At 40.1% G+C, this 115,032-nt stretch overlaps 1 protein-coding gene across 3 annotated transcripts; it reads right to left on the reverse strand.

Moving 5' to 3' along the window:
• Positions 1-310: 310 nt before the first annotated feature.
• On the reverse strand, positions 311-64,606 carry XRCC2 (X-ray repair cross complementing 2). Of its 3 annotated transcripts, XM_057504928.1 has the most exons (5): positions 64,402-64,440; positions 55,702-55,783; positions 28,283-28,381; positions 1,386-1,686; positions 311-605 (listed from the first exon to the last, which is right to left on the reverse strand). In XM_057504928.1, the coding sequence occupies exons 2-5, from the start codon at positions 55,720-55,722 to the stop codon at positions 460-462; spliced, it is 567 nt and encodes a 188-aa protein (XP_057360911.1). In that variant the 5' UTR covers positions 55,723-55,783; positions 64,402-64,440; the 3' UTR covers positions 311-459. The 3 variants fall into 3 exon arrangements, with proteins under 3 accessions (XP_057360911.1, XP_057360910.1, XP_036755403.2); XM_057504927.1 differs by lacking the exon at positions 55,702-55,783 and having other exon boundaries at positions 64,402-64,606; XM_036899508.2 differs by lacking the exons at positions 311-605; positions 1,386-1,686; positions 28,283-28,381 and adding an exon at positions 42,579-46,384 and having other exon boundaries at positions 64,402-64,606.
• Between the last annotated feature and the right edge of the window lie 50,426 nt (positions 64,607-115,032).

Below are 115,032 nucleotides of genomic sequence, written 5' to 3' on the forward strand. Positions count from 1 at the left end.
CGGACAGAGGGGCCCAGAGAATGGCTGTGTGGGATGACTGTGCAGAGAGGCCCAGAGGACATCTGTGTGGTATGACTGTGCAGGCAGAGGGGCCCAGAGGCAGAGACCGGCTTGCTGCATGCAGACTTGCTCTGAGTGAGTGGGATTTTAGTGATTGACCTACCACCTGGGAATAAAGTTGGGTATAACCCTTTCACCCCAAGAACGTTTTGCTGTCAATTTCTTTGGTCACACTGAATCCTAGTGAACTTGCCTGGGGCTGAAACCCATTGACAAGACACACTTAGTTAAGAGTTTTTATTAGTTGAATTTTGTCTAATGCTTTTTCTACACCTATTGAATAATTACATGATTTTCATCCTTCATGTTGATTGATTTGCAGATGTTGAACAATCCTTGCATCCCCTGGAATACACACCACTTGATCTTGGTGTATGATCCTTTTAATGTATTGTGAATTCAATTTGCTAATATTTTGTTGAGGATTTTTACACCCATTTGCATCAGGGATACTGGCCTGTAACTTCCCTTTCTTGTAGTGTCCTTGTCTGGCTTTGGCATCAGGGTGCTGCTGGCCTCATCACCATGAACTGGAAGGGTTCCTCCTATATTTTGGAAGACGGATTAGTATTAATTCTTAAGTTAAATTCCTTCAAACCATTTGGTTACTTTTTATGATTTTTATTTCCTTATTAATAGTCTCCATTTGATCAGGGAGTATCATCATAACTTCCTCAATACTTAAAGCATTTTAAATTTTTTAGTTTTTTAAATATATTTTTAATACTTGATTTTTATTTTTGCATGCTAAGTTCAATATCTGGCCCCTCTCATAGGCAGTATCTGTTGCCTGTCCTTTTTCGTGTGCATGGGTCACACTTTCCTATTTCTTTGCATAACTGGGAATTATTTTCTTAAAAATTTGACATTTTAGATACTATAGTAACTCCAGTGCTGATTTTCCCCTCCCCCTACCTCTCAAGACCTGTTGTATTTGCTTATTTTCAAAGTCACCTGGCTGGACAATTTCAGTAAAATCCATTATCCTCCACAATGCACAGTCTCTGAAGGTGCCATCAGAAGGCAGAGCCTAGGCATACAACCACCTTTCTTTTTCTGATCTCTCTGTTAATCTGTCTTTTTGGTAGCTCACCCAGCTGTTAGTCTCCAATAATTGCTGACAAATTCCGCTACTGTTTTCAGTGAAGCCCTGGGGCATACATTTGCTACACTCTGGTCCAATTAAATTCAGGCCCTTTGCAGAAGCAGTCTTTAAGGCTAGTCTTTGAGTTTGTTTTGACCCCAGCAGGGCTCTTCCTAGCTGTCTCATCCCTGGTCCTCTCTGGTTAACTGCGAACTGGTTTGTAATTTAGCTGATTGCTCACCTTCCATCTTCCATCTTCTTCTTAAATGCTTCCCACAAAAATCTCCATTATTTTTGGGAGCACCTTTAGGCTTGAACTTCTCACATTCTGTTCCAAATAAAGTCAGATCCTTTGGGAGCTCTCTTCTTACAGCTTGCCTCCACACCACTGCTCTGAAGCCTTCCTCGGAGTGACACTGCACCCATTTTATAAGCAGGGTCCTGGATGGGGGCAGCCGCCTCTGGTGTCTTGGCACAAATTCTCTGCACCACAAATACGCTGATGTAAGTCTGGAGACAGGAAATCCCAGGGCAAAATACCTCTAAAAACCGAAATCAGTCAAAGGGAGAAATAAAGTTTAAAATCCGTTTATTGCTTACAAAACGGCAGTCCGGCCCACCTCTCTCTCCTGCTCAAGCAGCAGCAAAACCGACCCACCTCACCTCTCAGGTACAGGTAAGCCCTCAGTGGCCCAGGTAATTACCCACTGATATGGAGATGAACTTCTCTCCACCCCTGAGGAAAGATGCAAATGCACTAAAGCCATACTTCTTTCCACCTCTGAACACCTGCTGATATGCAGATGTACCAAAGCCAGGTGGACTTTACATGTTACTTGGACATGTTACAACTTTACCCACAGCTGGCATGTGAGCTGTTGGGGCCTCAGTGTTCTGGGCCTGTCATGCCCAAGGACTGACCTTTCACCCCATGAGTGGGTCCTGGGTACAGGAAGAAAGACCCAGGTCAGCTGCCGTGAATCAAGCTTCTTCAAAATGAAAAAGTGCTGGTGGCTTGCCCTCTCTGGGAAGGTAGAAAGTCCTGCATTCTTGTCTGCATCTACCCTGGGCAGAGCCTCGTCCAACTGAGCTAGGCCAGGGAGGACAGGGAAGGAAGTAGGCCATGCCCCAAATGCCACAGCCTCTCCCCGTTCTCTTACAGCAACTTAATAGGTTTTCTTGAATCAGTGTTTCCTCATTTGTTGTATGTCCAGAGAATTTAAGTAGTTGGCTTTTTAAAAGTATTTTACTAGTTATCATTGTTTCCCTGAGCAGAGGGTCTGCAGAGCAAATTATACCACTATTCCAGAAATTGCCTCAATTGATGAGGTTTATTTTTAAATTACATGTCCTACTGAGGACAAAGTGTATCTTTTTTTTTTTTTTTAGATAATTATTTTTTATTGAAGGGTAGTTGACGCACAGTATTACATTACATTAGTTTCAAGTGTACAACACAGTGATAAAACATTCATATACATAATTCTAGGTTCCAGCTATCACCCTACCAAGCTGTTACAATATCTTGACTATATTCCTTATGCTATACATTACATGCCAGTTACTTATTTATTTTACCATTGGAAGTCTGTCCTTTTTTTTTTTTTTTTTGTGAGGGCATCTCTCATATTCATTGATCAAATGGTTGTTAACAACAATAAAATTCTGTATAGGGGAGTCAATGATCAATGCACAATCATTAATCCACCCCAAGCCTAATTTTCGTCAGCCTCCAATCTTCTGAGGCATAACAAACAAGTTCTTACATGGAGAACAAATTCTTACATAATGAATAAGTTACATAGTGAACAGTACAAGGGCAGTCATCACAGAAACTTTTGGTTTTGCTCATGCATTATGAACTCTAAACAGTCAGTTCAAATATGAATACTCATTTGGTTTTTATACTTGATTTATATGTGGATACCACATTTCTCTCTTTATTATTATTATTTTTAATAAAATGCTGAAGTGGTAGGTAGATACAAGATAAAGGTAGAAAACATAGTTTAGTGTTGTAAGAGAGCAAATGTAGATGATCAGGTGTGTGCCTATAGACTATGTGTTAATCCAAGCTAGACCAGGGCAATAAAACATCCACGTATGCAGAAGATTTCTCTCAGAACAGGGGGGGTGAGGTTCTAAGCCTCACCTCTGTTGATCCCCAATTTCTCACCTGATGACCCCCCTGCGACTGTGCCTGTCTAAGGTTGTTCCTCCCTTGAGGAATCTTACCCGTCTCTGGCTAACCAGTCATCTTCCGGGGCCATACAGGGAAATGTAAAGTTGGTAAGTGAGAGAGAAGCCTTATTGTTTGAAATGGTTAGCTTTTTATTTCTTTGCATATTTATGTCCTGTAGCTTCTATGCCCAGCATTTGTCTTGAGGTATCTTTACCACTTGGAAGAATTATGATACTCGGTAAATTTGATATGAGGCACGAATTCTATTTAAGGGTTGTAATTAGGAAGGAAGAAGAAAAGCTATAGAAGTAGCAGGCGGAAGAAAACATGGGAAGATTGATTATTTCTTTGACATATCTTCTTGTAGAGTAACTTCAGCATGTATAGGTTTTAAGCTACTACTTAAATTGCGCACACACATTAACATAATAGGAGTATAGTTACATAACCAAAGCATACCTGCAATTACCAGCCATCTCCAGTGAAACCAAGAAAACCAGTTAGGCACCTTAGGCATTTGTGAAAACTTATCTATGATATGGTGGATATTGTCCAACTGACCTTGAACAGTCTGAGAGAAATCAGACAAATTAAAACAACCCATTCCTGGGGAATGTTCACATCCCTTATGTTCTTTTAATAGTAAATAGTCTGTAGTTGTAAGATTTTGGAGCACTACAATTTGCACTTCTCCTAATTCTTGGTTGAGTTCCAACAGTATAGATCCAGTCAAATTTGTTGTTTTACTGTATGCACAGGCCAGCTTAGATATCTCCTTCATTCCCATGGCAAGTCCAGGAGCTGGTGGGATGAGTGCATCTACAGCTGTAGCAGTGCGTGGATCTTTGTTGGGGTTTTTTGATGACCATCTTCTGGCATGAGTCTTCCAGAGAGTGCTGATGTTGGAAGTTCTCTTTCATATCGCATCTTAGTTCATTTTCGGGGTAGCCCAATTAGGCTTTGATCCTCTGTATAAATGCAAACAGACCCTTTGCCTACACTTGTATATGCCCTTTATACCCTTGTGTAGAACTCATTGGAGGTTACCACACAGGAACTGTCCTTTTTTTTTTTTTTTTTTGTTCTGTTTTGTTTTGTTTTTGGTATCACTAATCTACACTTACGTGAAGAATATTATGTTTACTAGGCTCTCCCCTATACCAGGTCCCCCCTATAAACCCCTTTACAGTCACTGTCCATCAGCATAGCAAAATGTTGTAGAATCACTACTTGCCTTCTCTGTGTTGTACAGCCCTCCCCTTTCTCCCACCCCCCCATGCATGCTAATCTTAATACCCCCCTACTTCTCCCCCCGCTTATCCCTCCCTACCCACCCATCCTCCCCAGTCCCTTTCCCTTTGGTACCTGTTAGTCCATTCTTGAGTTCTGTGATTCTGCTGCTGTTTTGTTCCTTCAGTTTTTCCTTTGTTCTTATATTCCACAGATGAGTGAAATCATTTGGTATTTCTCTTTCTCCACTTGGCTTGTTTCACTGAGCATAATACCCTCCAGCTCCATCCATGTTGCTGCAAATGGTTGGATTTGCCCTTTTCTTATGGCTGAGTAGTATTCCATTGTGTATATGTACCACATCTTCTTTATCCATTCATCTATCGATGGACATTTAGGTTGCTTCCAATTCTTGGCTATTGTAAATAGTGCTGCGATAAACATAGGGGTGCACTGATCTTTCTCATACTTGATTGCTGCATTCTTAGGGTAAATTCCTAGGAGTGCAATTCCTGGGTCAAATGGTAAGTCTGTTTTGAGCATTTTGATGTACCTCCATACTGCTTTCCACAATGGTTGAACTAACTTACATTCCCACCAGCAGTGTAGGAGGGTTCCCCTTTCTCCACAGCCTCGCCAACATTTGTTGTTGTTTGTCTTTTGGATGGCAGCCAACCTTACTGGTGTGAGGTGATACCTCATTGTAGTTTTAATTTGCATTTCTCTGATAATTAGTGATGTGGAGCATCTTTTCATGTGTCTGTTGGCCATCTGTATTTCTTTTTTGGAGAACTGTCTGTTCAGTTCCTCTGCCCATTTTTTAATTGGGTTATTTGTTTTTTGTTTGTTGAGGCGTGTGAGCTCTATATATATTCTGGACGTCAAGCCTTTATCGGATGTGTCATTTTCAAATATATTCTCCCATACTGTAGGGATCCTTTTTGTTCTATTGATGGTGTCTTTTGCTGTACAGAAGCTTTTCAGCTTAATATAGTCCCACTTACTCATTTTTGCTGTTGTTTTCCTTGCCCGGGGAGATATGTTCAAGAAGAGGTCACTCATGTTTATGTCTAAGAGGTTTTTGCCTATGTTTTCTTCCAAGAGTTTAATGGTTTCATGACTTACATTCAGGTCTTTGATCCATTTTGAGTTTACTTTTGTATATGGGGTTAGACAATGGTCCAGTTTCATTCTCCTACATGTAGCTGTCCAGTTTTGCCAGCACCACCTGTTGAAGAGACTGTCATTTCGCCATTGTATGTCCATGGCTCCTTTATCAAATATTAATTGACCATATATGTCTGGGTTAATGTCTGGATTCTCTAGTCTGTTCCATTGGTCTGTGGCTCTGCTCTTGTGCCAGTACCAAATTGTCTTGATTACTATGGCTTTATAGTAGAGCTTGAAGTTGGGGAGTGAGATGCCCCCTACTTTATTCTTCTTTCTCAGGATTGCTTTGGCTATTCGGGGTCTTTGGTGTTTCCATATGAATTTTTGAATTATTTGTTCCAGTTCATTGAAGAATGTTGCTGGTAGTTTCATAGGGATTGCATCAAATCTGTATATTGCTTTGGGCAGGATGGCCATTTTGACGATATTAATTCTTCCTAGCCACGAGCATGGGATGAGTTTCCATCTGTTAGTGTCCCCTTTAATTTCTCTTAAGAGTGACTTGTAGTTTTCAGAGTATAGGTCTTTCACTTCTTTGGTTAGGTTTATCCCTAGGTATTTTATTTTTTTTGATGCAGTTGTGAATGGAGTTGTTTTCCTGATTTCTCTTTCTGTTGGTTCATTGTTAGTATATAGGAAAGCCACAGATTTCTGTGTGTTGATTTTGTATCCTGCAACTTTGCTGTATTCCGATATCAGTTCTAGTAGTTTTGGGGTGGAGTCTTTAGGGTTTTTTATGTACAGTATCATGTCATCTGCAAATAGTGACAGTTTAACTTCTTCTTTACCAATCTGGATTCCTTGTATTTCTGACAAAGTGTATCTTAAGAGTTGGAAGGAACCTCTAGTGTAAGGTCAGCTTCTCAGTGAAGACACACCTGAACGTCCTTGATTCATAGTCCTCTAACTTCTTGGTGACAAATAATTCAGGACTTCCTACACAGGTAATCTGTTTGATGCTGGAGAGCTTAAAATAACGAGAAGTTCATTTGACCAGAAATATGCCTGCAATTAACAACAGTTTTGAAAACATATAAATTGTTTAATCCTTCTTGTAATAAATAGTCCTTCAAATATTTGAGATCAGACATCTATTCTCCCTTTACTTTTTCCTTTTTAAAGTTAATTAACTTCCAATCTTTCTTTAAATGATAAAGTTTCTGAACCTCTAAACATCCTAGTCACTTTTGTATGTACCTTTCTTAAAAATATAAGTTAAATGCAAAAATTTAATGTGATCTGAATCAATCAGTGTATGAGACTTATTATGATTACAGACAGGTAGAAGTAAGTGGATGGATAGATTTAGATGGATGGATGATTATATTAATACCATCCAAAAATCTATTTGCTAAACTGCAGAAGACAAAATAGGAGAGATAACAGAAGTTACACTGTCACTCTGAGGAAGGCTTCAGAGCAGTGGTGTGGAGGCAAGCTTTAAGAATAGAGAGCTCCCCAAGGATCTGACTTTATTTGGAACAGAATGTGAGGAACAGGTGTGAGGTGAGGCTGAGAAGAGCCAAGAGAACAGGATGTGTCTGCAGTGTCCACCTCTGCACTGTCCACCTCTGCACTGATCCAGGAACAATGTGAACGTAACCTTTCTGGGTGTGTGCTTCTAAAAACTGTCTCAGTACAGAACTCAGCACAGTATCTCGGGAAGGGCTAACGCAGGCACCATGCTGGAGTTATAATTCTTATGTCTGCTCCAGGGTTTGTATCCTATCAGAAGTGGACCGCCAAGTTCATCCAGTAGGGCTTAAATTTAAGCATATCTATATTTGATTTTAACTCAGATTATCACTTGTTCTTGGGTGAATTACTTAACCTCTGAATCTCAGATTGTCAACTCTTAAAATAGGATAGTGTTCTCAGAAGGTTGCTTGGCCGGTTGGGGGATTAAAAAATGTATAAAAAGTATCTTACAAGTGTTATTTATCACACATGTTCATTAACCACACAGTGGTAACTGGAGAGAAAGGGAGCAGAGTAAGGGAAGTTATAAATGAATCTAAGACAATGAATATTTGGAAGGGAAGAAGCAATGTGGCGGCTGCAATTACAAGAGGCAGGTGACATGAAGAGAGACCAGAGGAAGGAGCCTGGATTTGCCACCAGCACAGGCACAGCCATGCTCAATCCCAGCCCTGTAAAGGCCCAGAAGTAGAAAGACCTTCAAGTTGTTTGTTGTGTCTGTCCTGGTTGTCAGGCCCACGTCCAGCCCACTTCAGTCTAGGTCCAAGTTCTCTTTCCTTGACTGCCACTGTTGCGAAGTGGCTAAGTAGGAAGATTTCATTTTACCAACTCATATTTTCTGGGTACTCTGTTTCACAGAACTCCACAGTGCCAGTGGAAACCAAAGATGCATAAGGCCAGGTGAGGAGAGTTTTCTACAGGAGTTTCCCTATTTTTACTCAGATTATTCCTCACTCTTACTAAGCCTACATCAGTCCAGGAGCGCTCTTAGCTTTTAACTGTTTCCCTTACTAGAGACAGAAGGATCCCGAAGCCCATCTGCAAGGCTTTCGAGGTCTTAGGTAACCAGAGGGGCTCATAAGGAGGCATAAAATTAAAACTGTATCTGTGTTAGAAAGTTATCTATTTAGCTGAAGATCATTTAGTGCTATTTCTTTTGGCTTTTCTTCACTAACCCACATTAACACATATTTGAAATTTACAATTGTAGCCAGAATTTTAAAGGGCAATCAAGGAGGTTTTCCCATTTGTTTGTATTTGTAGCATGGTTGGGAGTTATTTTGCAAATGAAAATCAGCAGATAAAAACAGTCCTCTGGTTACTATCCTCCAAGAATTCCAATTTTCCATATGAACAAAACCATATTGTAGTAAGGAATTTCAGAGCAGTGTTTCATCTCTTTAACTGCTATTAAATTCCACTATGGGATACAGGTAAACCCTTGCCTAATATATAAGATCCAACATTTTTTGGTTTGAATAATCTCAGGTGCAGTGAATTATTGTCTGGGGAGCATCTGATATTTCACTTCCTAATCTGGCTCCATTTTTCCATCACAAACAGCTTTCTATTGGGAAGGAAGGGGGTTGAGTCTTCTTTTGCATTGGTGAAGGAACAGGGATCCCCTGGTAAGGGGAAAGCCACAACATGAAGGAGAGAAAAAGAGTTTCAGGAATAGGGCAGATTCTAGGGCAGCACTAAGAGGTCTGAAAATCCTACATTATCTAAGGCAATGATCATCAAAATGGAATCTCAGACCAACATCAGCACACCACCTGAGAGCTTGTTAGACACACAGAATCTCAAGCCTCAACTCACACACAGAATAAAAACCAGAATTTTAACAAAATCCATGTTATTTTTATGCTACATTAAACTTTGAGAAGCACTGGTAAAAACTTCCAAAGTTTTATCCTTTTATGCCATAATGGCAATGCCTTATTTAGGATTCTTACAAGAGAGTCACCCTAAAGTGTATTTGGATTTAGGAAGTACTTGGAACAGGGCACATGATCATGTAGGGTAAGGTGGTTCCTTACCCTGTTCCTGAGTTAGCTCACAGCTTGCTTACCCAAATGACTCAGTCAAGGAATACATAACATAATCCTGTGAACAAGGTACTCACACATGTGTTATAGAGGATATACATTCTTTACAAAACCTTAATTTTTGTGACTGGGAGACAGGCTATCCCTAAAATAGGAAATTATACCAATATCACCCTGTTAGACTCTGATCTTATGCACTAATGTATTAGACCTTTTTAGACTCCAACTAGCTGCCACGAGAAATAGGCATGATGCTTCATTGAATGTTTTATTCAACCGAATGTAAAGTGCATATTATACAGAATTAGACTTGTTCTTTCCATGTGCACATTTTTCTCTTCATTAGATGAATCAAATTTAAATATTACATTGCAAATTCAAGAAGCTCTTGGCTGTATAAATACAACTTCAATTTTAAGTATCATGCTGTGCAAAGAAAACAAAAATAATGGGTTTGGAAAGCTGAAAATGCTGTATAGAAGACTGTGTTCATTACTGTAACTGAATTTTTTTCCAATTAATTTGACTGTCTTTTTAAAAAGTCAGGCTATAGTACCTTTTCCACCTATACTGGCCAAGAGTAATCTGCTCTCAAACGAACCAATCAACAGCTATTGATTATTGAATGGCTACTATACAACAAACACTGAAAGATATAAATATATAGGATAGGAAACTTGATCTTCAGAAATTTACAGTCTAGACCAAGAGAAACAGAGATGCACATAAAAATAATAATTAAGATAGTGTATAACTTTCAAACAAGGCACACAAACAAATGGACCGAAGTTAACTGTGGCCTCGGAGGACCAGGAAAGCTTCACAGGGCATGTAATTTGAGCTAGGAGTTGAAGCTCAATCTAAATTTAACAAAATGATAGAATCAATAGCTGTCTTGAGGAAAATATTCTCCCTTAGCCACAGTTCTTATGGTGCTTTTCCCAAAAGAAGCGTTTTCTTGGGGCCATCCCATAGCAGAGACCTGATGTGAAGGTCCAAATATGTTAGTCTTATATTAACCATCCAGTAAAGAAAACGATCAGTCTTGGATGCTAACGTAGCTAATGCTGCATGGAGCTTGTCTAATTTTCAGGCAAAATGCTAATGTAGTAGCTACATTTCATTATCCTTGTGGATTTTTGCCTCCTGTTTTTGACCAAGCAGAATATTAGTTGAAAATAGTACCGTGGAACTAAGCAGCGACAGCCGCCCTTTACTGTGGACTCACTGTGTCCTCCAGAGCTATGCTTTTCACACATAGGGGGTAATAAATGTTGTTGGCCAATGAATTAACTAAAAGAATGATTCTGGCAAACCTTTGAAGCTCATCTTTTCTGAGTTCCAAGCAGAAAAATTACTCAACAGTGAAAAAAGAAGAAGAAGAAAAAAGGCTTGGATTTGATTACCAGTTGGCTTATTTTTATTAGCAGCAGCATATTTTTTTGTTTACCATTCTACCTGACCTACTTGAAGGCTGAAGTAAAAATAAGGGGTCTCTAACACTATGTAGAAGAAAAACTTTTAAAAGGTTGAAAATAAGATCTCATACAAATGTAAAATGAAACATAGCCAAAGATTGTACTCAATTCATTAATTAATGAGGGAAATGGCAAAAGACTGGGTTCAAATGAGAATTTGAGAAGCTAGGTATTTATAACTTAAAAAAGGGATATTAGGATAAGATTATTAGGTGATAGGAATTTACCCTAAGAATGCAGGAGCCCAGTTTGAAAAAGTCAGATGCACCCCTATGTTTATCACAGCACTATTTACAAGAGCCAAGAAATGGAAGCAACCTAAGTGTCCATCAGTAGATGAATGGATAAAGAAGAGGTGGTACATATACACAATGGAGTATTATTCAGCCATAAGAAGAAAACAAATCCTAACATTTGCAACAACATGGATGGAGCTAGAGGGTATTATGCTCAGTGAAATAAGCCAGGCAGAGAAAGACAAATACCAAATGATTTCACTTATCTGTGGAGTATAAGAAGAAAGAAAAAACTGAAGGAACAAAACAGCAGCAAACTCACAGAACCCAAGAATGAACTAACAGTTACCAAAGGGGAAGGGACTGGGGAGGATGGGTGGGAAGGGAGGGATAAGGGGAAAAATGGGGGAAAAGGGGCATTACAATTCACACACATAATGTAGGGGGGAAGGCACGGGGAAGGCAGTATAACACAAAGAAGACAAGTAGTGATTCTATAGCATCTGACTATGCTGATGGACAGTGACTGTAATGGGGTATGTGGTGGGAACCTGATAATGGGGGGAGTCTAGTAACAATAATGTTGTTCATGTAACTGTACATTAATGATACCAAAATTTTAAAAAAATTTTTTGAAAAGCAAGGTTCAGGGGAGCAGCCACCCAAGCTGCCAGGGAAAATCCAAGGGCCAGCACCACCCCCGTGTACCCAAAGCCTTGGTCCAGCACCTACAGGACTTCCACTGGCCCTTCAACCACAAGTTCTACCAGATGACTGGCCAGAAATTCAGGTGGGACTGACAGGGCCAGGCCAGCCCAGCCCACGCCCTGCCCGGGGACACTTAGTAACCCTAATTTATGCCTGCCACCAGGCCAGAGCAGGCTTTGTACACATGCTGGATAGAAATAAATATTTAAGAAATCAAAAAAGATTACTGGTAAGAAACAAAACTACTTAATGTCCTACAGGGCTATTAGCTATAATTCTTGGGGTTATCTTTTTCACTGGACAGAAATTATCTCCATCTCTAACCAGACAAGGATCTATAAGTTAACCTCTGCTCCTAAAGAGTTGTCAAATAACCCAGTGAATAGAAAGGAAGTCAAAGGTGCTAGCTTGCAAGTGCACTGGAAGAATGCCCAGTAATCTCTTGGGTCTATTCCAAGTTTTGAATTAATTTTTCTAACATTCAGAAGAGGCTCTCAAAAAAGTAATGGCAAATGTCCAACATCATACTAGAAGAGTATGCAAATCTTTATAATGCAGGGAACAATGTGCCAATTATAAAAGAACATTGTAAGAACAGGTATTTCATTCTGTACAGTTTGAGGAAGCGTGATTCGATTTATGTAATGACAAGACTCGGAAAAGTAGGGTACTTGAAATGTTCCAGTGAATAGTAATGAGCATAGAGGTCATCTACATGGCAACCTCAATGATCTGGAACCCAGAGAACCAAACTAGATATAAATTTAAAAGGTACTTAAATCCAATTTGAGATTGAATTCTAATGCTCTTTCTTATCTGGAGAATGCTGGGTGCAGTCACACGTCAGCAGAGAGGTGGCTTTGGAGAGGAATTCATAATCCATGTGCACCCAGGGCCATGAGTTAGAATACAGAGCACTGTTAAATCTGAAGGCATCAGTGTCTATAGTAAAGTCCTGTAAGTCTTTATAAGAAACAGTTACCAAAAATCCTAAATTATTTTCCGATACCCTCTGCTCAAAATATATGCAACTATATAGTTCACAAATGCTTCCATGAAAAGTATTTTAAAATGGAAAACAGGAGAATTGAGTCTAAAATGGCTGCATAGAGAGCCTGAGCCCACCTCCTCCACATACACACCAAATGTACAGTTAGACACAGAGCAGTTCACCCTGAGGAAGAAAGGAGGCCAGAGTGGACAGCTTCTGCGCAACCAGGGATAAAAGACCACATAAAAAAATGCCAGGGAAGGAGAGAGTTTAAAGATGGCAGCATGAGAGGTGAGAAAGAGAACTCCTCCCAAAACCACATATACCATGAAAATATAGTTAATACAACTAATTTGAAAAAAGCAACAGGAAAGAAGGCTGCGCAAGACTGCATACACCTGCAGAACAGAGCAGACCTCATGGAAAAGGGTAACATACCAAAACCTTGATCCAGCAGGGCCCAAGCCCTTCCCCCTCCCCAGCTCACAGGCTAGGAAGAGAAATGGAGTGGGGAGGAGGTGGAACACTAGGACTGCAGAACACCCAGCCCTGGAGATCTGCTTTGGGAGCACAAACCTACATTGCATGGTGCTCTGGAGAGTAGTGGAGTTGAAAAGCTAAGACAAGCGGAATACTTGGAGAGACTGAGATTCCAGCCATTTCTGGAGGACAGAGATCCACATCCGGCTGCTCTGGGACAAAGGAAAGATGGGCAGTATGAGAGACTTCCTGGCACTGAGAGGGCTGCTGAAGGGGTGGGGATTGCATGGAGCTTGCTTGGGAGAAGGGATTGGTGGACAAGGTTGTCTAGGCATGCTCTGTGCAGCAGGTTGGGAACTTTTCAGGAGCTTCAGGAGCTCCATCCCCCTGGCTGGCTACTCAGCTTTGAGGCCCCCCACAGTGATACGCATCCTGCTGCACCTTCCTCCTGGCATACCAGCAGTGTCTCACAAACCGGCAGTCACTGCCCTGGTGTCAGGCCAGCCAGAGAGAGGACCCACCTCCGGCACAGATCTCCGACCACAACAGACTCAGGGAAGACAAAATCAAGACATGTAATAATTAAAATGGCAAAGATCAAGGAAAAGGACAGACTTTGAAAAGAAGCTAGAGAGAGAGAAAAAGATCACATACAATAGAAAACCCATTAGGCTATCATCAGACTTCTCAACAAAATCCTTACAGGCCAGAGGGAGTGGCATGATATAATTTAATGCAATGAAGCAGAGGGTCCTTGAATCAAGAATACTCTACCCAGCAATATTATCATTTAAAATTGAAGGAGAAATTAAACAATTTTCAGATAAGCTAAAGATGACAGAATTTAGCTCCCACAAACTCTCTCTACAGTGTATTTTGGAGGGACTACTATAAATGGAAGTGTTCCTAAGGCTAAACAGCTGTCACCAGGAGAAACAACACCACAGTAAAGAAAGTAGAACAATTAATAACAAAGCAGATGCAAAATCAAATCAACTACCTCCAAAGTCAATCAAGGGATAGAAAAAGAGTACAGAATATGACACCTAATATATAAAGAATGTAGGAGGAAGAAAAAGGAGGAAAAAAAGGAACCTTTAGTCTGGGTTTGTAATAGCATACTAAGTGAGTTAAATCAAACTGTTAGATAGTAAGGAAATTACCCTTGAACATTAAGTACCACGAATCTAAAGCCTGCAATGGCAATAAGTACATACCTACTGATAATCATCCTAAATGTAAATGGTCTGAAGGCACCAATCAAAAAACATACAGTCACTGAATGGATAGAAAAACAAGACCCATCTATATGCTGCCTAGAAGAGACTTACTTCAAACCCAAAGACATACACAGACTGAAAGTAAAGGGATGGAAAAAGATATTTCATGCAACTAGTACGGAGAAAAAAGCAGGAGTTGCAGTATGGATATCAGACAAAATAGACTTCAAAACAAAGAAAGTAACAGGAGACAAGGAAGAACATTACATAATGATAAAGGGGTCAATCCAACAAGATGATTTAACTATTATAAATATCTATGCACCCAACAAAGGAACACCTACATATGTGAAACAAATACTAACAAAATTAACAGAGAAAATAGAATGCCATGCATTCATTTTAGGAGACTTCAACAAACCACTCACTCCAAAGGAGAGATCAACCAGACAGAAAATAAGGAGACAGAGGCACTAAACAACGTAGTAGAACAGATGGAACTAATGGACGTCTACAGAACACTCTATCCAAAAGCAAGAGGATACACATTCTTCTCAAGTGCACAAGGAACATTTTCAAGAATAGATTATATACTAGGCCACAAAAAGAGACTCAGTCAATTCAAAAATATTGAAATTTTACCAACCAGCTTCTCAGACCACAAGGTATGAAACTACAAAAAAATTACACAATGAAAACAAAAAAGCCCACGAACATATGGATGCTTAATAACATGCTCCTAAATAATCAATGGATCGATGACCAAATAAAAACAGAGATCAAACAATATATGGAGACAAATGACAACAATAATTCAGCAACACAAAATCTGTGGGACACAGCAAAGGCCGTGGTAAGAGGAAAGTATATTGCCATACAGGCTTACCTCAGGAAAGAACAATCCCATATGAACAGTCTAAACTCACAATTAACAAAACAGGAAAAAAGAACAAATGAGACCCAAAGTCAGTAGAAGCAGGGACATAATAAAGATTAGAACAGAAATAAGTACAATCGAGAAGAATCTAACAATAGAAGGAATCAATGAAAACAGGAGCTTGTTCTTCATGAAAATAAACAAAATAGATAAACCCCTAGCCAGACTTATCAAGACAAAAAGAGAGTTACACACATAAACAGAATCAGAAATGAGAAAGGAAAAAACACTATGGACACCACAGAAATACAAAGAATTATTAGAGAACACTATTAAAAATTACATGGTAACAAACTGGATAACCTAGAAGAAATGGACAACTTTCTAGAAAAATACAACCATCCAAGCTCACCCAGGAAGAAACAGAAAATCTGAATAGACCAATAACCAGCAACTAAATTGAAATGCTAATCAAAAAACGACCTAAGAACAAAACTCCTGGAACAGATGGCTTCACAGCTGAATTTTATCAAATATTTACTTAAGACCTAGTACCCATCCTCCTTGAAGTTTTCCAAAAATTAGAAAAGGAGGGAATACTCCCAAACTGCTTCTATGTGGCCAGCATCACTCTAATACCAAAATGAGGCAAAGACACCACACACACAAAAAAATTACAGAACAATATCCCTGATGAACATAGATGCAAAAATACTCAACAAAATTTTAGTAAACCAAATTCAAAAATACATCAAAAAGATCATCCATCATGATCAAGTAGGATTTACTGCAGGGATACAAAGATGGTACAGTATTAGAAAATCCATCAACATCATCCACCTCATCAACAAAAAGAAGGACAAAAACCACATGATCATCTCCATAGATGCTGAAAAAGCATTTGACAAAATTCAACATCCATTCATGATAAAAACTCTCAACAAAATAGGTATAGAGGGCAAGTACCTCAACAAAATAAAGGCCATATGTGACAAATTCACAGCCAACATCATACTTAACAGCAAGAAGCTGAAAGTTTTTCCTTTAAGATCAGGAACAAGACAAGGATGTCCACTCGCTCCCCTTTTATTCAACATAGTTGTGGAGGTCCTAGCCTTGGCAATCAGACAACCAACACAAAGAAATAAAAGGCATCCAGATTGGTAAGGATGTAGGTAAACTCTCCCTGTTTGCAGATGACATGATATTATATATAAAAATCTCTAAAGAATCCATTCCAAGACGACTAGATCTAATATCTGAATTCAAAAGAGTTGCAGGATATAAAATTAATACATAGAAATCTATACATTAAAAATGAACTAGCAGAAAGAGAAATCAGGAAAACAATTCCATTCACAGTTCCATCAAAAAGAAAAAAAAGTAGGAATAAACCTAACCAAGGAAGTGAAAGACCTATACTCTGAAAACTACAAAACACTCATGAGAGAAATTAAAGAAGATACCAGTAAATGGAAACACATCCCATACTCACGGATGGCAAGAATTAATATTGACAAAATGGCCATCCTGCATAAAGCAAGGTACAGATTCAATGCAATCCCTATCAAAATACCAACAGCATGCTTCAACAAACTAATGCAAATAGTTCTAAAATTCATATGGAAACATAAAAGAGCCTGAATAGCCAAACAAATACTGAGAATAAAGTGGGGTGGGGGGGAGAGGTGTTTAAGCTCCTGACTTCAAGCTCTACTACAAAGCTAAGGTAATCAAGACAATTTGGTACTGGCACAAGAACAGAACAATAGACCAATGGAAAAGACTAGAGAGCCCAGATATAAACCCAAGCATATATGGTCAATTAATATATGATAAAGGTGCCATGGATATGCAATGGGGAAATGATAGCCTCTTCAACAACTGCTGTTGGCAAAACTGGACAGCTACATGCAAGAGAACGAAATTGGATTATTGTCTAACCCCATACATTAAAGTAAACTCAAAATGGATCAAAGACCTGAATGTAAGTCATGAAACCATAAAACTCTTAGAAGAAAACATAGGCAAAAATCTCTTGAATATAAACATCAGCAACTTTATCCTGAACGTATCTCCTCAGGCAAGGGAAACAAAAGCAAAAATGTACAAATGGGACTACATCATGCTAAAAAGCTTCTGTACAGCAAAGGACACCATCAGCAGAACAAAAAGGCATCGTATAGTATGGGAGAATATATTTGTAAAGACATATCCGACAAGGGTTTAACATCCAAAATATATAAAGAACTCATACACCTCAACACCCAAAAATCAAATAGCCCAATTAAAAAATGGGCGGAGGATATGAACAGACACTTATCCAAAGAAGAAATTTAGATGGCCGACAGACACATGAAAAGATGCTCCACATTGCTAGTTATCAGGGAAATGCATACTAAAACCACAACGAGATATCATCTTACACTAGTTAGGATGGCCAACATAGAAAAGACTAGGAACAACAAATGCTGACAAGAAAGCGTAGAAAGGGGAACCCTGATACACTCCTGTTGGGAATGTAAACTAGTTCAACCATTGTGGAAAACAATATGGAGGTTCCTCAAAAAACTAAAAACAGAAATACCATTTGACCCGGGAATCCCACTCCTTGGAATTTCCCCAAAGAAAACAACTTCTGAGATTCAAAAACACATATGCACCCCTATGTTTATTGCAGCACTATTTACAATAGCCAAGATATGGAAGCAACCTAAGTGTCCATCAGTAGATGAATGGATAAAGAAGAGGTGGCACAATATACAATGAATACTATTCAGACTTTAGAAAGAAACAAATCCTACCATTTGGAACAACATAGATGAACCTAGCGGGTATTATGCTCAGTGAAATAAGTCAGGCAGAGAAAGACAAATACCAAATGATTTCCTTCATTTGTGGAGTAAAACAACGAAGCAAAACTGAAGGAACAAAATAGCAGCAGAGTCACAGACTCCAAGGAGGGACTAGTGGTTACTAAAGGGGAGGGGTTGGGGGGAGGGAGAAGGGGATTGTGGGATATCATGATTGGTGCACATTGTGTATGTGGGGTCACAGAGAAGACAATGTAGCTCAGAGAAGACAAATAGGGACTCTGTGGCATCTTACTGCACTGATGGACAGTGACTGCAATGCAGGGGGACTTGATAGTAAGGGTGAAGTAATAACCACATTGTTTTATTTGTGTAGCCTTAATAAGTGTGTATATCAATGATACCTTAAGATAAAGAAAAAAATCAGGGGAGACAAAGGCACAGTGACAGAGGGAGCTTCACCCCCAGCATGGCCCTGCAGTCTGGATATCACTGTGGCACTGGAGCACAGACTCACCTGCCCTGGGGCAAGATAAAAGCTGAGGTTAGAGGGTGTAAACCTGACTACCAAAAGCCAGGGGATCTGCCTGGACTTTCTGTGGAATCAGAGGTGCTAGGATTGGTGGACACACACATTGTTTCTGTCCCCGACACTGCTGGCATGAACAGGAGTGCTGAGTGCCATCATTTACATTCCCCACACACACTAATCGTGTGGACGGGAGCAGGGCCAGCGTGAACTCACTAACTCCAGACATTATAAGGGGGCTTCCCACCCCAGCCCACAATCAAACATACCTGTAAGAGATCTAGCAGTCCCACAATGGTGGTACCACTGTGACACATGTGCATAATCACCCTGGCTGTGCTCCTTCCCTCCCTGGCCACCCCATTTGCAGAACCTCAGCCTCATTTCAAACCAGGAAACCCCCAGACCACAACCATCCAGCCCCAGCCACCCATTAGTGTGGCCATGACAGGTGCCCACGAAGGAGAACTCGACCATGTCCCTCTACCTCCAAACACCCTGCCAAAGACGCCTCAGCACACCGACCACATGGCTGCTCCCTGTACTGGGCCCTTTGGACACTGGTCCCTTTGACACTGCCAGTGCAGCCTTGCCTGGCGACCACACAGGAGACCCCAGACCCCATCCAGCCTTCAGCCAGCCAGACAAACAGCCAGGCATATGCTTTCTACCAGAGGTACATCCCTACACATGGCCACTCTGTCAAGACTTGGAGAGCTAGCTTTTCCTACTAATTCTTAGAATCAAGTGCAGAAAGTTGAACAAAATGAGAAGATAGAGGAAAATGCTCCAAACACAGAACACAACAAAACTTCAGAAAAAAATCTAAATGAAACTGAGTTAACCAATTTACCTGATAAACCAAAGCATGGTTATGAAGATGCTCATCAGACTTGAGATAAGAATGGATGAACAGAGGACTTCAACAAAAGAGATGGAAAATCTAAAAAAGAACCAATTAAAGATGAACAATATAGTAAGTGAAATAAAAAAAATACACTAGATGGAATCAACAGCACACTAGAGGATGGGGAGCATTCAAGCTGAACAACAGAAAGAAAAAAGGATAAAAAGAAGGGGGGATAGGGAAAGGGAGCTCAGAAACAAATGAAACAGCCTAATATTCACATCAGGAGAAGAGATAAAACAGTGGAAAACTTATTTCAAGAAATAATAGATGGAAACTTCCCTAACCTAGGGAAGGCAAGAGACATCTAAGTCAGGAAGCACAGAGAGCCCCAAATGAGCTGGACCTAAGGAGGTTCACACCCAGACACCTAGTAATTAATATGTCAAATAACAAAGATAAAGACAGAATCTCAAAAGCAACAAGACAAAAGCAGTGAGTTGCCTACAAGGGAAACCTCATAAAGCTATCAGCTAATTTTTCAGCAGAAACTCTATAGGTCAGGAAGGAGTGGTATGATACATTGAAAGTACTGAAAGAGAAAGACCTTCAACCAAGAATACTCTACTCAGCAAGGTTATCATTGAGAATTGAAGGGGAGATAGAGAGCTTCTCAGACAAACACAGGTTACAAGAGTTCACCACTAAGCCAGCCTTACAAGAAATGCTTACATGGCTTCTTTAAGTGAAAAGGAAAGGCCATAACTAGAAGCAAGGAAATTATGGAAAGCAAACATTTCACTAGTAAAAGCAAACAACAAAGGTAATAGGCCAACCACTTAAAATGTAATATAAAGGTTAAAAAACAAAAGTTGTAAAATTAACTACTTTTAAAAACTATTTAAGGAAATTATTAAATAAAAGATGTTAAGGAAGACATCATATACATAAAATGTGGAGGCAGAGAGTGAAAAACATAGTGGTATTAGAATGTGCCCGAATTTAAGTGACTACCACCTTAGCATAGACTATTTCACAAGTGTGATTTTATATATGAACCACCTAGTAACCGCAAACCAAAAACATGTAACAGACAAAAAATTAAGAGAAAGGAATACAATTAACTAAGAAAAGTTATCATGCACAAGGAAGAGAACAAGAAAGGACCAGAGAAAATTGACAAAAACAAGCAGAAAATGTGTAACAAAATGGCGATAAGAACATACTTATTATAATTACTTAAATATAAATGGGCTAAATGCTCAAACCAAAGACATAGGGTGACCGAATGGATAAAAAAGCAAGACCCCATTGATTCAAGATGGTGGCATGAGAGGTGAGACAAAAAACTCCTCCCAAAACCACATACAGAACGAAAATATAATTAATACAACTAACCCTAAAACAGCAACAGGAAAGAAGGCTACACTAGACTGCATACACCTGGAGAACAGAGCTGACCTCACGAAACAGGGTAACGTACCAAAGCCTTGATCTGGCAGGACCAAAGCCCTTCCTCCTCCCCAGCTCACTGGCAGGAGGAAGAGAAATGAAGCAGGATGGAAGCCTTGAACTGCTTCAGGATCTCCACCTTGGAGATCTGCTTTGGAGCACAAACCTACATTGTGTGGGGCTCTGCAGGTTGGTGGGGTTGGGGAGCTGGGACAGGCAGAGTGCTTGAGAGACTGAGAGTCTGGCCATTTGTGGAGGACGGGGATCCACATCCAGCTGCTCTGGGACAAAGGAAATGTGGGCGGTCTGAGAGTCTTCCTAGCAGCTAGAGGGCTGCTGAAGGGGCAGGGTTTGCATGGACTTGCTGCATCAGAGAAGGATAAGTGAACAAGGCTGTCTGGGTGCGCTCTGTCCAGCAGGTTGGGAACTTTGAGGAGCTTCAGGAGCCCCATCCCCCTGGCTGTCCACTCAGCTCTGAGGCCCCCCACTGTGACACACAGCCTGCTATGCCTTCCTCCTGGCATGACAGCATGGACTTGCAAACAAGCAGTCACTGCACTGATGTCAGGCCAGCCAGAGAGAGACACGCCTACAACAGCTAGAGACACAAAGCGCAGAGGCTCTGACACTGGAGATGGGTACTGCAGGAATCAGGAAACAGCTCTTTCCTCACCGCAGGCACTAGCGTCGCTCCCCTGCGACCCCCAACATCACTCCAGGGGATGAGCAGCTCCAGAGACTGGAACTTCTGGGCACTGGAGGGCACCACACAGAAATATAAAAGGTCAAAGGAACCTGGTTCAGACCAAAATCTCACAAACCCCAGAAAAAGGGGCAAATGAAACTGAACTCACCAATCTTCCTGAAAGAGAGTTCAAAATAAAAATCATAAACATGATCATGGAGGTACAGAAAATATTCAAGAACTCAGGAATGAATTTAAGATGGAGATTCAATCATTAAGAAATTCCATATCTAAAATGAAACATACAATGGAGGGATTGAAAAGCAGACTAGATGTAGTAGAAGAGATGGTAAATGGAATAGAAATTAGAGAAGAGGAATACAAAGAAGCTGAGGCACAGCGAGAAAAAAGGATCTCTAAGAATGAAAGAATATTGAGAGAACTGTGTGACCAATCCAAACGGAACAACATTTGCATTATAGGGATACCAGAAGAAGAAGAAGAGAGAAAAAGGGATAGGAAGTGTCATCGAAGACGTAATTGCAGAAAACTTGCCCAATCTGGGGAAGGAGATAGTCTCTCAAGCCATGGAGGTGCACAGATCTCCCAACACAAGGGACCAAAGGAAGACAACATCAAGACACATAATAATTTAAATGGCAAAGATCAAGGATAATGACAGACTTTTAAAAGCAGATAGAGAGAGAGAAAAGATCACATACAAAGGAACACCTATCAGGCTATCATCAGATTACTCAACAAAAATCTTACAGGCGAGAAGGGAGTGGCATGATATATTTAATGCAAAGAAAAAGAAGAGCCTCGAACCAAGAATACTCTACCCAGTAAGATTATTTTTAAATTAGAAGGCAGGATTAAACAATTTTCCAATGAGCAAACCTGAGAGAATTTACCTCCTATAAACCACCTCTACAGTGCATTTTGAAGGGACTGCTATATATAGAAGTATTCCTAAGCCTAAATAGCTGTCACCATGGGAAATAAAACCACAGCAAAATAGAACAATTAATTACTAAGCAGATGCAAAATCAAATAAACTACCCCCAAAGTCAATCAAGGGATAGATCAAGAGTTCAGAATATGAACCTTAACATACAAAGAATGGAGGAGGAAGAAAAAGGAGGAAAAAATAAAAAACCTTTAGGTTGTGTTTGTAATAGCACACTAAGTGAGTTAAATTAGACTGTTAGACAGTAAACTGGTTACCCTTAAACCTTTGGTAACCATGAATATAAAGCCTGCAATGGCAATAAGTACATACCTATCAATAATCACCCTAAATGGAAATGAACTGAATACACCAATCAAAAGACATAGAGTCACTGAATGGATAAAAAACTGTCTGAATGGATAAAGTACCTGTCTGTATGCTGCCTACATGACACTCACTTCAAACCCAAACGCATACAGAGACTGAAAGTAAAGGGATAGAAAAAGATACTTCATGCAACTAATAGGGAGAAAGAAGCAGGAGTTACAGTATTTCTATCAGACAAAATAGACTTCAAAACAAAGAAAGTAACAAGACACAAAGAAGGACATTACATAATGATAAAAGGGTCAGTCATACAAGAGGATATAAGTATTGTAAATATCTATGCACCCAAAACGGGAGCACCTACATATGTGAAACAAATACTAACATAGTTAAAGGGAGAAATGGAATTCAATGTGCTCATTTTAGGAGACTTCAACACACCACTCACTCCAAAGGACAGATCAACCAGACAGAAAATAAGTAAAGATACAGAGGCACTGAACGACATATTAAAACAGACGGACTTGAGAGACATCCACAGAACACTCTATCCAAAAGCAACAGGATACACGTTCTTCTCAAGTGCACATGGAACACTGTCAAGAATAGATCATATACTAGGCCACAAAAAGAGCCTCAGTCCATTGATTGAAATTGTACTAACTAGCTTCTCAGATCACAAAGGTATGAAACTAGAAATAAATTACACAAAGAGCACGAAAAAGCCCACAAACACATGGAGGTTTAATAATATGCACCTAAATAATCAATGCATTAACGACCAAATAAAAACAGAGATCAAACAATATATGGAGACAAATGACAATAATTCAAAGAATGCAAAATCTGTCGGACACAGCGAAGGTTGTGCAAAGAGGGAAATATATTGCAATATAGGCCTACCTAAGGAAAGAAGAACAATCCCAAATAAACAGTCTAAACTCACAGTTAACAAAACTAGGAAAGGAAGAAAAAATGAGGCCCAAGGTCAGTAGAAGGAGGGACATAATAACGATTAGAGCAGAAATAAGTAAAATTCAGAAGAATCAAACAATAGAAAGAATCAATGAAAGCAGGAGCTGGTTCTTCAAGAAAATAAAATAGATAAATCCCTAGCCAGACTTATCAAGAAAAAAAGAGAATCTACACACATACACAGAATCAGAAATAAGAAAGGAAAAATCACTATGGACACCACAGAAATACAAAGAATTACCAGAGAATACTATGAAAAATTATATGCTAACAAACTGGATAACGTAGAAGAAATGGACAACTTTCTACAAAAACAGAACCTTCTAAGGCTGACCCAGGAAGAAACAGAAACTCTGAATAGACGAAATACAGCAAAGAAATTGAATTGGTAATAAAAAAACTACCTAAGAACAAATCTCCTGAATGACATTGTTTCACTGATGAATTCTATCAAACATTTAGTGAAGACCTAATACTCATCCTCCTTAAAGTTTCCCAAAAAGTAGAAGAGGAGGGAAAACTCCCAAACTCATTCTATGAAGCTAACATCACTCTAATACCAAAACCAGCCAAGACACCACAAAAAAAGAAAATTACAGACCAATATCCCTGATGAACATAGATGCAAAAATACTCAACAAAATATTAGCAAACCAAATTTAAAAATATGTTAAGAGGATCATGCACCATGATCAAGTGGGATTCATCCCAGGGATGCAAGGATGGTACAACATTTGAAAATTCATCAACATTTTCCACCAAATCAACAAAAAGAAGGACAAAAACGACATGATCATCTCCATAGATGTGGGAAAAGCATTTGACAAAATTCAACATCCATTCATGATAAAAACTCTCAACAAAATGGGTATGGAGAGCAAGTACCTCAACATAATAAAGGCCATATATGACAAACCCACAGCCAACATTATACTTAACAGCAAGAAGCTTAAGATTGGGAACAAGACAAGGATGTCCACTCTCTCCACTTTTACTCAGCATAGCTCTGGAGGTCCAAGCCATGGCAATCAGACAACACAAATAAATAAAAGGCATCTAGATTGGCAAGGAAGAAGCCAAACTGTCCCTGTTTGCAGATGACATGATATTGTATATAAAAAATCCTAAAGAATCCACTCCAAAACTACTAGATCCAATATCTGAATTCAGCAAAGTTACGGGATACAAAATTAATACACAGAAAGCTGTTGCATTCCTATATACTAATGATGAACTAGCAGAAAGAGAAATCAGGAAAACACTTCCATTCATAATTGCAGAAAAAAGAATAAAATACCTAGGAAAAAAACCTAACCAAGGAAGTGAAAGACCTATACTCTGAAAACTACAAGACACTCATGAGAAAAATTAAAGAAGATACCAGTAAATTGAAACACACTCTGTGCTCATGGATAGGAAGAATTAATATTGTCAAAATGGACACTCTGCCTTAAGCAATCTATAGATTCCATTCAATCCCTATCAAAATACCAACAGCATTCTTCAACGAACTAGAGCAAATCATTCTAAAATTCATATGGAACCACAGAAGACCTTGAATTGCCAAAGTAATCCTGAGAAGGAAGAATAAAGTGGTGGGAATTACGCTCCCCAACTTCAAGCTCTACTACAAAGCCTCAGTAATCAAGACAATTTGGTACTGGCACAAGAATAGACCCATAGACCAGTGAAACAGACTAAAGAGCCCTGATACAATCCCAAGCATATATGGTCAATTAATATATGATAAAGGAGCCATGGACATACAATGGGGAAATGACAGCCTCTTCAGCAGCTGGTGTTGGCAAAACTGGACAGCTACATGCAAGAGAGTGAAACTGGATTATTGTCTAACCCCATACACAAAAGTAAACTTGAAATGGATCAAAGACCTGAATGTAAATCATAAAACAATGAAACTCTTAGAAGAAACCATAGGCAAAAATCTCCTGAATATAAACATGAGCAACTTTTTACTGTACGCATCTCCTCAGGCAAGGTAAACAAAAGCAAAAATGAACAAATGGGACTATTTCATGCTAAAAAGCTTCTGTACAGCAAAGGACACTATCAGCAGAACAAAAGGCATCCTACAGGATGAGAGAAGATATTTGTAAATGACATGTCTGACAAGGGTTTAACATCCAAAATACATAAAGAACTCATAAGCCTCAACACCCAAAAAGCAAATAACCCTATTAAAAAATGGGCGGAGGATCTGAACAGACAATTCTCCAAAGAAGAAATTCACATGGCCAAGAGGCACATGAAAATATGCTCCACATTGCTAATTATCAGGGAAATGCAAATTAAAACCACAATAAATAAGATACGACCTCATGCCAGTTAGGATGGCAAACATAGAAAGGAAACAACAAATGCTGGAGAGGGTGCAGAGAAAGGGGAACACTCCTACATTGCTGGTGGGAATGTAAATTAGTTCAGCCATTGTAGAAAGCAGTATGGAGGTTCCTCAAAAAACTCAAAATAGAAATACCATGTGACCCAGGAATTCCACTCCTAGGAATTTACCTTAAGAATGCAGCAGCCCAGTCTCAAAAAGACATATGCACCCCTATGTTTATTGCAGGACTATTTACAATAGCCAAGATATGGAAGCAACCTAAGTGTCCATCAGTAGATGAATGGATAAAGAAGATGTGTTATATATACACAATGGAATATTATTCAGCCATAAGAAGAAAACAAATCCTACCATTTGCAACAACATAGATGGAGCTGGAGGGTATTATGCTCAGTGAAATAAGCCAAGCGGAGAAAGACAAGTACCAAATGATTTCACTCATCTGTGGAACATAAGAACATAGAAAAACTGAAGGAACAAAACAGCAGCAGACCCACAGAACCCAAGAATGGACTAACAGTTACCAAAGGGAAAGGATCTAGGGGGTGTGGGGTGGGAAGGGAGGGAGAAGGGGAATAAGGGGTATTACGATCAGCACTCATAATGTAGCAAGGGGGCACAGGGAAGGCAGTATAGCACAGAGAAGACAAGTACTGATTCTATAGCATTTTACTACGCTGATGGACAGTGACTGTACAGGCGTATGTGGTGTGGAATTGATGTTGGGGGGAATCTAGTAACCAGAATGTTGCTCATTTAATTGTATATTAATGATACAAAAAAAAAATTTTTTTAAAGCAAGACCCATTTTTGTGCTACCCACAACAGACTCACTTCAGACCTAAAGACACACACAGACTGAAACTGAAGGGATAGAAAAGATTCCATGCAAATGGAAAACAGACAGACAAACAAAAAGCTGGGGTAGCAGTACTGAGACAAATGTATTTTAAAATAAAGACTTAAAAAGAGACAAGGATATTATATAATGATTAAGGGTTAAATCCAGCAAGGAGAAATAACAATTGTAAATATCTGTGCACCCAAAAGACAAGAATCTAAATACATGAAGCAAATATTAAGAAATATAAAGGAAGTAATTGACAGTAATAATAATAATAATAGGAGACTTCAGCACCCCATATCAATGGATTGTTCATCCAGACAGAAAATTAATAAGGAAACTGTGGCATTTAAATTAAGGAAACAGAACATATTAGACCAAATGGATGTAATAGCTATATACAGAACATTACATCCAGAAATTACAGAATACTCATTCATTTTAGTGCACATGGAACATTCTCCAGGAGAGTTCACTGTTAGGCCACAAAACAAGTCTTAATAAATTTAGGAGGATTGATATCATCCCAAGCATCTTTTCTGACCATAGCAGTATGAAACAGGAAAAATTTGGAAAAAAAAAAACCTGTGGAAGCTAAACAGCACACTACTAAACAAGCAAAGGGTCAATGAAGAAATTAAAGAGGAAATTTAAAAAAACTTCGATAATAATGAAAATAGAAACACAATGTGAAATCTTTGGGATGCAGCAAAAGGACATTTTTAGGAGGGACATTTATAGCATTACAGGCCTATCTAACCCTACACCTAAAGGAACTAGAAAAAGAACCAACAGGCTCAAGTTTAGTAGAAGGAGAAAAAGAAGAAAGATCAGAGCAGAAATATATGAAACAGAGAAAAAAAAAAGCAATACAAAGAATCAATGAAATTAAGAGTAGGTTCTTTGAAAATATAAACAAAATTGATAAACCTTCAGCTAAACTTATCAAGAGAAAAAGAGAGGTCTCAAATAAAATCAGAAAAGAAAGTGGAGAAATTACAACAGACACCACAAAAACACAGACAATTATAAGAGACCACTATGAAAACCATATGTGAACAAATTGGACAACCTAGAAGAAATGGATAATTTCCTAGAACTATGCAATCACCCAATACTGAACCAGAAAGATATAGAAAATCTGAACAGATTACTAGCAATGAAATTAAAACGGTAATCAAAAATCTTTCAGGAACAGATCACTTCATGGGAGAATTCTACCAAACATTTAAAGAAGAGTTAAAACTTACCCTTCTCAGACTATTATTCCAAAAAACCAAAGAGGAAGGGAAGCTTCTAAGTTCATTCAATGAGGCCAGCATCACCTTGATACCAAAACCAGACAGACACTACAAAAAAAAGAAAAGAAAACAAAATTACAGACCAGTATTCCTGATGAACATGGATGCAAAAATCCTCAATGAAATATTAGCAAACTGAATTAAAAAATACATTAAAAAGATCATTCACCTCAACCAAGTGAGATTTATTCCAGGGGTACAAGGATGGTTCAACATCTTCGATTAATGCAATACACCACATTAACAAAAGGATGGATAAATACCATCACCAATAGATTCAGAAAAAGCATTTGACAAAATTCAGCATCCATTCATGATAAAAACTCTCAACAGAGTAGGTATAGAGGAAACATACCTAAACATAATAAAGGGCATATATGAGAAACACCCAGCTAACATCATACTCAAGGAACAAGACAAGGATGCCCACTCTCACCACTTTTATTCAACATAATTCTAGAAGTCCTGACCACAGCAAACAGGCAAGAAAAAGAAATAAAAGGCATCCAAATTGTTAAGGAAGAAGTAAAATTGTCACTAGAGAGGACATGATACTATATATAGAAAACTCTAAAGACTACACACACACACACACACACACACACACACACACACACACACACAAACACACACAAACACACAAAGGCAAGTGGGGGGCCGTGAGGGATCAATCTGTAATACTGGGTCTGTAAGGATTCTTTTTATCAAAGAATGAACTATAAAGGTTTCATAGCAAGGTTTCATGTTTTCTCCCCTCTTACTAATGAAGGATGGGATATCTTATAGAGTGGGTCAGTGGAGAAAACAGTTCTTTTATGACCTAATATCTTTGAATATTTAGAAGATTGCATCACTTCTGAAGAATACCATGTCAGTAAAGAGGCATCAATTCAAAATACTGAAGGCAGAGAGGCTCACTTTATCCTAGCAATAAAATGGCAAGCATTGACCTATTGACCTATGCATTTGTCCACCCAATAAATGAAATATTCAAGATTTGTATATCATTTTGGGAAATGCCTATCTTCTACAAAATGCATTTTCTCTATATTTTCAGAGTTCTTGACAATAGGAAAGAACTTAGTAGGGTCATGCAACTTGCCTCAGTTACTTATTTTGCATGACTTTAAGGAAGAGGGATGAAAATTTTCATGTTTGCTTCTGATAGATGAATTTTACCACCTCAAATGAACAAAATATATATTTAAGGTACTTTAATGTTTTATGTTAATGTTATTTACAGCTTCCCATTAACTTTTAGATAGTTGGGTTTAAAAATCCATACTTATTTTTAAGCTGGGATAAGTCTCCTCCCTGACGTTACTGATCAACTGACTCTGCTCATTTATTTATATTATTCCATTTACTCTATAAACTCATTACATTTACATTTAACTTACAGATCTTATTCAGAAATGAATTTCCAACACACTTTATTTTGTGTCACCATTATTTATCAGTACTTGAAATATGTACATTGTTTTGACCAATTATATTCTACTAATAACTATAATACTCAGATACTTACTACTTGGAGCCTTAAGATCACAGAAGAAAATTATTTCTAATTTAAATTTACATGCATAGTTTTGTTGCAAATATGTGTGGTTGGGCCAAAAAAGTTAATAAAGGACTTTCAAATATAAAAAGTAAATTGGATTAGATTAAAATTCTGTTGGGGAAGGGACTGGAAATTCAAATTCAGCAAACTAGGAATAATGTAAAACTTTAGCCTTTTCAATACAACCTTTACTTTTTAAAATCTATTTTTAATTTAAAAATGACATAAAATTTACTGTCTTAACCATTTTTAAGTGCGCAGTTCAGTAAACCACATTTACCCTCCTGTGCAACCGACTTACAGAGCTCTTCATCTCGTGGAACTGAAACTGACCCACGAACAATCCCCACCCCCGCCTCCCCCCAGCTCTGGCAGCCACCCTTCTAATTCCTGTCTCTAGGAATCTGACTGCTTTACACAGACCCAGGAGGAGGAATCAAACAGCAGTAATACAAGCTCTACTTTTGCATTTTTAAAAAATGATGATAGGCAACAAATTGCTACAGTATGTAGATTTCACTGGATAAATTTAATGTTTTTTTTTTTAATGTCAATATATCAGAAACCAAACCTTTTGGTAATACCTAAACTTACGAATTAAGGCTCTGAATATCAATTCAGAAGGTGTAAGATGATACATAATTTTCCAAATTTCACTTAGGGAGTATGTAAATAGAAAAGAAGCCCAATGATCCCAAGTCAGGCTCTTTTATATATAAGAGATGATGTAACTTGCATGTAGTCACACACCTAGTTGCCTGTAGTGCATCAGAAGGAATTGAAGATGCCTGACACCTAAGAGCTCCTTCCAGTCACGGATTCTGTTGTCCATGACTTTATACATTTATTTCAATTTTAAACATACTATTCATATATACTCTTATGTGTTAATATTGCATTGTACAATCAAGAATCCTTTGTAATAAAAAATCTCTATCTCTGGCCTAAGTTAGATTTTTACACAATGAACTTACATAGACAAATCTGTACTTGGTAAATACAGTTAGTATTTTAAGCCAGATGGAGTCTATCAACCTATACATAAAGGGGCCTTTAGAGGTAGGAGAGGACACACAGGTCATCTACTCAGAAAAATACAGAAAAACAAACCAAGGCACAGTAAAGTAAATTGCTCCCAAATAGCCTTCAGGAAATTCTTGACTATATTTGAAATGTAAAGATATGAATTATGTGACTATCCATAAATATTTCTTAATCTTTTAAGAGGGATCCTTTAAGAAATTTCCAAATACATTAATGAAATGTAATAATTTAAAACTCAAGTGCTGTTATTTCTACAAGATCTTGGATTGTATGTTCATTTGCTCATTGGAAGAAAAATCACATTTTCATTTCTTATATTTTATTTATATTAGAGAGAGCACTTCAATATTAATTCAAATATCTATCCATTAAATGCAAAAATGTTAATGCAATATTAAAAATGAAATTTAAATGAAAGCAAGGGAAGATCACATTAAGGTTCCCATGGCAACTCTCCCTACACTTCTCAGCTACCAAATTGTAATATGGTCATTTATTACAGGCTCATATAAAATACAATTTTGGAAATATTTAAGGATGTATAGGTTAATTCATGCCAATTCAAGACTTCATATTCAATGTAACACATCAGGCTAAGCATACTCTAAATATTAACCCATATTCTTATTTAGACATATCTACCTAAAACAGATGCAAACTTCCGAAATTTTGAATGATTTGTTATTATTCACATGAATCTAGCATTTTTCATTTTCCATGATGGCTGAAATCTGAATTTCATGTTACTTAAATATTAGTATAGGTACAGTCAAGTGTCTCTGTCTTTATTTTATCAGGAGTTTGAAATTACAGATTAAAAATTTTGCCGGACTAGGCAAAATGTAAATTCATTAATTTACACAAGTTATAAGTCCAGAATTTAATTATGCAGGAGATCAAACAGTACTGCCAAAGCCCTACTTGTATCATTGGTTCTGCTTTTTCCTACATCTTTCAGCAGTGCATATTAATGTACTGACAACACAAAAACACCCTGTACCCCAACAGTACCTCTTTATTTATCTAAAGGAAAGAAATAGACAATTACAGAGCTATATGCACAAGGTTTTAGAAAAAAATATAAACAATCTAAATGTCGATCAATAGGGGTGAGTCAAGCAAGCCATGGTGTACAGAGCTTTGAAAATGATTAGATTGATATACATTGATGATTGATGTGGAGAGGCGGCAACAATACCTTGGTAGGTAAACAAAGGACAAAGAGTATGTACAGTAAGGAAAAACCTAATACAGCGAAACAGAGGGCCAAAACAGTCTCATATACAATGTCTCAAAGACATGTACAGAGAACAGGCAAGAGAGCTCTAGATAGTGGGGCTTATCTCGATTTTATCTTTCTGAGATTTTTTTCAAATGAATATAATTAGAAAATAAAGAATAAAATGTAAATAAGGTACTACCTGTTTTTATGGGTGTGAAGATAATGATATATTCTCCTCCACTGAGGGCAGAAGTTGGTATAAATCTTGAGGCATTTGGTAACATGAAAAAGCAGCAAATCTACATCATATTCTATTTTTTAAAAATAATCAGGAAATTGGAAACCACTTAAATTTTCAAGAATGACTGGTTAATTACCTGTTTATGAGAGGGAATGCTGTGTAGCCATTAACTATCATGTTGTAGACTGTTCTGTGGGAAAATACTGTTGGTAGCATGTCAGATAAGGATGCTCTTAGCTGCAAGTAATAGAAAACCCGGACTCAGCCGACATAGAATTTCTGGATAACCATTGTAGTTGAATACACCCATTTACCTCTAATTCCTCCTGAAATCCAACTAAGATGACAGAAAAGGGTGACAAAGTAAAAGCCCACCAAGATAAGGAGAGGGGGAGGATGCAACATAGTTTTTAAAGCTGGACAGCTGGGGGATGGCAGTAGGTCTGTGGACCCCATTAAAACAGCCTCACCTAAGCAGTCAGCCCAAACAGGCTGATGCACCATCAGATCTCAAAAAATGCTGAAGAACTGAACACACTTGGAAAGCAGGAGCTCAGAAGAATTTATAGAAATGAGAAGAACCAACATCTCCGTAAGAAACTGAAACTGACTTACAGATTTTAGAGGCCAGCATCCTTCCCTCATCTGACCAACAAACCTCTACAAAATGTTGAGGCTAGAGCATCCTATTCACGTGTTTGTGTTATGATCGTGGTAACCTATGATGAGTCATGAGGCATGTTAACAATATGTCGTCAGTAAGCTGCCTCAACCTACCCAATCTTATGCTGACCCCTTCCTTTTCCTTCTAATTGTGCCCTATGGTTAGTTTTGCTTGTCATTGACCCTTAAGAATTTCCACATAAAACCCTCTATGTATTCATAGCATTATTCATAATAGCCCCAAATTGGAAACAACCCAAATGACCCGACCGATGAATGGATTTTTGAGAAGTGGTATGTCCCACAATGGAGTGTTACATGGCAATAAATGGTGAAGTACTGACACGTGATGCACCCTGGATGCACGCTGAAAACAAACTATGGGGAGGAAGCATCACAAAAGGCCGAGCAGTACGTTTCCATTGTGAGATGCCCACCACCGGGAAATGCACAGACAGAAGGTAGATCAGTGGTTGCCAGGGGCTGGGGAGAGAGGGATGTAGGGTTTCTTTTGGGGGTGATGAAAAGTAAAGTTGCACAATTTTAAATATATTAAAACCACCAAAGAGCATATTTTAAATGAGAGAATTATATGGTATATGAATTGTATTTCCATAAAGCTATCAAAAACAAGGTATTATATTGAACATACTCTGGGGCAGTATTTTCTAGAAAATTCAACAATGTTAAGACTTACCTAATCTTTATGCATCTTGCATGTGCCTTCATTTTCAATGCTGTTGAGTGTTTCATAGTATGAATATACCACTATTTGTTTATCCATTCTATAGTGAATGGATGTTTCAGTTGATTCTGGCTTTTGCTGTTAACAATGCTAATATATTCATAGAACTCCTCTGATGCATATAAGCAAGAGTTGAAAGAAGGACATATACTAAAGGGTATGTGTGTGTTTTAACTTTATAAAAAAATGCCAAATTAGTTTACCATGTACTAGACCACTCAGTTCACATTCCTGCCAGCACCAAATTAGAGCTTTTTGTTGCACATCTTCCTCAGTGCTTGGTGTTGTTAGCCTTTTAGTCTGTCACCCAAGTGTGTATGAAGTGACACCTTTTTGAGATCTTAATTTGTATTTCCAATTACCAATGAGATTGAACCTGATCTCATGTTTTTTGAACATTCCCGTCTCTCCTTTGAAATGCTTCCAAATGTTTTGCCCATTTTTCTAATTTTTCCTTGCTAATTTGTGCATACACCTTATGTACACACAGTACTATGTATTAGAAAAACAGAAAAAACATTCATGTGTGTACATATGTAATTATATATCATTTGCTTTGGATATTAAACATGTTCGCATGGATTGCGAATATACTTTTGGTTTGTAGCTTTTCACTTTGTTTATGGTATCTTTTGATGAATAAAAGTCAAGCTTTTAATGTGGTCAAATTTGTATTTTCTATTACAATTACTGCTTTCTGTGTCTGTCCGTAGTATGCCCCTACTCCAAGATCATAAATATATTCTCATATAGAGTCTTCTATAGTGTTTAATGTTTTGCTTTCACATGTATATCTTTAACTCTGGAATGGATTTAAAACTGTATACAAATATTAAGATCATTTCATCTTCTCCATATGTATCCATGCTTTCCACAATGATTTGCTACTTCAAACATGTACTAAGCTCCATACCTAGGTGGGTTTGTCTGGAGCTCTATGTTCTAATTGTTTATCCTTGTACCAGTAACACACCATCTAACTTACTTTATCTACACAATATCTTTCCATATAATAGGGCAGGTCTCTCTGCCTATATTCACAATAAATCTTAGTGCCCTGCTTAGAACATCCCTTTGAGAACACAGAGCAGCCTTTGACGTGCACTGCTCAGATGTCCCTTTGAGAGCAAATCTGGCACAGGTGGTGAAACTGGTTGACAGCCTCCAGCTAAAGCATCTCCTGGATCTGCTGCAGCATTTGAGCCAAGGCAGTCGTCTTCCCACAGGGCTAATGGATAACCACCTAGGCAGGGAAACAAGCACAGCCACTCTCAAGTTCTTCCTGCCCATCATTCTTCCTTCCTTCCTTCATGTACAGGTGTCAGACCTGTCTACATCAGAGCCTGAAGGCTTTCCCTGCCTAATCCTGCTCCTTCTCATTCTCTTTCACATTTGGCATTCAGACGGCACAGTCCATTTGAATACCTAAGCTGATACAAGAGTGTTTTTTTTTTTGGCTGTCTTGGTTCCTTGCTCTACTAAATTTAAGAATCAGATTGCCAAGTTCCAAATCAATTTATCTATTGCAGAACTGACATCTTTGTGACACTCTCTCAATCTATAAACATACTCCCTCTCTCCATTTACTTAGGTTTTCTTTAAAGCCTCTTTCAATATAACTTTTTATTCTTCTGCAAGTCTTGCAAACTCTTGAGAGATTTCTAGGACTCACATTTCTAGCTTTGTTTGAAGTGGTTTATTTTCATTTTTCTAATTCTGTTGCTAGTGTTTAGAAAAACTTAAATGATCTTAAACTCTTAATTCTAATGTTATAGATGATTTGGGGTTTCTATATACACAAGTGTATGATCTGACAATAGTGAGTTGTCTTTTCCTTATGCCTTTTATTTTCCTTGCCTCGTTGTGCTGAATTTCAGTACAATGTTGAATACATGCAGACATTCTCATCTTGTTCTTGATTTTAAAGGGAATACTTCTATTTCATTTAATTAATGTTTGCTGTGGCATTTTTGTAGACACCTTTTATTGGTTCAAGGAAATTATCTTCTAATCCATGGTTACAGTTAATAACATGAAAAGATGTTGAATTTTATAAAAAGCTTTTTTGTATGTACTATTATTTTTTACATTAATCTGTTTGTGTGAAACTTGCACTGAATAAAATACTGAGTTCCATCAAATACTTTTTCTGCATTATTTGACATGATCTGTATTTTTTTCCCTTTAATCTAATTTATGTGGCAATATATACTGATTTTTGAACATTAAACCAAGCTAGTGTTCCTGGGATAAATACAATGTATTCATGACATAGTATCCTGTATTTGTATTTTGTTGCATTGTGTGTAGTACTTTTGCATATATGTTTATCAGTAATTATAATTTTCCCCTTATATTGTCTCTGTCCCATTTTGGCATCAAAGTGTTGATAGCCTGATAAAATGAACTGGAATCTAGCTCTCTTCTATTCTCCGAAAGAATTCATAATTTATACCATTCTTCCTAAAATGCTTGACACAACTCATTGGTGAAGGCATCAAAGCATGGAGTTTTCTTAGTTCTTATATCTTATATCTTATATCTTATATCTTATATCTGATCCAAGTTAATTGTTGCAGACTGTTCAGGCTTTTTAAATGTCTCCTTGTGATTTTAATACGCTATATTTTTCTATCAATTGGCCCATTTTACCACTTTTCAAAAATTTTGAACATAATTTTTTTATTAAGTATAGTTGATGCACAATCTCATACTGGTTTCAATATGCAACACAGCAGTTCCACAGTTACCCACATTTTATCCTCACCCCCAGTAGTGCAGTCACTATCTGTCAACATAGGAAGGTGTTACAGAATCATTGGCCATATTCTCCATGCTGTACTACCATCCGTGTAACAACTTACATGGTAATTGAGAATGTATGCCCTTTTATCCTCCTCACCATTCCCACCCACCCACCCTCTCACCCATGGTAACCACCACTCACTTCTCAATGTCTATGAGTTTACTGCTGTTTTGCTCATTTTGTTTTGTTTTTAGATTCCACAAATAAGTAAAATCGCATGGCATTTGTCATCTCTTCCTGTGTTATTTCACTTAGTGTAAGACCCTAGATCCATCCATGTTGTCACAAATGGTAGGATTTCTTTTTAATGGCTAATAATATTCCATGGTGTATATGTACTTCTTCATTCATCTATTGACGGACACTTTGGTTGCTTATTCTCGCTATTGTAAATAATGCAGAGATAAACACAGGGGTGCATGTATCTTTTTGAATCAGGAGTTTTGTTTCCTTTGGGTAAACTCCCAGAAGTGGAATTACTAGTTCAAATGCTATTTCTATTTTTAGTTTTTTGAGGAAACTCCATATTGTTTTCCACAACAGCTCCAACAATTGACATTTCCACCAACAGTGTCTGAGGGTTTCCATTTCTCCATATCCTAACACTTCATTTTTCTTGTCTTTAATATGGTAGCCATTCTGACTGGTGTGAGGTGATATCTCACTGTATTTTTGATTTGCATTTCCCTGATGATTAGTGATGTGGAGCATCTTTTCATGAGCCTGTTGGTCATTTGTATTTCTTCTTTGGAAAATGTCTGTTCAGGTCTTGCATGAATTTCTTAATAGAGTTATTTGCTTTTTTGGTGTTGAGGCATGAGTTCTTCATATATTTTGGATATTAACACCCAGATAAATTGGTTACAAATATATCCTCCCATACTGTAGGTTGCCTTTTTGTTCTTCTGATAGTGTCCTTTCCTGTACAGTTTTTAGTTTGATGTAATCCCACTACTTCATTTTTTATTTTAACTTGTCTGAGATGTGTCCAGAAAAAAACTGCTCATGCTTATTTATGTTCAAGAGATTTTTGCCTGTGTTTTCTTCTAAGAGTTTTATGAATATAATATTACTCTTGATAATGTATTATTTGAAGGTCAATAGAATTTAGTTGTATCCTCTCTTTCATTTCTGATAATGGTTATTTGTGGCTTTTTTCTCATCTTTATTTATTTATTTTGGTATCATTAATCTACAATTACATGAGCACCATTATATTTACTAGACTCCCCCTGTCATCAAGTCCCCCCCACATACCCCATTACAGTCACTGTCCATCAGTGTAGTAAGATGCTATAGAATCACTACTTGTCTTCCCTGTGTTGTACAGCCCTCCCCATGTCCCCCCTTACATTATGTCTGTTAATTGTGATGCCCCCTTTTTTGCCCTTATCCCTCCCTTCCCACCCACCCTCCCCAGTTCCTTTCCCTTTGGTAACTGTTAGTCCATTCTTGGGTTCTGTGAGTCTGCTACAGTTTTGTTCCTTCAGATTTTTTCTTTGTTCTTATACTCCACAAATGAGTGAAATCATTTGATACTTGTCTTCTTCCGCCAGGCTTATTTCACCGAGCACAATATCCTCTAGCTCCATCCATATTGTTCCAAATGGTAGGATTTGTTTTCTTCTTATGGTTGAATAATATTCCATTGTGTATATGTACCACCTCTTCTTTATCCATTCATCTACTGAATGACACTTAGGTGGCTTCCAATTTCTTGGCTATTGTAAATAGTGCTGCAATAAACATAGGAGTGCATATGTCTTTTTCAAACTGGGCTCCTGCATTCTTAGGGTAAATTCCTAGAAGTGGAATTCCTGGGTCAAATGGTATTTCTATTTTGAGCATTTTGAGGAACCTCCATACTGCTTTCCACAATGGTTGAACTAATTTACATTCCCACCAGCAGTGTAGGAAGGTTCCCCTTTCCCCACATCCTTGCCAACATTTGTTGTTGTTTGTCTTCTGGATGGTGTTGATCCTTTCTGGTGTGAGGTGATATCTCATTGTGGTTTTAATTTGCATTTCTCTGATGATTAGCAATGTGGAGCATCTTTTCATGTGTCTGTTGGCCATCTGAACTTCTTCTTTGGAGAAGTGTCTGTTCACATCTTGTGCCCATTTCTTAATTGGATTATTTGCTTTTTGTTTGTTGAAGTGTGTGAGCTCTTTATATATTTTGGATGTCAAGCCTTTATCGGACATGTCATTTATGAATATATTCTCCCATAGTGCAGGATACCTTTTTATTCTATTGATAGTGTCATTTGCTGTACAGAAGCTTTTCAGCTTGATATAGTCCCACTCATTCATTTTTGCTTTTGTTTCCCTTGCCTAGGGAGATATGTTCATGAAGAAGTTGCTCATGTTTATGTCCAAGATATTTTTGCCGATGTTTTTTCCTAAGAGTTTTATGGTTTCATAACATACATTCAAGTCTTTGATCCATTTCGAATTTACTTTTGTGTATGCAGTTAGACAATGATCCAGTTTCATTCTCTTACATGTAGCTGTCCAGTTTTGCCAACAGCAGTTGTTGAAGAGGCTGTCATTTCCCCATTGTATATCCATGGCTCCTTTATCATATATTGGTTGACTGTATTTGTTTGGGTTTATATCTGGGCTCTCTAGTTTGTTCCACTGGTCTGTCGGTCTGTTCTTGTGCCAGTACCAAATTGTCTTGATTACTGTGGCTTGGTAGTAGAGCTTGAAGTTAGGAAGCGAGATGCCCTCTGCTTTATTCTTCCTTCTCAGGATTGCTTTGGCTATTTGGGGTCTTTTGTGGCTCCATATGAATTTTAGAACTATTTGTTCCAGTTCATTGAAGAATGCTGTTGGCATTTTCATAGGGATTACATTGAATCTGTAGACTGCTTTAGGCAGGATGGCCATTTTGACAATATTAATTCTTCCTAGCCAAGAGCATGCGATGAGTTTCCATTTATTAGTGTCCTCTTTAATTTCTCTTAAGAGTGTCTTGTAGTTTTCAAGGTATAGGTCTTTCACTTCCTTCGTTAGGTTTATTCCTAGGTATTTTATTCTTTTTGATGCAATTGTGAATGGAATTGTTTTCCTGATTTCTCTGTTAGTTCATTGTTAGTGTATAGGAAAGCAACAGATTTCTGGGTATTAATTTTGTATCCTGTAATTTTGATGAATTCAGATATTACTTCTAGTATTTTTGGAGTGCAGTGTTTAGGATTTTTTATGTACAATATCATGTCATCTGCAAATGGACAGTTTGACTTCTTCCTTACCAATCTGGATGCCTTGTATTTCTTTGTTTTGTCTGATTGCCGTGGCTAGGACCTCCAGTACTATGTTGAATAACAGTGGGGAGAGTGGGCATCCCTGTCTTGTTCTCGATATTAGGTGAAAAGCTTTCAGCTTCTCACTGTTAAGTATGTGTTGGCTGTGGGATTGTCATAAACTTTATTATGTTGAGGTACTTGCCCTCTATACCCATTTTGTTGAGTTTTTACCATGAATGGATGTTGACTTTTGTTGAATGCTTTTTAAGCATCTGTGGAGATGATCATGTGGTTTTTGTCCTTCTTTCTGTTGATGTGGTGGATGATGTTGATGGGTTTTTGAATGTTGTATCATCTCTCTTGTCTTTATTGATCTAGCCAGGGGGTTAACAATTTTACTAGCCATTTCAAAGAATCAACGATTGGCTTTGTTGATACTGTATTAAATTTTCTTCCATTTTATTAATTTCTGCTTTCATTATTTCATTTCTTCTATTTAAGGAAGGGAATTTGTTACTCATTTTCTTCTTTAAGGAAATGCTTATTTAAATCATCATTTAGCCTTTCTTCTGATTTGATAAAAGGATTTAAGGCTATAAATTTCCAATTGTCTTAACCACAGTCGTTAAATTTTATGTAAATTTCATTAGTAATTTGAAATATTTTGTATTATCCATTGTGGTATCTGTAATATTTTATGAGTTTATTCCTTACTTTTGAAATATATAATCTTTTTTTTTGCTACTGATTTCTGGTTTAATTGTATTGCCACTTAAATTTTGATCTTTTAAATTTGTTGACACACTTTATGGCCCAGTATATGGTCACTAAAAAATATTGCAAGCATGCTAAAAAAAAAAATGCATTCTGCATTTGATGGGTGGTGTTTGTTGATCATGCTGTTCAATCTTCAGTATTCTTTCTGATTTTATTTATTTTTCCCAATTACTCAGTTGTTAAAATCCCCAACCATAAATCTGAATTTATCTATCCTCCTTATACTTCTGTAAACCTTATGATTATCCTGCTGAATTGCAAGTTTTATCAGTGTTTATCTTTACCTGTACTAAGGTACCTTCCAGCTTATTTTGAAAGACATAAAAATGTCCAAGATACACATTTATGTCCAAGATATTTTTGCCTATGTTTTTTCCTAAGAGTTTTATGGTTTCATAACATACATTCAGGTCTTTGATCCATTTCGAGTTTACTTTTTTGTATGGGGTAAGACAATGGTCCAGGTTCATTCTCTTACATGTAGCTGTCCAGTTTTGCCAACACCAGCTGTTGAAGAGGCTGTCATTTCTTTTGTCTTGCATTACTATACATCTATCAGCCTTCTCTTGATTCATGTTCAATGGTTTTTCATTTTAAAATTTCCAGGTCAATTTTCCTGTATTATGTCTACATGTCTCTTTTAAATAGCAAATATGTATTTTTAAAATTCAATCTGAAATTTTATTTTAAACCAAGGTGCTCAATCCATTTACATTTAACTGTGGTATATGTGGGTTTCAATGTGCTGTCTCATTATGTCCTTCCAATTTGCCCTGGTGTATATTTCCTTCCTCTTTAGATTATTTAATATCATCTCATTATTTTTCCTCTTTTCATTTTTAAATTATACCTCTTTTTTTTGAGTGGTTAATCTAGAAATTGTAAGAGGAAGCCTCTTCAACAGTGTCTAATGCTGGCAACTGTCCCTCTGCCAGACACTAACTCCATTTGCCCCCACTCTCAACTGATAGGTCACTCTTCCCATGTATTCTAAGTCTGTATGAGTTGTGGATGTGTATATGGGCACCATTTGTTTCTACAGTTTCTTATCTGTAGTACTTGTCTTTTTTTGTTATGTTACCTTATATTACATTTTGGGCACTACACTTAAGAATTCACTTTTCAAAATAATTTGAGGCTGAAGATATCCTCCAGAGAGGATTTGTTTTGGTAGGGACATGGGGGTACCAAAAGTCTGAGATCACCTTAGTCCTAATACTCTTTACCAGGGTAACAGTTACCAATACTTTGCCATTCTTGTTTCTGCTACACCTCCTTTAAAATTTCTCAAGGATGTTTTTTAAAATTATTTATTTGTTTGTTTGTTTCTAAATTAACCTGGATGATGCAGCATCCCCAAGGGCTGGTTTACTCCAAGTTCAGCCTCAATCCTAGGGTTCTACTATTTAGGGTTCTAGTTAAAGCATGAGCCACTCTCAGCTGCTTCAAATATGTCGGGATTTCCTTCCTCTTCTGCATCCTGGACTAGTAATTCACTAACTGATTAGCTCTTTGATACTTTAAATATGTATGTTTGTTTTTATCCAGTTTGCTTGTTTCTGTTTTACTTTTAGTAGGTGAATTTGTCTAAAGTACCTATTCTGCTATTACTGGAAGTCCCCCTAAATGACTACAGGAAGAGTTCCAATACTGCATCTAGTCTTGCTGTGGTTACAGCATATCTTAGGTTTTTTTTTTTTTATCAGATATGCCCATTGTAGAGAATACTATGAAAGTTTTGATATGCTAACTGGATAAACTAGAAGAAATGTACAACTTTCTAGAAAAATACAACCTTCCAAGGCTGACCAAGGAAGAAACAGAAAATCTAAACAGACCAATTACCAGCAACAAAATTGAATTGGTAATCAAAAAACTACCCAAGAACAAAACTCCCGGGTCCACATGGATTCACAGCTGAATTTTATCAGACATTCAGAGAAGACATAATACCCATTCTCCTTAAAGTTTTCCAAAAAATAAAAGAGGAGGGAATACTTCCAAACTCATTCTATGAAGCCAGCATCACTGTAACACCAAAACCAGGCAAAGACACCACAAAAAAAGAAAATTACAGACCAATATCCCTGATGAACATAGCTGCAAAATTACTCAACAAAATACTAGCAAACTGAATTCAAAAATACATCAAGAGGATCATACACCATGATCAAGTGGGATTCCTCCCAGGGATGCAAGGATGGTACAAAAATCCATCAACATCATCTACCACATCAACAAAAAGGTCATACGCTTTTAATTAGATTCTCAAATGATCCTGAGAAATTCACCTGTGAGAAAAGTATTTTATGATCCCCGTTTTTTTTTAAACAAGTAAATGGGATAAATAATATTTGCAGTTATACACTCCCATTATTCTTTTGGTTTTATTTAGCATCCCTGTTACCTTCTCTCAAATAACTTAGGATGTGCCACTTCTTTCTCTTTAAGCCTGATTCTTTTTACAAGTGTTAAAATTTCTATAGTGTTCAAAAAATCCCTTGGTGTAGGTTTTAGTTCAAAAGAATTTATTAACCAGTATTCTTATTTCCTTCCAACATGTCAGATAACAAATCTTTTAAAGATAACTAAGTCTTTGATCTGACATATTAATGTATAATTGATAATTTAAGTGAATACAAAAGTTCATTATTTTTTAATCATGTTCCCAAAGAATAAGTTATAAATCTGTGAATAACAGTCCATTAAATTAACATTTATACATTCATTTATATAAAGAAATGGAAACTCCTATCATATTCAAGGCTAGAATTCTGCCAATATTTGCTGTTTTTCATATACACATGTAACACACACATACACACACACAGAGCTTGGTATAGAAAGTAACTGAATTTTCCTATCTTTTCTTATTTTTTTTAAATTTTTTATTAAGGTATTATTGATATATACTCTTATGAAGGTTTCACATGAAAAAACAGTGTGGTTACCACATTTACCCATATTACCAAGTTCCCACCCATACCCCAGTGCAGTCACTGTCCATCAGTGCAGCAAGATGCCACAGATTCACTGCTTGCCTTCTCTGCGCTACTCCGATCTTTTCTTAACAGCTACAAGTAGTATTCTAGAGAAGGGCAAGATTCTCAATCTTATTGATCACACTCTCATTTGGGGAAAAATAATCATACTCTCCTAACATACAAATATTTATAAAGTACTTGTATATAACATGCATTACATATAATAAAATATACACACACAAAAAAAGAAAAAATGAATTATGGATAAAGTATATAATATTTTAAAGTGTATCAGTGACAAGGTGTATGGGTACAATTGACAGTAATGTGATCCAATGTAATTTAACCTGACTGCCAATTAGACTACTATCATCTTCAATTCCATAACGTGGCTAAAGAGCAAATATCGGGTCTAGAAGGATTCTTAGTCTGAGGACTTTTTATGTCTGCTGACAGTTTGGGCCCTCTTCAACCTACAACAAAAGCCGTTCCTAGATAAGGATTTGTCATTCATTAGGGAGACAATCCCAGGAGGCACCATGAGAATAGGGAAGTAAGTTAGAGGACGGGAGGCAAAAATCAGTCTGTTAATGAATAGATTATTGCTGTGAGCAACTGGGCATCAGTCCCCTGTGGAGGCCACTCTGAGAAGACCTCAGTGTCCTCTTACTATGAGGTGAGGAAGATGGCATGTTCATAGACCAAATCCTGACCCTCACTGGTTCACCCATTAAGGACTGCCCAGCCTGTCCAACATGCAGTCCAGCAGGGTCTTGGCATCCAGAAGACACCTTCAGAGGCCTTGGGTTTGGGAACTGCCAGCAAGCTACAGGAGGGGCAGGGTACATGCGTGGGGCACAGACAGCAAACACTACATCTACTCCACCTGCACCATGAAGAATATGGCCTTCAATCTTCGTTTCTTTGCAGGATTCCTTTTAAACCCTTAAAAAGAATCTTCGTTAGATGAGTCAATTTACAGTTAGCAGTTTTAACTAAGTAGGTATATAGACGAACACACCCTCGAGACCACCAGTCAATTCGCTCCACATTTCCTATGCAGTACCTCACATATGTATGCAACACGTGACGATCTGACATACAGACTGAATGAGCACAGTAGGGTCAGTATCTGAGTGTCAGATACTGGTATAATCTAATCTTTCCTTAGATTAAAATGTATAAATGTAAGTTCTGGAATTTCTTCCTCCTCCACAGGACATTACCTTTCATGCTCAAGGCACGAGTTCCCCATTCTGGCCATCACTGAAGCCAAGTATGTAGAGCTGTTGTCCAGCTCTCAGCTGGAAATAATTCATTCTGGGTATGTCCGGACTATTCTAAATTGTAAGAAAATACTAGCACACAGTTCTAATAGAGTTTCAGTATTTGCCTACCACTTAATGAAATGGAAATTTCAAAATGATTTTCACAGAATTCCTTGAATGGATAACTTATTTCCCTGTGTTTTAAAAATTACACAGAAACCCAAACATAACACACCTCCACGTTGGAATTCAGTGTAACTCAGATCAGAATGTTCTGACTTTCCATAGTTTTTGGTGTGAAAGGCAGATCATAGGATCCTTGTTTTCATCCATCTTATAGAAAAAAACAGCTCTACAGAAACATTTCACAAAGTCACAGCTTCCAAAAAGGGGTTACGTTATGAGAACTCAGAAACTCACTTCAACTTTCCTAAACAAGTAACTACTTAACTGAAACCAGAAATGTGACATGAAGTTATAAAAGACATTTTATTTAGGCTGAAATGTGTATATTATTTTTATTTAGTTTTAAAAACAAGCTTAATATACAGCTTAATTGCTAACATTACTTGATTAATCTTCAAAAACCTAGGAATAGGACAGTCTGAGGCTTTACAGCACTAGTTTAAGAAATCCATTCTGGGTAGAAATACTGTTCTGTTTATTCCTTTAGAGTTTAAAACTATAGAATAGAATCATCTTAGCTTATTATGGACGTTTTAATTTTGGGGTACTATCCTACAATAAATCTATTTTTATGATACATATCAACAGAACTCAACGCCACTTTCTCCAATAACAAATAAATGTTTTCTTAAAGTATTACTTTTTAAATGACGTGAAACCAAAGAAAATTGTTTGCTGGCTTGAGAATCATCTTGTTTGGAGAAAAATATCCTGTGCTTCACTATTTGCTGCCACGCCTTACAGAGGTAGGGTCTATAGTCCATGTCCACACCACCTGGACGGTTAGAGGCGGAGGACGGCCCTTCTGCTGAGTTTGAGGTTCTCTGCATTATACTTTGTGTTGTTGCAAGAAGAACCAAGCGATACTCATTTACAAGTTTCTCTAAGAACTGAGAACATTTCTTCAGAGTAGACTCCTGTAAGTTGACACTTTCTCCTCCATTGACACGGTCTATCCAGTAAAAAGCTGACAGGCTATCCACAATCAACAGGCAGAGAGATGGGTGACTACAAAACATGGCTTCTAGCGAGTGAAGCGTAAGGAGGAGCTGAGCACTGCCACCGCAGCACACCAGAAAGAACCTTCCAAGGCAGCACTTCACAGTGTCCTCAGAACTTTGGGAAAGCCTATGCTCGAGAACTGTAACGAGCCGGAGCATATCAAAGTGGTAATCTGTATCAATAAATAAGACTTCAACTTCCAGTCCACCTTCTGATTTTGGTAGTATACATCGTGCTGTTAAATGATAAAGCATTTCTGTTTTTCCTGTTCCTTCTGGACCATGAAATTCAAGAATATCACCTGTGTAAAATTTAAAAATATCAGTCAAAATGCAGCAGCACAGTAATAGTAGGCTATAAAATGAAAAGTCTACAAAAATAGTTTCTAAAAATTTACTAGGATGTGAAGGAAAATCTGCCAGAAAAGATCCACATAAACCAATAAATAAGGAAATTAAAAGAAAATCACTAAATTTCAAGGCTTCAGTTATTAATCAAAATCAAGAGAATGTGACAAACAGAATGCCAAGGCTGAAAAGCAAGGGGCCTCAGGGAATCCCTGGGGATGGGTCCCTGTGCACGTGCTTTAGTGTGGCATTGGCAATACTACAGAAGCAAGAATAATGTGCCACAAGATCTAGGGCCTTTCAAAAATCTACTGACCTGAAGTGGGCCCTTGAGGGATGAGGGGTGGACTCTAAGGAGTGGCAGTGGATCCTTATGGGGGTGGAGGACGAAGACAGGGGGTGCCCAGGACTCTGATGACAATACGGGACCCCCACCAGCTATGCCCAGCCTGCCTTCACCTGGGAACAGCCCTTCGCCCTGCCAGACTGCCTTCAGTTACTCTGCTATAACCTGTCCAGCTGCAATGACAACAGCCTTGTAGGTTACTTTCCTAGCCTTATAAACCAAAGTCAGCTACTCTCAACTTTAAAACTCCAAATCTCTTTCTATATAGGTCTTAATAATTCTCTTTCATTGAGGGCAGCACAGACTAAGTAAAACACTAGAGGAAACTGTCCTGCCTCCAGAGCTTTTCAAAATCCACTCTAAAGAGTGGCCTTCTAATTCCTGCTATTTTGTTTGCCGTTTAATTTATGGCTGAACCACATAATTAGAAACACTGTGTTAAAAATGCACATTCTTAGGCCTCAAATTACAGTCTATCTGAGAATTCAGTTACTTTTATTTCCTGTTATTACTAACAAACCATTGTATGTTGGAACAGTAACAAATAACGTGTAAGAAATCTAGCAAGCTGCCACCATACCATATTTAAGGTATTATAAAGTTCAGTCAATTTCCACTATCATCTTAGACATACAATTTGCAATTCAAAATTTATATTAAAGAGAATCCCCCTCACCACCCAAGATTCAAGCCTCAAGGAATAAAATTCTTTTCATATTCACAGTTGTTCATAGGTGCTCTTATTAAAAGCTAACATAGTTACTAAAACTATACTTAACCCAGATATTCAGTGTACTCTCTCCTAGTGTATTACTAAGGAGCTAAGCTGAAGTCCTCTCCCTGTCCTGAAGTCTCTTACTGCCTCTATTATAGAAAGAGAATAAACGACACAGACTAGATAAAGAAATGCTAACACAGAACCAGTATTAACAGTGTGAAAGCAAGAGGAAAACAGCAAGATTAATCTGAAAGCAGTTTGTAGGACACGATGGACCACGCAGACACTTGATGGCAAACCCAGTCAGCAGACTGCACCGAATCCTCCCTCTCCTTCCCAAGGCTGATCAGCAGCAATTCACCTTTCTTTACAAATGAAAAGGCACAACTTCATGATATCTCACTTGATCCTAATATCAACAGATATGAAAAGCAAACTTTATTATCTGCCATCATCACATTCACCATGCTATATATGGTAAACTTTGATTATTTACTGGATTATATTTCTAGTTCACTACTTTAAGGTTAGGACTTGAATATTCTCTCCCCAGCACAAAACATAGTGTTTTCTGAATGCACTTCATCAGATACTTTCTTCTGGAACTTTCTGAGAGACAAGTAAAGATGAAAATGTAAGTCATGATTTAGTGAGGATTAAAGGACCAAACGGCAGCTTTAGAACAATGGCATTAAGAAAGGAAGCCAGTCTGGTGAGGAGTCCCAGGTTAGAAGAGTCTGGCAAGTATGAAGCCCCAAGTCCAAGGCTGGGAAAGACACCAGCACAGGAAGGGAAGGAAGGGCAGGAACAAAGTGTCCAGGGCTAGTCAGGCCCCACTGGCTGCCCCAGGCCCAAGCAGGGCTGACACTTGGTCCCCTTCATTTAGTTAGAAGGCACGGGGAAGCCTATATTGGGGATCTGAAAGTTCTTTTCTAATTTAAAAGGCTTGGAAGTACCAGTATGAATCCAAGACAAAAGCAAACTAGGGACTTTAAATTCACATGATCACATAAACATCCCCCAAAAATTTAGCTTTCAAAACAGTATGTTAAGATGTTTCTCTAGGTCTCACAAAATAAAAATGCCCTATAGCCATTAGGATTTCAGATTCTAGATAATAAGAGGCTGCATACAGCGATCTGGAAGTAAGCTACACAGAGGTAGAGAACAAGAAGCTCTCTGGTGGGTGGGAGTGAACCTAAAATTAAGAATACAGGGCCAGAAACTCAATTCTTGAGATACAACCACAGTCAGAGCAGTCAGCATGAAGACAGATTTAAAAAATCAGAAGGAAACCACAAAAGACCCCAAATAGCCAAAGCAATCCTGAGAAGGAAGAATAAAGCAGGGGGAATTACACTCCCCAACTTCAAGCTCTACTACAAAGCCACAGTAATCAAGACAATTTGGTACTGGCACAAGAACAGAGCCACAGACCAATGGAACGGACTAGAGAGCCCAGATATAAGTCCAAGCATATCCGGTCAATTAATATACGATAAAGGAGCCATGGATATACAATGGGGAAATAACAGCCTCTTCAACAACTGGTGTTGGTAAACTGGACAGCTACATGCAAGAGAATGAAACTGGATTATTGTTTAACCCCATACACAAAAGTAAACTCGAAATGGATCAAAGACCTTAATGTAAGTCATGAAACCATAAAACTCTTAGAAGACAACATAGGCAAAAATCTCCTGAATATAAGCATGAGCAACTTCTTCCTGAACGCATCTCCTTGAGGAAGGGAAACAAAAGCAAAAAAGAACACACGGGACTACATGAAACCAAAATGTTTCTGTATGGCAAAGAACACCATGAATAGAACAAAAAGGCATCCTACAGTATGGGAGAATATATTTGTAAATGACATATCCAACAAGGGGTTAACATCCAAAATATATAAAGAATTCACACACCTCAACACCCAAAAAGCAAATAACCTGATTAAAAAATGGGTGGAGGATATGAAGAGACAGTTCTGCAAAGAAGAAATTCAGATGGCAAACAGGCACATGAAAAGATGCTCCACATCACTAATCATCAGGGAAATGCAAATTAAAACAATGAGATATCACCTCACACCAGTAAGGATGGCCAGCATCAAAAAAATTAAGAACAAATGCTGGCAAGGATGCAGGAAAGGGGAACCCTCCTACACTGCTGGTGGGAATGTAAGCTAGTTCAACCATTGTGGAAGGCAACATAGAGGTTCCTCAAAAAACTAAAAATAGAAATACCATTTGACCCAGGAATCCCACTCCTTGGAATTTACCCAAAGAACACAACTTCTCAGACTCAAAAAGACATATGTACCCCTATGTTTACTGCAGCACTATTTACAAAAACCAAGATATGGAAGCAACCTAAGTGTCCAGCAGTAGATGAATGGATAAATAACAGGTGGTACATATTCACAATGGAATACTATTCAGCCATAAGAAAGAAACAAATCCTGCTATTTGCAACAACATGGATGGAGCTAGAGGGTATTATGCTCAGTGAAATAAGTCAGGCAGAGTAAGACAAATATCAAATAACTTCCCTCATTTGTGGAGTAGAACAATGAAGCAAAACTGAAGGAACAAAATAGCAGCAGACTCACAGACTCCAAGAAGAGACTAGTGGTTACCAAAGGGGAGGGGTGTGGGAGGGCGGGTGGGGAGGGAGGGAGAAGGGGATTGAGGGGTATGATGTTTAGTACACATGGTGTGGGGGGTCACGAGGAGAACAGTGTAGCACAGAGAAGGCAAGCAGGGGATCTGTGGCATCTTACTACACTGATGGACAGTGACTGCATTGGGATATGGGTGGGGACTTGATAATATGGGTAAATGTAGTAACCACATTGTTTTTTCATGTGAAACCTTCATAAGAGTGTATATCAATAATACCTTAATAAAATTTTTACAGAAGAGTGTATATCAATAATAACTTAATAAAAAAATTAATCAGGAGGGAAAATGACATGGAGCACAAAAGGTTTCAAGGAGAGAAAGAGTACGAAATACTATAAACAGCAAAAACGTTCTGAAAATGAAAAAAATGGCAGGGGAGAGGTAGGGAGCTGATTACAAAATTGGTCCTGGATCTGACCTTACAGCAGTAAACATGTTGTTTGCAAAAGCACATTTAATATAAATATTATTTTATGAACCAAACTTCAGAAACTCAAGACAATCTGGGAAGGGCCTATAGAGGCACTCACTGCTCTTAGAGCAAAGGGAGGACAGGCATCAGATTGCAGGATATCAGGGAACACAGGCAATGAGGAAAAGCATCACTGGTTTGCTCTCATCTAAAAAGTAAAAAAACTCAATAGCAGTTGCATGAGGCCACATGGAGAGCCCAGTGAAGATTTAAGGTAAGAGAAATGTAACGTATTCTGAAGCAAAAGGGCTAGGACTCCTCAGAGATGGGATACAGGCCTCTGGTCAGAGGGTAACTGTGACATACTTCAGGGTATTTCTGGAATTCTTGGAATAGGGAAAAAAATTAAAATGTTTTTCCGGAAAGAGAGGTGGTGTTCATAAACATCTTTCAGCATAACTCAAAAGAATAAGTCTTTGAGAACAAGCTCCTACATGGATTAACAAAGCTTTCTAAATCATACATTAACTAATAACTGGATTTCTTAGATCCTTGGATTGGCATGAACAAAACCGAGGCGAGGTTTAAGGTTAAATCCTTGGTTAAGATCATTAGGTAGAAGAACACTTTTCTCCTTTTACAGATTAATGCAAAGCAGGTGACAAGGTCATTTTTAACAACTGGGGAAGTAAAATCTGCAAACTTGCACATGACTATTGTCATTAAGGTCCTTGAACTAGATTCCCTACAAATATGTTTAATGATGAATTAAAATCAGTTTCACTGACTTTATAAACATGTCCACCTAAAAGATAAAAAATCATATTCAAACATATATTATAGAGGGTACACGGTCTTATTAACAGTACTTGAGGTCACTACCTCACATATTTCCGGGAGCTGTTACAAATACTGCAGCCATTTCCAAAGTATTGAGTATGACAACTTGTACTAAAAAAACCCAAAGACAGTAAACACCTCTACAGCTTGGCACCTGACAAATTAAACAAAATCAGAAAATCTGGATGGATTGGCCTTGAGACTTACTCTCACGAATGAATGCCGTAAGGGGTTCGTGTAACAGATTGTCAGAGTGAGTTTATGAATCTAAAGATCCTTCAAAAAAAGCAAAAGACAGAAACGCCAAAAACACATAATTTTGGTACCGACCTACTAACTGTGTCACAAATATGTTGAATATGTTGAATTTTCAGATTACAATCATAAGAGTACTGAAAAGGTAATGAGTTAGTATTGAATAATTACTACCCAAAAAGCATTAAAAACATGTTTACAACAGCATGAGACTCCTATAATCCCTAAACTTCTTTCTGCTTCAACTTGAGCTTCCCCATAAGAATTTTTGATAAACTACTGTTGTTGATGATAACCTTATAATCGCAGTCCTACATTTGCTATCTCTCCAATGAGTATTCATCTAACTAGTTTTACAGCTACATGGTCTGTAATAGTTTTAAGTAAACTTTTTTGTTAGTGACTGAACATGATGATGTCTTAAATGTTTTTATAAATGTAATATTCAAGTGCATAAATTGTGCTATGAACCCATGTTTTAATGTCATTTTCATAAGGTTCAACAATACCTTTCTGACAGAAGAGGAAGTTCAATATTTGTCTAACACATTTGATCAAAATTTCTTTTGTTATCAATAGTACAGAATCTTTTTTGCGAACGGATCTGCTTTGAAAGAAATGCTAAAAAGACTCCTTCAGGCTGAATGAAGGGACAGTAGACAGTAATCTGAATCCAAATGAGTTCATAAAGAACACAGGTAAATTAAAAGAGTATAAATGTGTTTTATACTGGTAACTCTTTTCATGTATCTGATTTAAGAAACAAGTGTGCATTAAGTAATAATTTTAAATGTGTTTATGGGGATATCCTGTATAAATATGTAGTTTGTAACAGTACAAAGGGAGGGAGGGAATGGAGCAATACAGTAGCAAAGTTTTTACAAAATGTTGAAATTAAGATGGTATTAATCCTAACTAAATTGTTATAAATTAAGATGTGAATTGTAATCCTTCAGGCAATGACTAGGAAAATAATTCAAAAAAATAAAGTAAAAATAAACAGGGAATTAAAATGGTACACTGGAAAATATCTAACACAAAAGAAGTCAGTAAAGGAGGAAGAGAAGCAAAAAATATGTAAGACATATAGAAAAGAGAACAAAATGGTAGTCATAAACCCTACCTCATGGGGTTTAAGCCATGGAATTAAACAGTCCAAACAAAGGGCAGATTTGCAGAATGGAATAAAAATATATGAACCAATCACAGGCTGTCTACAATGGGCACTCTTTAAATACTAAGTCACAAATAAGGTGAAGTAAAAGCATAAAAAAAGATACACTATGCAAGCGATAGCCAAAGAGAGTTGGTTGTATTATCAGACAATATACACTTTAAGACAAAAATTGTTATTAGAGACAAAGAAGGACATTTTTCTTTTTATTGTGGTAAAAGACACATTTTCTAAAATTTTCCATGTTAATCATTTTTAAGTGTACAGTTCAGTAGCATTAAGTACAGTCACACTGTTGTGAAACAGATCTCCAGAACTTTTCATCTTGCAAAACTGAAACTCTGTACCCATTAAACAGCTACCCTTTTCCCCCTGGTAACCACTGTTCTACTTTTTCTGGTTCTATGAACTTAACTACTTTGATACCTCATATAAGTGGAATCACACAGTATTCATCTTTCTGCAACTGGCTTATCTCACTTAACATGTTCTCAAGGTTCATCCATTGTGTAGCATGTGACAGGACTTCCTTCCTCTTTAAGGTTAATACTCCACTGTCTGTATATACCACATCTTGTTTATCCATTCATCTGTCAATGAATAATTGGGTTGCTTCCATCATTTACCTACTATGAACAGTGCTGTTATGAACACTGGTGTGCAAATCTCTTCAAAACCATGCTTTCAGTTCTTTTGGATATATAACTAGAAGCAGAATTGTTGGATCATACAGTAGTTCTATTCCTGATTTTTTTGAGGAAACCTCCACATTGTTTTCATAGTGGTTGCACCAGTTTACAACCCCACCAACAGTGTGCAAGGGTTCCAATTTCTCCACATTTTCACCAACACTTGTTATTTTGCTTTTTAGATAGTAGCCAATCTAATAGGCATGAGGTGACAAGAACATTTTATGATGAGTCAATCTATCAATAAAATATCATTGTAATAAAGTTATGTGTATCCAACAATACATGAAGCCCCAAAATACATGAAGCAAAAACAAAACTAAGGGCAGAAACAGACAGTTCAACAGTAACAGCTGGAGATTTCAATAGTCCACTTCTGACAATGGATAGAACAACCAGACGGAAGACTTGAACACTAATCACCCAGAACTAAGAGACATCAACAAAATACTTGGCCCAACTACAACAAAACACACATTCTTCTCAAGTGCACACAGAACATTCTCTACAATAAGCCATATGTTCAGCCATAAAACAAATCCCAATAAACCTAAAATGTCTGAAAGTACAGAAGTATGTTCTCTGACCAGAGAAGAATGAGCACAAGGGTGATTAACAGTAATTAACAAAAGCCATACATCCTGGGCCTGAATCAGGTGACGGCATCACTACAGCACCAAAAGCATGGGTAGCACCAGAAAAAAACAGATAAATGACTTCATCAAAATAAATAATCCTGTGCTTCAATAAACACCATCAAGAAAGTGAAAACACAACCTACAGATGGGAGGAAATACTTGTAAATCTTATTATTTGATAAGGGACTTGTACCTAGAATATATAAAGGACTCTTACAACTCAACAATAAAAAAACAACCCAAACCCAACTGTTACAATGGGCAAAAGATCTAACATTTCCCCAAACTACATATACAAACTGCCAACAAGCACATGCAGAGATGCGTAACATCATTTGCCATCAGGGAAATGTAAATCAAAACCACAGTGAAGTATCACTTCCTAGTCACTAAGAAGGTTATAATCAAAAAGACAGACAATAACATCTGTTCATAGGATGTGGGGAAATTGGAACCATCATATACTTCACTGCCAGTAGTAGCCAGCAAAATGTGCAGCTTCTCTGGGAAACAGCCTGGCAGTTCTGCAAAAGGTTAAACAGAGTTACCATACAACCTAGCAGTACGTCTGGTAGGTATTTTGCAAGAGAACTGAAAACATATTCACAGAAAAACGTATACAAAATAATCCTAGCAGCATTATTCAAAACAGCCAAAAAGTAGAAACAACTTAAATGTCCATCAACAGATGAGTGGATAAACATAATGTGGTATGTCCATACACAACAGATATTCAACAATCAAAAGGAATGAACTACTGATACATGCTACAAGATGATAAACCTTGAGATTATGCAAAGTTAAAGAAGCCAGTCACAGAAGACCACATACTGTATTATTCCAGCTATATGAAATGTCCAGAAAAGGCCAATCTATCAAGTCAGAAAGTAGATTAGTGGTTGCCTAGGGCTGAGGGATATGGGAAGAATGGGGAGTGACTACAAACAGGTATGGATTTCTTTTCGAGGTGATGAAAATATTCTAAAATCAACTGTGGTAACAGCTGAATAACTGTGTTAACACTAAAAACCATCTAACTGTAAACCTAACTGGGTGAATTGTGATTTCCACAAAGCTGTTACATTAAAAAAGAAAAAAAAACCTGAGCACACGACCCCCTTTGTGAGCACAGAAGAGGGAGGCATCTATCTTCCCCACTGCAGAAACACAAAACAACAAACAGAGAATCTAAGGACCTTCCTGTGATTCTAACTTCTCAATAAAAATAAATTAAAATAACAAAACTCCGTTAGAAAACTGACAACGGAGTGTTGGGCTAAGAGAGGTCAGTGTTTATTCAGAAGATTTACCACAGAAGCCAAACTTCATCTTAACTGACACAGATATTGAAGGTTTAAGTGTTCTGTCCTTATCTGTCAGCTTTTAATTTTATAGTTCAACCTATACACATACCCTCTCACTAGGAGTATGTGTGTATATATGTAAGTATATGTGGAACAAATGTTTTATGAAACTGAATTTATGGCACTATGTTTTGGTTTGAGACTGTGTTTTTACCATGCACTGGTGAATCTTCATCAGCAAATAGATGTGGTTCTATTTCTTTCAAGGAACTTCTACCTTCAAGTCGGGCAAGGAGCTTGTGCAAGGGAAAAAGAGAGAAGGAAACTCATTACTAAAAATAAAAATCCTGGAAATCTGTATTTATACAATTATCCAAAAATCTGTAAAAGAGAGTTCATAATTTTGTAGATTTGGAGGAAAGTACGATACAGGAAATAAAATTTAGGAGAAAAATTGTGTTCATTTATTCATAAAATATTTCACTTTTTGTTTCTGTACCACTGGTGGTTTGAAATTAATCCCTGCCACAAAGGAGCAGATAGCAGTTTGATGCACAGGACCAAACTGCTACTTGCAAAGTGTTTACCTTCCTTATGGGTTATAATGACCTTTTCCACTATTCTTACCATACTTGTTATACAGGTATCAGCTTTTCATTTGTCTGTTATATTGACAGCTCCTTATCTCGTGGGGGTGAGGGACAAAGGAGAAAGGCCGAGGAACTTCCACCTGTACTGTTAGGTCAGTGAGGCACAGAGAGGTGGGCACAGACAGGCAGGCATAGCAGCAGATGGGACATCAGCTAAGGTGCAGAGTTTATAAACAGCACTGTGTATAGGTGAACTATCAGCAGGTTTGAATTGCTAGAGCTTGGAGCCTGAAAGATATAGGAGAGAATGAAGTCCCCAAAGAGAAGTCAGAATACAGAAGGTCTTAGATGCCCTGCTTAGAAGCCTTCTCTTTGGCCTGTAGATGAGAGCAAGGGGTTTTAAGCTACACAGTGAGAAGCAAGCTAGAATAGTGAAGAGCGGACAGCTGGAATTCCAGAACCAGACCTACAACATCACTTCTCTGGGCCTGAGTCACTCTCCAGTCAAGTGGGGATAACAAACAGCCTCTCCACCACAGGCTGTTGAGGGCTCAGGGTGTTAAGAGCACGTGTGCACAGATAAGCACCACTGGGTATGAGCTATCACTTGCTCATGTCAAAGAGATCAACCTGGTGGCTAGTAAAGGATGGATGGGACATAACACCTGATATGGAGAGAAAGCTAGAGTTTGTGGCCCCGATCTGGAGGAGTGCCCGCACCAAGGCAGTGGCAGGCAGGCTGATAGCAAGCAGGATTCTGCGACTGATGTAAGTGTCAATGAGGGAAATGTAATCACAGCTGCTTCTCAAGTTTCTAGGAATCAGCACAGATCTGACAACTCATATAAACCAAAAGAAAAAATAAAGTACATCACAAAAGGGAAGAACATCAGTCACCCTTCATGTTTTCTTTAATCCAAGCAGAAGTTTTGAAAAGACATTCTTGAATGATGGAAAGGCCCTATACATAACTTTAGCAAGTTATCTATCAAGTTTCTATTATACACAAAGCACTGTAACAGTTAAAATGGAGACTATAAGGTGAAGAAGACAACCTACCCTCAAGGAACCAAGGAACTTGCAGTCCAGGTTCTCTAAGAGACGGGCTTTTATAACAAGAGAGTACTAACTTTGTGCTTTGACTCAGAGCAGAGATTCTGAGGGCATATCCGAGGTCAAAGCTATTTTCCTAATATTAAGACATGACTCATCTGTCTCACTAAGTAGACTCCTGCACTGATGATGCAGCAAAGACGAGTGGTGACACTGCTGGCCCCAGTACAATCAAGGCGGCAGCATTGCACTGTGTTAGCACACTATTTAAGGAGTATTAATTTCTAGCAGAATTTTTAAGGACTAAGTTTTAAACTTATGACACCCCCCTAATCAGTAATTTTGTTAAAGGCATACTGAAGATTCTATTAGGAAGTTGTATCATACTGTGCTTCAAATTGTCATTTAGACAGAAAAATCAACTAGATGCAAGATCCCAGAGAGGCATCCAAACACATAATCAAATGCAGAAGCTCAATGTCAGTGGGATGCTTACTCGCCACCTTGTCTGTGAGGAACTCCACTGGAGAAATGGGGGTGCTTTCCTACCTTCTTGGTCTGTCTCCCCAGGAAGGAGAGATTTTTCTCATGGGCTATTTGAAGAGCAGGAACAGCTCTCTCCCAACAGCTTGCCTACAGGAAGTAGGGACATGCTCCCAGATTTCAGTATAGTAGGAGAAGCCCTCAGAAATGACCATAAAGTTTGCTGATAACCTTGGGAAGAGTAATTTTAGTGGAACAGTGGGATAGAAGCCTAATTACAGTGGGTTAAAGATTAAGTGGGGGAGATAAGGAAGTACAGACACAGAGCACCATCAACTCTGCTGTGCTGAGGAGTAAGGCTCTGGGGCTGGGCAGTTGTCATCCAGGGAGGGTTTCCGTTTGTCTCGTTTTACCACTTTATATTAGAATAGTGATAAAAATGACCGGTAGAAGATTAAACACAGAAGATAGAAAAAAATGACCACAGGAGTGGGAGTACCTGCAGGAATGACGTCCCTTAGGAGAAACAGGATGGATGGAATCCACCAGTGAAGAAGTTGCCCTTTCTTAGAAGCAAAAATATTTATTTTATTTTACAGAAGGGAAATGCAGAGAAAACCAGTGCATATATTCGTATCAATATAGATGATGAAAAAAGCAGGACTGCTGTATTAATATCCAATACGGTAGATTTCAGGGCAAAGAAGATGCCAAGGCAAAGAGAGGCATCACAGAATGATAAAAAGGATCAGTCTACAAGGAAGCCATATGACCCCATGTGTCTATATCAACGAGAGCCTCGAAATGCATGAAGCAAAACTAATACAGCTGAGGAGAAACAGAAAAATCTTAAATTATAGATGGGACTTCACATCCACCTCTGAGCAACTGACAGAGTATACGACTGAAAACCTTCAAGGATACAGAAGATCTGAGCAACATAACCAATAAGACTGAATTCACATATACAGAACATTCCACCCAACAACAGCAGAATATACACTTTTTTCAAGTTTCCATAGAACATTCATCAATATAGATCACATCCTGGGCCATAAAACATACCTCAACATATTTAAAAGAAATGACATCATACAGAGTGTATACTCTGACTATAAGGGAAACAAATCAGAAATCAGTAACAGAAAGACAACAGGAAAAAATAAGGAAGTTCCTGTGAAATTTCTGTTTTCACAATAACAAGAGGCAAAGTAAAAGAAAAGACAGAAAGGCATGTTATGTATCCATTAAACAATTATTGAGCACTTACTGTGGGCTAGATACTGTTCTAAACACTGAGACTAAAGGCACAAACCCAACAGACAAGAAAGTCTGCTCACAGACCCTTAACAACAGGGGTGGGAGGCAGGCAGGAAGACAACATACAAACAATACAAAATGTCAGGTGTGTAAGTGTTAAGAAGAATGACCAAGGTAAAGGAATAAAGATTAACAGTAGGAAGGGCTGCCTAATGCTAGATGATCTGGAAAAGCTTCTCCTCCAAAGTGACATGTGAGCAGAAACCTGAAGCAAGCGAGGAAGCAAGCGATGTGAATGTCTGAGGGAGTGGCAATCCATGCAGTGAGTAACGGGAAGCGCAAAGGCTCTGAGGCTGAAGCATACCTGGCACATTCAAGGAACAGCAAGGACAATGTTGTGTCTGGAGAGGACTAAGTGTGGGAAAGTGGCAGATGAGATCAGAAAGGCAGGAGATGAAATCAGAAGTCGTGGGTGGGCCGAGGGCAAATCTTGCATGACTGCAGAAACTAAGGATTCTGGATTTTACTACAAATGATACAGGAGCCTCTGGAAAGCTTGCAGCAGTAGTCTGCTTGTTTTGAGTGGATCACCCTGGATACTACGTGGAAAACAGTATCCACATACTATAATACTAGGGAAAGTAAGTGTGGGAAGGGTTAAAGCAGAGACCAGTTAGGAGGTTACTGCAACCAAGTAAGGGATGCTGGCCAGGAACAAGAATGGCTGTTGCAAAGGCAGTGAAAAGTGGTCAAAGTCATGACATACAGTGATGATGGTACAGCAGGCAGAATTTGTAAATGAATCGAACACAGGTTGATATGAGATAGGACAGAAAAAGAGAATTCAAAATGACTCCAAGGTTTTTGGCTTGAGCAACAAACAGCGAGAACAAAGTTGCCATTTAACAATTTAAGGAAAACTTGGGAGGAAGCAAATCAAGGTGTGTGTGTATCGGTGTGGTAGTAAATGAAGATTTCAGTTTGGGGCATATTGAAGTTTTTCCCAATCTTTTAATTTTGAAAATTTTCAAACCTACAGAGAAACTTTTAGTACAGTGAACACCCATATACATTTATCTAGATTCCTCTACTGCTAACATTTTGCCAAAGTTTTCTTTTGCTGAACCACTTCCTCACAAATATTTGATATATGTCTCCTAAGAAAAAGATTTCCTCCCGCATAAGCAGATCACAATTATCACATTCACACATTTAACACTGATACACACAGTACTCTCTTTAATATACACACTCTGTATACATTTTCCCTGGATGAACGATGAGCATGTTAAGTCTGTTGGGATGCCTATTAGACATCCAAGTGGCTATGTCAAAAAGGTAATAGAACGTATGTGTCTGGAATTCAGGAGTAAGGCCGGATTTGATGACATGTTTTGTAATGAGGAAGTGAACTAATTACTAGGAAAATATAGTTGGATTGGGAGTCCTTTTGAGGTTGATGGTTATAAATTTAAAATGAAATCGGTCAGCCTAGCTGTGATTTTCTCAGTAATGCTTAGTTGAGTGGGTAGAGGCACAGCAGAAGTGGACAGTTGGTTTAGCCATGGTTAAGAAAGTAAGCTGGAGGGATAGACGAGGAAGTTGACAGTATTTATAACGGAGTGGTGGTAATGATGGAGCCCGGATTCTATTCTGGATAAGAAGGGAACCACAGATAGAAGGGGATTAAGTGTCCTACAAGTCTGTGATTATGCAAAACCAAAATGTTACTATTTAATAAATATTTAATATTTGCCTCTGTACCTTTTCTAAGAAAACCTGTCATTATTATCAATAACTATCACCTGTATACTATGCAGAGACTACTGCATGGTTATTGAAAGCTTACAAAGAAATATGAGAACCCACCTCCTAGAGGTAAAGTTGAAAGGGAACTAAGAAATCAGTCTTCCACCCTCATTTGATAAAAACAGGAGCCAAGGTTTAATAACATCCCAAATCACAAAGCTTGTTCTGGCAGAGACAAGAATAGAACTAGAACCAAGGTCTTTGAACTTCTAGTCCAGCATTTTCCATCCCAGCCTCCAAAACTGTGACATTAGAAGATTGTTGACAGAAGAGACAAAAAATATTCACCCTGGAAAATGGTAATAAGGGATGGAAGTTTCCTACTTTTCACTTTAGTACTATTGGAATTTGCTATCATGTGCATTTTACTACCTTAATAAATACAATAGGACTAGTTAAAGAAAAAAAGGCAAACGGTATGGCATGCATAGCAACCAAAACTGGACAGACACTTCCAATTTACTACTCATCAACTATTTTAAACCCAAGGCATTAACATTTGAGAAAATATGAAGTACACCACTATTTAACAACCAGATGCAAATGCCATTTGGATACCAAAATACTGCCAAAATTACTGTGAATCTTTGCAAATAGGGAGATAAAAGTAAAAATGCCATTGCTACTTGGCCAACAGGCATGTGAAAAAATGCTCCACATTGATAATCAACAGGGAAATGTAAATTAAAATCACAATGAGATATTACCTCAAACCAGTTAGGATGGCCAACATCCAAAAGACAAGCAACAACAAATGTTGGAGAGGATGCCGAGAAAGGGGAACCCTCCTACACTGTTGGTGGGAATGTAAACTAGTTCAACCATTGTGGAAAGCAATATGGAGGTTCCTCAAAAAACTCAAAATAGAAATGCCATTTGACCCAGGAATGCCACTTCTACGAATTTACCTTAAGAAAATATGATCCCTGATTCAAAAAGACATATACACCCCTATGTTTACTGCAGCACTATGTACAACAGCTAAGATATGGAAGCAACCTAAGTGTCCATCAGTAGGTGAATGGATAAAGAAGATGTGGTACATATACACAACAAATATTATTCAGCATAAGAAAACAAATCCTTCCATTTGCAACAACATGGACGGAACTGGAGGGTACTATGCTCGCTGAAATAAGCCAGGAGGAGAAAGACAAGTACCAAATGATTTCACTCATTTGTGGAGTATAACAAAGCAAAACTGAAGGAACAAAACAGCAGCACAGACTCCAAGAAGGGACTAGCGGTTACCAAAGGGAAGGGGCTGGAGAGGGTATGAGGGGAGGGAGGAAAAAGGGTATTAAGTGGCACTATAATTAGCAATCACAATATAGGCAGGTCACGGGGAAGGCTGCACAGCATGGAAATGACAAGAAATGACTCTATAGCATCTCACTACGCTGATAGACAGTGACTGCAATGGAGCTGCAGGGTGGGGGGTACCTGATAATATGGGTGAATGTTGAAACCACTGTGTTGTTCATGTGAAACCCTCGTAAGATTGTACATCAGTGATACCTTAATTTTAATAAAATGCCATTGCTGCTTTGTAAAGGCAAGGTAAAAAATGGGTTATTCTATTGTAAATTGTGTTCAAATGCTTGTCTTTTTAAAATTGAGGGCTCATTTTGTTTTCCACTAGCTATCTGGCCTACCAGAACTGCATCCCTAAAATCTTTTAAAAGAGTATTTTTTGCAACTTTGTTTTTTCTTGCAAGACTCTATATGAAATGTCTTTTCTCTACTCTTCACAAGATGTGGGAATGGTTAGTTATTTTATAAAATGGTAATTGTCATGACTTAAAATTTTAAAGAAGCTTATTTCAGTTTATAGAGAGAGCTTTGACTTCAGCTATCTTCCTCATTACAATGCCTCTAAGCAGGATCCATGAAGCAGACTCATGTGCGTAGGAAGAAAACTGTGTCCAAACAAATTAAGCACTGACCACAGTGCCCAAAAACACTTGCAGAAGCTTGCTTCATTGGTTCTGTTAACAAAAAGAAAAACAAGGGCACCTGCTGCCCAGCTCCCTATTCTTCTCTTCCTACCCCACTGTACTGTAAACAGAGTGAGGCTCCCCCACCCCACTGTACTCCAAAGTAGTATGAGCGAGGCAACCTGGCTTAGGACCTCCCGACAGACATGGCAGGAAGAGGATATGATACTGAATTCTTTGTTCAATAATTCAACTGTTCTGGGCTCCCATTTTTTGGATGCTATGCCTGTTCTGACTGCAAAAGTCATCTCAGTTTAACCTGGGTTTCAAATGATCATTTAAATAAGCAAGGTTTTAACTACAGTGGTTCTTATAACCAAGCAGTGGCTTTAATCTTAAGGAGCAAGGGTTGGCAACCGATGGCCAGCAGGACAAATCAAAAGTGTGAAAATAAATTTTATTGGAACACAACCATGCTCACTTGCTCATGTATCTGTGGCTGCCTTCACATTAGAAATGCACTTAAGTAGCTGTGACACAGACCCCTTGGCCAGCAAAGCCTAAATACTATCTGGCCCTTCACTGAAAAAATTTGCTGATTCGATTTAGAGTAGTTTCTCTCTCTGTCCCGTATGTCATTCATAGTCCATCTCTGCCTATTTCTCAGCTTTCTTCCCAACACTGTGCTCCCTGAGTAGCTTGCCCAACTAGACAGACCAACCTGCAGTTCTCCTAAATGAGCCATGCTCTTGCTTAACACAGAACCTACATATTACATACCTACTTCGTTTTGAATGCCAGCCCCTCTTTGCCTAACCAACTCCAAATGGTCCTTAAAACTTCAGCTCAGTCACCTCCTCCTGGTTAGTCTTCCATAACGCTTGCTCCTCTATTGGATAGCCTGATTTACTACACAGTCCAAAAGTTTATTTAAAGTCGGCTTCCCTTGCTAGTTCTTCAGTGACGAAGCTGTTTCTTACTCCTACTCGTTAACCAGTAGTTGACACATAGTAAGTGCTTGATACTTGTCAGTTCAATTCCTTGCAGGGCATCAAATGGCTTGGGTGACTATAGATACTCAGGCTGGAAACGTAAACTGGGATAAGGCGGTCTTGATGCCATAAGCACGGACTACAGCGGAAGATGAAGCAACCCCCTCTAATGCCACCTGTTCTATAAATGCTCCAACTGGTGATCCCTCCCCTTTCCTAGCTTACCATCTCTAACCCGTAGATAAATTGTGGCAGGTTTGGAACGTAATCCTAGCGAATAGAGGGCTAGCATGTTACACTCATCTGGGCTCGCAGTAAGTCCCCAAGGAATGCCTCCCTCCGTCTCCTCTCGGAGCGTGCGCGTTAGGCCGCACATCTCAGGGGACTCCCGGATGGCGGGGGCCGGCTCCAGGTGCACAGGTGTGCGGGGGGGTTCCAGGGTGGCCGGCACAGCACGCCTGAGCCTACACGCCCGTCATCCCCGGCCCAGCCGTCCCCCGATGAGACGCCCCGACCGCCTCAGGTCTCACGCCGCCACCCGCGGGTCCCTGCCATACCGACCCTCGCCGCGCCCCCCGGCCCGGCGGTCCCGCGCGGCGGCGCCCCCAGTGCCCCCGGCCCCACGCTGCCCTCCCGCGGCGCCCCCGGCCCCAGCCGTCCCCATGAGGCGCCCCAGCGCCCCGGCCCCACGCCGCCCTCCCGCGGGGCCCCGGCCTCTGCCCGCTTCCGGGCTCCCCGCCCGCGCCCTGCCCTGTTTCAGCTCCTTCACTCCCACGCCGGCCGCTCTCACCTCCGTCCCAGACTCAGCCCTGTGGAAGTCACTACACATCGCTCCGAAGGGAAAGCGCACCAGACACTCAACTTTCCCGCCACCAGCGCCTTATGACGCGCGCTGCGCCGACCCACAGCCAGTCAGACGCACTGACCCGCTGACCCGGGAGCAAGCATGCGCACTGCGCCCGCCCGCGGCAGGGAGGTGGCGGGCATGCGCAGTCGGGCGTGCAGCCACCCCTTCTCGGTTGACGTTTTAAGCCGTCTTTTAAGAGACCGGGAGACAGCTGGTGATTTTTATTCTCTCATAAACTTCAGTTTGTTATTATTAGGTAAAGGTAAAGCTGGCAACACGTACTTTTTTTTTACTATTACCAAAACATTTACTGAGCAGGCAGGCCTTTTTGTCCATTCTTGGGTTAAAAGCCTCGGGCTGGCTGTACCTGTAATTCATGTTTAATTCTGAAAAAAGAAAAAAAGCCCACGAAATATAAAAGAATTTAAAAAATATGCCGAGCCTGCATATTAATCAAATTCTTTTTTTGGAGGTAGAAGAATTACATTACTAAGGGTTAGCTAATGCTCATTCATTAAGATAGATGGTGGATCATGGAAAGAGATGATGGATATCAAGTATTTGCTCTGTGCTGGACACTGCGCCTGGAAACACAACAGAGAATAAGAGACATGCCTGAATGGAGTGTGCAACCTATTAAACACGTTTACTGGACTACGTTTTTTAAAAAATCACTTTCCAACAGCTTTATCTGTTGTTTATAGGGCAAAACTGTGAGGCTGGCACTTTCTCAATTCTCTGTTTCTTATCCTTACACTTGCAGATGCATAATTAAGAAATAATGATTGTGATAATGATAGTTAACATTATAGCGCTGTGCCAGGCAGTGTCCTAAGTGCTTTATATATAAAAACCATTTAATCCTCACAGTCCCACGAGGTAGGTACTGTCATCCCCATTTTACAGATGAGGAAACTGAGGCACAATTTTGACCCACATTACTTTGACCAGATTGTAGTGGGTCACTACAGTTAATGAAAAACAGGAAGCAAAGACCATGAACATAAACAGTTTTTTAAAGAAATTTGGCTCTGAAGGAAGGAGATAATATAGTATCAAGAAAAAATACATAGGATCAAGGAAGAGTCTTTTAAGAGGGCAAAGCCCAGGGTGTGTTTAAATGCTGTTAGGAAACAGGTGTAGAGAGTTAAAGGTTAAAGACATGATCTGAGAAAGGGGATAATTAATGGAGTCAGGACTTGAAGGGGACGGAGGATGCAGGTATAAGAATCTGCTTTAGGTAGGGGAGGGCATCTTTTCCACTATGAGCAGAGACAAGAAGTCAAGAATGGGTGCAGATGCAGATAAATTGTGGGGTGGGGAGCTCAAAGAGGAAGTTATAGTCTGAAGTCTTTTGTTTTTCCTCTGAAGCAGAAAGCAAAATAGAAATCCCAGATTAGAGTTGAATTCCTCTTGTGACAGTTTGTATGTCCAAGTCACACACCTAAATGAATGTTACCCATTTATGGGTGTGGAGAAAGTGAAGGTTCCTATGGCCAGGTTTCTCACCTGGCCCTGGTTGGCTTGCTCACTGTATACATGTGGGCAATACGTCACTATTGATTCTGTATACAGAGCTCTGCCCAGTGCTCTAGGCTGCTTCATGGTTGCAGAGCTGCACGGCTGCAGGAGAGCAGAGACTGCAGTGGTGGCAGCGCCAATGACAGAGACTGAGACAGCTGTGGGGGGCAGAGAGGCCCAGAGGCAGAGATTGGCTTGCTGCATGCAGACTTGCTTTGAATGATGGAATTCTAGTGACTGACCTGTCACTGTGGGAATAAAGTTGTATATACCCTTTCACCCCAAGCATGTTCCACTGTCATTTTTTTCAGTCTCATTGAATACATAGTGAACGTGCCTGGGGCTGAAACCCATTGGAAAGGCAATGGGCTCTGCTAAAAAACCTTCCTCAGAAAACCAGTCTTACATCATTCTAGTACTGGCAGGAGTGGGTGCTATCCCTAACTACTATGCTACTGTATAGTCTGGTGATATACTTCAACAAGGAAAAATTTTCCGTAGCACTTACTGCCGGTAATCACACTTTATACACCACATGTTTTACTGTCCTTTGCATTGCACAGAACTTTTCTCTCTCAGTTACAATTTTCTGGAATTTCAAGATGAATTTTCTGAAGTCTCCATGGGTTTTGATATCAGATACACCTGGAATTTAAAACTGAGTCTGTCCCTTATTACCATGATACCTGTTACTTACCACTCTGAACCTTAATTATCATAGTACTGTGATGACTAATGAAATAATGTACTAACAGCTAGCACACCACCTAGCACAAAATGTTGATTTCCTTCCTACCTTCCTATCTTTCTTAAATCATCACTTAACATAGTGGCAAAGATATAGTAAATACTCAATAAATATCTCCTGTCACCATGATGGCAGCGATTAGGGCCAGATTAAGAGATGAGCTTGTCTGGCAGTTGTTCAGAGTGGCACAACATAAAAGCAGCTAATGCTCCTCTTCAAAGTAAAAATATCACAGGGATATGAGATGGAAAAAATATTTTTATTGCAGCTCTCTTCAAGACTACTGTATGTGATTGGGAAGAAAAGGTTCTGGAGAAAGGGTGACAGAGACAGCAGAAAGACATGCCTGAGTGACAGCAGGTCACCACGTGTATGTTCAGGGGATTGTGACAGAAAACAAGGTGAACAGCTGGAGCGTTACCACCACCACCACCACCCACTCTGCGTCCTCACCCACCCACCAACTCCCACACATGGAAGCAGGATTCTAGATTTTCAAAAATAGACAAATATTTTAAATGTATCTTTTAGGAGATGTGCCAATTTATTTGCTCCCCCAAGCAAGCCCACAAATCTTAATCCAGCTCAGATGGTATTGGAAGATGTGATGACTTCACTGTTGAACTGGGGTCCTGGATTTCCTGTTTTAGAAATGTGAAGTCTATTGTTTTTAATTCTATCAAATGCCAAAGGCATTTGTACTGTAAACAGCCATATAAGATAGATAGTGTTTTCCTCAGGAACAAAGTCATGCTTACTGCCCTTTATAAAAGATCTGGGCTCCCTAAACTGAAAGTTCCTGTTCTGTAATGCAACCAACTCCGTATGCAGGGGTTATCTTACCCTGTGTTCCCTGTGGTCACCCTGGTAACCAGTGCAAGGAAATGCTAACATTCTGGCTGCTGCTGTTGCTGAGTAATAGAATCCTTTGTCTCTGGCTTGGACTCTCATGTCTGCTACCAGCATCCATGAAATTATGGCAGGCTAACTTGTTAGCTTGCAGGGAGACTAAAACCTCAGAATCTTTACAATTCTAGAGAAGACTAAACAGTCTGTAACAGGATAAATTAAGGTTTTGAGTAAGCAAAGTAGAAGCTCAGAGAAGCAGAAATGTAATTGAGAAAGACAGGACTACATTTCAAAATACAGGCAAAGTACAGCCAAATAGATGGACATATCTCTCATTCTGACCTATGACCTTTTAGGCCTTGTTAAACTTTCTTGATAAAGTGTTGGATCTAACTTCTAAGATTTGAGAAACTAGAAATTCAGACCTAATAGTAATGCCCACTTTTGGTTTCTAAGAGGCAAGAATCTGGTACTAGTACATTGGCCGTTAGCATCAAGGTGAAAAAGTGTTTTCAGGGATGAAAAATGCTTCATGCAAAGATACATAATTTTCACTCAACTATTCTTTAAAAGGCCTAGGGAATATCATGTATTTATGAAATACTTTTTGTAGGTAATACTAAAGTTGCTCATTGTGTATAAATTAGGATATTTTAGGTTGCAAGTCATAGAACACCCAACTGTTATTGATTTAAATGCTAAATGGGATTTACTGCGTCACGCAGCTCAAGTCCAGAGGAAAGACAGACTTCATGGTTAGTTTATTGAGAGGCTCAATTAGGCAAACAAGTACCTAGTTTATTTTTTCTCTTGTCAGATTCTTACTCTCTGCCTCGGTCCTTAGAGGGCCGTGTGTCCACACCTGAAGCATTAATACAGTCAAGGAGTAAGATTGAGCTGTTTGGCTGAGGCCTGAGCCGCATGGCCCGCCCACCCGCAGACACCGGGGCAGAGGTACATTCTTCCAAAGCTCAGAGGCTCTGCGGGAAGGTGTGGATAACAGTAAGAGACAAAGACGACAGCAAAACCAGAGGGGTGAGGGCGAGAGGTGGGCGTGGGCGCCGGGGAGGCAGCCTCGGCCTCACTGCGCCTTCACTGTACTCCAGAACCAGGACACACATACGCAGAGCCACAGAACTAGGTCACGTCCTCTTCCCTTCCACTCACCTCTCTGCAAAGTACATCTTCCCTCACACGCAGGAAATCAATATCTGAGAAAGGCGTCTGTGCAAGCGGGGGAGCTGCTCTGCGCTGGATGAGGCTCCGGGTCCTCATGCTGCCCTAATAACACACCAGCTGAGCTAGTACCGTCGGGGAGGCGCACACCTGCTTGTGTGGGCCATCTTGCATGACGTGGCTTTGAAAGGACTTCAGTTTCGATGCTTTAGACACGTCCCTTCTCTTCTAAAAGGATGCTTGAGGCACTCTCACAAATTGCTGGTCTCACAAAATGTAAGTTGGCATGCAAAACATGGACAGTCTTTTTGGGGGGAATTTGGCAATATCTAACAAACTACACATTTATCAACTTTTTGACACAGCAGTCCTCCTTCTAGGAATGTATCCTAAAGTTGTACCCCCATGGATTTCTAGGTATATAACCATTAAGTCCTCTTAAATGGATTTTAAGTGAGGAGATTTAAAATTCGTAATCAACTCTGCTCCGCTCCCATAACCCTGGATATGTCTCCCATTTCCATGAGACAATAGCCTCTATTTTTTTCTCTGGGAAGTGAGGAATTTGGACTAGATAATAGCTCACATTTACTGAAAGTCAACCATGTCCCCAAATCTATGCTTACTGTTCTACATGTATGATTTCCAACCCTTCCCTGTAAGATATTTGTTACATCCCCATTTCACAGGTGAGGACTCTGACGTGCAAAGAAGTTTATCAACTGTACATCTTCCAGCGGGAAGAACCCGGGTCTACCTGAGTGTAAAGCTTGTGGGCTAACACATTAAGCTGCTTCCAGAAGATGCAAAGGATCTGAGGCCTCTTACAATTCTAGATGCTGTAATTCTTTAGTATTATGAAGCAAGAATATGGGACTTGACATGTCCACTACAGTGCTAATAATTCAGAACCTAAACCCTCACTTTTCCTATGGGAATTAACCAACAACTAAATGTATATCGTGTCCTCTTACCCTAAAGTCATTGTCACCTCAGCCTCTTCCTTCTTTAAGTGCCTTGGGTTTGTGATGAGCAATCTAGTGCTAGTTTTCACTTATTGTTTATTCCCTTTTAGTCCAGTTTCTTATTTCTTATCTCATCATAGACAGTGACTCTCATGTGTTTTCTGGTACTTGAGTTTGTCGGTTCCTTGCAGAATAAGTGGTTTTGCTTTGCATGTGCATGTACTTGCAATTTACATAAATAATTGTGTGCGTTCTGTGTGCTGGCTGGTATCTTTGACTCTTAAATCCATTTCTTGTTGCTTCCCTATTCTGCTTTGTATCACAGGGCAGTGTGGGGTGGAGTGGCGTGGGACATGGGCTGAGCTTTGCAAACTGCATTTCCAGGTTCTTTGGTCAGCTTCCGGCTGAGTTTAGCCAGTGGGAGGCCCCGGTAGGAGACGGGAGGTTGGAGGAAGGGAGCCGCCAGCACGTGCTCCTTCTCAGTGGTCTCTCCTTTCGGATCTCCTGCAGTGGCTGCAGCTTTGTCATCGCTCCAGTTCCCACTGAACAACCGCGCCATAGTCCCAGCTTCAGGCCAGTGACCTCAGCCCCTGGACTTAGGTCCTATCTCTTCCTGCCCTTGTCCCTCCGAGCTCGAGTGGCGGTGATGACTTCCTGCTGGTATGAAAGCCTAGGCTTTCTCATCAATCCCCTTTGGTTTCTCAAATGTTTCATCACTTGGGTAAACAATTCCCCATATTAAATTCTCTGTTTTAAAATACCAAAAGTGTTTTCTGTTTTCCCAGTTAGTCCCCACCTGATAAATTCAGTTTCTCCCATTTTTATTGCAACGCCATCTTTTAAGGTCTCTCTCTGCTCCTATTTGTACATGGAGCTCTCTAACTGCTGCAGAGTGATCTACACTGAGCGTGCACCACACATTCCTTATCCATGTCCTCCACAACAGAGTGGCGCCCTCACAGACACTGAGACGTGACTGGTGGTTACCATGGAGGGGGATAAAAGGGCACAAAAATTCTCCATTCTAATGTAAGTTGGCCACAGGAATGGTAGCACAGCACAGAGAATACAGCCAATGGTTCTGTAACATCTTCCTATGTTGACAGACAGTAACTGCACTGGTGGGGGTGAGAATTTAACAATATTGGGAACTGTTGAGCCACTTGTGTTGTATGCTTGAAATCAATGTAAGATGGTGTCTCAGCAATACCTCAATTAAAAACAAACAACAAAAAAGGTAGCTCCAACTGCTGCGTCCACACACAACACTCTGATGAGCATTCTCATCTGGGTCTTTTGTGAGAATTTTTCTGCAATGCAATCTCTGGAATGGGATGGCTGGTTCATCAGGTAAGCACATATTAACTAACTTCTGCCAGGTTCTTGGACAAAGTTACTTCTTTACCCATTTCCCCTACTCTTGGCATTGCGCAGTTTTCTGATTTCTGCCTAGTCTTTTATAATTTCACAATAATACTATTAGATAAGAGCACTAACTAGCAATTGGTCATTGTTTTGCTATATGCCAGCCACTTCCCATATTTTTGTCCTTTAGTCCTTATCCCAGTTCTATGGGTAGGTGCCAAATGAAGGAACAAAGGATCAGAGAGGTTAAGCAAGGTGCCCAAGGTCACATAGCTAAGAAGTTGTAGAGCTGGATTAGAAATCCGAGCAGATCAGTTGCAGAGCTGTGTGTGACCATTACAGCATATGCTTTTAGATAGCTGGTGATGGCCCTGTTTTGTAGATGAAGAAACTGAGCACTGGGCACGTGAAATAAATCACACGATGAAGTTCACATAGCTGGGAAGACTTAGACATTATTTCGATCTGGGGTCTGACCCCAAAGCAGTGCCCTTGACCTCACACGATGCTGCCTAATAGGCTCAATGTCTGGGAGAACAGAGAACACAAGGGCAGTGTGTCTGTGGCTGCAGATGGGGCTTCTGAGTTCTCTAGGTCATGCTGAGATAGAAGGGTTAGTGAAAAGACCTACAAAACAAAATTGCCTTAAACTTTATTTAACTGCCTTAGAAGGTGAAAATATTGAGGTTAGCATGCACATTAGAATAAAGGTTTTGAAGAATCTGGGTCTCTAACCCTGAGGAGCTGGTTTGCCAGTTGACAACATTTGATGAAAAGTTTATAACAAATCAGAACCACAACGAGATGCCACTTGACCCCCAGCAGGATAGCTAGAATTTTAAAAAATGGAAAATAACAAAGTGTTGGTGAGGATCTGGAGAAATTGGACCATTTGTACGCTGCTGGTGGGAATGTCAGATGGCTTGGCCCCTGTGGAGACAGTCTGGCTCCTCCTCAAAGTATCGAACACAGAGCTGCCCTGTGACCCAGCACTTCCACTCCTAGGGAAATCCCCAGGAGGAGGGAAACCTTTGTCCACAGAAACACCTGCACACTAATGTTCACAGCAGCTTTTTCATAATGGCCATAAAGTGAATGAGTGAATAAGTAAAGGTGGTATATCCATACAATGGAATATTATTTAGTAATAGAAAGAAATGAAATGCAGATTGATTTACAACCTGTATGAACCTTGAAAACGTGTTAAGTGAAAGAAGCCAGTCACACAGGACCACATAGTGTGGTTCCACTTACATGAAATGTCCAGAGCAGGTGAAGGTACAGGCAGAAAGTAGATGAGTGGTTGCCTAGGCCTGGACAGGATGGGGGACCAGGGGTGATGGCTAATGGGTATAGAGTTTCTTTCTGGGGTATTGGAAATGTCTCAAAGTGATTGTGTGATGGATGCACAACTCTGAATATGCTAAAAGCCATTTAGTTGTACACTTTAATATGAGTTACATTTCAGGAAAGCTGCTTTGAAAAGGTCATGAGATTATGACATTAGGGAAATGGGAGTTGGGACTGGACTAGGATGACATTATCCTCTTTTTAAAAAAAAAAAATAATACTTTAATTATTTTTACACGTAGGCACACCTCAACTCATCCCAAAAGAAAAGTTTACTTCTCAGAGCCTTTTTACCCATTTGTGTGTCTCTTTTTGGGTCCTATGGGGTAGGACTTCTAATTCTCTTTTCCTTTGTATTTATAGACATGTATGAATAAGAGTTGTTATAATAAAAACCTACTATGTAAGTAAGGGTGGAAATAGTAGATAGACTTCTCCCAGCCTTGTGACATTAAAAAGTTTTTTTTCAAAAGAAGAGCTAAGAAAACAATCCAGGCTGAATTTGAATAATAATTTCAGTGCAGCAGTAACTCAGGAAATTTTTATACTCTTAAAACTTATTAAGACCCCTGAGGGGCTTTTTTTATGTGGATTATATCTATTGATATTTGCTGTATTACAAATTAAATTGAAAAAAATTTAGATATTTATTTATTTAACCCATTACTTGTTAATATATTTTATTTTTAAAAAACCTATTTTCTAAAATAAAAAAATGAGTGAAAAAAGTAACATTGTTTACACTTTTGCAAACCTTTCTTAATGGTTGGCTTAATCAAATGACAGCTAGAATCTCAGATCTGCTTCTGAATTAATCTGTTGTGAGGTTGGCACGCTGCCAACACAACGAAAGATGAAAAGGACATTTAGTGTTTTTGTGAACATAGTTTTGATATCGTGAACCCTCTGAAAGGTCTTGGGTATCCCCAGGGCCCTTAGATCATGGTGTGAGAACCACTAATTTAGTCCTCCCTGAAATTCCTGATAACAGTTCCTTTGGCCAGGTTTCATATTTCATTTTAATAGAATCATTATTTAATAGTATGTGCACAGATGTCTAAGTGTATGTATAAAAATTAAGTAATAAAGCCTGGGCCTCAAAACTCAGCATTGACTTTTGTTCTATGAAAATATGGAAACTGTTTTAGTAACAAAAGAGGAATGGTTAGCAGAAAAGAAAATCCTTCACAATGTCCTGGTGGTCATAGAGCTGCTGACCCCCAGAGCAGAGCACATTGCGCTGCACAACTTTAGGTGCACTTTTTGGTAGTCACATTGCCGAGAAGCCCAGAAGGAAGCCGGACTGTATTACCAATGCATTTGAAGCCCTGTGTAAGAGACGAAAGGTCAGGAGAAAGAGGCATGTGTCCGTCCAGGCCAGCTCAGGTGTCAGCAACAGACGAGCCAGAACACTGGCAGCACTGGTTTCCGACACTTTTTTTTTTTGGTATCGTTAATGTACATGAGCAACATTGTGGTTACTAGACTCCCCCTATTATCAAGTCCCCCCCACATACCCCATTATAGTCACTGTCCATCAGCGTACTAAGATGCTATAGAATCACTACTTGTCTTCTCTGTGTTATACTGCCTTCCCCGAGCACTCCCCAACATTATATGTGCTAATCGTAATGCCCCTTTTTCCCCTTATCTCTCCCTTTCCACCCACCCTCCCCAGTCCCTTTCCCTTTGGATTCTGTGAGTCTGCTGCTCTTTTGTTCCTTCTGTTTTTTCTTTGTTCTTATAACCCACAGATGAGTGAAATCATTTGGTACTTGTCTTTCTCCACCTGTCTTATTTCACTGAGCATAATACCCTCTAGCTCCATCCATGTTGTTGCGAATGGTAGGATTTGTTTCCTTATGGGTTCCCACCATTTTTGAGACAGTGCAAGAGGATCTAAACAAGTCCTATTGCTGCAGCTGTTGGTATGGTCAAATACAGAGGCTGGGTACTAAACAAAGTGCTTTGAATACATGGATTTGGAAAAGATCTTATAAAAGCCACTAAGAATCAGGGATGTAAAAGTCATGGTGTGAATAAGGAAGTAAGGGGGTTCACTGTGTTCCAAAGAATTACATATATTAACAGAGGGAGGTGAACCAGCACTTCTTCCCCAAGGCGTGCACACCTATGGTGGAAGTGCACATATTTCCCCTGGATGGAAGGGAAGGTGCAGGAGCATTCAGAAAGCAGAACCAGGGGAGAGGTGCAGGAGGTGTGCTGCTGGGAGGCTAGACCACTGACCACCAGGCCACATGGAGAAAATGAGCCAGGTTCTCCCGAAAGGATATGCAAAACCAGCACAGGAAACATAAAGAGGACTGAACTGCTGTTCACTGATGGAAGTCTCCTTCCGTTGAGAGCAGGGCATCAGATATGTCCTTCGCTTGCTTTCTTGGAAATGATATTGGAACTGCAATATAGAACTTAATTCTGACTATGTAGAAAGGCGACAATGGAAAATGACCTTGTTATCTCAGAGGAAACATGAGGTCCAGGCAGTTATGTCTTAGACCTAAGAATAGTAAAATTTCAGAGGAGAAAAAAAAAAGCTGTAACCTTGTGGGAGACAATGTAAAAGAGAACAGGGCCAAAGGAAGATGCCTTTAAAATGAATAAGCCCCTAAATAGTGGAATTGTCATAGATATGGTATATTTTGATTAAACCAAGCATTTAAAAGTTTGTGAATAAGAAGGAAAAGTAAGAGCTGACTGATAAAACAGTCACTAGTGTGAAATCTTTATTTCAGGGAGGTTTAAAAGAATAACACAGATACCTTTAGACCTCTCAATTCCCCTCTAAGAATCCATCCCTCCAAAATATCAGCTGAGGTCCAGAAAGACACACGTGCAAAGATAAGTATGGAGCTTTGCTTGTAATAGATAAAGTCAAATAAGACAAGTGTCTATAAGTAGGTGATCAGTTTAATAACCGTGGTATTCCACAACACTCATAGTGGAAGGCAGTGCTATAGGATATGAAAAAGATATGAATACAATATTGTTTAGGCGAGAGCAAGAGGCAGAGAGCATGGTGTGGTGAGATGATCTGAGTCTGTAACTGCAGCAGTTTGTGACCACAAGGGAGAACCTGAAAGCGACAGGGAGGGCGGCAGCGTGTGGGGCCTGAGGCAGAACCCAGCACCGCTGAGGGCAGAGAGAGAGGCGGGAAGAGGGTGGGTCCTGGGAGACATCGCTGGAACCTCGGGAGTAAGCTCACCTGAATTAGGGTCAAATTTCCATTACATAAGCCATGTCAAGTTTGCTTTTCTTCTACTTGTAACCCAAATAGTCTTACACATGCACACTACATTGTCCTTGCCCTTTTTATCTGGCTGAAATGTTTTAGTATGACCTGGTCAGAAGGTGGAGAAAGGACGTGAGTCAAGGTGCTTCAAGTCTCTTATTTTCTTGTTTAGCCGTGTAACAGTAAGCCTTAGGGACAGTGATTTCTTTGAAACCCATAACCGATGCCACACCTAAGAATCTGAACTCTGTGCTCTAACTATTAACTTGTCATGTGTGACTGTGACTGTTCATTTTTTTGCTTAGAGAGCTTCCATGAAGATGTACGGTAAACTAGGTTTAAAAATGCACATATAACTTCTGGTTTCAGCTCTGATTATCTACGGTTCTTGGAAGTTGTTGCTCCTGTTCTTACCCAAAGAAAAAAGCTGAACAGGTTAAAAATCAATACTTCTCCTAGACCCGTGAGAGAACTGCAGTATCAGAGAAATCACTCTGAAATCTGAAGAGGTGAACCCAGAGTCACCGCTGAGATCTGCTGACCTGGAGCAGAAGCTGCTGGAACCATAAACTTGTAGGAACAACTAAATAACGATTCTGATGAATTGCTGGAGGTTGAGTGAGGATGAGAATGAGAAACATCAGGGGGCTGCCATCTTAAAGGACCCCCACATTTTTGTGGGTTTACCTCCAGGAATTCCATTAAGTTCTCACAGTGAAATGCCAAGAAAGATCCCCTCATGTTTCTGCTGGAGGAAGGGAAATAACCACTGTGAAATATGGAAACAGGGAGAACAGTGGGAAAAGCTGCAAGGAATGGACTTTAAGAAGGAGTCTCCAGGGAAACTCAAGACAACAGGAGACACCAAAACAAAGACACTAGAGGGAACTGAAGACTCAGTTGCCTACAATTATAGTAAGCATTGGACATCACCAGTTCTGAGCCAGATCCACCTAAAACCTCACTGAGGGCCTATACATCTCAATTCCTATTCTCAATACATCATGTCTAGCTTTCAATAAAAATATTGCAAGGCATAATAAAAGGCAAGACAAGACCATGAGGTTGGAAGATACCAGGAATGAATGTAGACTATGGCAAGAAAAATATAACTGAATTACAGATGTATAAAATACCTCACTGAAGGGGATGAGGTGAAAGGTGCTGACCTTAGTAACTTTGGAAATGTCTGTTAAGATAAAAGGCAAAGGGGACCAAGTATTAAGTATTGTAGTTGCGTCACAGCCTCCTCAGGACCTTCTGTGGTGTAATATGATAGTGGCCCCCATACAGGGAGGGCAAAGAGATGCCCAAGAAAAAGGCAGACCACTCCAGATGCATGGGTGGCAGTTTTAATAAGCAAGGGAACTTACTTACAAGGCTTGTCTCGGACGGCTGAAAGACAAGTACATTTCTGTAGCCGCCTGCCAAATCTTATTGTATACCATCTGGAGAGTCTCAACATCACAATTCTCTCTCAAACCTGAATCCATGGAGCAGCTTCTGGGAATGGGGAAGTCAAGCAGAATGTACAGTCCAAGGACAGGGGAAGGGTGGGGAGCCTCCGGTTGCCTGGGTTCCGCTCATGGATCAAACAGTGGTCATGTCTTCTCAATGACCATCTCAAGTCAACATCAACAGTGGTAAATCATTCCAAGAATTGTCTAGTTGATAAGGTTGTTTCCCCAGGGGTATGGGTTAACAATTCTGGTACTGCTATATGCATATATTCTGGGATTGAAAAATTAAATAAGCAATTAAGATGGCAGATGGTGGCAGCCAGGTTTCTTATTATTGGAATGATCAATGTGATAATGGATTAGAATTGGAAACATCAGTAAGAACTCACATTTAGCTATGTACAGATACAGACAGTAACATGTAGAAATTGTTATAAATATCTGTGTGTATACACATATACATACACACACACACATAGAGAAAGACTGAGAGAGATTGATTGATTGATATATATAAGGGTCTGAAAGGAAAGATACTATAGCAGCCATGAGCACATATGGCACCCAGATCTGCTTTCTAAATACCATTCTCCTATAAAAGGAACCGGAGCTCCTTGGAGAAATGGTTGATTCTGGGACTTTAGCAGGAAATATGCAAAATGAGCCTGGAGGGTCTTACAGTGCCAAAAGTAAGTAAGCGCTAAAAAAAAAAAAAGCCCACATGAGTGAAGTTAAGTCAAAGGTGTACTGCAGCGAACTGAGAGAGCTCCCACTGGCTGAAGCTGGAACAATGTGAGTGATAAGATAAAAAAGTACTGGATCATAACTCAAAGCATAAAATAAATACCCATGACTCCATAGTGATATAAATAAATGACCAAATAAATTAATAATTGGGGAGATGAGACAAATCTGCACAGAAGAATTCTGGATAATTTACACAGATATTCTGCACTCAAAGTGGAGCTTAAGTCCCTATTCCTTGAGAATGGGCTTTGCCCCGAGACTTCCTTCCAAAGAGGATGGTATGGACACAGTAGGGAAAAGTAACTTTCCAGTGGAGAAACCTGACAAACACTGCCACAGCCAAGTGACCAAGGTCAGCATCAACCGTGGTAAATCATGTGGAGAGCCTGAACCCCTGATCAAAGGTGACTACCATTTTACCTCTCCTCCCAAAGCCCATTATCCTAGTCTCATTCTAAGAAAAACATCAAATTCCAACGGGGGACATCCTACAGAACACCTCCCCAGTATTCCTTGAAACTGTCAAGGTCTCCAAAAACAAGGAAAGTCTGTAAAACTCTTATAGCCGAGAGTGGCCCAAGGAGACATGACTACTAAATGTAGCATGGTTTCCTGGGGGAGATCCTGGAACAAGAAGAGGACATTAGGGAAAAACAAAGGAGACCTAAACAGAACATAGATTTTACTTAGTAATAATCTTTAATGTTTACATGTAACAAATATGCCATTACCAATGTGAGATGTTAGTGATTGGTGGCACTAGGTGCCAGGTACATGGGAACTCTTTTACTATCTTGTCAATTTTCCTGTAAATGTAAAATTATTTTTTTTTAAGTCTATTTAGAAATGTATGTGTACAAGGAAGAGAAGTTCATGGATAGAAAGATGCTATTTGAAAGGGCAATATAGTGCATTTTATCACATTTTGTATTAAAACAAAAATGAGGGGCACAGTGTGACAAATATTATAATATGTCACCCTAGTTTCATTAGAAAATCTCAATAACTTTCACATTAAAAGATTAAAATATTCATGGATAGGAATAATTAATATTATCAAAATGGCCATCCTGCCTAAAGCAATCTACAGATTCAATGCAATCCCTGTCAAAATACCAACAGCATTCTTTAATGAACTAGAACAAATAGTTCTAAAATTCATATGGAACCACAAAAGCAATAGCCAAAGCAATCCTGAGAAGGAAGAACAAAGAATTTAGGGATTATGTTCCCTAAATTCAAGCTCTTCTACAAAGCCACAGTAATCAAAACAATTTGGTACTGGCACAAAAACAGACCCATAGATCAATGGAACAGAATAGAGAGCCTGTATATAAATCCACACATATATGGACAATTAATATAAGATAAAGGATCCATGGATATATAATGGGAAAATTCAACAGCCTCTTCAACAACTGGTGTTGGCAAAACTGGACAGCTACATGTAAGAGAATGGAACTGGGGTCCAACTTGAAACACAAAAGTAAACTTGAAATGGATCAAAGACCTGAATGTAAGTCATGAAACCATAAAACTCTTAAAAGAAAACATAGGCAAAATCTCTTGAATATAAATGAGCACACATCTTGGGGCAAGGGAAACAAAATAAAAAATAAACAAGTGGGACCACATCAAACTAAAAAACTTCTGTACAGCAAAGGGTACCATCAGCAGAACTAAAAGGCATCCTACAGTATGGAAGAATATATTTGTAAATGACATATCCAACAAGGAGTTAACATCCAAAATATGTAAAGAACTCACACACCTCAACACCCAAAAAGCAAATAACCTGATTAAAAAATGGGTGGAGGATATGAACAGACACTTCTCCAAAGAAGAAATTCAGATGGGAAACAGGCACGTGAAAAGATGCTCCACATAGATAATTATCAGGGAAATGCAAATTAAAACCACAATGAGATATCACCTCACACCAGTTAGGATGGCCAACATTCAAAAGACAAGGAACAACAAATGCTGGTGAGGATGTGGAGAAAGGGGAACCCTCCTACACTACTGGTGCGAATGTAAATTAGTTCAACTATTTTGGAAAACAATATGGAGGTTCCTCAAAAAACTAAAATAGAAATACCATTTGACCTGGGAATTCCACTCCTAGGAATTTACCCAAAGAAAGCAAGATCCCAGATTCAAAAGGACATATGCACCCCTATGTTTACTGCTGCACTATTTACAATGGCCAAGAAATGGAAGCAACGTAAGTGTCCATCAGTAGATGAATGGATAAAGAAGATGTGGTACATATACACAATGGAATATTATTCAGCCATAAGAAGAAAGCAAATCCTACCATTTGCAACAACATGGATGGAGCTAGAGCATATTATGCTCAGTGAAATGGCCAGGCAGAGAAAGACAACTATCAAATGATTTCCCTCATTTGTGGAGTATAACAACAAAGCAAAACTGAAGGAACAAAATAGCAGCAGACCCACAGACTCTAAGAAGGGACCAGTGGGTACCAAAGGGGAGGGGTGCTGTAGGGTGAGTGGGGAGGAAGGGAGAAGGGGATGGAGAGGCATTATGATCAGCACACATAATGTAAGAGGGTCACAGAGCAGGCAGTATAGCATGGAGAAGACAAGTAATGACTCTATAGCATCTTACTATGCTGATGGACAGTGACTGCAGTAGGATTTTGGCAAGGTGGGGGACTTGATAATATGAGTGAATGTTGTAACACAATGTTGCTCATGTTAAACCTTCAGAAGATTGTATATCAATGATACCTTAATAAATAAAAATGCATACATACATACATTAAAAAAAGACTAAAATATTCCATATATTAGTTCCTCAAAATTTATAAATTTATTTTTAACCACTAATGACAAAAGAATATTCTTTGCCTTCTTCAGATTAAGTATAACTGAATTGAGGAGCTCATTTTTACGCACTTTAATCTCAAAAGTATTTTGTTCCTGCTAGTCTCCCAAAACCTTCTGTCAAGCTGAAATATATAACTTTTTCTCATTTTTGCTCTTAGCATTTGTAAGGGATAAATAATTGATTAGCACAGGAATTCTGGGAATATATTCAGCTTATGCTCAGCACTAAACTGTTTCTAAATGTCCTTAGGCATCAACCCAAAATGTACATCAAAAAGATTTCAGTTGGAATCAGGAAGTGAAATGATGTCATGGATTAGAATTGTGGAATGTGAAACGTAGTAACAGGAATCGCAGTTGTCAGTTTCACTGCTAGTTAAATAGTCGGTGTACCTTGCTATTCAAATAAGTCCTTAAATGTCTTTCTAATAAAACTATAAAATTTTTGAGGGTAGGATTTTCTCCTCTAATTTCAACAAAGTCTGAGAGCAGAAACTTCTAAATGAATTGAAGAAAATGTACAATTAAAACGTGTTTTATTCTTTCCTGAGAACACCTCACATGAGATCTACTCTCTTTACAAACTCTTCGGTGGGCAGTGTGTATTGTCAGCTCTCAGGACCATGTCCAGCAGCAGAGCTCTGGAATGTACTCATGCTGCATGACTGACACTTTATGCTTGTTGATTAACAAGGCCGCATCTTCCCCCTCCTGGCAGCCTCTGGCAATCACCATCCGATATTTTTATTCTATGAGTTTGATTATTTTAGATACCCCATGTAAGTGGAATCATGCAGTACTTATCCTTCTGTCACTGGCTTATTTCACTTAGCATAAGATGTCCTCAAGGTCCATGCATGTTGTCACATATTCAGAATTTCCTTCTTTTTAAAGGCTGAATAATATTCTATTGCATGTATACATTTTCTTTATCCATTCACCCATCAATGGGCATTTTTTGTTGTTTCGATATCTTGGCTCCTGTAAGGCTGCAAGGAACATGGGAGTGCTAATACCTCTCCAAGATCATGACTTTAATTCTTTTGGATAAATACCCAGAAGTAGGATTTCTGGATCAGGTGGTAGCTTTATTTTTAATTTTTTGGGGACTCTTGATACTGTTTTCCATAGTGGCTGCACTATTTTGCATTCCCACCAACAGTAGACACGGGTTCTCTTTTTCCATGTCCTCATCAACACTTGTCTTTTGTTTTTTGATAATAGCCATCCTTACGGACATGAGGTGGGATGCCACTGTGGTTTTGACTTGCATTTCCCTGATGATTAGTGATGTTGAACATCTTTTCATGTACCCGTTGTCTATTTTTATGTCTTCTTTGGAGAAATGTCTGTTCAAATCTTTAGCCCATTTTTTAAAGCTTCATGACATGGTCTTGACAGTGATTTCTTGGATGTGACACCGAAAGCATAGGCAATAAAGGCAAAAATAGAGAAATGGGATTACAGCAAACTAAAAAGTTTCTGCATAGCAATGGAAGCAATTAATAAAATGAAAAGTCGGCCTATAGAATGGGAGAAAATATTTGTAAACCACATATCAGATAAGGGGTAAATTTCCAAAATGCATAAGGAACTGCTACAACTCAAGAACATAAAAACTAATAACCCAATTAAAAAAGGATGATTTTCAAAACTTCAAGTTCTATAAATATTAATGAAAGAGTAAGTAATCTGTCTGAAAATTTTTCATTCATAAAATTATTATTTTCTATTTAGTGCCAAAGGTCCCAGCCCCACTGAAGGTATAATTGAAGTCACCCTACGAATGTCTCATGTACAAGGAGCCTCAGTCCCCACACCCTCATGGAATAACTCAGCCTCTTTCACTGCCCCCACCCCCATGCCCCAAGGCATCTCTAGGACCCACTGTGCTTGTGTCACAGCCTCAGAAGTGGGTTCACTCGGTTTCTTCTGCCCAGGTGTCTTTCCCCAGCCTGTGTCATGTTGCCCTTGTGGAGCACACAACTTCACTGGACCAGGTGGCCACACTGAGCCCCGAGAGGGCCAAATGTGGAGGACGGGTCTCCCACAAATTCTGTGTTGCAGTCTGTCAACTGGACCTCAGAACCACATGGCTCTCAGCCAGAGTTTTAGCAGCCAGAACCTTTGGGGAACACATCTCTTCCACTTTGGGGGCCTAACACCATAGTGTTAGTCAGCAGTGGCTGGGGACATGTGCTTGGCCATCCTCCCTCTTTATCCTCACTGCACCCATTCCCCTGGGCATCTGGCACCCCACATGCCACCCCTCATCAGCTCCACAGGCCAAGGCCTCTGTTCATACAATTCATGTGAATAGGGCACCTGGAGAAATTCCTCAGATGTCCGTCCCCCATACTCCAAATTCTAGTTTGAGCTTCTCAAGGATCTGTTTACACACTCCTAAATTAAAGACTTACTTTCCAGTTATGCTGGAGGGAGGTTATGCTAGACTGGCTCTTGTCATTGACCTGCACTCATCTATCACTATGTTTACATGTAGCCTACTATATGCAGGATTTAATTGAAGGCATAGGGAGGAATATGAGGAGGACTATAACCTTTTTATCCCTGAGTATCTTAGAGAATGTATGGGGTGACACAAGTGTAAAGAATAATTGTAAAGTGCCAAGTGTCAGGGATGTGTTGTGCTTTGAGATGTCTGTGAAGGGGGCCCTCCTAGGTCCACTCATGGCATTCTGAGTTCATGGCTATCCAGCACTTTTCTCATTTGCAGTGAATGCCCAATATTGAGCCATATCCCCTTCTCTGAAATTACCTTCCATAATCCAATCATAGGGTTGATCTCCTAGCAGTCATGTTTGTATTACCTAATCTCACTTCTTGTCCCACACTAATTATACCAGAAGTGAATATCTGACCCAAGCAGAATTTTAGAATTGGCATTTTTAAAACTGTTATTCAATCCCTGTGTATGGCTGGACCATATATCATAAATTCAGGAACGAGAGGGTGGCCACATTTGGCCTTGAAACTGGAAAAGAGAAAGCCAGTCTTCAGAGGGATAGAAGAATGAATGAAAAATGTAGAGAGAAAAGGGGACAGAGAGTACTTTTAGTTCCTAAGAATTTTCTTCATTCTGTTTGGGTCCTTTCCCATGGCTTAGAATAGGTGCATTGTTGTCCTTGAGTTCCTTGATACATGGCCATGTCTTTTAGAAAAATCCCACTTTTGGGGCTTAATTTACATAAAGTTGGGTTTTGGCACTTATAATCAAATAGTCAACATTTATTAAGCAGTTACTTAGTATTCCAAGCACTGTATGGTATACTAAATGTTTTCATATATTCACTTAATCATCTCAGCAACACTGTGCAGCCCAGAGAGGTTATACAGTCTGATTTCAGAAATTATGCTATTAGTATTCTGCCTCCCAAAGAATATTAAATAATGAACACTGTGTTGTAATTAGTGATTAATCTTGGCTGTCTCTTCCATTGGCTGTAAACATTTTGAGGTCAGGGTCCAGGACTTATTTATCTTTGAGCTCATAGTACAGTGTTAAATGAATGGGTGAATTAATTGTGACTTTACTATACTACAGCAAAAATGTTTGCATTTTCTCTCCCAACACATTAGCAATTCTCAAATCCTTCAGAGGGTGAGGGGAGAGTGTCATCTCATTTGGGAGATGCTTTTCAAACTACACATGCCTGCAAGCTCTGTTGTGTACCCTCCCTTCCCATCACCTTTGAGGAGATCCCTAAGGAAATCACTGTTAATGGTGGGCATATCACACAACTCCAGTGTAGGAAGGCCACTGAATAAAAGGTTGATGTGAGTAAAATTGTAACATTTCCAGAGTATCTCTCCGGCTTCAGTACATTTGCATATCCTCAGGGGTGGAGAGAAGCTCATCTCCATATCAGCGGGTAAACCTGGGCAATCGAGGGCGTGTCTGAACCTGACAGTTTAAAGGGAGGGGCTGGCTGGCTTGCTGGCTGGCTTCTTCAGGAGCAGAGGAGAGAGACAGCCCTGGACTGCAGTTTGTAAGCAATAAACGGGTTTTAAACTTTTATTTCTCCTTTTTTTTTTTTTTTTAGAAAATTATTTTTTATTGAAGGGTAGTTGACACACAGTATTACATTACATTAGTTTCAGGTGTACAACACAGTGATTCAACATTTATATACATGATAATTCTAAGTACCAGCTATCACCATTCCAAGTTGTTACAATATTTTGACTATATTCCTTATGCTATACATTACATCCCGGTTGCTTATTTATTTTACAATTGGAAGTGTGTACTTTTTCTTGGTTGTTGTTGTTAGGGCATCTCTCATATTTATTGATCAAATGGTTGTTAACAACAATAAAATTCTGTATAGGGGAGTCAATGCTCAATGCACAATCATTAATCCACCCCAAGCCTAATTTTCGTCAGTCTCCAATCTTCTGAAGCATAACGAACAAGTTCTTACATGGAGAACAAATTCTTACGTAGTGAATAAGTTACATGGTGAACAGTACAAGGGCAGTCATCACAGAAACTTTTGGTTTTGCTCATGCATTATGAACTATAAACAGTCAGTTCAAATATGAATACACATTTGATTTTTATACTTGATTTATATGTGGATACCACATTTCTCTCTTTATTATTTTTAATAAGATGCTGAAGTGGTAGGTAGATACAACATAAAGGTAGAAAACATAGTTTAGTGTTGTAAGAGAGCAAATGTAGATGATCAGGTGTGTGCCTGTAGACTATGTGTTAATCCAAGCTAGACGAGGGCAATAAAACATCCACATATGCAGAAGATTTCTCTCAGAACAGGGGGGGTGAGGTTCTAAGCCTCACCTCTGTTGATCCCCAATTTCTCACCTGATGACCCCCCTGCGACTGTGCCTGTCTTAGGTTGTTCCTCCCTTGAGGAATCTTACCCGTCTCTGGCTAACCAGTCATCTTCCGGGGCCATACAGGGAAATGTAAAGTTGGTAAGTGAGAGAGAAGCCTTATTGTTTGAAATGGTTAGCTTTTTATTTCTTTGCATATTTAAGCCCTGTGGCTTCTATGCCCAGCATTTGTCTTGAGGTATCTTTACCACTTGGAGGAGTTATGATACTCGGTAAATTTGATATGAGGCACGAATTCTATTTAAGAATTCATTGTAATTAGGAAGGAAGAAGAAAAGCTATAGAAGTAGCAGGCGGGAGAAAACATGGGAAGATTGATTATTTCTTTGACATATCTTCTTGTAGAGTAACTTCAGCATGTATATATTTTAAGCTACTACTTAAATTGCACACACACATTAACATAATAGGAGTATAGTTACCTAACCAAAGCATACCTGTAATTACCAGCCATCTCCAGTGAAACCAAGAAAACCAGTTAGGCACCCTAGGCATTTGTGAAAACTTATCAATGATATGATGGTTATTATCTAACTGAATTTGAATAGTTTGAGAAAAATCAGACAAATTAAAACAACCCATTCCTGGGCACTGTTCACATCCCATATGTTCTTTTAACAGTAAATAGTCTGTAGTTGTAAGATTTTGGAGCGCTACAATTTGCACTTCTCCTAATTCTTGGTTGAGTTCCAACAGTATAATCCAGTCAAATTTGTTGTTTTACTGTATGCACAGGCCAGCTTAGATATCTCCTTCCTCATTCCCATGGCAAGTCCAGGAGCTGGTGGGATGAGTGCATCTACAGCTGTAGCAGTGCGTGGATCTTTGTTGGGGTTTTTTGATGATCATCTTCTGAAATGAGTCTTCCCGAGAGTGCTGATGTTGGAAGTTCTCTTTCATATCGTTTCTTAGTTCATTTTCGGGGTAGCCAAATTAGGCTTTGATCCTCTGTATAAACACAAACAGACCCTTTGCCTACACTTTTATATGTCCTTTATATCATTGTGTAGAACTCATTAGTGGTCACCACATAGGAACTGCATTTTTTTTTTTAAATCATTAATCTACACTTACATGACGAATACTTTGTTTACTAGGCTCTCCCCTATACCAGGTCCCCCCTATATACTCCTTTACAGTCACTGTCCATCAGCGTAGCAACCTGTTGTAGAATCACTACTTGTCTTCTCTGTGTTTTACAGCCCTCCCCTTTCTCCCACCCCGCTATGGATGCTAATCTTAATACCCCCCTACTTCTCCCCCCCTTATCCCTCCCTACCCACCCATCCTCCCCAGTCCCTTTCCCTTTGGTACCTGTTAGTCCATTCTTGAGTTCTGTGATTCTGCTGCTGTTTTGTTCCTTCAGTTTTTCCTTTGTTCTTATATTCCACAGATGAGTGAAATCATTTGGTATTTCTCTTTCTCCGCTTGGCTTGTTTCACTGAGCAAAATACCCTCCAGCTCCATCCATGTTGCTGCAAATGGTTGGATTTGCCCTTTTCTTATGGCTGAGTAGTATTCCATTGTGTATATGTACCACATCTTCTTTATCCATTCATCTATCGATGGACATTTAGGTTGCTTCCAATTCTTGGCTATTGTAAATAGTGCTGCGATAAACATAGGGGTGCACTGATCTTTCTCATACTTGATTGCTGCATTCTTAGGGTAAATTCCTAGGAGTGCAATTCCTGGGTCAAATGGTAAGTCTGTTTTGAGCATTTTGATGTACCTCCATACTGCTTTCCACAATGGTTGAACAAGTTTACATTCCCACCAGCAGTGTAGGAGGGTTCCCCTTTCTCCACAGCCTCGCCAACATTTGTTGTTGTTTGTCTTTTGGATGGCAGCCATCCTTACTGGTGTGAGGTGATACCTCATTGTAGTTTTAATTTGCATTTCTCTGATAATTAGCGATGTGGAGCATCTTTTCATGTGTCTGTTGGCCATCTGTATTTCTTTTTTGGAGAACCGTCTGTTCAGTTCCTTTGCCCATTTTTTAATTGGGTTATTTGTTTTTTGTTTGTTGAGGCGTGTGAGCTCTTTATATATTCTGGACGTCAAGCCTTTATCGGATGTGTCATTTTCAAAGATATTCTCCCATACTGTAGGGTTTCTTTTTGTTCTATTGATGGTGTCTTTTGCTGTACAGAAGCTTTTCAGCTTAATATAGTCCCACTTGTTCATTTTTGCTGTTGTTTTCCTTGCCCGGGGAGATATGTTCAAGAAGAGGTCACTCATGTTTATGTCTAAGAGGTTTGTGCCTATGTTTTCTTCCAAGAGTTTAATGGTTTCATGACTTACATTCAGGTCTTTGATCCATTTTGAGTTTACTTTTGTATATGGGGTTAGACGATGGTCCAGTTTCATTCTCCTACATGTAGCTGTCCAGTTTTGCCAGCACCATCTGTTGAAGAGACTGTCATTTCGCCATTGTATGTCCATGGCTCCTTTATCAAATATTAATTGACCATATATGTCTGAGTTAATGTCTGGATTCTCTAGTCTGTTCCATTGGTCTGTGGCTCTGTTCTTGTGCCAGTACCAAATTGTCTTGATTACTATGGCTTTATAATAGAGCTTGAAGTTGGGGAGTGAGATCCCCCCTACTTTATTCTTCTTTCTCAGGATTGCTTTGACTATTCGGGGTCTTTGGTGGTTCCATATGAATTTTTGAATTATTTGATCCAGTTCATTGAAGAATGTTGCTGGTAGTTTCATAGGGATTGCATCAAATCTGTATATTGCTTTGGGCAGGATGGCCATTTTGACGATATTAATTCTTCCTAGCCATGAGCATGGGATTCGTTTCCATCTGTTAGTGTCCCCTTTAATTTCTTTTAAGAGTGACTTGTAGTTTTCAGAATATAAGTCTTTCACTTCTTTGGTTAGGTTTATTCCTAGGTATTTTATTTTTTTTGATGCAATTGTGAATGGAGTTGTTTTCCTGATTTCTCTTTCTGTTGGTTCATTGTTGGTATATAGGAAAGCCACAGATTTCTGTGTGTTGATTTTGTATCCTGCAACTTTGCTGTATTCCGATATCAGTTCTAGTAGTTCTGGGGTGGAGTCTTTAGGGTTTTTTATGTACAGTATCATGTCATCTGCAAATAGTGACAGTTTGACTTCTTCTTTGCCAATCTGGATTCCTTGTATTTTTTTGTTTTGTCTTATTGCCGTGGCTAGGACCTCTAGTACAATGTTAAATAACAGTGGGGAGAGTGGGCATCCCTGTCTAGTTCCCGATCTCAGCGGAAATGCTTTCAGCTTCTCGCTATTCAATATAATGTTGGCTGTGGGTCTTTTATTTCTCCTTTAACTGATTTCGGATTTTAGAGGTATTTTGCCCTGGGACTTCCTCTCCCCAGACTTACAGTTGAGGACCATCATTGTGCTTCACAAGGTAAGCACTGTGCCTTTCCACGGCTGTGTGCCTGTTGTCTGACAGAACGCGTGGCACATAATGGGTGCACAATACACACAGGTTAAAAGAATTAATTAATAATCAGGCAGTTTCTAATTCATTCTTTTTCTACTTCAAACATTTTTCATATCTTCTGGACTCTGTTATTTCTATTGAGAATTCTGCTGTCAGTCTTATTATTAGCCTTTTGAAAGTCTTCTTTCTCTGGCTGCACTTAATATCTTGGTCTTTGGTTTTCAGAAGTTCTACTCCGAATATGTATCTAAGTGGGAATTTTTCTTTGTATTTATATTTTTGGGGCTCATAGTGCTGCTTTTATCTGTGGCTTGACATCTTTCATCAATGTTGAAACTTCCTCAGCCATTATCTCTTCAAATCTGCTTCATCAGGATCTGAACAGACAGTTCTCCAAAGAAGAAATTCAGATGGCCAACAGACCCTTGAAAAGATGCTCCACATCGCTAATCATCAGAGAAATGCAAATTAAAACCACAAGGAGATATGACTTCACACCAGTAAGGATCACCTCCATTCAAAAGACAAACAACAACAAATGTTGGCGAGGTTGTAGAGAAACGGGAACCCTCCTCCACTGCTGGTGGGAATGTAAATTAGTTCAACCACTGTGGAAAGCAGTATGGAGGTTCCTCAAAAAACTCAAAATAGAAATACCATTTGACCCAGGAATTCCATTCCTAGGAATTTACCCTAAGAATGCAGCAGCCCAGTTTGAAAAAGACAGATGCACCCCTATGTTTATCACAGCACTGTTTACAATAGCCAAGAAATGGAAGCAACCTAAGTGTCCATCAGTAGATGAATGGATAAAGAAGATGTGGTACATATACACAATGGAATATTATTCATCCATAAGAAGAAAACAAATCCTACCATTTGCAACAACATGGATGGAGCTGGAGGACATTATGCTCAGTGAAATAAGCCAGGCAGAGAAAGACAAGTATCAAATGATTTCACTCATCTGTGGAGTCTAAGAACAAAGAAAAAACTGAAGGAACAAAACAGCAGCAGAAGCGCAGAACCCAAGAATGGACTAACAGTTACCAAAGGGAAAGGGACTGGGGAGAATGGGTGGGAAGGGAGGGATATGGGGAAAAAAATGGGAGGCATTACAATTAGCACACATAATGTGTGTGGGGGCACAGGGAGGGCTGTACAACACAGAGAAGACAAGTAGTGATTCTATAGCATCTTCCTACGCTGATGGACAGTGACTGTAATGGGGTATGTAGGGGCGACTTGGTGATGGGGGGAGTCTAGTAAACGTAATGTTCCTCAAAAAAAAAATCTGCTTCATCCCCATTCTCTCTTTTCTCTCCTTTAGTACTCCAATTACATATATTTTAGTTTCCTCCCTCTGTCTCTTACCTTCTCTTCTATGTTTTCCATCCTTTTGTCTCTTGTGCTTCATACTAGATATTTTTCTTGACCTATTTTCTGATTTATTAATTCTCTTTTCAGCTATATCTGAGGTTTAAACATGTATACTGAGTTCCTAATTTTATTATTTTTTTAATCCTATAGTTTTCATTTAGTTCTATTTTATAGTGTCCAATTCTCTGCTAAGTTTTCATTTGTCTTTAATTTTTGGAATATAGCATAGTTATTACCACCTTGGAGTAAGGAGAACTCCATTATTTTGACCCCTAATGGGTCTATATCTATTGTCTGTTTTGCTCTAGGTATCAGCTGACTCGACTCCTCATAAGCCCATTTATCTTTTAATGTGTGCAAGACATTGTATATCAATTATTGCAGAAATAATTGGAATCTATTATAATGTTAACTTTTGCTGGAGAAGATTTACATTTGCTTTTGGCAGGTGGTTAGGGACACTAGAAACTCCAGATCAGGTCAATCCAACGTAGGCCTTGAGATGCTGGGAGCTGGCTTCAGTTCCTCCTTATTCCTAGGATTTAGCCTTAAGGTCTCCAAGCCCAGAATATGGACTTTTTCTCCGGAGTTCTTCCTTACTGTAGGTTCCCCCTCCCAAAGCTATCAAAATGTCTGCTCAACTTCTCAATCTTCAGTTACTTTTTCAGGAATTGGCAGATGCCCTGGGAAAACAATAGACCTAATGCCAGATGTGTCCCTTTTGGGTATACTTCTTTTCTGGGTCTCAGCCCTCCTCTGGGTCTCAGCCCTCCTCCAGAGCTAGCAATTCCATACTGTGTTACAAATTTCCCCAAGGCCTTAAAAATAAATCATTCCTATATTTTGTGGAGCTTTTTAAATTGTTCTCAGTGAAAGGGCCATTACCTATTATCTAGTCTGCCATTTTCAGAAGATATCTAATTCAATCCGTATTAAAATTTTATTCTTAGCTGGTAAGCTAATAATAAAAACAAAACAGAAACTTTAGAAAAATCATTTTTTTTCTTTATTCATTGGTGAAGATGCTACTAAAGTACTTCCTAAATAACTGAGAAGCAAAGCAGATGGCCAAATGAGGTGAAGGAACAGACCTGATTAATTCCCAAACTGTATAGTTAGCCTGAACAATGGAGATAAAAGAAACGTTTCCCAAATTAAGCTGAGATGGCATTCTCCTTTTTAAAAAGCAATCCAACTTCCAGCATTTATGTGTTGTTTGTTACCTGAAGCAAATTTCTTTCTATGCAAAGCATAAAGTAATTAGGTATTTCACCAGGTAGGATAGAACTTGTCTGTTCTTCCTCAATGACCTGGGGTTGTACATACCATATGCCACACCAGGGGTACAGGCAGCACCAGGTTAAGGTGCACGCAAGGCGGGTGCCTTCCTGAGAAAGATGACAGCCAAGTCAGGGATCGGTACTAAATACAGCAGTCAAAGCCTGGGCCAGGGCAGGCCAGGCCGAGGGGCCACGGGGTGAGGAGGTGGGATGGACTGCCAGTCAGGGGGCTGTGGCGCCAGAGGCCGGGTGAGGGGGTCAGCGGACCTGGATGAGGCCGCAGCAACTGGAAGGATGCGGTGAGACGTGGTAACTGGGGCGGTCCAGTGTAATTTCCTTCCTGTCCAGAGCCGGCCTGGTTCTCAATGGTACTGCCCAGAGGAATGCGGGGGGAAAGTTTCACACTGGCTTCTGTGGGCAGAGAGGGAAGTGGAATTTTATACCTCTCCTGACAGGCAATTGCAGCCTCTAAGAGCAAAGCGCCCGCGGTATTTCGCAGAGTTGATCCTATTTCTCTCCTGGGCGGACAGCGACCTCAGGACAGGGATAATGATTGGGGATAATATCTGCCACTGTGCTGATCTGAAACGAAAAGTGGGTTTAAATACACAAGCAAAAAGCATAAGGAAAAACTGAAGACAGGGCTCAGGCTTCACTCGCCTCTGACAACCACTGTCAGTGCCTCACGGCTGTGCACCAGAGGCTAACGCCTCTGCTCTCCTGGAGCCTGAGAGGAGCAGGGGCCCCTCTGCTTTCCCCGGCTCCCCTGCTGCATCCAGGGCCGCTCACCAACCCATTCGTAGCATCTCTAAGTTAAAAGCGAACTTAGAGATCTTGTCATGAACTGCCCCTTACCTGAAGTAGGAATGCTTTTTATAGCACTCTTACCAGCTGGTTGACAAGGCTCTGTTTAAACATGATCAGGGGCAGAATTGCTAGGGCATTCCTTTTATTTTCCTTTTGTCATTTATTAAAGTACATGCAGAACAAAAGAGTATGCAAGCCAGGGAATTCCCTATCCCACTCCAGTCGCCCTCCCTGTGGCACCCAGCGTTATATTTCTGTGTATTGTTACAGGACCTTTTCGTACATGTATTCATATGGATGTACAGTGCCTTCAACCAGCAGTGACATACATACTTTTCTAAAAAATATATAAATGACAACATAATTCTATATTAAATTCCATTCTGAGTACTCTGACCGAACATGATACTTAAATTTGGACTGGAATTTGTTGATTTCAAATGGGTAGGTCTTTGTTTTGGCCTCCAAAACTTCACAGAATGACTTGAACTCTTCTATACATGGAAGGTTCTGCAAAAATTTCAAGAGAGAGCTGTCTTCTCTAACTTATCTCCTCCAGCCTTCTTATTGCTTCCATCACCCACCCCTTTACCGCACAATTCATTCCCAGCCAAAATATTTCCAGTTTCTTTATTCCTCTGTCGCATTGTAAAATTAAAATAATTATGCATATTTCTTGCCAAAGAAAAACATTCAGAGTAGTAAGCTTGCTTTGAGTTTAATAAAACAAGTTAATCATTTTGGTGAAAGGTTGGTTGGTTTCTATTTGCTGTTATTGCATCATTATGCCGTTATGTAGCATATATTATGCTATGAAAGCCTTGGGTTATAGATGGTTACCTTCTGAAGATTGTATTTATTTCAATTATCTGAATTTCACTTCTATAAATAAGATAATAATAAATAATAAATAAATAATTATAATAAATAATAAATAAATAAATAAGATAATCAGACACTCGTGATAAGGCAAAATTCTGAAATGTCCTAAATTAAGTGACATAAGGGCTGGAGAATGATGGAGAAAGGCAAGGATGGGTCATCAGTCAATAGCTGCAGGATAGAGCTAACCAGAAACTCCACCTTCCTGGGTGAAGCCATTTCAACAATCTTCTAGAAGGTCCCCAAGAATCACAGCATCCCCTTTGTGCATGAGCAGTGTCTGACCATCATCAATAACCAGTCATGAGCCTTCTCCATGGACTAATGACCTATCCCAGGACTTCCCCCTCAAAAATGCCCCCTGCTTCTTGAGTCTGGTAGACAAGTTAAATTTGGCTCTCTTCCTCAGAGTTATGAAAATGGAGCTACTATGGGATCTATATTTATGAAACAATTTGTGCTTTGACATAAAGGCCAGAGCACAAGATGGCAGGAGATATTTCAGGATGAGCTAACTTCCTCAAATTCTTGAGATGTATATCGTGCCAGGAAGAAAAACCGTGGAGCTGAGCCAGAAGACTGTCGTGGTGGCTAGATTTGCCTCTTAGAATTTTATTTGTTTAAGCTGCAATTTCATCATCTTCTTCACCATCAGCCCTGGCAATTTCATCATCTTCATCACCATCACCAGTAGCTAGTGTTTGGTGAGAATTCACTCGACGCTGGCCACTGTACCAAGGTGATCTGTACACCAGCACTATGAGGTTCATGCTCTCAACACCTGTTACATATGAACAAAATGCTCAGCAGGGTGAACGAGCTTGCCCAAGGTCACACAGCCCAGAGCAAGGCGGTGGGAATTCCCCAGCAACCAGCCTCCCCCACTCCCCACCCTTGCTAGCTGTATTTTTTGGATACAATTTTTTGAGCGCTTCCTTGCTTCTATTTCCTGCATTCTCTGCTCCAGATCTTCCTACGAGACACTTCTCCGCTCTTTTTTAAAAATCCTAACTGGCACTTGATTTGCACACATTAAACTCCACATTTTCTAACCTAGAATTTTACCATAAGCTCCAACCCTTCGTTCCAGAAGTCTCTCAGAGGTGAACCTACCCCCTGAAACCGAGTTGTGCTTTTCTACATCTATTCCATTGATGCCGGGGTTCTTGTTCACGAAGCTGAAGAATGAGCTTCATAAACACTCAAGGCAGGAGAGCAAGGTACAGGCTTTTATTTAGAAATAAAGTGAGAGAATAGAGCTCCTGGCTCACGCCAGGAGGGGGTAAGAGAGCCCGTGATGGTGCGTTGTCTAGGGGCTTTTATAGGCAGTTGAGGATTTTTTGAGAGCATGAAAAAAACTTAGGGGTGTGGACTTGCATCACCTGCCCTGTCCTCAAGGCAGGCTGGGTCATCGTCGGATTGCCAGGGCTGACAGCAGAGTCACGGTTATGCTGATACCCTTGCAGAACACTCAAACATTCCAGGCCAAGTTGTTTCTGGCCTTTTGACCTTTAACTGATCTCACTGAGGCTGTCTATATTCTTAGGTATCTTTCCCTAGAGAATTAGTGTGACCTTGACTTTGCATAATGCTTAACAGAGTTTCAATGGGGACTTCTTTGCCCATTGTTACATTGCTCTCACTGTAAATACTCCGCCCTGCTTTTCACGGAGGCCCTCACCTTACCCTGACTACACCCACTCTCCTGGTCTCACCATTTCCTCTGAATGAAAGGCCTCTCTCACATCCACCCTGTGAAGCCAGCTTATTCCTGCCCGAAGGGACCTTCTCCCTTCCCCACCTGGAAATCCTATAGCGTGGACCGTACAATTCATATTACTACCTTAAGTATACTTTCACATATAGCTATTTGTATGTATGATCATCTCCTTCAATATCCGTTAAGAAGATAGAAAACAATGTATAGCTCTTTCTACGCCCATCCTAGGAACTCAAGGAGTTCCTTCCACAACACATGAATTGCTGACTTTTCTGGGAAGTGGGATCAGGAGGGATTTGTGGCTCTGGACGGGGTGGAACTGCTCACAAAGTCTGCTTTAAGCTCCAGTGAATAGCCATGGAAGCTTGACTATCACGAGCCTCTTTCGGTATCACTTCTACTTTGTTTTGCCAACAAAGGAAAGCTGTTAAGCCTCGGGCCATAGGCATCAACTAGAAACCGCCCTCTAGTCAAAGCCAGTGCCTTGGGCTTCATTGTACCGCCGGTCTACTTGGAAAGAAAAGTCTGAACTCTTCTCCCTTCCAAGGTATTATTCCCTAGACTCTCTTTCAGCCTGTCTCGAAACCAGAATTTAGCCCTGTGGTTTTAAGTTGAATGGTTTATGGAATCGAGTTAATGGCACTCTGCAGTCAAAATTACCTTTGTATTTTCTTTTGTATACTTAAAAGAGTATCTTAAATTGGTGGGAAGAAGACAATTAAGAGGGTCCATTCACCTCTTTAACAGCAAGGGTTCAAAGTCCTTTTAGCAAGTGCAACTGAGAAAAAAATTCCGTGTAATACGACCTCGCAGACAACTAGACAACACTGCCTCCTGGCGTCTAAGTGAGCGCGAAGCCGCGGTTGGTTGGAGAGAGGGTTTGGCGTGTGTTTTTACCGGCAAGCCTAAGCCCGTGGATGTAACAGTCCTCTTACAAAACGGACCCCAAACAAGGGACTTGTGACTTTTCATGACCAGAAGTCAAACCAGGTCCACCAACTTACGCCTGCCCGAGCCTGGCGGGTGGCAGTGGGAAGGCGTTCGCTGTCCTCAAGCCCTAAATGTCGTGGTTGCCCCAAAACCCTTCTGAGGCCGCATCAGGCTCTAAGGCGTCGGTTTGCACTTGAGGGACTCTACAGGGGAGAAAACAGGCTTGCTTTCTTACAGAGGTTCTTTTTTCCTAAGAGGGGGCCGGAGCTAGTGCCCTGAGCTGCAGCGGCGGACGCGGTGCCCTGGTGCCGGTGTGCGCCCCCGACCGCGCTTGCAACCGCCGCACCTTGGCCAAGCAAGGCTGACAGTGACATGAAATTTTTAATACTTTTTGAACCAGGGCCCCGACATTTATTTATTTACTTTTTTGCCCCCCTGGGACCTACCTGTAAATTCTGTAGCTAGTCCTGCATTTAAGAAAATTCGCTACCCCTGCCTCTTTCCTCTTCTCTCTGTTTCCTCCTGCCCGCACTGCATGTTCTTGGCCCATGCTATGCCCTAAACCTTGCCTGGGAAAAGAGAAGAGTCTCTGGGCCTGCCTTTTGCCTCCCAACCCCAGCATCGGACACGAGGAGCGAGTGTCTTCCCAGGGCAACTTCTGCAGTCACAGCTGCGCACCCCACAACCCAGGTGGCGAGGCTGAAGCACTGCCCTGGTCTGCTTTACCGTCACCTATGGCATCCTGTGTAGCTGCTGTGTTCGTTCCTGACTCCTGCTTTATCTTTTAAGTCGGTTCCTCTTCTGGCAAATCCAGTAACCAGGTACAAAGCACCTGAGCTGACTGCTGATTGGCTTAGGAAACTATTCTGACCCTTCTTTTGATCACAAATTTCCCTGTCCTCCCTGTAGTCTCTTTTCTCTCTGCCTGCATTCGTCAGGTTCCTGCTTTCCTGTGACCGCTACCTACCTACTTAGCTATCGTCCCATCTACCATCCTACCTACCTACCTACCATCCTACTTACCTACCTACCATCCTACCTACCTACCTACCATCCTACCTGCCATCCATCCTACCTACCTACCTACCATCCTGCCTGCCATCCATCCTACCTACCTACCTACCATCCTGCCTGCCATCCATCCTACCGACCTACCTACCATCCTACTTACCTACCTACCATCCTACCTGCCATCCATCCTACCTACCTACCTACCATCCTACTTACCTGCCTACCATCCTACCTGCCATCCATCCTACCTACCTACCTACCATCCTGCCTGCCATCCATCCTACCTACCTACCTACCATCCTACTTACCTACCTACCATCCTACCTGCCATCCATCCTACCTACCTACCTACCATCCTACCTACCTACCTACCATCCTACTTACCTACCTACCATCCTACCTGCCATCCATCCTACCTACCTACCTACCATCCTGCCTGCCATCCATCCTACCTACCTACCTACCATCCTGCCTGCCATCCATCCTACCTACCTACCTACCATCCTGCCTGCCATCCATCCTACCGACCTACCTACCATCCTACTTACCTACCTACCATCCTACCTGCCATCCATCCTACCTACCTACCTACCATCCTACTTACCTACCTACCATCCTACCTGCCATCCATCCTACCTACCTACATACCATCCTACTTACCTACCTACCATCCTACCTGCCATCCATCCTACCTACCTACCTACCTACCATCCTACCTGCCATCCATCCTACCTACCTACCTACCTACCATCCTGCCTGCCATCCATCCTACCTACCTACCTACCATCCTACTTACCTGCCTACCATCCTACCTGCCATCCATCCTACCTACCTACCTACCATCCTGCCTGCCATCCATCCTACCTACCTACCTACCATCCTACTTACCTACCTACCATCCTGCCTGCCATCCATCCTACCTACCTACCTACCATCCTACTTACCTACCTACCATCCTACCTGCCATCCATCCTACCTACCTACCTACCATCCTGCCTGCCATCCATCCTACCTACCTACATACCATCCTACTTACCTACCTACCATCCTACCTGCCATCCATCCTACCTACCTACCTACCATCCTACTTACCTACCTACCATCCTACCTGCCATCCATCCTACCTACCTACCTACCATCCTGCCTGCCATCCATCCTACCTACCTACCTACCATCCTACTTACCTACCTACCATCCTGCCTGCCATCCATCCTACCTACCTACCTACCATCCTACTTACCTACCTACCATCCTACCTGCCATCCATCCTACCTACCTACCTACCATCCTACCTGCCATCCATCCTACCTACCTACCTACCATCCTGCCTGCCATCCATCCTACCTACCTACCTACCATCCTACTTACCTACCTACCATCCTACCTGCCATCCATCCTACCTACCTACCTACCATCCTACTTACTTACTTACCATCCTACCTGCCATCCATCCTACCTACCTACCTATCATCCTACCTACTTACCAGCTATCCTACCTCCTTACCACCCTACCTTCTTCCTGTCTACCTGACCATAAGGTCACACACTGAACACAAACTATGTTCCAGACACGATTAGTAGGTTCTCTATACACATACGCTTTCATCTTCAAGGTAATAGTTTATTTCTTCATTTTCCTCTTGAAAAAACTGAAGCTTACAGAGAGGTTAGGTAATATGACTGAGCTGGAAACTGATCTCATATTCTTCTGAGTCCAAAGCCCATACTCTTCCTCTATACCAGTGGTTCTCAAAGTGTGGTCCCCAGGCCAGCACCTAGGAACTGGTTAGAAATGCAGATTCTAGGCTCCACCCCAGACCAACTGAATCTGGAACTCATGGGCTGGGGCCCAGCAATCTGTCTGAATAACTCCCCAGATGATTCTGACCCACACTGAAGTCTGAGAGCCGCTGCTCTACACCATACTGCACCCCACTCCTGTCTGCCTTCCCATCTCTCTCCATCCTAGAGTTAGCAACTAAGATTTGGGACACTCGGACCGCTGCTGTTGAATCACACCCCTCCACTCATGCTCCCTGAGCGTATGTCCACTGCAGAGGGCAGACTGCACCTGGGTCTGGGTCCCTGCCTTCGGTCCTCTCTCTACCTGGTCCCTGTGCCTCTTCAAGGTAGCGCATCCCAGACCCACATCACTGTCACCTCATCTCAAACGTGCCCTTCCCCTCTCCTCTTCACCTGCTGATTCTTTCCCTTCTCTCCCAAACACACTGAAAGCCTGAGTTCTCTTGACCTCTTGTTGCCTTTGCGGCTCTGTCGTGTCACCCCTCTGTTATAGCTTTCATTCCAGTTTTCCCAGATTCACACTGCTTCCAGCCTGCTAGCCCTCCTCCCTCCTGTCTCCACTTCAGTCCACCATCTTACGAATGACTGAGAGTTATCATTCTGTGACCAGTTCCTGAGCCCACTATCGGATGTGAAAAGTGTCAGTCAGTCCTTTGGTCTCTCCCACCTCCCCCCAGCCCTTTATGCTTCTTTTATGGTACCTTTCATGAATTATAATAATTTCAGTGCCTGTCCACTGTGATGGCACAGTAAGAAAATGAGACTGGTTTCCAGAGCCATTCAGTATCTTCAGCCTCAGTGTTTTTAGATAGTCACATCAACTGGCTGATTAGAACATGTGCCATTGGAAGAGAATTTGATGGGCATTACCAACATTTTTGCAGACCAATAACGAACATTCCCAGTGACCCAGAATAAACTCCCAGTAACCCAGAAACCACTTTTCAGTGACTTCAATAAGAAAAGCTCCACAGCTGAAAGCCAGAAAGCTTTTTTAATGACCATAGAATCATCTTTGGAAAAGTTGCCTTAGGGCCGATAGGAGAAGTGGACAGATTCTTAGTATTAGTGCCTTAATGACACAATTACCACCACCCTCCTTATTTAGTCTGATTCATTAAGCCGTTAGTTTCCATTAACTAAGTCCAGTCCTTTTGTTGCTGGTTGAGGTAATAAATAGTGAATGGCACCTTTCTCCAGCCACCCATTTGATTAGCTTAAAATGACCTCATACTAGTTTTACATGCTAGCATGACTCAGACTGATGTCATATAATCCTGCTAAGTGATTGTTGATTCCCCATGGCAATCAGCACCTTCCCAAAAGCTTCAATGGAGAAGATTCTTAAAAGGCTTTTGTTCTAACTTTCCTTTCGGATTTTGTGCAATAGGCTTCAGCCTTGAGTTAATGGTCTCTGTTGACACACTCAGTCTTTAAGTCTTAGTGTCTTGCATGCAAACAGCTTGTTCAGAATGAGCCACCCCTTACATTTCTAGTTTGTAGTAAAAGCTATTGTCTAATAAGACTAAATGGAATAAAAAATCTAAATCCAAGAACCAATTTACTCTGGTTAGAGAATATTAGGGTTTCAGTTCATGAATTATTAATAAAAGCACCTGACATTTGTATCACTCTTTTCATTTCATCGGCGCACTTTCCCACTGATTGTCTCATCTGACCTCCCAATAATCCGTTCAGGTAGCTGGGGGGGCACTACCGGCTCCGTTGTTGGCAGCCAGGATGAGTGGGTCGATCAGGGTCGATTAGCTGGGAAGGGGCAGACCTGCAAGTCTTCTGTTCTGCTTAAGGAAGAGGTTGATACTAGCGAGTAACACCTTGAAACTTTTCCTAAGTGGATTGGTGATCCCAGGAAATAGAGGAAACAGGAGATAAGAGGAGAAATGAGAGAAAAGGGAAGGAGAAAAGGAAGAGGGAGAATTTCTCTGAAGACACCAAATCTCCACTCTGCAACCTGCAGACCAAATGAGCAGGCATCACTAATTTTAAATTTCCAGCCTCCTCTTTTTGCAGAAAACTACTGAATTTTTTAATATTACCAAAGAGAACAGCTAGAATTTAAATGGTGGGGGTATTCTAAAAGTTCAGAACTGTGGACTCAGAGACAAAACACACCCAGAAGAAAAAAGTATCTCTGTTCAACAGCCAGAGTCAAGAGCTGACCTTAAGGGAAAAAGATTCCTCTGCTCCTGAGGCCCCATCGGAGCTGCTCCCATGTCCTTCTCCACTGGGGCAAGACTGTTGTACGGTGGTTAAATAGCCTCCTACCCACATGTCAGCTGCCGGCTTATTTCTCTGACCTAGTCAGGCCCTTCCTGGCCTGTTACCCAGTTGAATAGATTGATCATGTGTTTGACTTTCATGTAAAAACTCTTTCTAAGGTTGATTTGGAAACTTAGCAAGATGGGTGATTTGGTACTGGCGTTGACAATGAAATGTTGAAAAATAATTTGTGCTGAATATGTATCTTCATAGGGTTTCCTGAAGCATCCTGGAGGGATGGCCAGCTAACAAGTAAAATTAAATTATTTTCAACTGTTTATTGAGCATGTATTTTGTGTTCTATACTGAAATAGGCACCAGCAATAGAAGCTTACATTTGACAAGTGCATCGCTGGTTTCTAAAGCATGTTGGTAATCATTTTCCCACTTAACCCCATACCTCTGACATAGGCTGGCAGTGCAGTATTGTTCTCTCCTTTTGGCAAGTGAAGAAAGAGGTACCCAAGGAGGAAAGGACTTGATTAAAACCTCTGTTTGCCAGTTAATGGTCAAGATATGATCATTTCTATGGATTTCCACTGTCTGGGTACTTTGCCTGGAAAGGTTGCTTTCAGTTTTAATTTTCATTCGTTAGTCATGGAATCTTTATACCTAAGGGGTCTGGAGGAAACTGCAGACTCTAGGCTCAGGGTGAAAGACAAAATAAATTGTAACAGAACTTTAACCCACTTTGTAGACAAATTTGTAGGGTAGATATGACATGATAATAAAGAAATGATTAAGAATATCTTAGCATGGTAACTAAGGAGTGGAAATTGTGGGAGTTTTTATTTAAGTTTATTGCCTTTGATTTATACTTTCTTGTTGGAGTATAACATACATTCATTACACACAGTTCAGTGAATCTTTACATATGTGTGCAGTGGTATAATCACCAGCCAGAGCAAGACAGAGACTATTTCCAGCGTTCGAGAATGTTCTTTCCCAGTCAACACCCACTCTCCCCTCCCCAGAGCTGGGAGCTATTCAGAATTCTATAACCGTTAGTTTTGCTTATTCTTAATCTTCATATAAATGGAACCAGACAGTTCATACTTACTGTGGTTGGCTTCTTTGGCTCAACATAATGTCTGTGAGATTCATCCACATTGTGTGTACTGGTAATTTGTACTTTTTAGTTGTTATGTGGTATTCTGTTGAATGACTACATCATTATTTGTTCATTCATTCAACTATGAATAGACATTTGGGTTATTTCCAGCTTGGGCCTATTATGCAAACCACCACAAGCATTATTATACATGTCTTTGAAGGATATTACTAATCTTGGATATGTGGTTAGGAAAGGAATTGTTTGGTCACAGAGTAGACATGAGTTAAACTTTAATCCATGCTGTTAAACAGTTTTCTAAAATGGCCGTACCAGCCTCCGCACACAAGCAGTGAATGAGATTCTGGTTGTTGCACAAACTTACACTGGTTACTGGATCCAGAGGCTTCATGGGACTGAGGTGTGATCCCATTGGTAAGACTGAGAGGAGATGTGCTCTTTCTTTAGGACACATATAGTACCTGGTTTTTGCTTTTTATTCACCTTAGCAGCCATTGATAGTAATGCCTAAATCTAATAATTCATTAAGGGTTTAAAAATGGTAATGTTCCAATTCTACCTTTCATTTTACTTTGTAAGATGATATAATTTTAAATGAAGAAGCTACCCCTGACCTACTATTAAGTAACCCATTAGTGAAGTTCATACGGTAAAGTCAGGATAAATGCTTGATTATTTCCTTTTCTTTGCTAAGTTACCAAATGATGAATCATTTCCTGTCATCCTCAGCAGGTAATTCGTTTTTTTTTTTTTAAGTTGAGAAGCTGTTTATTTTTATTTTTATTTTCTTATCATTAATCTACAATTACATGCAGAACATTATGTTTACTAGGCTCCCCCCTTCACCAAGTACTCCCCACAATCCCCATTACAGTCACTGTCCATCAGCGTAGTAAGATGCTGTAGAATCACCACTTGTCTTCTCTGTGTTGCACAGCCCTCCCTGTGCCCCCCCCCAACATTGTACACGCTAATCGTAAGGCCCCCTTTCTTTTTCCCTGCCTTTATCCCTCCTTTCCCTTTGGTAACTGTTAGTCCATTCTTGGGTTCTGTGAGTCTGCTGCTGTTTTGTTCCTTCAGTTTTTCTTTGTTCTTATACTCCACACATGAGTGAAATCATTTGGTACTTGTCTTTCTCCGCTTGACTTATTTCACTGAGCATAATACCCTCTAGCTCCATCCATTTTGTTGCAAATGGTAGGATTTGTTTTCTTCTTATGGCTGAATAATATTCCATTGTGTATATGTACCACCTCTTCTTTATCCATTCATCTACTGATGGACACTTGGGTTGCTTCCATTTCTTGGCTATTGTAAATAGTGCTGCGATAAACATAGGGGTGCATCTGTCTTTTTCAAACTGGGCTGCTGCATTCTTAGGGTAAATTTCTAGAAGTGAATTCCTGGGTCAAATGGTATTTCTATTTTGAGCTTTTTGAGGAACCTCCATACTGCTTTCCACAATGGTTGAACTAGTTTACATTCCCACCAGCAGTGTAGGAGGGTTCCCCTTTCCCGCAAACTCGCCAACATTTGTTGTTGTTTGTCTTTTGGATGATGGCGATTCTTACTGGTGTGAGGTGATATCTCATTGTGGTTTTAATTTGCATTTCTCTGATGACAAGCGATGTGGAGCATCTTTTCATGTGTCTGTTGGCCATCTGAATTTCTTCTTTGGAGAACTATCTGTTCAGCTCCTCTGCCCATTTTTTAATTGGATTATTTGCTTTTTGTTTGTTGAGGTGCATGAGCTCTTTATATATTTTGGATGTCAACCCTTTATAGGATCTGTCATTTATGAATATATTCTCCCATACTGTAGGGTACCTTTTTGTTCTATTGATGGTGTCCTTTGTCGTACAGAAGCTTTTCAGCTTGATATAGTCCCACTTGTTCATTTTTGCTTTTGTTTCCCTTGCCCGGGGAGATATGTTCATGAAGAAGTCGTGCATGTTTATGTCCAAGAGATTTTTGCCTATGTCTTTTTTCTAAGAGTTTTATGGTTTCATGACTTATATTCAGGTCTTTGATCCATTTCGAATTTACTTTTGTGTATGGGGTTAGACAATGGTCCAGTTTCATTCTCCTACATGTAGCTGTCCAGTTTTGCCAGCACCATCTGTTGAAGAGACTGTCATTTCGCCATTGTATGTCCATGGCTCCTTTATTGTATATTAATTGATCATATATGTTTGGGTTAATCTCTGGAGTCTCTATTCTGTTCCACTGGTCTGTGGCTCTGTTCTTGTGCCAGTAACAAATTGTCTTGATTACTGTGGCTTTGTAGTAGAGCTTGAAGTTGGGGAGCGAGATCCCCCCCCCACTTTATTCCTCCTTCTCAGGATTGCTTTGGCTATTCGGGGTCTCTGGTGTTTCCATATGAATTTTTGTACTATTTGTTCCAGGTCGTTGAAGAATGCTGTTGGTAATTTGATAGGGATTGCATCAAATCTGTATATTGCTTTGGGCAGGATGGCCATTTTGACGATATTAATTCTTCCTAGCCAGGAGCATGGGATGAGTTTCCATTTGTTAGTGTCCCCTTTAATTTCTCTTAAGAGTGTCTTGTAGTTTTCAGGTTATAGGTCTTTCACTTCCTTGGTTAGGTTTATTCCTAGGTATTTCATTCTTTTTGATGCAATTGTGAATGGAATTGTTTCCTGATTTCTCTTCCTATTAGTTCATTGTTAGTGTATAGGAAAGCCACAGATTTCTGTGTGTTAAATTTGTATCCTGCAACTTTGCTGTATTCCGATATCAGTTCTAGTAGTTTTGGAGTGGAGTCTTTAGGGTTTTTTATGTACAATATCATGTCATCTGCAAATAGTGACAGTTTAACTTCTTCTTTACTAATGTGGATTCCTTGTATTTCTTTGTTTTGTTTGATTGCCGTGGCTGGGACCTCCACTACTATGTTGAATAACAGTGGGGAGAGTGGGCATCCCTGTCTTGTTCCTGATCTCAGAGGAAAAGCTTTCAGCTTCTCGCTGTTCAGTATGATGTTGGCTGTGGGTTTGTCATATATGGCCTTTATTATGTTGAGGTATTTGCCCTCTATACCCATTTTGTTGAGAGTTTTTATTGTGAATGGATGTTGAATTTTGTTGAATGCTTTTTCAGCATCTGTGGAGATGATCATGTGATTTCTGTCCTCTTTGTTGATGGTGGCGGAAGATGTTGATGGATTTTCGAATGTTGTACTGTCCTTGCATCCCTGGGATGAATCCCACTTGGTCATGGTGTATGATCCTCTTGATTTATTTTTGAATTCGGTTTGCTAATATTTTGTTGAGTATTTTTGCATCTATGTTTATCATGGATATTGGTCTGTAATTTTCTTTTTTGGTGGGGTCTTTACCTGGTTTTGGTATTAGGGTGATGCTGGCTTCATAGAATGAGTTTGGGAGTATTTCCTTCTCTTCTATTTTTTGGAAAACTTTAAGGAGAATGGGTATTATGTCTTCTCTGTATGCCTGATAAAATTCCAAGGTAAATCCTTCTGGCCTGGGGGTTTTGCTCTTGGGTAGTTTTTTTGATTATCGCTTCAATTTTGTTGCTGGTAATTGGTCTGTTTAGATTTATTGTTTCTTCCTTGGTCAGTCTTGGAAGGTTGTATTTTTCTAGGAGGTTGTCCATTTCTTCCAGGTTTTCCAGCTTGTTAGCATATAGGTTTTCATAGTATTCTCTAATAATTCTTTGTATTTCTGTGGGGTCCATCGTGATTTTTTCTTTCTCGTTTCTGATTCTGTTGATGTGTGTTGATTCTCTTTTTCCCTTAATAAGTCTGGCTAGAGGCTCATCTATTTTGTTTATTTTCTCAAAGAACAAGCTTTTGGTTTCACTGGTTTTTCAGTTGTTTTATTCTTCTCAATTTTATTTATTTCTTCTCTGATCTTTATTATGTCCCTCCTTCTGCTGACTTTAGGCCTCATTTATTCTTCTTTTACCAATTTCATTAATTATTGACTTTAGACTATTCATTTGGGATTGTTCTTCCTTCTTTAAATATGTCTGGATTGCTATATACTTTCCTGTTAGAACTACTTTCGCTGCGCCCCACAGAAGTTGGTGCTTTGTGTTGTTGTCATTTGTTTCCATATATTGCTTGATCTCTATTTTAATTTGGTCATTGATCCATTGATTATTTGGAGCATATTGTTAAGCCTCCATGTGTTTGTGAGCCTTTTTGCTTTCTTTGTACAATTTATTTCTAGTTTTATACCTTTGTGGTCTGAGAAGTTGGTTGGTACAATTTCAATCCTTCTGAATTTACTGAGCCTCTTTTTGTGTCCTAGTGTGTTATATATTCTGAAAAATGTTCTATGTGCACTTGAGAAGCATGTGTATCCTGCTGCTTTTGGGTAGAGTGTTCTGTAGATGTCTATTAGGTCCATCTGTTTAATGTGTTTTTCAGTGCCTCTGTCTCCTTACTTATTTTCCGTCTGGTTGATCTGTCCTTTGGAGTGAGTGGTGTGTTGAAGTCTCTGAAAATGAATGCATTGCATTCTGTTCCCCCTTTTATTCTGTTAGTATTTGCTGCACATATTTGAGTGCTCCTATGTTGGGTGCATAGATATTTATAATGGTTGTATCCTCTTGTTGGACTGAGCCCTTTATCATTATGTAATGTCCTTCTTTGTCTCTTGTTACTTTCTTTGTTTTGAAATCTATTTTGTCTGATAGAAGTACTGCAACTCCTGATTTTTTTCTCCCTATTAGTTGCATGAAATATCTTTTCCATTCCTTCACTTTTTTTTCTCTGTATGTGTTTGGGCTTGACGTGAGTCTCTTGTAGGCAGCGCATAGATGGGTTTTTTAAAAATTATCTATTCTGTAATTCTATGTATTTTGATTGCTGCATTCAGTCCATTTACATTTAGGGTGAGTATTGATAGATATGTACTTGTTTCCATTGCAGGCTTTAGATTTGTGGTTACCAGAGATTCAAGAATAGCTTCCTTACTATCTAACAGTCTAACTTAACTTACTTTTTACTCTATTTCAAACACAATCTACACATTCCTTTTTTTCCCCCTCTCTCCTCCTCTTCTTCTTCTTCCTCCTCCACTCTTTATATATTAGGTGTCATATTCTGCACTCTTTGTGTATCCCTTGACTAACTTTGTGGGTAGTTGATTTAATTTTGTATTTGCTTAGTAGTTAATTGGTCTACTTCCTTTACTGTGTGTTTATTTTCTCTGGTGACAGCTATTTAGCCTCAGGAGCATATTCATCTAGATCAGTCTCTTTAAGATATCTTGTAGAAATGGTTTGGTGGTGGTGAATTCTCTCAATTTGTGCTTATCTGGAAATTGTTTAATCCCTGCTTCAAGTTCAAATGATAATCTTGCTGAGTAGAGTGTTCTTGGTTGGTGGCCCTTCTGTTTCATTGCATTGAATATATCATGCCTGTAAGCAACCCTTCTTGCCTGTAAGGTTTCTGCTGATCAGTCTGCCCATAGCCTGATGGGCTTTCCTTTATAAGTAACCTTTTTTCTCTATGTGGCTGCTTTCAACACTCTCTCCTTGCCCTTGATCTTTGCCTTTTTAATTATTTTATGTCTTGGTGTTGTGTTCCTAGGTTCCCTTGTGTTGGGAGATCTCTGCACTTCCATGACCTGAGTGACTATTTCCTTCCCCGGATTGGGGAAGTTTTCAACAATTATTTCCTCAGAAAGACTTTCTATCCATTTGTCTCTCTTTTCTTCTTTTGGTACCCCTATAATGCGAATATTCCTCTGTTTGGATTGGTCACATTGCTCTTTTATTATTCTTTCATTCTTAGAGATCCTTTTTCGTCTCTGTTCCTCAGCTTCTCTGTTTTCCTGTTCTCTAATTTCAATTTCATTTACGGTCTCCTCTTCCTCATCTAATCTGCTTTTAAATCCCTCCACTGCATGTTTCATTTCAGATACTGTATTTTTCAAAATTTCTCTTTGCTGAAGTCCTCCCTGAGATCTTGAATATTTTTCTGTAGCTCCATGAGCATGTTTATGATTTATTTTGAAATCTTTATCAAGAAGATTGGTGATTTCAGTTTCACTGAGCCCTCTTTCTAGCATTTTTCCTGGAGTTTTTGTTTGGACCAAATTCCTCTCTCCATTTTTTTTAGTATTTCTTATGGGATAATAGATTTGTGTAGGAGCTGCCCTCTAGTGCCCAGAAGCTCCATTTCCTGTGTGGGAGCCCCGGCTCTTTGCGTGAAGTGGGTGTGACACCTGTCTGCCTTGCTTCTGGTGTTCTGCTCCCGCCTGCCGCAACATTGGAGGTGCAGGTGAGCAGGACCAGCACCTGCAGGGGGAGAAGAGCTCCAGCGGCTGTGCTACACACGTGCACTGGGCTGTGGCGCTGGAGTTGTGCTCCACCTGGCCTGCTGTGACGGTGGAAAGAGCCCCCGGGGCTGGCTCTTGCATGCAGCTCTCCAGCTGGCCCACAAGGGGGCTAAGCAGGCTGAGGGTTCTCCCCCTGCCTACCTGGAAGTAAAGTTTGATTGCCCTGCTGCTAGGCAGTCCACATGCCAGTGTGAGGAGTCTCTAAGCTGTGTTGCCAGCAAGGGGGATGGAGTGTCTGAAGCTCCTGAGGGCTCCCAACCTGCTGGGCTGAGGACGGGCTGGGAAACTATTGTCCACCTGAGCTTTCTGCTAAACACAGAGCACTGTGCCATCCTTATCCCCCTCACTGCTGGGAAGTCTTTCAAACTGCCTGCTCTGCTTTCTTTCCCAGGGGGGCTTGCAGAACGTGCCTGTTCTCCACAGAAGGCTGGGATCTCACCCTCCCCGTTTGTTCCCCCCTCTCTGTTGTCCAGCCCCACATATCACCAGGGCACCGTGCAATGTGAGCTCGTGTTCCTGGAGCAGATCTCCAGGGCCAGGTGTTCAGGGTGCTGGGCTTCTACTCCCTCCCCCCTCCGTTCCTCTTCCTCCCGCCTGTGGGCTGGGGTGGGGGAGGGCTTGGGTCCCAACGTATAGTGTCTTTTTCCCTTTGCCCTTTTCTGTAGGGTCTTCTCTTCTTCCCCTGATGCAGGTGGTCAGCTCTGCAGTCTCCAGGTTGATTTCAGGCCTAGTTGTATTTGCTGTATTTTTGTGTTCTGTGTGATTTTGGGGGGAGGTTTTCGCCTTGCCTTCCTACACCACCATCTTTTTTTCCAAGCCTCCTCACTTTCCTCTTTCGTCAAGTGTGGGTAATTCTGGTGAAGGCTGTAAGTAGAACTGAATTACCATGAGGGTGGTTACAACTGTGGGCTGTGTGAAATGCTTCTGGTGAGCTGTCCACCTGTACACCGCTTGGGTAGAAATACTATGTATCATCTCAGCACAACTTCCTAAGAATGGGTAGGAGAAAAGAAAGGCATTATCTACACTATTGTTTTGGTGAGATCTTTGCAATTTCTTGTTAGAGAATGCATATTTCCAGGTCCTTCCTCCAGAGCTTATACTATTGCTGTCAAAGCAGGGGTGGCGGACAGAGGCATTATTGCTGGTTACTGAGTGCTTATTAAGTGCCAGGCACATTGAAGTCCACCTGAGTCTCTCCGCCATTTCTACACACTCAGCATTATTTCCCCATTTTATGCATGATTGTATTAAGTTTCAGAGACAATGAGAGACTTGCCTGGGGTAACTCAGCTTATAAGTGGCAGAGTCCGAACTTGAACCCGTGTTCGTGTGGCTCACTGTCCCACCCTTCGGTTCCCACTCACACCACCCTGTGAGGGTAGCGCCCAGAATTGCCTTGCTGTTCGGCAAGCTTTTCTCCTGTTTGGAATGACAGCTGTAACTGAACATCAGTGTCTTGCCTGAGGAGAGGCTTGTAGTCTGATCGCTGCATTTGAATCCTGGACCCACCACTTAGTTTGTCAGTCCGCTTTCCTGTCTATAAGTGAGCATACCAACAATGTAACAATCTCAGACCTATTGTGGGGATTAAATGAAATTACCTGTGTAAAGCATTTAGTGCCATGATTAATAAATGTTTACTATTTTTATTATTAGCTTCCAACTTAAACATGGACTGAGTTCTGAAAGTTCATTTTACATTCGGTTGTTTGAACTCAGAACGTATTTGCCCTATAAAGAATCTTAGACCTTCTATTGATTACCCATAAATGCTACCAGGTGTGGTGGGCAGAGCATGGCTGGGATCCGTGCCCCAGAAGCTGGGGCTCTGCGGGACAGAGGGGCTGCTCAGCACCATATGCTGTATTCCAGGGCTGCTCCCCATGGGGTGCTGAGTCTGAGATCCCTGGGCGGTTTTCTGCTTCACTATTATTCTCTTCCTGCAGCAGCAGTTAGTGCCTCTGGCAGCTGTCCAAAGCTTAAAAAAATAAACAATTTCTTCTCCCTCCACCTTTGCCCTCTGCGCGCTGCATCAAATATCCTATTGCTCGGTAGCTGGCTCAGGAAAGCAACCACTAATTTATGATGATGTATGAATGCCCCGAGCCCCTTAACCTTCCCAGAGTTGTTTGCACTTTTAAAGACACAGAATCTCGAGTTTCAGGCGGTGCCAGAGAGCAAACCCAGAATCCGCAGCCCAGGGGTGTTCTGGCATTCTGAGCGCTCCTTGCACGAGATTAATCACTCCCTCATCCGTTTTCCTCCATAACCCCTTCACCACGGAAGGCCTTTGAGGCAGACCAGCTGACCTGGAAGTGCAACCTGGGATTGTCTCTCCTAGGTGGTCTGGTTTCTTCATCCCCTTTTTCCTTAAGCCAGTTTTTCTAAGAGCCCCTGGGTTTTTCTGAAGAGAGTTGTGAGGTGCTGGGACTCTGGGGAGAATGTGTGGGTGACACTCTCTTAGTGACCAAGGCAGGGACTGACTATTATTTGTGGGACAGGAGAACTAGATCCAAACCGGCGACAGGACGTGTGCGCTGTGGATACCTGACGGCTGAGGTACTCTATTTCCCAAGCCAGAAATCGGAACACATTATCTGACGAGTACAAATACATCTATGGGGACAAGGGGACCAAATAACAGAAACTGGGATGCATGCCAAAGATAGGGTGGCTGAGAAAGCTGGGCAGGCGAGTGGCAAGAGGAGACGTGCGGCAGGAAGCTTTGACACGTCTGTATGCCCGTGTCATAGAGCAAGACCAAGACGAATAAAGCAGCCACTCACTGTGCCCTTTCCGAACACAGCAGAGAATCGGTCCCATCCTTTTCATGGTACTGGAGCGATGAATGGGGTGTGCTCCAGACCAACTTTTCAATTGGCTTCTTGAGCATCTTTCCCTGGATGTTCTAGAAGTGCCTCACAGGGAACCTGCTGATCTTTTTTTGATCTCAAGTCATGGCTTCATCAAGCCATCCAAACTAAAAATAGCAATTATTTTGTTTTCCTCTTCCTCTCTTCTTTTTTACTTAAAAAAAAATCTTTTGATCTGTGAGACCTTTAATTTCTAACCACTGAAATGTCATTTCTCATCCTGTTGGCATTGTGATCCTCTATTTGAACTACCTCAGTGGTTCCCCTAATTAATTTCCTTGCATCCAGTCTCACCGTCCCCATTCCTTCCAGCCAGTGAGCACCCCCACTACACACACACCTCCCTCCTAGAAAATGTGTAGATATTTATTGTCTAGAATAAAGTGCATGCGTCATATTAGCACTGAAGGTTTTATTTTACCCAACTTGATTTCAAACCTTTTTTTCTGGCTTCATCTTGACCATGCATCCTGTGTCATTTACTGGACTCCTTAGTCATTTCACTATTTTATTTTAAAATGTTTTCCCCTCTTATGAGCTTGTCTCAGTTCTCCTAATCAGAATTAACTGTTCTCTCCTCAGTATTCCCTAAAACATCCCCACTCTGTCCAAACATGTTTACAGACTGACATGTACATACCCCCTCATCCACACACCTTTGCAGGTGTTCATCTTTAGACCAATCACTCAGCTGACTGCCAGCATCCAAAAGATACTCAACAATAAATGCTTATCAAATGCGTTGAAAATCTTTTATTTTGGCAGAGAGCAACTGCATCTGGGGGACATCTCTCATATCTCTGAAGTTGGATCAGAATATGTCGTCCCCACAATACATCATTTTGGCAAAGGACTATTTTGAGCCAAAGGCAATTAAGAAACAGCAGACACAGGAGGAACTCTATGCCCTTTGCCTTTCTTCCTAAAAGCAGGGCATAAATTTCCCATTTTGAAGGTGTCCCTCCTCCCCTCTCCTGCATAGGGAGGAAGACAACAACCCTATCACAGGAGACAGAAAGTCAGCACTGAGATGAGCTTGCAAAAAACAAACTTTATTAAATAAACCTACCTTCCATTACTTTATCCCATATATTTACCTTCCTACAATTTACTGCCTATAGAAGCCCAGACCTCTTTTCTTTTGTCTTGTCACTGCTCCACAATTTATTGCCCACTGTTAAAATGGTATATAAGCTCCTAGGCCTAACTACTTTTTAAGTTTTCACTTCTTTTTTATGAGCCTCCTGTGTGCATATGAAATAAATCTTATCTCCTGTTAATCTGTCTTTTGCCAGTTTAATTCGCATGCTCCAGTCACTAACTTCAGAGGGCGGAGGAAACATTTTTTCTTCCCCAGCACTTTCAACCAGGGAGACATATGTTGTCCTCCATGACTTCTACTGTCCACCACCTCCTGCCTCAGCAAACAATCCTCCCTTCTAGTTGCGTGGCCCTTTCTGATGTCTGCTGGGCAGCTCCTTGTCTGCTCCAAACTCCCCATGTGGAAACCACTAACCCAGTGTCGTCTCACTCTACTCTCTTGCCTCTCACAGCTGTGTTCACTTACTCTTCCCCTCCCCTCTCCTTCCCTGCCACAGTTGTTGAATACAGCTGTGTGCCAGGCCCTGGGATGGGTGCTGGGGATTGATTCAGGGCAGGGCAGGATGCCTGTGTCTAGCAGCCAAGCCCATGTTTCTCCCATGCCAGCTTGGATGTAAATCAGGATGACCATCCTGTAAGACCAGGCATTAGGACCAGCTACATAACTGGCAGCATCTGTTGCAGAGTGGAAATGTGGGGCCTTTGTTAAGAAGGTTATAAAGAATCTCTGGATGGCTGCAGCAATGGAACATTAAACCTAGTGAAGGGCCCTATGCATGGGCTGCATGAAGCCAGCCTACCATGCATCCTGTCCCTGCCTAGTGACTTGTGGGAGGAAAGGAGTGGAGAAGGCCTGAGAGAGGCTGTTACAAAGGAGGAGGAGGAGGAGAAGGTGGCCGAGATTGAAGCTATCTGAAACTCACATTCACCCTAATCGCCCATAAAGGACCACTATCTGTTTTTATACAGTAAGTATTCTGGTCCCTTGGTTATTTTCAGAATCCTGGGACCTTCTGTCATCTTTTCAGGTTTTTATCATTTTGTATAGGGTAGGACACAACATTCTGATTTCCAGGCACCAAAGCAGAGTTGGGAGAATGGCTGGGGAGGGGAGACATTTAGGGAGGACTGGAGAGAAAAGGGGAGAGAGTTCTGCTCTGCTGATACATGACTGAAGATTACATTCTCCAGAACTGGTCATAATGATTCAGTTTGCAACGATTCTGTTAGTTGGCTGAGTTCGGAACAGAGCTGTATGCTCGGGTGCACCATGGATGACCCCCCAAAAGCAGTCCTTCACATTTCACATTCACAACCAAGGATTGCCACTCCTGTGGTCGGCGGGTCCACGGGAACTGGAATTTCTGTATAATTGAAGATCAAGCCACTTCCAGAGTGTGAAACTACACTTACAGTAACTCCTGGGTGGTGGAGAAATCTGTATCGTGATGGCATACACATTCATATTTATACATGAATTATGGAATAGGGAAAATATTGACAACCTCTTCCTTGCCCGGTATGGACTTTTGGGACGTTTCATCTAACACGGTGTTTGAGCTGCTGCTGTCAATGACTGTTTCCTTCTGAGAGCCAACACCCGAAGATCAGAATAGGAGAGAGGGGCAGAAAAGATGAAACTCAAGAACCAGATGGGTATTTTTTGCAGGTGCAGAGAGTTATTGATTAGACGGAAAGAGTAACCACTGGCAGGTGGAAGGGGTGCGTGTGAACGGCTGGCTGGCTGCGAAAGCAAGCCGGTGGAAGGGGCTTTCAGGCACCGCAAGGCGGGGTTGGTGCAAGGAGCTCAAACTCATTCATGCCTCTGGTGTTTGCTTGGAAGATTGCATGGCTTGGAGTCTTGAAGTGATTTTAAATGCCTGACCAATGCTTCTTTGAGTGAGACAGCCACCAAGGTGAGCACAAGCAGCCCACAGCTTTTGCACGTTGGGAATGCACAGCAACGCATAGCTTTACATGGGGACCACGTCCTTTTTTTTTGGTAATTAGAGTATTATTGATGTACAATCTTATGAAGGTTTCACATGAACAACACTGTGGTTTCAACATTCACCCCTATTATCAATTTTTACTGGGTGCTCCTCAGACCCCAGAACACAGACTGACGCCTAGGGGGAGGTCAATGACGTATGTTACTGGAAATTGAAAACATTCAAGGTGAAGAGCTTGAGATTTTCAAACTGGATTTAAAATGATCAAAGGAGTGGGTTAGTCTGAAGGGTTGACTGCTGAGACCCCTTCTGGCTCTGATGGCTGTTCAGTGTGCTTCCTAGATGCTGGCTCTGCAACTTTTAGCATTTTCCTGTTTTCTCAAGGGGCCGAGAGAAGGCACCCAGAACAAAATTAAACATTTTTTAGTAATTAAAAAAAATATTATCAAGTCTTCACCACCCGCCCCATTGCAGTCACTGCCATCAGCGTAGTAAGATTTCACAGTCATTACTTGTTTTCTCCCTGCTGTACTGCCTTCCCC

The sequence above is a fragment of the Manis pentadactyla genome, chromosome 7 (genome assembly GCF_030020395.1).
Source record: "Manis pentadactyla isolate mManPen7 chromosome 7, mManPen7.hap1, whole genome shotgun sequence".
In the NCBI taxonomy this organism is placed as follows: domain Eukaryota; kingdom Metazoa; phylum Chordata; class Mammalia; order Pholidota; family Manidae; genus Manis; species Manis pentadactyla.

Excerpts from the sequence above, each read along its gene's own strand:
- XRCC2 (XM_036899508.2), bottom strand. The coding sequence starts at position 64,440 with ATGTGTAGTGACTTCCACAGGGCTGAGTCTGGGACGGAG. Across the intron at positions 55,784-64,401 it reads GGGCTGAGTCTGGGACGGAG|CTCCTTGCCCGACTTGAAGG; the intron begins GTGAGAGCGGCC and ends CCCTTGCACAAG. Across the intron at positions 46,385-55,701 it reads TGAAGATTCACCAGTGCATG|GTGATATTCTTGAATTTCAT; the intron begins GTAAAAACACAG and ends AATTTTACACAG.